General features: G+C 41.2%; 1 protein-coding gene across 2 annotated transcripts; it reads left to right on the forward strand.

Moving 5' to 3' along the window:
• Window positions 1-32,154: 32,154 nt before the first annotated feature.
• TFAP2D (transcription factor AP-2 delta) lies at window positions 32,155-89,035 on the forward strand (the record flags this gene model as incomplete). 2 transcript variants are annotated; one of them, XM_080699725.1, is made up of 8 exons in its annotated part: window positions 32,155-32,193; window positions 33,111-33,608; window positions 37,115-37,175; window positions 47,794-47,959; window positions 48,106-48,224; window positions 63,743-63,884; window positions 69,618-69,731; window positions 88,583-89,035. In XM_080699725.1, the coding sequence occupies 8 exons, from the start codon at window positions 32,155-32,157 to the stop codon at window positions 88,800-88,802; spliced, it is 1,359 nt and encodes a 452-aa protein (XP_080555851.1). In that variant the 3' UTR covers window positions 88,803-89,035. The 2 variants fall into 2 exon arrangements, with proteins under 2 accessions (XP_080555851.1, XP_080555850.1); XM_080699724.1 differs by lacking the exon at window positions 32,155-32,193 and having other exon boundaries at window positions 33,060-33,608.
• Between the last annotated feature and the right edge of the window lie 34,930 nt (window positions 89,036-123,965).

Below are 123,965 nucleotides of genomic sequence, written 5' to 3' on the forward strand. Positions count from 1 at the left end.
CTTTTTCTTGATCTTTTCTCACTTTTACTTGATCTTGTGTAACTATTTCTCAGGGAAGAAGGTTTTCCCCTCAGCCACTCCTTCATGAGTATCTTACATAATTACTATCGCACAGGTTTAGCATTTTAAATATGATGAGTCTGAAAACCAGAAGTCATAAATTCCAATAGTTTAACTTAATTTTAAACTGTACCCTGGGTGTTGAGGAATTATTAGTAACTTGGTTAGCAGCTTCTTGTCGTATGATATAGACAAACGTTAAATGGAAGGAAATGTGATCATTATTTTTTGAGGGAAGAAGATGTTTGGCCACCTTCTGATGATTTCTTAGCCTGGAGGGAAGATTCTGAATATAAGCTGCTGGAATGACAAGGGAGAACTGAAATTCAGCAAAGTCTAGAGAGATTTAGGAAAACAAAGAGAGAGGGTTTAAAAAGAAGAAAAAGAAAAAAAAAAAAGCTATGAAATTAGTTCCTAATTCAGAGGCCCAAACTCTCCAGGTTTAAAATGAGCTCTTGAACTGCAGCAAGATGCTCAAATTGGAGGTTTCTAATGGAAATCTGGGAGAAACAGAAAGTGACTATTTGTTTTAGTGATTTGCCCTTTCTCTGGACATGATAATATTACCTTCTTGCAAAAATGCTGCTGAACTATTTGTTTAGTAGACCATTTTCCATTCAACCATCACAGCACCCTCCGTCTTTTCAGAGTATTATCCAGGGGTACATACAGGTAGATAAAAACAAAGATTTAAGGTCGATGGTCACAGATAGAAATTAGCTACGGTTAGGAAACTAGGAAGCAGCTATCTGGTGGTTCTGTTTTCTTTGAGAGACTCCCTGGGGAGAAAGAAAAGGGGGGAAAGCACGTCCCTCTAGTTCCTGCAGAGTTTTCCACTCTAGTTAGTCATAAACCTGAGTGACAGAGAAACAATGATCCAAGGCCCCTGCTGCTCCCAGAAAAAGAAATCAGCACAGAAACGCTTTTACATAACCTTGCACAAATGCCATCATTATATGGGTACAACCTCTAGCTCCTCCCAAATCAATTCTCAAAGTGACAAAATACTAAGAATCGTACTGAAAAATCATGTCTGTGTCTTCTTCAGTGTTACCCTTTCTAGATAGAAAAAAAATATATATATATCTATATCTATATCTATATATATATATCTATATCTATATATATATATATATATAGATAGATAGATATTCCCCTTTTTCTTTTGGACATACACCTGTGCTTTTGCTCTGCTGAGTGTGCCAAATAAAGACCTTAAACTGGTATGCTAGCCTCCTTTCCATCCCAAACTGCCAGGTGATGGCTACCACCTCCCTGTGTTTTCAAAATGGCTGTAATATTTTCTTTAAAATATATAATATTAAGCTATGCATGGTAGCACCTGCCTGCAGATCCAACACTCGGGAGGCTGAGGCACAAGAATCACTTGAACTCAAGAGTTTGAGACCAGATTGGACAACACAGCATCTCAAACAAGATACCATCTCACAAAAGAAGGGGGAAGGGAGGTGTATGGTTAGATACAGACTGGCCCCTTGAAGAGCTCATAAATTGGTGTTTGGAGTTGACATAATCAAGTCTTGAAGGTTGTAATCCAGAGGTGGCTAAGTCCATTGTAATGGATTTCCCTTGGTGGTACTCAGTAGGGTATAGTCTTGTAGATTACAAATGGTTCCTCCTCCCTGTGCATTCTCTTCTCTCTCTCTCTCTCTCTCTCTCTCTCTCTCTCTCTCTCTCTCTCTCTCTCTCTCTCTCTCTCATCTTCTATGATGGGATGAGTGCAGCAGCAACCCATGTGTTCTCCTACCACCATACTCTAAAATCCATGATCCCCAGCCTCTCATGGACTAAACCCCAAACCTTCAGAATATAAATCTCCTTTCCTCTGAGTTGTGTGGCCAAACTTTTAGATTATAGCTGCAAGAATGCTGACCCAGAACAGGGGGAAAACATATATACACACCTCTATGATATTAAATTTAAAGTTTATCTTTACTGTTAAGAGGGATGAAAATTGCTGGGCATGGTGGTGCAGGCTTGTAACCCCAGCATTTAGGAGGCTGAGACAGGAGGACCGTGGTTTGCAGACAGCCTCAGCTACTTAGTGAGGCCCTTTGAATCTCAGTGAGACCATGTTTCAAAATAAAGAAAAAAAATAGGGCTGGGAGTATCGCTTAGAGGAAAGATGCCCTTGAGTTCCATTCCCAGAATCAAAAAACAAAAAGAAGGAATGAAAATTGATTTTTTGTGCTTAGTAACGTGCTCTGTTGACACTTGTGATAAGCCAGAAGAAAGGGTGAAAACGAAGCCTCTCTAGAGTGATGATATTATTACATGACTAATGGTAAGCCTTAAACCCCCAAATCAGAAGCTTGTAAACACTTGGCCCCAAGGGGATGAATATCTATAGTTGTGATCAAGTTCACAGGGAATACAGACTAAGTAGGAATGTGCATCTGTGTGCACTCAGATGTGTTTGTGCATCTTTCTACCTTCTGCTGAAAGACTGTGAAAGGGCCACGTCATCACTGTGCAGACTAAGACGTTCCCACTGAAGCCATGGGAAGGAAGATAAATCATTAACTGATCCTGCCCAAAAAACACATCCTAGCCCCAGCCCAGTCTATATGTTAGCTTTTGTTGACCTTAGATTGTATATAATTGTCTTTTATTGGCCCAAATACATGTGAATCCCACCTGATTCCTATCGCAACGTGACATGTCTTTTCTCGTTTATGTCATGGCTGAAAGTTCATAGCCAATCAGAAATGGGACACACTTTTCCCTTTCAGTCTGCAGTTCACCACCAACACCAGCACCACCACAACCAGTGCCACCATTAAACAGGGCACCCTGGCAAGGGTATACTTGCAAGTCTTCTTGTTCCATACTATTACTCAGCAGTGTTTTAAATGGCTATAATATATGCAGATGCACCCTGAGTATTTACGTTGTCAAACAGCAAAACCTTGTTGCAAGCTGGGTAGCCTTGTCAAAGAAAGAACCTCTAAATCAACTCAATAAAATTTTATAGGTAACTTATTTTAGGGGAAAATAAAGTATCAAGGCATGGTGACTTACATGCTGATATTTCAGGTCAGCAATCCCTAAGGAGAATGTCCATCCCTGAAGATGGTAAAGGTCAAAGTTCAGAATAATTATAGAGATATTCTGGAAAGATGGTTTGAAACAAGTAAGAAAGCAGTACAAATTAAGCACAACTCCAGTGTAAATTAAGGTTAATTAAGGACAGCTCTCTGAAGACTTTGAAGGAAATTCAACATGTTAACTGAAGTAACTAGAAATTTGAAGGGATGTAAGAAAAGTAAATTTTGAGAAGGGATCAAGGCTTATACTTGATATAAAATTTATGAGTACGGTCAATTGTACCTTTACATTAAATCCTAAAATTATACAAGCAGAACCTAAACCATGAAAATTGAAATTAAAATAGTTTTCTTCTCTTTTTATCTTTCTTTTTCTTTTCTTTTCTTTCTCTCTGTCTCTGTCTCTGTCTCTGTCTCTCTCTCTCTCTCTCTCTCTCTCTCTCTCTCTCTCTGTGTGTGTGTGTGTGTTGTGTGTGTGTGTGTGTGTGTGTGTGTGTGTGTGTGTACTGGAGATTGAACCCAAAGGCATTCTAACTCCTAGATACACTCCCAACCCTTTTAATTTTTTATTAGAAACAGGGTTTTACTAAATTGCTGAGACCTCAAACCCACTATCCTTCTGTGTCAGTCTCCTGGGTACTGGGATTATAGGTATGCACCACCAGGTTGACTGGAGTTATGTTTATGATAAATAAATGACCTTTGTGATAGTAAATTTATGGTATAGAGTACAACAAGAAATGACATAAACACAAAGTATAGATAAATTCGAAAGAGATAAAAATGTTAAGTCTATAGCTTATACAGATGATAGAACTCTGTTTAAGGCACAAATAAATAAAGACGATGACGTGTTGTTGTTGTTGCTTTTAACTGGGCTTGAATCCAGGGGTATTCTACCTCTGAGCTACAACCCCAGCCCTATTTTTTATTATTTTTAAAGCAGGGCCTCACTAAGTTGTACAGGACCTCACTAAGTAGCTGAGGCTGGCAGGGAACCCAGATCCTCCAGTCTCAGCCTCGCAAGTACAGCACAAGCATGTGCTGCCACACCTGGCTTTGGGCTTTGGATTTGTTTTCTGTTGTTGTTGTTGTTGTTGTTGTTGTTGTTGTTGTTGTTGTTGTTTTCTTTTTCTTTTACAAAGTATTGCCTGCATTCCTGCCATGGTCTTAGCATTGCATATAATGGATAATTTATTTCACCCAGAGAGCTATTTATTGGTTTTTGTTCTTGTTTTTTTATATATATATATATTGGGAATTGAACCCAGGGATATTTTGTCTCTGAGTTATACCCCCAGCTAATCCTCTGCCCCTCTTTTTATTAAGTAGGGTCTTGCTAAGTTGCTGATGCCGAGGGTCTCATTAAATTGCTAAAACTGGCTTCAAACCTGAGATCCCCCTGTCTCAGCCTCCCAGGTACTGAGATTACAAGCATATACCACATGCCGGACTCCTTGCCATAACTGTCAAGCGCATGGGCTTGCACTTATGGACGTGCACTTATCTATAGTGGAATTCTGGATTCATGATTTACTATCTAAGTGATAGATCCAATTATTTTACCTTTCTACACTTTTGATTGCTTACTCTTAAAATGTTGATGACTAGCCAGGCGTGGTAGTGCACACTTAAATCCCGCGCTTGGGAGGCTGAGACAGGAGGATAGCACAGGTTCGAAGCCAGCCTCAGCTACTGAGTGAGGATCTCAGCATCTTAGTGAGACACTGTTTCCAAATAAAGTATAAAATAGGTCTGGGTGTATAGTCCAGAGGTAGAAAGCCCCTGGATTCCACCCCCAGTACCACCAATAAATAAGTAAATAAATAAAAATGATGATGACTAGCTGGACCTGGTGGCACATGTTTGTAATCCCAGTACTTGGGAGGCTGAGGCAGGAATATCGTGCAGGTTTGATGCCAGCCTCAGAACTTAGTGAGACCATTTCCAAACATAATATTAAAAATAGGTCTGAGAGTGTAGCCCGGAGGTAGAAAGCCCCTGGGTTCTATCCCCAGTACCACACACACACACACACACACACACACACACACACACACACACACAAAATGTTGATAATTTGACCAGTTTCTAGGAGGGCAATTGTAAAAATTACATTAGATACTTTATGTAAAGCATTTAGCATAGTAAAAGATGATAGCAATTACTCGGTTGACTCAGAATCATGTAATATCTCACAAAATTAAAAATTTAATTGCACATTAAATAAAATGCCAGGCCCAGCTTCTTCTTAAATGGTTCAGTTAAACTCTGGTCGTGTGTGTGTGTGTGTGTGTACAGTACTGGGGATGGAACCCAGGGGCATTCTACCTCTGAGCTACACCCCTAGCCCTATTTTTTATTTTGAAACAGGGTCTCACTGAGTTGCAAAGGGGCTCACTGAGTAGCTGAAGCTGTCCTCAAACCGCGATCCTCCTGTCTCGGCCTCCCAAATGCTGGGATTACAAGTGTGCGCCACCACGCCCAGCAACCTTGGTTATTCGTTATGTCTTATCTTTTTATTTTCTTTTGAAACAATTTTTTATTATCATTGGTTCATTGCAATCAGACATCCTGATGCAGCTAAGGGTGATAGAGACATACATGCACGTAGCACTCGGAGCGCCTTCCCCAGATTCCACCTGCTCCTGTACCCTCTCCACAGAGGCTATTAAGGCCGGCATTGACATATCTGTGTATGTAAATCATGTCCATCGAAATTTTTCTTTCATCAAGTCTCCCTCCCCGAACCTGCCTCCCTCCCGGAGCCCCTGCGTCCCTCCACTGGGGTCTCCGCTCCTTTGTCCTCCCTGTGATCCATTTTCTTCTTAGCTTTCACAGATGACTAATTAATATTCCTTAGCATAATATTATCCAGTTCCATCCATTTCCCTGCAAATGACATGAATTCCCTCTTCTATATGGCTGAGTTAATTCCACTGCCTGTATATCCCATAATTTTTCCTTGATCATTTTGCTCAAGTGTGTAATACTCTGCTGCCTCAATGAGGCTGCATACAACAGGTGTGTGTTCATGTCCGTCACCAAGACTCTGAGTGGCTGGTGATAGAAGCCACCAAATCGAAGAAGCCATCTTGATGATCAACCCCATGATCTTGATGGCTCACATCAGAAAATAACTTATTTTCCTCCCTCACCAGAGTTGAGATTTTGCTGAGCTCAGCCAGGCTCAGCTGGACTTGCTTCAGGGCAAAGACTGCTTGAGGCCTGGTCGCCCGGTCTCATCCTGAGGTCAAGACCCACCAAGAACATATTCCCATGGTAACAGCAAAAGAATAAGAGCAAAACTTCAGACGCATATTTTAGGCCTCTGTAATATTCCACAGGCCAAAGCAAGAACATGGCCAAGATCGGCACTAAATGGGGTAGTGAGTTCACTCCATCCTGAATAGGGAGCGAAGGGTGTGAACACCTGCTGGACTATAATCCTAATTTTTACACTAGTGATACTAAAGGTGAGCAAAGTTCTTAAAAAGAAGAAAGATGTAGAAAAATGGCTCTCATTGTAAAGAAGACAGCCAGAAGTCACACTCAAGAAGTGTGTGTGTGTGTGTGTGTGTGTGTGTGTGTGTGTTACTGGGCAGTGAACTTAGGGGACATTCTGCCTCCAAGCTACACCCAGCTCTATTTTAATTTTCAATCAGGGTCTGGCTAGGTTGATGAGAGTCTTATAACTTACTAAGACTGTCCTCAAACCTGCGATCCTCCTTTCTCAGCCTCCCAAGTACTGGGGCTACAAGCATGCACAACCACATCCAGCCCTAGTTTTCCTTTTAAAATACAGTCCAAAGCCTGGCCTGGTGGGGCGCACTTAAAGACAGAAGGATCACAGGTTCAAGCACAGGCTCAGCAACTTAGTGAGACCCTGCTGGGAGTGTAGATGGGAGGTGGAATGATCCCAGGTAGCCGAGCGTGGTGGCGCACATTTGTAATCCCAGTACTTGGGAGGCTGAGACAGGAGAATCCAAGTTCACGGCCAGCCTCACCTACTTAGTGAGGCCCTTTGCAACTCAGTGAGACCCTGTTTCAAAATAAAGAATAAAAATAAAGAATGCTCCCAGGTACAATCCCTATTATCAAATTAAAAAAAAATAAAATAAGGAAAGTGAAATTTAACAAATTCAGAGAGAAGATATAAAGGCAACATCAGGCTATTCCCAAGTAGATGAAATAGACCACAGCACTTGCAGCTTCCTGAAAGACAGTGGCAAGATCTGAAAGTACATATCACATTGAAAATGCAAAAATAGTCACAGTCTTACCCCCAAAAATCTGTTCCATTCAATAGTGCACTTAAATCCTTGAAGCAGTATGTATTAAAGCAAGTGTCTATACTGCCCTAAGAAATGTGACAGAAACTATAGAACCATGCGATAGCCTAAGCTGTGTTGATTGCAAAATATCACCCTAGAGTCTATACTTCAATGATGGCACACAATAGCAGCATGTCCACACTCCCCTCTCACTGAAAAAAAAAATAGTGAAAAAAATAAAAAGGCAAAGTCCTGGAGAAGATAAAAAGATGCAGAGATCATCTGTCCAGATTCAAATGCATTAGGAGGGCCCTGGCCAATGACACCGGCTATTTTATAAATAAACTGGAGGTCCTAATTCTGCTTTAGCTTAGAAATCTGATTATCCTGCAGCTTGTAAGAAATCAGCTTTAATCCTCTCTTAAATGACATTCAACAGGTTCTTTGCTGTACATGGGATGCAAATGAATTTTTCTTATCAAATCCTTTCTAATTCACTTTCCTTCCGCAGGACAGTCTCAGAAATAATTTAAGACTGGACTCTGAAAATTATTCCAATCTTGAATAACATATGTTTGAAGCATATTGTCCCTCCAACCAGCAAATCATTTCTGAATTGCTATTCAAAAGCCGAGATTCTTGTTACTCCACATAAAAATTAAACATGAAAAATCCCTGACATATTTTAATCCACATTTAAGATGTTCTCTCTATATTTTGATATTACCTTACAATGAAGTTTTAAAAATTTAAGCATTATATATCTTCCTTAAACACGCACACACACACACACACACACACACACACACACACGAGTTTTCTTATTGTGTAATCACAGTCAATTTTGCAAAGACTTGAAGAACACAACTCAAGTCTCACCTTCTTCAGATAGAAAAAAAACAGTATTAGCATTTACTCAAACAGTCCAAAAGGAAAATAAATGTGCAAAGTCCAACTCCTGATTTAATCCCAACTTGTAGAATGAAAAAAGCTACATCTTCATAAATTATTATGAGTTGGGTAACAAATGAAAGTTTGCTTGTATATTGATAATTAGGCCCTCTTAAGATAGGCATAGTTATTGAAATGTGCCTTTTAAGTAGTATGAAATATATAATGTGAATGATAATCTAAAACTGAACATATAGTTGGCTGAATCCATGATGTGAAAATTTGAAATGAAATTTAAACGTCTATGTGTAGACATTCATATAACTTAAGTGATTCAGTTTATCCTAAACCAGCACTACCATTTTGGTTTTCTGAAGAATTTATCTTACCATTGAAAGAGCAATGCTACATTTAGTTAGAAGAATATTAATCGATAACTGTCACTTATTTTTACTTAAGAACAGCATTTTTTAATCATCGGGACACATTAAAAACACAAGTAAATCTCAGACATTAGTGAAAATGGGATATTAATTTGAGATTAATGCGTGACTCCTGGTATTTTAGTTCCAGGTCTATATTTTAAGACTTCCTCACTCTATAATTCTTGGTAGTAAGAAGAACCTGTATTACTCTGTGGAGGGAAAAAAAAAAACAGATAAATAGCTAGATACTAGCTTTTGTCAGCTTCCTTTACAGCTAAGCTTGCACATGATCTAGGATTGGCAAGTCAGACATAACTACCACAAGTTTGATTCCAAAAGATAGTAGCACATTCCAAAGGGATGTTGGAAGATCTTTGCCTAAGCTCACACTTCTGGGCCCCTTTGATAGGCAGTTCACCAAGCCAATTTCTCCTCCTGTGGGGCAACTCAACAAACCACTCAAAATCTTTTTAATAAGTCCCCTTTCTGCATAATCAGATAAAAACCATTTTAGGTTGCTTATAACAAAGAATCCAAACCATTCTGGGAATCAGGGGAAGTGGGGGCTTTGAGGCAAAGATATCAAGATAAGAAGACTCTAGCTGTGAGATATGCCAATCTTTGAGGGAACCATAGTATACAATCTCCTAGTCAGGATTACCTAGATAAAACAGGCATGGTGGTACACACCTGTAATCCCAGTGCTTGGAAGGCTGAGACAGGATGATCACAGGCTCAAGGCCATCCTCAGCAACTTAGAGAGACCTTGTTTCAAAATAAAAAGTGCTGTGGGTATAGCTCAGAGGTAGAATGCCCTTGGACTCAACTCAAAAGGAGGAGGAAGAGGAGGAGGAGGAGGAGGAGGAGGAGGAGGAGGAGGAGGAGGAGGAGGAGGATGGAGAAAAGAAGAATTACCTTGATAAAATTGTACTAATTGGCCACCTTAAAATTAAATTAGGAGGTAATGGATAGCTTGTCTTAGTGGTCCCATACTTCTTTTGAGCCTTTTAATGAGCTTTTTAATGAATAGTGAGTGTAGATTTTAGGTACTTAACATATATTTCTAAAGTTATATTCTGTCTACACTCAAGTATGGTTTCTACATCATTTTCACCTTTCAAATAGACTAGAAACATCTTGTTGGAAACCAGATGTGCATCATAAATATCATCTCAATATTACTTTTGGTACTACTAGAGATGGAACCCAGGGGCATTCTATCCCTGAGCTATACCCCCAACCCCATTTTTTTTATTCTTTCATTTGAAACAAGGTAAGTTGCAGAGGGCCTCACTAAGTTGCTGAGGCTGACTGCAAACTGCCATCCTCCTGTCTCAGTCTCCCAAGTACTGGGAGTACGAGCATGCGCAACCACACTTGGCTATCACCTCATCATTACTTTCAGCTTCCTCTGGAAAAAATAAACTATTCTCCCCACTCTGTGCCCACCTCTGTCCCATCAGGCTTACCCGAAGATGGGCTCCCTGGCCACCTATCTTTCCGTTTGCACTTATCAATGGACAGCAATGGTGGTCCAATGTCTCTGGCAGCAGTTGTGCCCTGCCTTGACCACTGCTGCTGCAGGGACTGAAAGAACTATGAGCCTGGAGGAACTCTGGGAGTTGAGTATTATTTCAGTATCGGCTTCTTCTGTGGGGTGAAAGCTCCTGGAGTTGCTCATATACATGAGGAAGCACTTACCTCAGAAGTCCACAGTTCCCTTTTAAGTGAAGGGCATAGAAATTGTGTGTCGATTCTGCTCACCTTCAAGTGGAAAGAACTTAATCCTGTGGCCACATCTGGATATCATGGAAGGTGGGGGACGAGGTCTCCAGCTGGACAGCCATAGGTAGCATCGACATACCTGTGAGTAAGAGAGCATCATGAAGCTGCTGTGAAGATTTTGAAAAGATAACACATGAAGAGTGCCTGGTCCTAAACAGTCTTTAAGTGCTGGTTTTCTGCGTCTCCTTAGCTGTCTACCTAGGAAGCCTAGAGAAAAAAAAATTCTGCCATAAAAAAATGATTACACACAATTCTCTCTACACAGTACACAGATAATATTTCTTACCTTCATTATGTTTATAACCAAATTTTAGAAACTTAGTAGAAAAACCAAAAACAGAGTGCTCACATACTAACCTGATCCTAGCCTGAGATTTGGTGGCACGAGCTTGTAATCCCAGCATTCGGGAGGCTGAGACAGGAGGCTCAGTTCGTGGCCAGCCTCAGCTACTTAGCGAGGCCCTCTGCAACTCACTAAGGTCCTATTTCAAAATAAAGAATAAAAAATGGGGCTGGGGGTATAGCTCGGAGGTCGAATGCCCCTGGGTTCCAGCCTCAGACCCGCAAAATATAATAATAATAACATTTGATCCTTCATTTGCCTATTGTGATAATGTAACCAAGAAGAAGAATAGACACTGGTCCCTAATATTCCATCTTTCTTTATGAAGCAGCACCTGGTAAGGATCAGCTGACTGACACACCACATACACAGGAGAAATCATCTCACTGCAAAGAGTCCCATGCTGAAGAAGGGGCTTGGGCTTTATCTACAGCTCCCTCCAGAAACTGTAACCTACTGGCTGTGCAGAAAGCCCAGTGTGGGAAGAGCAGCTATACAATAAGGCCTGTAAGACAAAGCCTCTGTTAGTTTGCTGAGGTTACACCAAGCTACAGTATCCAGCTCTATTTTGGTTTTTTATTTTGAAACGGGGCTTCAGTAATTTGCTGAGAGTCTCACTAATTTGTTGAGGCTATCCTTGAACCTGCAATCCCCAAATTTCAACCTCCCAAGTACTGGGATTACAGACCTTTCCACCATGCCCAGCTTCAGACAAAGCCTTTGTATTGCCTCTGATAGCCTGGAGCTGGACTCTTTCATGGGTATGGCAAAACTTGAGAAGACTGCACTCTAAAACGGGAAGTTTAGAAAAAAAATTGATCAATTAATATTGAATTACTTTGGGTAGCAAGTCTGGCACATCAGTCCTCTGCTTAAAACTATCAATGGAAGCCAGACGTGATGGGGCACGCTTGTAATCCCAGCATTTGGGAGGCTGAGACCGGAGGATCACAGTTCACTGACAGCCTCAGCTACTTAGTGAGGCCTTTTGAAACTCATTGAGACCCTGTTTCAAAATAAAGAATAAAAATAGGGCTGAGGGTGTAGCTCGGAGGTAGAATGTCCCTGGGTTCCATCCCCAGTACTGCAAAAACAAAAACAAAAACAAACAAACAAAAAAACAGATGGATCTCAATGTCTTCAAGTTAGTTCAGACTAAATCTGAACTTTACTTGATATAGCTTCAGTCTAGCTCTACCCTTTTTAATCACATAGATAATCACCTCTATGTTACTTTATCATTCTCAATGACAGGTCAGTTAAATTACTTGGTTTTGTGAATTTGTTCTATATAATCCATCACTTCTGAGGCTCCTCTTATGTGCTTCTTAGAGTAGGATTCGTCCCTTTTCTATTTCATATCCTCCGTATAGTCCTTAAATATCTAATTCGAATATTAACTCCTGTAGGATGGTTTTGTCAGAGTACAACTGACTCGTCGTCCTCCATCCTAAATTTGGAATAGGCTAAAATTTTCTTTTTTACTACAATTTCCTCTGATATTTTAGAAATCACCAAGAAAATTCAGTCCAGGCTTCTTGTACTAGGTATCCTTTTAACATCCATTGTCCTTTTTGTAGTGATAGACATTTAGTCACCTCGTAATTTTTCCTAATAAAGGTATATGCCCCAACCTACCCCGAAACTAGATCTATCCACTGCCTAAAACATGGAAATGGGTTGTGAGCAAAAACACTATTTGAAACTTCCAGACAGTGTCTTTAAATGTGAAACACAGCTGTTTCTTGCCCTTTTGCTTTTATGTGAGCTAAAATGTAAATACGATAGCACTGGATCATCCATGTATGACCAGGTACATTTGGAAGAGTCCAGTGCATGAAAAAAATCCCTCTCCTTATGCAAAGGCAGTTAGCATTGTGTCTGATACACCATATGTACCAAATCAATAATTAGTAATAACCTCACTTAAGTGGGGACTGAATAAGGCGAAGATAATCTTTTCATTTCCAAATAAGGGCAAGTGAAAGTAAGATGTCATCATCTATCAAAACAGCAACAAAACTTTGCCTGGAGAATATTGCAAAACTCTGGCAAACATTCATCAATTCCTCCAACTTTAAAAGTTTTGGAATACTCTAACACTTCTTGGGCTGGGAAAAAAAACTGCCAAAGTAGGTGTCATATCCCATAAGATGGAAGATTTTGAAGTTTTAGAAGTCATTCAGTGTAATTTCTATTGCATTCTGTTAGCTAAAGAGAATCATCAAGGTCAGCCTACGTTTAAGGCTAAAAAACACACATTCCTTGATGGGAGGAGTGTAAAAGATTTTACAGACAAGTTTTAAAACCTTCACCAGATATGTTATATTTTTGGTCTAATATCCCAAGATTTTAGATATAGCTTATGAGTGTTGGATCCTGAACACACCACATATCTTGAGATGCAAGGTTACAACTCTAACATTATTTAAGCAAGCTATTATGTAGCAGTCTATACATTTTTAAATACAATGGCATCCTCTACTCTAAATTAATTTTGCAAAGTTTGTAAATATGTTCCGAATGTAACAGACAGATTACATTAGCAAAAATATTTGTCATAGCAGCAAGTTTCTCAAGATAAGCGTTAAAAATACAAATTAGATGTAAATGCTATGTATTTTTTTAGACAACAGATGATATTAAGTACTTCTGCAGATATTTTTTCCCAAACTCCCCTTTTTACAATTATCAGTGCATTATAAATGATGTACTTGTTTAAAATGAAAAAACAGTATCCTTAGCTCGAAACCTTAGTTTGATGGCTCATGTATTTTAATTGTCATTATCTCAATTAGGAATCACTTATCCTCCTTATTTCGGATTAAGTCTAATTTCTGAGTCTTTTGCAGTCTTCTAAATGATTGCTTTAAAGAAAACTCAACTTATTGTTACATGGCAAGAATACTACCGTTATTTAGGAAAGCTTTTAAAACGGAGAGCGGGCCTTTAAGTGATCAGATACAAACAAAATCCACCAAACTTGACTCCAGCCTCATGCCTTTGGTTTGATATGCCATGACCCACATTTCTGCCCTAATGTAACTCTCTTATCCAGTTACCATCCAAGCAGTCTCGTGGGAAGTGCAGGTTTGTCCTTTGAAAGTGAGTATCATTTCCTTTCTTAGAGCAAAGAAAACATGAGAAGTTCCCGGGAATAAAAATGCTCTTTATAAAGGAAAAAATGTTAGGCATGTTCTCATATAAAAATGGGAGGGGAAAAATTATCTGTGCAAGAAGAGTTAGACAATGAGTATGTGAATAAATTAGTCTGATGCTGTACAGTTGATTTTCGGTATCACATGTCAATGTCTAGGCTACAGCTATGTTGTTTAAGGATGTCCCCGCTACCGTGTCCCAGAAAACTCTAGCTCGCACCATTGTCTGTTCTACTTTGTGAAGTCACACTGTGTTAGCACATTTTGCCATTCATTCTAATCACATTTTAAAATTTTGTCTGATATGTGAATTGTGTTCTCCCAAGCAAGAGTGCAAGTTCCTAATGTTAAAAATAACATTACGCTTGTAATCCTGGTGCTTGGGAGGCGGAGACAGGAGGATCGCGCAGGTTCAGAGCCAGCCTCGCTGGCTTAAAAGACCCTGTTTCCAAATAAAAATATTTAAAAATAGGTGTCTGGGAGTGTAGCTCGGAGGTAGAAGGGTTGCCAGGAACCCCAGTACCACCAAAAAAAAATTTTATATACTTTGTAATGCCTTTTTGATCTCTAATGCAGTAATACAGTTTTCAATATATATATAATGGATGCTTACTGACTACTTTAATGATTATTTTATTATTATTAATTATTGTTATTTATTATTTCTCTAAGTAATGACACTTTACACTGTTAGATTACATCCAAAGCACTGATTATCAGAATAATTTTAATTTTATGTAACTAGTTTCAAGTTAAAACAAATCTTTTATGATAAGAAATCAATTCATGACCTAATTAATGATTAAGAAAATAATAATGACTGTATATTTTACAATTACACAATTACTTCACATTAATACAAAATGAAAGTGCTTTGGTAATAGGCAAAGTATAAATTGCCTGAGAAAACTAATAAAAGAAGAAGTAATTCTGATGACTTCAGCTTTGCTTATTGACTAAAATTGTGACATTATTGTGTCTGTATAGAAACAAACTTAAAAAAAGGGTTCAGTGACTATAACTTTTAGCTTAGATAAAAATGGCATGATAACACCAAGAGTAACCCCCCCCAATTTAAAATGCTCAGTTAGAATCACAGGTCAGAGGATGAAGAAACTTAAGGGTGTGTACTATGCTACACAATGTGAGGCCTGAGGTGTCTGATTGCAGAAGAGTTCCTGTGATGGCTATGGCTGAAACATTAGTCACCAAAAGGAACAGAAATATTGTCTAACTCTTTCCAGTGTCCATCGTGTCACAATATGCAGTCATTCCCCCATCTTTCATGAATAATATCGGGCGCTGGCTCATTTGTAATATTGCGATTTTTAATTCCTTTGAAATCTGTTTTTCTTCCAAAGCATGTTTCAAATGATCTGTGTGTTGCTTTAATTTTCACTACTTTTACAATATGTTAGAGAAGCATTCATTGGTAACCAGCCTGGTGGGTAGATGATAGAAAACCACACATGTCTTCATTGTCAAAGAAAAAACCTGGCTTGGCATAACTTCTTCTCACTCTGAGACTACTTATCAATAAAGAGTAAAGTTCTGACAACCAATCATTGATTTCTAATTGTTTTCTTTCTCTCTTTCTTTCTTTCTTCTTTTTTTTTTTTCCCTGTGGTGCTGGAAATTGAAACCGGGGCATTCTACCTACAAGCTACACCCTCGGCCCTTTTATTTATTTATTTTTCCTTTGGAAACAGATTCTTGCTAAGTTGCTGGAGGCCTCACTAAGTTCCTGAGGCTCAAACCTCAAACCTGCAATCCTCCTATGTCTCAGCCTCCCAGGTACTGAGATTACACGTGTGCACCACCACACGTACCGTATTGTTTTCTTTAAAAGTTAATCTGTAAACTTTAATTTTTTCAACACACTTTTTAATAAATTTATCACTTGTACCACATGGTATTCTGGCCAAAGAAGGCAGTAATTCTGACAAGTCATTTCAGAAAAGACACTATGAGAAAACTCAGCAGACTGCTTGCCCACCATAGATAATCAATATTTAGTTAATACACCCATTTTCAAGATAGTGTTGAGGTTTTGGCCTCTTTTTGCCCAGGAACTTCCTTTACTTTCCAGTAGGTTATATAAACTATATACAAAAATAAGTAGGTGAACCCGAAATCGAATTATCAGGACAGGATGCAGATGCATGATACAGGTAATATACGCTCCAGTAGTTCAGCCGAAGTGCTGGGGTCAGGGGACAGGAATACGTAGGGTGTGGCTTGTAATGGACGGACAGAATGCTACTACCACTATGCCAAAGAACTTCCTCCAAAGAAACTAAGCAGAGTCTGCAATTAAACCCTTTGAAGAAGAGCCTCACTGTTCCCATGTAGACGGCTTTTGAATGCAATATGTAGGACAGCACAACCAACTCAAGTGCAATGATCCCTTTCAAAAAAAAGCATTTTCCTTATTACCTCAGGATCAAATAATAAATAATAATAATAGATGCAGCTTGAGGAGGAAAATGCCACACTCCCATTTATTCTCTTTTGGTGTTCCACCTTAAAAGAAGCTTTGATAGTTTTATACATCAGTCGGCATCCAGCTCATTTCCGTTCTGGTGTGTTAACCTTCTCCCTCTGGACACTTGGGATATTAATATTATCCTCTGCAACAATCAGCAGACGAAATCAAGCATTTACGCAAATACTGCAAATTAGATTAAACAGCAGTTCTGATGTAACCCTGTGACATACAGTTCCTCGCGCATTAAGCCAAATGTACAAGCATTTAATGACTAATCCTTTTAGGTATTTTAAGGCCCCCATGAAGATTTATTGAGGAGAAAGGGAAAGCATATGCGGGTTTCTGTTAGAGCCTGCCTGCGGGCGGAGGATTGAGCAGATTGGCTTTTTTTTTTTTAATTAATATTTCAGCTCTTTGTGTTTTGCAAGTGGCCTGGTACTGAATGGACAGCTCCTTCCTCTTAGGCTGCGTGCTGGGGGCTAGTGGTCCAGGAGGGCACTGGCAGACTCTGGAGACAGGGATGGAGAGAAGGAAGGGATGGGAGACTGAGATTAAGTGCTGATTCCCCCCCCCCTTCTTCTGCCCCACACAGCCATCAGCTTATCTCCTCCAGATATTAACCTACTGATCTATATTGGTAGTATTAGTCATACCGGCAGCCTTCTCAGTTCAGCCACAAAAGGGGAGGAGAAAGCTTGTCAGACCCTCCTCTCTCCCCTGGGCTTACTACAAACAACTTTTCTGATGCTAGAAGGAGACCTTTGAAGATGAGAAAGGCAAGTTCGCTTGCAGTTTAGGAATCTTCCTGCAGATGGGAGGATTTTAACTAATGAAATCTCCAAGATCACACTTTGTTTTTAATGTTATGAAACCTTGTTGAATAGAGTAATACGTGTGTGTGTGTGTGTGTGTGCGTGTGTGTGTGTGCAGCCTGATCAACCAACTTAAAAACATCAGCACTCCCTAAAAGCTTCTTTTCTTTTGTATTTAATCCAATTAACATACTGCCTTCAAACAAATTTTGAACTTTGTTTTAAAGTTCGTCTCAGTATGAGAAAAAAACGTAAGGGACTGTGCGTTATTGGTAACTACATATTGCCTCTAAGTAGCTAGAACTAATAAGTGTCATAGAAATATTAGCTAAAGCCCAAAGTATAAGCGCACGCTTTTAATCCTAGGACTTGAAAGACAGACAGAAGGATCTCGAGTTCAAGGCCAGCCTCAGCAACTTATCAAGATCCTGTTTCAAAATAAAGAAAAAGGTGAAATAGAGCTGGGATATAGTTCAGAGGTAGAAAACTCCTGAGTTCAATCCCTCGTGCCAAAAAAAGTAAAGAAATATAACTAGAAAAGAAATAGCTATAAAGATCTCTATTTTCAGACTCAGTGCTGTTACCCTCTGAGACCAGGTTTTCTAAACAAAATTTCTTATGCATATATTAAATATGTCACACTTTGTGTTAGAAACCTAGACATGAGTTTCTATCTTGATGGGAGATATTACTGTTGATGCTGATTTCTGGTGTTTTCTTTCTTGGCAGAAGGAAATATAACACTCTCCCGCTTCCCTATTGTTAAACAAAGTCACATGACTAGATATGGCCACTGTATTTCTGGAAGGTCCTCTCTCCTCCACCTCTACCTTCAGATGGTATAGAAATAAAGAACTTGCTAGACCTCGCACCATCAACTGGAGGATAGCTGCCTGATGTGTAAACTCACAATGGATTGTGTATTAGAGATTAATAGCTTTTGTTGTGTTAAGCCACAGAGATTTGGGAGTTGTTGGTTATCTCAGTGTGGAGCTTCCTGACAGGACTAATAAGTGCCTTTAAAAGAAAAAAATGCAAACCAGGCATAGAATGGTCAGTGATTGGTTGTTCTTTTTTTTTTTTTTTTTTTTTTTGGTGGTCCTGGGGATGGAACCCAGGGGCCTTCTACCAGCTGAGGCTGGCTTTGAACCTGCGCGATCCTCCTGTCTCAGCCTCCCAAGCATGGGGATTACAAGCGTGCGCCACCACGCCCGGCTGATTAGTTGTTCTTGAGACATAACAAATCAGTGCTATTCAGTAGAAAAGAAGTGCAAGTCACATACATTATTTTAAATGTTTTAGTTGCCACCTCTTAAAAAGGAAAGAGAAACAGGTAAATTGACTTTTTATAGCATGTTTTATCAGTACATGCAAATTGTTATCATTATAATAAATATAAAAGTATAAAATATTTTATTCTTTTTCATACTATTTGAAACTCAAGCACATATTTTACACCTACCATTCATCTCAATTTGAATTTCATTTTAAATTGCCAATGCCCTCTATCCAAAAGCCATCATGGTCATGCCGAAGGAAATTGGGTTTGTAACTTATTTCAGCAACAAGAGAACACAAATTATGAGAAACCATGAAATACCTTTTTAAGAAAATGCTATAAAGGATTTGTTATAGGATTTGGACTTTAGCTGGGTGATCTCAGGGATGGTTTGAGGAAGTAGAGGTTCATACTGTATTTAGTGCTCATGGACAGAAGAACTCTATGACTGGGCATCTCAGTAGACTTTTTCTAGGTACCAAAAATCAGAGTGAGACTACAGATATAAGTGAAGATATAGCAGTCACCCTCTTTAACCAGGAGGGGAAGATAGCTGCATTCCATGGTCGGAAAATGCTCCCATTTTGTCTGTGTTCAGATGTAAGTAGACTGGTCTTGTTTTCATCTTGGTCCTGATGGCCACAGTGGCCTTGCCCAATGTTGCTGTCCTAGAAGGTTTTTTTTGTGTTCAACAGAACACCACCAACTAACTTTGAGTGCCAGACTAACCTGTCAAAACACTAAGGCCTAGTTGGTAGTATAGGAAAATTCCTGGATGCCAGGGATTGTTACTGTGGGTTTTCTCACATGCTTGCATCAGTCTGCTCAAGCTGCTGTAACAAAATAGCCTTGGTGAGGAGAGCTAACTGGAACTTGTTTATCACCGTTTTGGAGGCTAGAAGTCCAAGATCAAGTTGTCAGTAGGCTTAGTTTCTCCAGAGGCTTCTCTCCTTTCTTTGCAGAAGTTTCCTCTGCATCCTCACGTGAGATTTCCTCTGGTGCATCCTTCTCTTTTTATAAAAATAGTACTTCTTTTGGGCTAGCATCAACCCTCATGACATCAGTTAAGCTTAATTACCCCCTTCAATGCTCTGTCTCCAAATGGGCGTAGATTGGGGATTAGGGTTGGTACATCTACATTTTGGGGGTATGAAATACAACTGATGAAGGTGTTAAACAGTCATCTGTGGTTAGCCATTGTTGCATATGGCAGCACAGTTACAATTTGATATTGATTTTGTCTATTCTCTGGAGACTCACATTGGCTCTGAGTAAAATTTGTCAGTAGAACCAGGATTTCCCCAGTACTTGTTCATTTCTAGTAAATGAGTGCTAAATTTTCTTTGGTTTCTGCTTTTCCCATAGCTAACTTTATATAAGACAGTATTTGCCTCATGTTAAAGAGTTCTGAGGAGCCAGGCATGGTGCACGCTTGTGATTCCAGCATTTGAGAGGCTGAGACAGTAGGATCCTGGTTCGCCAACAGGCTCAGCTACTTAGTGAGGCCCTTTGCGACTCAGTGAGACCCTGTTTCAAAAATAAAGAATAAAAAAGCCCGGCGTGGTGGCGCACGCTTGTAATCCAGCATTCGGGAGGCTGAGACCTGAGGATCGCGGTTCGCGGACAGCCTCAGCTATTTAGTGAGGCCTTCTGCAACTCAGTGAGACCCTGTTTCAAAATAAAGAATAAAAAATAGGGCAGAGGGGTGTAGCTCAGAGGTCAAATGCCCCTGGATTCCATCCCCAGACCCGCAAAAAAAAAAAAAAAAAGAATAAAATATAGGGCTAGGGTGTCACTCAAAGTTAGAATGTCCCTGGGTTCCATCCCCATTACCACGAAAAAAAAAAAAAAAAATTCTGAAATAGGTGTTAAATGGCCCTATATTCTGCTTTGAGGTAGTTTTTAAATGACTGTTGAATAAAGTGGATAAAATATCTCCGTATCCTCTAGCATTATAGAGTGCCAATGTATCACTTCTTAATAGAGTTTAGAGTGTCATGATACGTAATTCTGTCATTCAAAGCCACTCAAATGGCATTTAACCCAACCAACAAAAGTCACAACGTAGCTGACAACACAAAGACAACAGAGTCTCCACTTTAGAGGTACCATAGTGGCAGAAATAAGATGAAATTTCTATACTTATGTCCCAGTAGGCCAGTAGCCTTATTTATCTATGGAAGGATGAGTAGTTTTCATGTTCTCCAGAAAAATAAAGTGATCTTTGCTGTGGTGATTTTGCAAAGAAGAATAAGTTATTAGAGCAAACTATTTAAAATTCCCACTTTTTTCCCTTTTTTTGTGGTGCTAGGGATTAAACCTAGAGACATTCTACCTCTGATCTACATGCCTAGCCCTATTTTTCATCATTTATTTTAAAACAGGGTCTCACCTGGAGAACGTTATGTTAAGTGAGATCAGCCAGGCACAGAAAGAGAAGGGCATCTGTCTAATATGCCCAAACTAAGGAATATTAGAAATACCAGAGGGACTCCAGATAATGGAGGGGAACCCTCAGCAAAGCTAGAATGGAAGGATAGGAGAGGAAGAAGGCTGAAGTTGATTAATGGAGAAGCTACATCCGAATATGTGTAAAAGTATGAATGTGGCATGGTCAACCTGGACACTCATTGTGTGGGAGGAGGAGCAGAGGGAGGTGAGGGCACCAAGCACATTCTGAATGTATGCCATTTTCAATCTTCTATATAAAAATATAAAGAAATTTAAAAACTAAGACAGGGTCTCACTAAGTTGCGGAGAGCCTCACTAATTAGCTGCGGCTGGCCACGAACCTGTGATCCTACTGTCTCAGCCTCCCAAGTACTGAGACTATGAGTGAGTACGACCACGTCTGGCTTATGAGTCATGCACACTTGTAGGAATCCCAGTATTTGGGAGGCTGAGACAGGAGGAAAGCAGATTTGAGGACAGCCTCAGCAAGTAGCGAGACTCTCAAACTAGGGAGACCCTGTTTTCAAATAAAATTTAAAAACTAAGATTGGAGGTATAGCTTTGAGGTAAAATGCCCCTGGGTTCTATCCCCAGCACCATTAAATAAAATAAAATTCTCAGCCAGGCGTGGTGATGCACACTTGTAATCCCAGAATTTGGGAGGCTGAGACAGGAGTATCGCAGCTACAGAATGAGGTCTTTAAAATTCGGTGAAACCCTGTTTCAAAATAAAGAATAAAAATTAGGGCTGGGGGTGTAGCTTGGAGGTAGAATGTCCCTGAGTTTCATCCCCAGGACTACAAAAAATTAAAAAATAAAATTCCCATTTCTCCTTAAGATTTGGGTAATTTTGACCACCATAAGTTATATAATTATGTTAAAAAATACTCTAAAGGTAAATAAATTCCACACTTCACGGATTTTAAATTTTGCTATAAACTGTATCTCGGCTGCACTTGACCTTGCCATTAAAAGCACATTAAAAAGGATGACTTTCTGAATTTCCTCACTACCTTCCGTCTGTCATGACCAGAGCCTAGATTAGAGCTTTCTAAATCGTATTTGAACATGCCAGGGCAGAGGACCTATGTGTACTCAGTTTTGTCACCATCTAAATCTTAGCATTCAGGTTGGAACATATCCTAAAAGACTAATGCTGTTTCAACGTATTTAACTAGGGAAAGAAACCTGTTCTCTTAACTGCTGGGATATAAATATATGAGAAGTAGGTAGTGTTCAATAATACAAAGTACCTTACACTGTAATTATTTATCAGAGTGTCAGCATTCATTACAGATGTTTCTAATATACTGGGCATATTTAATTCATCACAGTGCACACCTGTTTCCAGTGTCTTATACTAAAGAGAAGTCTCAATGCTAGATTTAGTTTCTACTTTCTCAAAGCAGGAAAGATCAAGAGGGAACAGTTTTCACATCTGCAGATGGGAAAGCAGAAGCAATACTGTCCAGTTCTCTGAATTTTCTAAATGGACATCCCAGGATATGATCTTCTCTGAGAGGTTTGTCAAGGCGCCCTCAAAAGGCAGAGATCCAAAGAATGAGAAGGGAGCATCTTGTTTGTTTGTTTGCCACAATTTCTCCAGTAAAAACTGTCTATCTGAAGACAAAGAGAGGAAATGGGTGTGGACGGGTGGTCAGAAGTGAGAGGAAACTCATCTTAGCGTAGAAACAGAAGTGGACTCTTTCTAGGATGACAATCTCCATCCTTTACAGAGAAGAGATTCAGAGAGGTAAGTGTTGGTCCCTGAAGGCTTTTCATGATGCCATAATGGAAGGCACATCTAAGAAAAGGTGTCAACTTCTGAATCTAGACTTTGGGAAAAGAGTCCTCTAACATGGCAGTCAACAGACATGTCTATGATAGATACAGACAACAGTTGAATGTTGGAAATGTCAGGTCATGAAAGACAAACAGTACCGCTCGCTCCTGGTGTTGATGTTATTAGATAAGGATGCTTCACTAGAAGAAAGGAGAGCAGACAAAATAGATCATACTTTTGTTTCTTTTGTAGTTCTGGAGATTAAATCCAGGGTCTTATGCATGGTAGTCAAGCACCCCACCACCGAGCTGTACCCCCAGCCGCCAAATAATTTTAAAGCAAAAATCACAAAGTATTTGCATAAATACTGTGCCCACTTAACAGCCTGGCTCTAAGAGAGAACAGAGCGATTGCACACGGTGCCTGAAGTCACAGAGCTGATCAGTGGCATAGTGAGTGGAGACGGCACTTGCTCAAAGAAAAATCAAACGAGAGAGTTTAATCCTAGGAGTGATCTAATTCCTAGATATCTACAACCAGAATCGGCTTGGGAGAGAAGGAGAACTATCAGACAGACCACCGCAAGTGGCAAGGCCAAAATAGGGCAATATCTTTTAAATGAAGTGTCCTGTTGGGCAAGATGTGTAATAAAACGGAATCGGTAGTTAGGTTCTGTACAACATACAGGAGCATGAGAAGCAGCAGAGAGAAGGGGAGAAAGGAAAGAAGTAAATATGGATGGGCCAGGAGTTTCAAAACAAAAGTATTCAAGGGTAAGTAAAAGACAAACGTGAGGTCTAAACAGCATGCACGGAGCGTGGAGATTCGGCAGGATTACATAATGAAGTCAAGAAAGTGTGCAGGCAAACACCAGCACAGCCAAGTTGCAGAATAAAAGGGCCATTGCACCAGAGATTAAGATAAATAAAATAATAAGGCATTGTTCCCGTACATAAGGAAGGGAAGGTCAATAGAAAAATAAACAGGGCCTCTGAGAGACTGCGGGGTAATTGACAGAAGCAAACAAAGCTCTTTTTAGGAAGGAAAAAAAAAAAGTAACTGGAGGCCTTGGTTGCCTCGAAGCTCCCCAAGGCTAGGAAAAGGGAGAAGAGGCCGGGCTTGAGGTCAGCAACCGGAACAACCCACTGGGCACCTTAGGGTAGGAGAGAAGCTGTGTGTCAGGGTGCCCAGAGCAGAAAGTGCTGGACGTGGAGATGCACCCTACACACACACACACACACACACACACACACACACACACACTCCACTAAAAAGAGAACCAGGGTACTGAGGCAAAAGTGAATCCGAGACCTTTGAAGATTAGGAGATAGGGCATGATATTGGAGAAGAATCCTAAAAAAGCAAAAGGGCACCCCGAAATACACCAGCAAGGGGGTGAGAGGGAAGAAAAGGTTGAGAAGAGCAGGAAAGGAGGAGGGAAGGAAGGAGGGAGAGGCAGAGAGAGGCAGGAGAGAGAGGGGGAGGGAAGAGAGGAACTTGGTGGAATTTGCATTCTTTAGCCCAGAGCCCTTGGCGCACACCTCGTGATCCCTGTACTTGGGAGGCTGAGACAGAGAGATTGCAGGTTCCGGGCCAGCCACAGAAACTTACTGAGATTCTGTTTCAAATTAAAATAGGGCTGAGGGGATGGAGGGGGGGGATCTAGCTCAGAGGTACAATGACCCTGGGTCCAATCCTCAGTACCTAAAATTAAAAGATTAAAATAAAAAAACGCAGAATGGTAATTAAGCCGGAAGCAAACACTAATTAGTCATGAAAGACTGAGAGACTGGGTTGTCCACTTTGGGAGACATTGGGCTCAGATGATGTCCAGTTCCAGCTTGTGATCATGGTCTAATTAGCTGTGTAACCGTGTGTGTGTGTGTGTGTGTGTGTGTGTGTGTGTGTGTTCACCTTTTTCACTTTTTTTTTCTGGGGATGGAACTCAGGGCCTTCCGCTGAGGGAACATCACCACTGGGCGATAACTGATACCCAGAAGCCTTGCAGCATCTGGACAAGACAAGTGCTGGGGTTACTTTTCCCATTTTACAGGTGAGAAAATTAAGTCTTCTGGCGCAGTCAGGATTGACAGTCAGGCCTTGCAGTTCCAGAGGGCAGCGCTCCTCAGATTGGGTTTCTACTCTGTTGCTAGGAAGACCTGGAGGCCAGCGCTGGACTCAGGCGCAGGCACCAAGGCTGAGCAGAGAGGAGTAGAAAGAGACTGGCCCTGTGGCCTGGCTCTTCTGGGGCAGCCTCAGAAACTTCCTGAGTTAGAGTCAGACCGGCCAGGAGACACCCCCACACACACCTCCCGCCACCCCAAGGGTAAAAAAACCCAAATCTGGTGGTTATCAGAGATAGACCAGAATGTTTTCTCTGGAAGGTATCAAGATGACCTGCTCTTTCCTGCAAAAGAAAGCTGGGCCACATGGCCGGTGGGTAGTTAGATCCTTTTAAGAATTTAACTAGAAATGGAGACAGAAAATGAAGAAATATTTGTTTGTTTATTTATTTATTTATTTATTTATTTATTTATTTATTTATTTGTGGAGGGGGGTACTGGGAATGGAACCCAGGGGCTTTCTACCTATGGGCTACATCTCCAACCCACTTCACAGCTTCACATTTTTAATTTGGAAACAGGGTCTCACCAAGTTGCCCAGAGCCTCACCTAGTAGCTGAGGCTAGCTTTGAACCTGCACCATCCTCCTGTCTCAGCCTCCCAAATACAGAGACTACAAGCGTGTATCACCAAGCCCAGCAAATGAAGAGATTTTTAAAATTTGGAAAAGTTTGGTTTGGGAGGGAAATCAGAGTTCAAACTCCGAGGTCACTTACCGGGTGGCTCTGGGTTGGGGGTGGGGGTGGGGTCAGTTTCACTTTCCTGCCCAGGCGATGGAATGGGGAGATGGGATGAGGTGAAGGTTTGAGATCTTTGGTATGGGCTACTACGTGGTTCCGTTTTTCACCTCTTGGCACAGGGGACCCGTTTGCACCCATACCTACATCCCGCGGTGATTTTAAGAATAAAATAATACAATGCCCAGCTCCAATGACAGGTGATCAATAAATATCAGCAATTATTGTTGCTGTGTTGGTGGTAAGGAAGCGTGCCCTTGGAATCAAATGAATCAGTACTTGTAAAAGCGCCTGGTAAACTGAGGCTCTGTATACCATCCGAAGTCGGGCAAGAAGACTTTCCCAACCTCCTAGAACGCCGGAGGACCGGATGCGACCTTTTCCCGAAGTCTAGCATTTCATAGCCCAAAGGAGCAAATTTCCCTTGGAAGAGCCAGGCCGGAGGGGGAAGGGTTGTCTTTGGGCTTGAGTGAGCACCGCCAGCCCCCAGGCCTCCAGGCACCTCGCCCTCCCGGGTGCCCGCTCTGCCTGGGGGCGAGGTCCCCGGACGCCGCGGGGCTGGGAGGCGGGTTTTGCGCGCTGGCCGCGGTTGGGGGGTGGCCCCGCAGCTCCCCGCCTCGGCCCAGCTTGGCAGTTTTTGCAAAGGGCCGACCGAGCGCCCGCCTAGGGCGCACGAGGGCCTCGGCCCCAAGTTTCACTGTTATCAAAGAGACTTCAGACGAGCGAGTTCTCCCATTTAATTTTCGACTAATACGTTCGCAAGGCTTTTTAATTGCTTGCAAATGCATTTTCTCTGTACGATTATGGAATCCGTGTTTCCTGTGGGCTGCGAGGCTGCGGCGGAATACAAATCCCTGTTAGGCTTTTGACAAACAGCCCGGAGGGCGGGGTAGGGTCGGGAAGGAGGAGGTTAAAAGGGGGAGGGGGAGGAGGTTTTTTTTTTTTTTTTTTAAATCAATGTCAACCCTTAAACTGGAATGACTGGAGCCTCTGCCAGAAATGTTAATTTTCTCTAAACATCCTAAAACTCCTTTAAAAAAAAAATGGGTTGCCTTTTCTTATCTGCAATTAGGTTTTTGCGCAAAGTGGCCCTTCTCTTGTTGAAGGTGGGATGAGGTTGGGGGGTCGGTATAACCAAGAGGAAAGGGGACAGACCCTCTGGCAGGAGGTCCAGAGCTGCCCACTTTATGGGCCAGAACAAGCAGTTCAAAGAGAAAGATTGGGGGGCTAGGTAGAGGGGGCCCATCTCTGCACCCTGGCTTGCAAGTATCCAGCTTGGTCCCCATAAGCACTTTGGCTGATTTAAAATACTTGCTCCTCCCAGAACACCTTCCTTGTTAGGATCACTTTTTGTCTGATGAGGGAAAATGGATGAACCAGGGGTTGGTGGGGAACCCGCTCTAACTGTCCCTCTGCCACCTGCAGGATTGGCTCCACTCACCCACCCACCTCAGCTGTGACTGCGTGAGGCTTGAAGAATTGCACCACTTGTAAATACTCTGACCAGAAGTTCCAGGTCATTTAAACCCTGAGTGACTGAAGCTGGGGCCCTTGGGCGAGGGCCCTGAGAGGTTCCTCTGTGGCCAGCGCTTGGAGGCCCAGAGCTGAGCCCCTCATCCAGGTGGACACCCTCAGAGGGCTGGGGATTCTCAGAGGGGAACGGGTGCAAGAGCAGCCCCAGACATAGGACAGGGAAGTCCTTTGGCTGCCCTGGATGCCCTAAAGGCATCCTTTTGCTTTATTTATTTATTTATTTATTTATTTATTTATTTATTTATTTATTTGTGGGTCTGGGGATGGAACCCAGGGGCATTCGACCTCTGAGCTACACCCCCTACCCAATTTTTATTCTTTATTTTGAAACAGGGTCTCACTGAGTTGCAAAGGGCTCACTATGTAGCTGAGGCTGTCCTCGAACCTCGATCCTCAGGTCTCAGCCTCCCAAATTCTGGGCTTACGAGCGAGCGCGCGCCACCATGCCTGGCTAAGGCATCCTTTTTCTATTCATCCCAAATAAAGGGATAAAGGAAAGAGAAGGGAGCAATGGGCGAGGTACCACACAGTCAGACCTGCGCCTCTTGCTTTGCCCTGTGAGATGAGCAGAGCATACTCTTCTGCATCTTCAGCTGCCGAGATTCCAAGGTTCTCCCAAGGCTCTTTCAACACCAGCATCCTAAGTGAGTGTGGGATTTGTCTCCTGTTGTGCAGGAGTTAGGGGCTACGTACCCCAGTACCTGGAGCAGAACATGCTACACCTTATTCTTAGCCCCTGTACCTGCATGCTTGCTTAAGGCCTAAGTTTAGGAATTCAGTCTCATCTTCATCTTCCTCCAAATTTAAGAGAAAAGGAAAAAAAGAAGGAAGCGGAAGGAAAGAACCCCCAAAAAAGGGGGGAGAAAGGGAGAGAAGGGAGGAGGGGAATCCTCGGCTTCATTCATGTCTGTAAATATATCCAAGAAAACATTTGTAATAAAAATGTCCCAAATAATTGCAGCCATTACTCTACTTTGCGTTAGTGTCACACAGGCGGAAAAAATGGGGGAAAGAAATCTATCCAGGCAGCCGGGCGTGGTGGCGCACGCTTGTAATCCCCGCGCTTGGGAGGCTGAGACAGGAGGATCGCACGGGTTCGAAGCCAGCCTCAGCTACTTAGTGAGGCTCTCAGCAACTTAGTGAGACCCTGTTTCCAAAAGGTCTGGGAGTATAGCCCAGAGGTAGGAAGCCTCTGGGTTCCACCCCCAGTACCACCAAAAAAAAAAAAAAAAGAAAGAAAGAAATCTATCCAGGCAACAAGAAAACAAAATTAAATTATTTTTGCATGAGAAGAGAAACCCTAAGAAGACCAAAAAGGGTGGGGGCTTAAGAAACACATGCTAATTAAACCTAGGGCTCAGTAAGTGAGGGCTACTAGGTAAGTGAGGGCTTCTACCGACCTCAAACACACAATGGAGGGGGTACAGATTTTCCCCGTGAAGATATTTGAGATTGGATCGAAACCGGAGTGTCTGTTATGTTACCAACCTAGAAGCTGAGACAGGGTCCCCAACTTCTAAAAACTGTCTTCCAGCTCTGCATCCTAGACAATAATGATGGGTATAAAAATTTCTTAGCGGATTCCTAAAGTGACTTCCTACTATGATCCCTCTGGCAGCGTGGAGCACAAAACAGGAGGGAAAGAGCAGGCGCACCGGGCGCCAAGGGAGACCCAGGACTTCTTGCTCTTGGGAGCTGTTCTGAGTGGGCAGATACTTGTCTGGCCTCTGGTGGAGGCTGAAATATACACCGCCGGTTTCCTGGTGGAGGGGGCTCCAGCCCTGCTGTGCCCAGTTAATTTTATGACGCCACCCACTGGAGAATGTGCGGCCAATCCCTCTCCAGGAAAGGGGCGAACCAGAGAAAAAAGGAATTAACTTTGCTTTAAAAGCCCCGGTCTTTGGGTGAAGCAAGATGGCACCTATTAATTGCTGAGGACTATTAATTGGGTGGGAGGGGAGGGAGGGGGCGCTATCTGACAGAAACAAACCCAGCCCAGGCACATCACACGGGGCTTTAAACACGCCACACACCTGCCTCAATGGATTTCTTTCCAAAAGGGGCACGCTGCGCAACCCCAGAGCAGATGGGCGGGAACGCTGACCAGTGTGTGCATATGGCACTGATGATCATTTCCCCAACTTTTCTTCCCGGGAGGAACAGACTTTTTTTTTTTTTTTTTTTTTTTTTTTGAGTTGAGATGAGATGAGGAGGGAGGGAGCAGTTGGTCCACTGATGTTTCCCTAAGGTCCAGCTTTGTCCACTGATGTTTCCCTAAGGTCCAGCTTTAGGTGTGGAGCGTGGAGATGTGGGGGCAGGAGGAACACTTCCCAAAGGAGACAAGGGCCCTGGAAAAGTAGAACCTCTCCTTAAGTACAAATAAAAGGATTTTCCACATTCTCTGTGATCTTTAGTTGTCTCCAAGTCCAAGGGTGTTGGAGAAGCACAATAAAAGAAATCCTGGATGCTGTTTGCCTGAGTACCTAAAAGTCACTCAAGAAAGTGGTGAAAAAGGAGAGGATGGAGTGAGGAGGTGCCCCGCCAGGGATTCTGTAAAGTCCTGAAGTGTCAGCCCGCCCAGGCAACTGGAGGGCATTCTGTAGGACTACTCAGCTCCCGGCCAGAGCTCATTATAGAGACAGAGACGGTGTCATAAGGCTACAGCCTCAGAGCGAGAGCTGGGGAGCTGGACAGCGGGCAGCCACATCGCCTGAACCTCCCGGGCGGGCGGGCGTTCCCAGGGGAGAGCGTCTGCGGCTTGGTCCCCAGCTGGGAGGAGAAAGTCCCTTCTTCAATGAAGATATAACTGACAGTTGGGGATGGGGTGGGGTGGGGAGGAGGTTGCAGGCGGTTTGAGTGGGTGCCATCCTTTTCTGTTAGAGCTTGGACTAAAGTGGAACGTCAACATAACCCATCAGGAAAAGCTCATCTGGCCAGATCAACTGCAAGATTTATTTGTTTCTTTTTTAGGAGGGGGAGGGGAGTTTGAAAATTCTGAAGGGCAGGACTTTCTAGGGTAAGGTCATAGAAGCAGGCCCCAGCTCCTATGGATGATAGGATGTTTTATTTCTTCTGTGGGCAGGCTGAGAGGGCTGGCTCAGCCCTGGCAAGCCAGGATTCTGATGTACCATTTGGGGATTTCGCCCCGGAGGACCCAGAGCGCCCATCTTACTCCTCCTACTTAAAGATCAAGTTGGACTTTCCTCCTTCCCATCTTCATCCACTTCTCTGGCCACTGACTTTATTAGATCAAAATGTGGACTCCAAGTAGTTGGGGAGGAGGTGATGCACCTTGGGATAGGGAGCAAGTGTGGGCTGCTGGCCCCTGTGGAGGGACTAAAGCATCCCAGGTCTCAATTTCAGACAATGCATTTCAATTCTTGTCGCGTCCATTTGTATAAAGCAGAGAGTGCTGAGTGACAGCCCCAGTTAGCCTGCATGAGCGGATCCTAATAAACCCTCCCAAACCCCGACCTACCAAAAAAAAAAAAAAAAAAAAATGCCTGTTTGCCTGCAGCTTATTATTAAGACACCTTCTCAGCTTAAACACTTAAAAGCTAACCAAATGAAATGGCAATTAAGACTGAACTGCCCCTTCTATCTCTGAGATGCATCTGCGGAGCCAACCAGTTCTTATGAGGTTGATCAGAACCTGCAAAAAAAGTCTCAGTATTGCCAGCTTGTAGTCACCCCCTTCTGGCGTGAGACAGCCTGGTGTGTGTGTGATGGGGGGGGCGCTAAATTTTGAAGGAAGTAAAGCTCAAAAACTGTTTGAAAGTCAAGAAATCCAGTAAAGAAATGGAGACAGGTGTGCACCTTGCCTCCTTCCTGGCCTCTCTTTGTAAAATATGACTCCCAGTGTTCAAGGGTTATTGTGGGGTAGTACTGTCCATGTACCTGGTTCTGCTGCTAAATATCTCTGTCTTCCTCTCCTTCCAGCCAGAACTGTTTACAAAAGAGAAGGAGGAAAACACAAAGAGGAGGAAAATGCATTGGATTGGGAGCGAGAGAAAGCCTTTTACCTAAGTGTAGAATCTTGAGACAACGTCTTCATTCTCTTGTATTTTTTCCCTAAATCCATTGCCAGTTAAACCACTTCCTTATGATGGAAACTTGGGACTGTCCGTCACGATTATTTATTTTAAAAAGCTGCTGAAAAGTGTAAGCCACCGCCTGGTGTTGCCTTTCCAAAGGGGGAAAGAACCCAAATTCGAGGTAAATATAGAAAGAGCAGTATTGTTTCCACTTGGGCGAAAAGAGATACCCCAACCTGGGCAAAACTGATTTTGATGCTTGTTGAAAAACGCAGCTTTTAGCATCCAGGAAGTGGAGCCAATAGGAACGAATACTTACCCATGTTTTAAAAAAAAAGCTTTAATTAATATATATCTCTATCTCTAATATACACACATTGAGGCTGGATCTCTAGCTTTACAATAAAATGTGTGCAAATATTCTCCGCAGAGATGAGTCCCCACCTGGGTCGGTATAGAAAAAGCATGATAAAGGTTGGAAAAAATGGATAAAAATGTTGAAAGAAACTCCAGTTCCTTATTAGGCGAAGATACAATATTTATTCCTTGTCTCCTGGGATAAATCTCTTCTGCCTATTGTCCTCCCAGTTCTCGGTGCTGATGCTTAATTTTCAAAACTTCTATATTACCAAGGGACCTACGACATCAGCCAAAGAAATACTCAGCAAGTACAAAATCTGTTCCAGGGAGCTGCTTTTGTGCAGAGGGAAAATTTTGTTCCTACAGGTTTTTAAGTGGGTACGAGGGAAGGAGCTATCTGATCCGGGCAAAACCATTACAATTTAGATCTCTATCTATAGAACATTTTTTTCCTTTAAAAAAAATTGGAAAATACAAGAAGTTTGGATTTTTTTCCCGATTCTTTTTTTGGAGGGGGAAATTGCATCGTAAGCTTTTGGAGAAACCCAACATGTCAACCACCTTTCCGGGACTAGTCCACGATGCCGAGGTATTATTACTTTTTTTTTTTTTTGAGCGCGCGTGTGTGTGTGGCGGCGGCGGCGGTGGCGGCGGCGGCGGTGGCAGCTTCCCCTGTCTCTAATCTATATTGGACCGTTACGTTTAATTATAATCTGGCTTTCAGGGGAAGTTAAAGAAGGGACGGGGAGAGAGTTCGTTATGACATCTGTCGCCAGCCAGGGCAACTTTCTGCCACGTTAGGAAACATTTGCCCTAATGAGGGACAAAACATAATCCTAATAATGGGGGGGTGAGGAGAAAGATAGAGGCAGAAAAGGGATTCTCGGAAAGGCAAAAAAGGGGGGGACTAATGGGGGGCGGTAGGTGGACAAGGGGGTGGGGTACACCGCACCCCTTTTGGAATGGGCTTATTCAAGGAGAAAGAGTAAGAAACTGGGGGGGGGGTGTTCTGCTTGATTATCTCCCCCAAATGGCCAAGGAAGTGAAGAAGTTGAACGATTTGCACAGACTGGATTTTATTTTTAAATACGTGGACGGTGCTTCTGAGCCCCCGGGTCGGCGGGGCTTGGGCGCGGGGCTCGGGTCGCGGCCGCGGGGCCGGGCTGGGCCGCGGCGAGGGCGCGGATGCTCCAGGCTCCCGCGCGAGCTGGGCTGGGGCTCTGTGCGTGTGTCTGTGTGCGCGCGTGTGTGTGCGCGTGTGATGTCGCCCGCACCTATATAGGGTGGGGGACTTTTTTCCCGCTCTCTCGACTGGGAGGACGAGGCCGCCCACCCCCAGTTCGCTCGCTGCCAAAGGCTCCGAGCCCGGCTGCGGGCGCCCAGCCCTGCGCGCTGGCTCCGGGCGCCGAGCGCAGACAGCTCCCGGCTCCGCGCTCGCGGGGCCTCGGTTTCAAAATGACAAACCTCAAGTTTTTCTGCTCTCCCCTGTCCCCCTCTTCCTTCCAGATACGTCACGACGGATCAAACAGCTACCGTTTGATGCAGCTCGGCTGTCTGGAGTCGGTAGCCAATTCCACCGTCGCCTATTCCTCTTCCTCTCCTCTAACTTACTCCACCACCGGCACGGAGTTCGCGGCCCCCTACTTCTCCACCAACCACCAGTACACCCCGCTGCACCACCAGTCCTTCCATTACGAGTTCCAGCACAGCCACCCGGCGGTCACCCCCGACGCCTACTCTCTGAATTCTCTCCACCACTCGCAACAGTACTACCAGCAGATCCACCACGGGGAGCCCACCGACTTTATTAACCTGCACAATGCGCGGGCGCTCAAGTCCTCCTGCCTGGACGAGCAGAGGCGCGAGCTGGGCTGCCTGGACGCCTACCGCCGCCACGACCTGTCCCTCATGAGCCATGGCTCCCAGTACGGAATGCACCCAGATCAAAGGCTCCTGCCAGGGCCCAGCCTGGGGCTGGCCGCCGCGGGAGCCGACGACTTGCAGGTAAATAAGCCAGCCGCGAATTTGTCTGCGCCCTCCCCCTCCGCCTCCCCCTCCCGCCCCATCAATACTCTGCGCCCGCTGGCTCTGGCGCTCTCTCTCTCTCTCTCTCTCTCTCTCTCTCTCTCTCTCTCTCTCTCTCTCTCTCTCACACACACACACACACACACACTCAGGAGAAGTTATCCAAACAATTAGAGGAGGCGTGCGCCCATTCTGTCCCTGTCATTGGATCGGGCATGGCACCTCGACGCGCTCACTGAGGCCCCTACCTTGGGCTGGGCACCCCAGAAGTCTTTTGTGGATTCACGTTTCTGACCCCGAGAGGGCGGGTGGGGGAGGTGAGGGAGGCTGGGTTCCAGTCCACTGGACTCGGGGAGTTGAGACTCGATGGCTGCTTGACCAATCGCGCCCTGGGTCTGCACCCCTGATGGGTCGCACGGCCCTGAGGCCGGCGTCCGTCCAGACCTGAACATGGGATGCTCTTCCTCGGGCCCGGGCAGGGCAGGGGGACTGTGTGTTCTCTGAAAATGGTTGGAACCCTGAGCTTGAGCCAAAGTTTCACCCAATACTAGATTTCCACGCAAAGTAAGGTAGCTGCGAAGGAAGCCTGGGAAACCAACCCCGAAGGAAAGAACCCGCACCGCGCGCAGACCGGAGTCTAGCGCTCGCAGTCTGATGCCACCCAAGCCCAGGATTTTAATTTTTTTCCTCTTTGGGCCATTACATTTGCCATGTGAATTCCTTAAAAAGAGCAAGAATACGAGACAACAGAGAGAGAGAGAGAGAGAGAGAGAGAGAGAGAGAGAGAGAGAGAGAGAGAGAAGAGAGAGAGAAGAAAAAAGGAAAGAGAAGGGAAGGTGGGAAAAGGGAAGGAAGGGAGAGAGGAAAAGAAAAAACACGTTAGAAGCCTTCACTCAGTGGAGGATATCTCTCTCTCTCTCTCTCTCTCTCTCTCTCTCTCTCTCACACACACACACACACACACACATTTTTGCACATTTTTGCCAACAATCTAATTTATAACGATGCAATCATAGTGTCGCGGGCACCTTTCAGCCAAATAAACACACAAACATCTAGAAGAACCCAGAGAAGCCAAATGTGTGGCTTCTGTTAGAGGAAAGTGCAGCTCTACCCGGGAGCAGCCCCCACTTTTCAGTATTTACAAAGCTGGCCACCTCTCCACACTCTCCCTCCGAGAGCAGTTGTGGGGAGCTTGTCCTGGAGCAGAAATTGGAGACCTAAGAGATTCCTTGTTGCGCACAGAAAATCTTTCCCCCTCATTTACCTTTGAGCATGGGATTATTTTTAAATTAAAGTGAAAGCCCTTACAGTTCCAACAAAGGGCCACAGCCACAAAATCAGTGCACAAGAGAAAAGATTTGGCTCCGCAAACCTTGACTTTCTGCACTTATATTCACAAGAATAATTTTATATGCTCAGGGCACTTTTACATTTTCACAAGGATCTCCTTATGTCTCAAGGGGGGAAAAATCTGCCATTCAATGCGTAGCTCAACTAAAACCTATTTACTCCTTTTAATAGCCACGTCTGCTGCTGATTTTTTTGTATCTGTACAAATTTTTTTTCTGTGCGAGGCACAAAGCGGGCATTTTTCAAAAGAGGGGATTAGAACATTTGCAAGCACCAGACAAAGAGGGAATCCTGTGCAAAAGGACACCGTAGTTTATCCAATTTTCGACTTAGTGCCATTCAACTGGTCATTTATGCGATGTCATCTGACTAGTAACGTGTTTTACTTAGGAAGGGAAAAGTTTGTTAAGTGGAGAGACCAAGATTCATTTGTTCTAACAAAATAAACATCTTAACAGTTTGCTGAAGCGAGCGGAAGGGAAAGCGGTCCTGCTCCCTGGGAGAGTTTCAAGGTCCTCCTTCTCCTCCTCCTGCGTTGCAGATATTTTGAAATCTTTCCTTCAGCCTCTTTCTTACGTACTCAGTGTCTCTTGCCTTTTTTATTACTCACACTACAGTGATATTACTAACACTGAAGAAAGAAACACTCCAAGATGAAGAGGAGAATGGTGTATGATAAAGTATATTTATATATTTACATAGACATGCGTGTCTATCTATACATGTAGAGGTATCGCTGAATATATATGTATATATGTATATTTATATATGAAGTCTATGGAGAGAGTTGGTATGTAAGTCGAGGAGGTTTATTTCTTCCTCCACTTCTCCTGGACCAAGTTGGCAGAATGAAAGAGTCATTGCTACGTTTAAAAGGAGAATGAGGAGGGAGCGTGTGGGAGCAATCCGTCTCTCTCCTTTTATTTCTTCCTTTTTAAACTATTCATCAGCATATGTCTCATTTCCAATGCAACAAATGTAAATATACTTTTCCCTGCACAGAATTTTAAGTGAAAGTCCAATGGTTTGGAGGGCAGTCTAAGTCTGCCTAACAGATGCAAACAGTCTTGTGGTTTCAGTTCCATCTTTGAGTTCCCTAAAAAGATTTGTTATGGCCAACAAAGGGGACTGTCACACCTTTTCCCATCACCGCTTTAATTTATGCTCAGTCTCCAAGTTTTTTTTTTCCATATTGATTTGATAATCACTTTAAGGCAGAACATTTAAAATAAGAAAGAGCTGGCGAGTAGGTTGAAAAGGGGGGTCTTACAGGCCTGCCTCAATATGTCGAAAATGGAGAGGCAAAAGGGAGCCCCGGCTGTAAAGGTTGTTTTGTAAAGTGGGTTTTTATTATGCACCGACTCTCTCTCGCATTTACTTAACTCTTCACGGGCTGTTGGGTAGGTTAACACCCTTCAAGGCCTCTTTCATGTCCAATACCTCGTTTGTTTGTAAAGGAAAATGAGCCTTTAACACATTTTGATTCGGGAAGAAAAAACACAGTCAGGGAAAAAAAATTACTTTTTTTGTAATCAAAAATCAGAAAGCTCTTTCTACCTTTCCAGCTCAAATGATTTCTCAATCCATTAAGAGCCAGAAGAGGGACAGTGAGTGGACTTCAAGGTATTTTCTCCATAAGGCCCATTTTGGGGAATCCTTATAGGGTGTTGCTACATTTGGGATAAAACGTAATCCTCATAAGAAATCTTGAATCCTGGATGTAAAACAGCTCCTGGGAGCTCCCAAGAAGCCCTAAGACTTGACACTGGAGGTATAATTTTCTCCAGGAGGAAAGTGTTGAGTATACACTGTGTCTATGCTGCCGTGTCTCTGGATGGGGATTCAAAGGCCTTCTCATTCTCTGAGGCCAAGATGAAAGGCGCTCAGGTGCTTTGAAGTGTAATATTGTATGGTGATATCAAATGCATAACTTAAGATTGATATAACTTTTAGATTGTGGTTTTTCTTGACATTTTTATTAAAATTAGACTCACTGGCAAGTGTGTCCTGGCTCAGTGGATGTTTTTAAATGTCTACTAAGGCGAGGTTCAGGGTTGGGCCAATCTGAAAGACTTTCCCCATGGCCATACCTGTTATATATGAGTTTTTAAATTTCTTTTTCTTTTATTAAGGGCTCTGTAGAAGCTCAGTGTGGGCTCGTTCTCAATGGCCAAGGAGGAGTGATAAGAAGAGGTAAGTAAGAACATTTTGACTGTAAACATTCTTCTCTTGTCTGCTCTTTTATTTTGAAGATCTGGTGGTGCTTCTGAGCATCAGACTCCCTGTCTGCTAACTTAAAAAATTATTCTTAGTCAATTATTCAAGTTTCATACAGGCATATTCAATTTAATTTTTACTTTTATTGGTGGGTGCATTATAGTCTGACATCATAATGTAAATTGTGTTGAAGCATATTCAGTATAAAAGCTTCCTTTCTTTCATGGAAGCTTGAAGATAGATTGAGCCCCCGAAGACTTGTCCTGGGGATATCTGCTGCTCCTCACAGCAGAATCAAAGTTACAGGGAAGGGGGGAGGGACGGAAAAGAAAAGAAACTCTTCACACCCCTCTCCCCATCACCAATACCACGTCCTGAAGCGGAATTTCTGGTCCCTTTTTGCCCTAATGTGACAGTCACAGCCTGGGTTTTGAGGCGATGGCGTTAGCTCGAGGCTTTGAGGGAGTCTGTGAAAGGCTAGATCACTGAGGCTTTAGGGAAGGCTAATGAAACACCAATATTGTAGCTGCCTTATTTTTCTAAAGTGTCCAGAACATTTCTTTCTTTAAGGGAGGGTGAGAGGAGGAGGTAGTGTTAACTATACCGGATAAAGCTTTCTTGTTCCCATCTGTTGAGGAAACATCTGAATCCAGAGTTACCCATGGATTGGAAGGTGGGGAGGGGGGGAAAGAGCTGTTGCTTTCAGCTCCAGCATGGAAGGGGGCTGCATCTCAGATGTTCCATTTTGACAAAAGGTTTTGAACTATGACATTCACAGGGCCTCAAGGCAGTGCACATTTTGCTGGCTTCCACGCTTAACTGTACTCAGAGCCTCTGAAGTTTATTTTCCTAGCATGCTGAGTAACCGGAGGAGCACACAAGGCAAGAGGGACCAGCTGTTATCCCAACTTTATACGAATTAATAAGACATGGCCTATTCACCAACACTAATTCCTGCTCCAGGGTCACAATTGTCTTTAGTAACCAAACCACTAAAACTGAGTTGGTCCTGATGGCATCAGATAAATGTGCTTTGGTCCTTCTCGATCCCTCTCAAAACTTCCCCAGTGATTTGGTTTCCTGGAGAGAAGAAATACTAGTAGAAAGCAGTGGGTCATTTTGTGTTTAAACTACAGATTTCACAACCCAATATTCAACGTGAACTGTGAACGTTTAAACTCAGGAGGAAGGCAAACAAAGACCTCCTTCCTTTTGGAACTGGGCTGTTGCTTGGGTGTATAAGTAAAGTTTCTAGGGAATTTAAAACAGTGATTCAACTCATTGCATCCTTCAGATATTTAAAAATTATTTTTAAAAAATTACTGATAATTGTTCTGCACAAGGTCTTTTTTTTTTAAGTGAACAATATTAAACTTGCCAGTACTCAGCCATATTGAAAGAACAGAAAACAGGCCCATGAAGGGTAAATACTCAAATTAAATATAGACACTGCTGTTGGGAAGGCATGTGTGTGCGTGCACACACACACACACACACACACACACACACACACACACACACACACTAAAAAAGGGAGACAATGAAACGTGGCATTCTGGTTGGTGAAACTAAAGGTGAGGCCCAGCGCTGAGGGCGCATGGAGATGTCGGTGGTGCTGAAGGACAGCGCCACTAATTACCCGGAGCCTGTTCCTCTGCGAGTCCAGCTCCCGCCACTGTAGCTTTGAGCGCAGTTTCGTACTAAGATCATTTTCTCGAACGCTTGAAAATTACACCAGGTTGTACAATAGCTGACAGAAAGTTGGAATTATCTGAGGCTGAGGGCAGAAGCCAGCGAGAATCGGGCTGGTGAATCCCTTGAATTGCTAGAAAAGGCTTTAAGTGTCACCCTCTCTCTTTACCATCCTTCCAAGAAATGCCAAAGATTTTAGGCATCTACAAGGTGCACACTGAGGTTTTGCCAATCAGAGCCACAGACGTTGTGTTCTTTAGGTAATGCTTATTTTTTTTCAGAAATCAGTATCTATTTGTTTCACCTAAAACAATCATCCCAAGCAGCTATTTTAAACCCACATTAATTTTGTAGCAGAACAGCCTAACTCCAAAGAGAGAGGAGAGAAAACTTTGTGGCTTATGTCTGTATTGTTTGACTAAACCTTGAATAATTCAGATTTTAGCTGCTGTGTTTCTTCAGTTTCCACGTGTGTTAGAGGCCGGTTAACCCGTTAGAACCCTAGATGCAAGTCTGTGTCTATTTATTCTAAAACTATTAAGGTCAAGGACAACTTGAAAGTGGAGTGTGTTGCCTCAACAGGGGCGTGTCTGTTGCCAGGGTGTGGCCCGCCCCTTAGGTTAAGATTTCCCATTTGTGAAGAAATATTTAGAAGTCTCTTCTCTCGGTTGTTCACAGGGCACGTAATATCCATAGTACAGGTCAGCTTTGTTCATTAAAAATCAGGAGGAGGACCTCAACTCAACCATTCTGTGATACTGCGATCCCTCACAGAACCCAATGTTGTCTAACAGATGAGAATGCGTTTCTCTGTCAGTCCATTCTTTTCAAATGAGTCTACACAGAAACACACACACACACACACACACACACACACACACACACATACAAGCACACAGGCACGGAGCCATTTCTTGAAAAGCATAACTTTTTGATCTTCTCTCCCTTGCTAAATTCTTGAATGAATTTACATTTCCAGTGATATCCGAAATTTATAGATGTAGGAAAATTATAGGTTTTCACTTTCAAAGACACTATCCTCCCATGATTTATTTTTCTCAGAGAGCTATCTGTCTACTACCATCTGCGGTTTGGGTAAGAGAAAGCTGTCCAGGTTTACAATAGGGTGAAGGGGGTTGTGGGTACTAGTTAATCTTAAATTTGGCCACTAGTAAAGGATAAAATGTCATGTCTCTGATTCACTTTGCTAAGTAGCAAATACACTGTTTTTGTGTGTAATGAAGGCCTGATATCTAAAAAATGCACAGAAGAGGAGGCATCCGGGCGAGGTAATTACCACCTAGATAAAATATTTGCCACCGCCTCTGAGGCGCAGCTCCCCGCGCGCTCTCCCTCGGTTAATGGTGTGCACGATTTTGCCCGCAGCTCCGCCAGTCCAACCATCAGAACCAATAATCTTTACTTTACCCTGTGCTTGGGTATCGATAGCTTCTTTTGCCTCGGGCGTTGGCTTTGATATGTTAATATTTCTGAGTAGCAAATTCTGCAGAGATCATATTAATGTTGTACGTACAGAGTGGAGCTTTGCCTTGGTTGAATATTCAGATACTGGGTTTCAAAAGGCATCACTTGAAGAAACGAGGCTTCTATTTACAGGCGTCGTCTATGTTTTTAATCATTAAGAAAAAGAAAGGAAAGCCCACTCTTCCTTTCGCGGCGAATCTTCTGAGGCCCCCTCATCCCCCCACCGCCCCACCCCACCCCTTTGTCAGAAGGTCCCTTTCATTTTTCACTCGAGTATTAAATAATAAGTGAACAATGTTGATGACGATGATGAGGAGGAGGATGAAGCTGATAAGGGAGGATCCCGATCACTACTACCGCGGGGCAGGGGTTCCGTGGGAGAAGGGACTGTGGCTTTCAGAGGAGAATGGAGCCCAGATGAGAGGACCCAGCCTTTCCAGAGGTGGGCGGAAAGTGACATTTTTGCCCCGTCTCTTTTGTAAAGTCCGACTGGAAAGCTTAAAAAAAAAAAAAAAAAGAGGGGGAGGCGGGATGAAAAAAGTGAAGAGGGAAGCACCCTTGTTTCGCATTGTGATCATTCCGCCTTGCAGCCCCAGGCTAATTTCAGAAGCTTAAATACCGCTGTAGCCTCTGGGCCACGCGGAGTGGGAGCAGACCCGGCCACTGGCAGGCAGGAACGCTTTCCCTCTTGCCCGTGGCTACACAAAATACAAACTACTTTGAATCAAAACATTTTTGGGGAATTAATATGATTTGAACTCTGCACGTTTTTAAGTGAGCTGGAGTTTGTCAGATCGCTTAGAGGTGACTGGCACGCCTCGGCCGGCCGACGTGTTCAGGCCTGGGTACAAACATGGTCAGATCTGATTTAATTTTTTTAAATAATTCTTCCTTGAAATGCAGTTTGAGCTCCCCTCGCCCTGCCTGCCAATAGTGTAGTGCGTGGAGCCAGGCCGCCCCGTGGAGGCTGAGCACTGCCCAGGGACCCAAGGGGGCCTCAGGCCTGGAAGGGACCCGCTGGAGGAGGACAAGAAGCCTTATTTCTTTGTCAGAACCCCCCACCCCACCTCAGTGGAGAGCAACCAGGGAATCTCTCTCCACAAACAGAGCAAGAAATACACTTCGAATCTCATCTAGCCCCTTAACCTCCAAACCAGGACCTGCAGATTTGAAATGCTAGCTCTGGTGTATGAAATCTAAGATCATGGGCCACAAGCTCTAGAAGCGTGGTTTGTTGAAGTGTGTGCATGCATGTGTGTGCACGTGTGAGTGGGCGTGTATGTGTGTGTGCGTGCACGCACATACTTTCCCATTACCTACTACCTTCTTTCTGGTTTTCTTTACTGCTTGGGGGGAGAAAAAAACATCAAAATCTAAATCACTCTGCGCTTTGGGGAATGAGGTTAATCCCTCCCCCAGACACCATGACTGACTCACCGCCACTTTAAACCAGCCTAGGTCCAGGGGCAACCCTCCCTCCCTGTCTTTTGTTCTGCCTGGACTCCGCAGCCAGCCCTCCCAGCTAATCCTTTACACCTGTAATCCTGCAGCCCTCCTCCAAACAGCACAATTCGCAGCTGAGTCATCATCAAAGTCCTACTCTATGGCAATTAAGTGCCCACCCCTTTGTGGTTTGATTACAATTAATATTTGCTGCCCTGAGGGGCTGCGGTCACCTGGGGAAGAAGGGCCGAGGTGGGAGAACACTGGAGAAAAAGAAAAAGCAGAGGAGGAGGCCTACTCCACCCAGCTCGCACGTGCGCCACTGCAGAACAAACCGGGACAGGAAACTCTTGTAATCACTTACACATTTTTAATGTGACGCGCGAGAGAGAGATAGAGAGAGAGAGGGAGAGAGAAGAGGGGAAAAATCCCTGCCGTGTGTATTTCTTTCATTTGAATTGTAAACATCTGTTTGGCTGTAAGGCGAACAGAACATTTATTTTGCTCCCAAGATTTGGTCTAATTATGTCAACACCGACGCGGCGACGAGCTGGGCGGTTCTGAGACTGTGGAAAGGCTGCGTGCACGGGCCCAGCGGGGAAGTATTGATCGCACCTGGGGAGCCTGGGCCTCGGGCCACCGCTGGGCGGGTGCGGAGAGGGAGGGGCGCCGAGCCCGGGAGCAGCTCTGGGAGGGGGCTTCAGCTCCTAAGAGACCGCCATCACTTTTCCTGGGCCGCAGTGGTTTGGGATGAGAAGAGTAAACACCAAGTTTAGCTTTCCCTTCTGCCGCCGCTCACCCGGTGGCCAGGCCCTTACCTAGCTCCGCACCGTGCCACCTAATGGCGACCTTGTGCCCGCGTCCTTTTCTCAGGCTGCTGAGCCCGCTGCATTCAATCCCCAAGACACCTCTTCCCTGGCTGGAGAGAGAAGCCTAGAATTCTTGTCCAAGGTCGCACACGTGGCTAGTTGGCCAAGTTCTTACTTGTAGCCTAGTGCTTTTTCCAGGATCCCACACGATGCCTGCAAACCCAGGGGCAGATTCCCAACTACACCAACAAGAGGGCAGCCCCAATCTTCTAGCAAGACTTGACAGCAGGAGGGGGCGTCTCCATCCATCGTATTCTGTGCTTGGCTTTGCTAGACAAGCAGAAAGTCTTTGGCTAACTTCATCCTTCTGCTTTGGCACAGTTATCCCTCTTCTGGAGTGACCTTGAGTAGATAATACTTAATTCCTTGCCCTGTTACCATAGCTACTGGAATTCACCGCATCTGGAAATAGAAGTCTTGTCTCCTAATTTCAAATTTTAAAAATAGCAGCTTTCATGGGAGTACTGCTTGTTGGGTACTGTGAAGGGGAAAGAGGAGAACTCTCGAGAAGTTTGGCATGAACACTCCCGGCTGTGGCACTAAAGACATCCCCAACAGGGGTGCTGAATCTAAAATAAATACCAGCAAGATAGGTGCCATGGTGAACTTCCACCAGCAATGTTGGTGCCAGCCACCACCAATGGACCGGTGAGCTCTCCTCTTGCAAGACTCTTCTTCTCACCGAGGTCTCCCTCTGTGTGTGTCCCCTTTAGAGAAGAATTACCCCCTCAGTATCATCATGCTAAATGCAAAACTCTGGTTCTGTTGGCTTTTTTTTTTTTTCTACTTCCCTAAAAAAGTGAGCCACCAATAAGAAAGATGACCAGGATGCCCAAGCTGGTGAAAACTCTACAAGCTGCCGAATCTTCAGCCAGCCAGCGAGTTCCCCAAGGCTGCAGCAGCAATGCCAAGTATCAAAGGAACAGAAATTCCCTTTAAAGATGCTATGACATAAAAAATAAAAGACTCTAGAGTTGATGGCTAATCCTGAATACAAAATAAATCCTTTAGGCAGTTTGTGTGTGCATAAAGCATACTCTTAATATGCAGCCTGTGTAACTTACCTACTACATGCCTATTTGGTCATAAGCTAGAAACCAAACCTAGACCTAGGAGAGAAAGGCTCAGGGTCCGAGAGGTTAGCACATAGCTGGATAGTGGACCCAGTGGATACCTGGGGGCAGCTGGCTTGCAGTTCATGGGGTTCGCCTTCCCCAAAGGGGGTAGTTTCTAATAAGAGAGGGCATGATTTAGCTTCATTTTCAAACATAGCAATTACCTGCATTCCCCTGAATTAAATCTCAAATCCACTGAAGATTAGCAAAGATAGGAAGGATCTAAAAGTTTGCCTTTCTCTTTTCTTAGCATCCAGGGAAACCACATGTACACCTGCTCCAGCACACATTATACACCTGGGACCCACTGGGTGAGACTCCTTTATTCCTCAGTTGCATACTGGCTAGTGTTCAAAAGAAGAACTTTAACATAAGACTTTGCTAATGATTCATGGGATGGGGGAGAGAGCTATGTGAAGTTTTGGATATAAATGTTGATTTTTTTTTTTTTTTTTTTTTTGCGGTACTGGGAATAGAACCCAGGGGCATTCTACCTCTGAGCTACACCCCCAGCCCTATTTTTATTCTTTATTTTGAAACAGGGTCTCACTGAGTTGCAAAGCCTCATTAAATAGTAGCTGAGGCTGTCTGTGAACTGCAATCTTCCTTTCTCAGCCTCCCAAATGCTGGGATTACAAGTGTGCAACACCATGCCTGGTTTATAAATATTAATTTTTTCTCATTTTTTTACTATTTTTTAGACTGACCTAAATTCTAAAGTAATTAGGGTCGTGATTCTTACAATATGACTAAAACCTAGATTTATTGCTTTTCTCTTCATCTCAAGTTCTGAGATGTCCCATTCTTTTTAAGATGTGTTTATTATCAGTAGGTACAGGGTTAAAGTGAATGATAGCCTCAGGCCCAGGAATCTGGAAATTTGTTTTTATTATCATTCTTATTTCACGGTTTAAAACTCTCTCTGAGAAGGAAAAGTGGGGAAACACAGACGAATTTGTGTTTCCATCTTCCGAAGAAGGTGGTTTGCAGTTTTCTGTGGTATGAGCTACCCATCTGATTTCAAGAAAGGGATTTTAGTTTGGCAGTTAAGACTATGACCTCTCAGATATCAAAGTGAAACTGGCATGGGGGAATTTCACCAAGTAGAGAGGACCCAACTTCCAGCCTGGAGAGTTTTCCTGGACATTCTGACATCCTCCCTTTTTTGAGGGGTGACGGGGATGGGTGGGTGGGTATGGCATTCCAGGACATGGATGGACAACCTCAGAATGCTTAGGAAGGAAGTTTGGTCCCTGATATTTTCAGAGGAAATTTGGATGGCCATAAATCAACTAGGAAAACTTCCAGAAATTTCTGGAATGGAAATATCTTAGAAGTGGGGCCAGGTTAGCATGTTCTCTTCTCCCAAGTCAGGGACCAGTTGTTTTCTTCAGTGTCCTCCCAGCTTCCTTAGGCGTCATGCCCAGGGAGCACAGCTATGTGTGACAAGAGTCCTCTGGGCTGCTTAGTGGCACATGGGAGGAGCTACCCAGGAGGCAGAGTGGCCAGTCAAAGTACCTCACAGCCTTTAGTGGGTATACGCACCACCAGGGGCCGAGTCAAAATGCAGGCTCTGGCTCAGAAAGTCTGGGGTTGGATGTGAAATTCTACACATCTACCAGACTCCATCCCAGTATGGCAAGGCTGCCTTTTGACAACTGCTGGAGCGAGCCAGCCAGCAAAAGTACAGGTTCCAAAGAGAGGAGAGAGGATGAAAGAATTCAATTCTAAGAATTTAATTCAAAGAATTTTAATTCAAACATGGAAGGATCGCCAGTCCACTCCCCAGGCAATATCTCTACTGGCTGATCCTGGGTTCATCTCTCTTGTCCTATTTATACAGTTCCAGGTCAATCAATCCCTCATGCCACCACCACCTGTGTGCATAATGGTCAGGTCAATCAATCCCTCGTGCCATCACCATCTGAGCTTCTCTCAGACCTTTTACTTCAAACTTTCCATGATTCCAAACCTTATTGACTCTGGGCAAAGGACAGTCAGCAGTATTCTTTTAGGGAAAAACCTTAATGGCTCCCCACAGACAACCACACTCTCAGTCAAAAGATTTTGGACAATGCTCTTCTAGCCTTTCTTTGTCTTCTCCCACCTAATTTTTGGTTTTCTCTTTTCCCTCCTTGAAAGTGACCCTTTTCAGGAGATGAGTCCTAAAGCCAGGCAGGGTGGCATACACCCATAATCTCAGTACTTGGGAGGCCGAGACAGGAGAATAGCAAGTTTGAGACCAGCCTCAGAGAGGCACTCAACAACTTAGTGAGACCATATCAATAAATAAATGAGTAGAAAGAAAAAAGCGGCTGAGGGTGTAGTTCAGAGATAGAATGCCTTTGGTTTCAGTTAACACTTGCATGTGTGTGCACAAATGCACACACACGCATACACACACCAAGATTGTTCATAACTAAAGAAAGTAAACAGATACTCAGAAAAGGCAACCTTGAATTTGGATCTTCCTTGAACCTGAAATACTCTGCTCTCACAGTACACGGCATCCCAAGGCCGTGCAACCACTGCACTAGCAGTGTGGACATGGGTTCAGGCTTTTGGGAGTGAGTGAGGAATTGGCCAGCAGGAAACTTCTACTTCAGTCTGTGGTGGATGCCTGCGAGTTGGAATGTGCTGTTCTGTTCCTGAAGGAAGGTGAGGCCCAAGGACCTTTCCAGACATTAGTGATAGAAAGCTTCCCTTGCAGCAACTCTTGCATGTCAAAATTGCTTTGATGATGATTTTCTACTAATATTTATCTTTAGCCAGACTCAGAAAGTCAAGGGTCATATGTTTCCTCTCATATGTAGAAGCTATAGAGAAAAAAGGGAAGAAAAGGTGGGGGAAATCTCATGAAAATAAAAGGGAGAGTAGTAGATAAGAGGAAGGGGACCAGGAAGGGGAAGGAGGAGAGGGAAAGGGAAGTACAGGAGAATGAAATTGACCATATTATGTGTATGTATAAAAAAGTGACAACAAATCCCACTATTAACCAAGAAAAAAAAAATAGTTTGCTTTGTACCCAAAGAGTAATAATGGCAACAGTATCATTGGTAACTAATATTTAAGAAGTGTGACTATTACTCTGTTCTAGATTTTTTTATTTTGCTCTAGATTTTGTATCAGATTTTGTGCTGACACTGAATGCTGCCACTTGGTTAAGGATTTGACTTGTCATTGCCTGTGAGGTTTGGAAATGTCTGGCAATGGCGGGTTGTTTTTAGTGGTATGCAGGGATTGCGAGATTGTGGTGCCTTTAGTTGGTGGGTATATGAGGAGAAAGAGATGAGAACTCTCAAGCAATTTGAAAAAGGCAAGTCATACCCCCTCTCCAGATTCTATGCGTTTCGTTGTGTTTCATGTATGCATGCAAGCATGAACGTAAGGCCTGCCTTTTATGGGGGTAACTATTGGAATTGGAGTTTTTTATTTTATTTTATTTTATTTCAGGACTAGGGATGGAACCTAGGGGCATTGCACCTCCGAGTGACACCCCCAGCCCTATTTTTTTTTTAGTCATTTTCATTTTTGAAACAGGGCCTCACTGAGTTGCGAAGGGCCTCGCTAAGTAGCTGAGGCTGTCCGCGAACCACGATCCTCTAGTCTCCGCCTCCCCAGTGCTGGGATGACAAGCATGCACTTGTCATGGAGTTTTTATATGATTGAAGTATTTCTTGATGTGGTGATATCAAATTCAACACCAGAGAACCATCCTATACTCCCTAAGCTGTCAATTTTTCTCTAAGATTATTGTTGTGCCCCCTAATCAGTGTGTGTGTGTGTGTGTGTGTGTGTGTGTGTGTGTGTGTGAAATTGTTCAGCATTTGGAAGGACATCTTCAGAGCAGCCCTGAGATGATGTCATGGTAGATATACAACTGTCGTCTTGTATCCCCACATCTCAAGTGGCCTCCGGACATTAACTGCCTCGTGCATAGTTATGGACTGACTCTTGTGTTTACTAACATGGTATGTACTTCCTTCCAAGGTGGCACCTGCGTGGTCAACCCCACAGATTTGTTCTGCTCCGTTCCTGGTCGTCTGTCTCTTCTCAGTTCTACTTCCAAGTACAAGGTGACCATTGCAGAGGTGAAGAGGCGGCTCTCGCCACCCGAGTGTCTCAATGCCTCACTCCTGGGAGGCATTCTGAGAAGGTAAGAGGAAGCCGCTAACGGTACCGGGACCACACATTCAGCACCCGGTCTTTACGTCTTCCATCTGATGCGGTATTGCCCAGGAGGTCAGATCTTCTCTAGAAGGGGAACTTTTAAAACCTACCTTTTTATTTCTTTTCAAACAGAGCAAAATCTAAGAACGGAGGCCGCTGCCTGAGAGAGAAACTGGACAGGCTTGGCTTAAACTTGCCGGCAGGGAGACGGAAAGCAGCCAATGTTACCCTCCTCACATCCTTAGTTGAAGGTATGATTTTTCAGTTGTGCAAATAAACGCTGGTTCCTGGCAGTACTCTGATAGTCAAGCTTATCAGAGCCTTCTCTTTTACTTCTGTTTATAGCATTAAGCAATGTAGGTCATAGCTGCAGGTGAATTTCCTAATTCATCTTGACAACGATGATTAAATTTGACCTAATATAGGCCTTAGATAACGCATAAGATACCAAGTTACTAACCCTGCCATGGACAGGGAAGAAGACAGTGGGAGATTTAGGTGGTCCTCCGAGCATTCCCTGAATAACAGCAACAAAATACAGATGTACCATTGTCATGTTTATTATGATTTTAAAGTTTAGACAAATCTGGCTTAACTCATTACAATTCAATGCAACACAATCCACAGGATAAATAATTCTTTATGAAGAGTTTTCAGGAGTGCAGGCATAGTACAGAGCTTGAAAGCACATTGTGATAATCCTAATAGACATCTCTGAAAGCACAGTGAAGTTCCATGGCTTTGTGGTGAGATAAGCTGAGTCAGAGAGAGGTTGAGGTTAACCAGCGGTGTATAGAGAGAGGTGGAAATATATTCCCAGAAGTTATTTTGTCTCCAGCTTACATTTTTTCCTTTGCTTCTTCCATGAAAACTAAAATTTACACTTATTCACACAATATTTTTCTAACAAGTGGTATTATGGGATACTTTAAATAAACTTTTTGAAGGAGATTTTGAATATCAAAGGAAAATTCTTCCATAGTCCAGAAAGCTCCTTCCTCCCTCCCTCTCTCCTGTGGATTGAACTCAGGGGTGCTCTATCACTGAGATATACACGCAGCCTTTTTTTTTTAAAAAAATAATTTATTTTGAAACAGAGTCTCACTAAATTGCTGAGATTATTGCTAAGTTTGCTGAGGCTGGCCTTTGACCTGTCGACCTGTCTCAGTACTAGGATTACAGATGTACAACACCACACCTGGTAGACTTTTTTTTTTTTTTTTTTTTTTTTGGTGGTACTGGGGTTCTGGAAACCCTTCTACCTCTGGGTCACACTCCCAGACCTATTTTATATTTTTATTTAGAAACAGGGTCTCTTAAGCCAGAGAGGCTGACTTCGAACCTGCGCTATGATCCTCCTGTCTCCGCCTCCCAAGCTTGGGGATTACAAGGGTGCGCCACCACGCCCGGCTAGCCTATTGTTTTAAATATGAATGATGGGACATTTCTTGCCAGGCCTCACCTAAACTTTTCTGTGACACTTATCCTACACCAGTGACGTGTTTATAGGGCACCGTAGGTGAGTGGAACACAAACGTGTTTTAACTTTTTTTTCCATATGATCAATACCTAGCATTAGGAATTTGTTTTTGAAATTTGTCTAGGCAAAATCGCTTTGGTGATTTTGCAACTAACAGTTATTTTTCTGTGCTCCCTAATGCTATTAATGACAATTGCAGCAATATCCTGGGCAATTGACCTCAATAAGTGATATTCTTACAGACTGAGTATCCTTGACACCCGAAAAGTTGACATCTGAAATGCTTCAAAATCCAAAACTTTTTGAGCCTCAGTGAGTTTTTTAGAATAGAGATGCTCAGCTGGTAAGGTACATGAGATTTTCCAAAATTTCAAACATCCCACATATGAAATACGTTTGTCCTAAACATTGTGGATAAAGGATGCGCAGTCTGTGCTGTGGTTTAGATCTCATGCTGCGTTTTCCTGGGCTTGCTGATGCCGAGGGCTGACCTGGGGTGAGGGGATTTGACTTAACCACCCACTCATTTGAGTTACAGGTACTAAGGGAAGGGCAAAGTTTCTTAAAAAAAAGACCAATAACCCTTAAGTGATTCAAGAGATAGATTCCTGCACATTTTAAGTAAAAATGTAAAAATAATATAGTTATTTTGAAAAAGAACAAAACCCTTATTGAGAATACAGTAGAAGAGATTCGTGCATCATGTGGTTGTTAGTGGCTCTCAAGCTCAACTGCATAGTAGAACCAACTGAGGAGACATATTTAACAGTCCCTGGGCCCCATCCCCAAACCAACTGAAATTTAATCTTGAGGTAAGGCCTTGGCATCTGTATCAATGTCAAACTCCCCAGATGACTCTGAGATAGAGTGATGTTTAAGTATCACTGATGTCCCACTACTCGGGAGAGATTGACTATAAATTCTTGCAAAATTTGTAACTAATATAAAAATTAAAGACGCTAGAAGAAGCTGGGCGTGGTGGCACACACTTGTAATCCCCGCGCTTGGGAGGCAGGGACAGGAGGATCGCACAGGTTCGAAGCCAGCCTCGCTGGCCTAAGAGACCCTGTTAAAAAATAAATAAAAAAAAACATATATAATAGGTCTGGGAGTGTAGCCCGGAGGTAGAAGGGTTTCCAGGAACCCCAGTACCACCAAAATAATAATAATAATAATAATAATAATAATAATAATAATAATAATTAATAATAATAATAATAATAATAAATAAAGACCCTAGAAAAGACCTTCTTTTTCAGTGTCTGCTAAAGTATTGACCAGAAAAAAATGGAGGAGTCACAATTCTTCCTAGTGATTTTTTAAAGTAGTCAAGAGCCCTGGGGTACCTACCCCACATGAGAACCATTGATTGGTATTGACCAGAAGGGTGCAGATAATATATGTGATGCCCTAGGGTGATCTCTGGAATCTATTAGCAGATCTCTCCTATCTCCAAAGTTCTACTCAACCAGCTTCTGCTCATACATAACCATCAGTCTTGGCGAATGAAACAAGGTTTTATTCCTACCAGTGTATCTAGCCTTAAATTGAATGCTTGTTTAAGTCCCCCAAATCTTTATAATGTAGAAAATTTAATCTTTACTTTTGAATTTTGAGCATTTTCATGGAACTTTAAAAAAGAGATTTAGGAACCTTTCACATCCTCCCCCTCTGTGAAGACCCTATTCTTAACACACAATTTTTAAAATTCTGTATGTGCTGTGTTCTTTGATATTCTTTTTCTGTTCCATATTTTTGTGTTACTGAGTCCATTGTAAGCTCACTGCGTTTATTTCTTAACTCACTCTTAAGCCGGAGTTTATGACCAACAGTTTTAAAAACTAGTTCCTTTAGGACATGAGGAACAAGGAACATACATTGAAAGAGGCATCCTTGTAACCTGGACTGATGAGAATTCTCATTGTTGAGAACTTGCCCACACATATTTTATCCCCATCTTGAAGCAAGATTGGGGGTGACTGTTGACAATTTCCTCCCAGCCGGCATCATGATCTAGACCGGACTTATGGCTCTTGAAGTCTCGCAGGCAAAGTTTGGATGTACACAGAGTCGTAGGAACCAACTCTGATGCGCAGTCTCCTGAGAGGCACAATGGTTGAGGCTTCTCTCTACCCTTTTTGGCACCTGTTCCTCTTTGAGCCAAAATATATCTGAAGTTAGTTCTGTTTGTGTACTATTTTTGCTGTATAAAATTTGCCGTATTTACTGTTTCGTAAATAGGTCTTTGAATTGAACATGCCTATGGGTAAATTTTTTTCCTCCTTAGTCCGGTATTTTTGGCAAGATTCAGCAACATTTTAGATATTTCTCCTGGAAATTTTGATAGGAGATTCTTAGTCATCTAAAATGGTGCATCCACTTTCTAACAAACCTACAGTCTTGTGAGAAAGAACACTGCTATTTTTTACCTTTTAAAAAATATTATTACATTTATATTAATATTATATTTATATATTTGTGATTCTACTGTTATATTTATATTATCTACATTATATATTGGTTATATATAATAATAATTGCCACAGTAGCTAATTTAATTATCTTAAAATAGTTGCTTGAAGTTCTTGTAGTGCCATGAATGCAATATCAGATCTTATCTTCTTGAATCTATATGACTCCATCTAAGGAGGTTTAAATATATAACATATGGTTAGGCACAACTTCTTGTACCCTTTTTATTTAATGAGCTTATTCTTTATTTCTCCTTTTAGACACACTGCTCTCATATTTCTTTATCTTTTCTACTATCGTGTGTGTGTGTGTGTGTGTGTGTGTGTGTGTGTGTGTGTAACCCAGAGGTTTTTCTACCTCCGGGCTACACTCCCAGACCTATTTTCTACTTTATTTGGAAACAGGGTCTCACTAAGTTGCTGAGAGCCTCACTAAGTAGCTGAGGCTGGCTTCGAACCTGCGCGATCCTCCTGTCTCAGCCTCCCAAGCGCTGTGCGCCACCACGCCCGGCTTAGTTCTACTATTTATAATATCAGAGAGATTTCAACTCCAGATACTTGGTGGTTTAGGATTGCTTAGCTAGCCCAGTGCACTGACCTTCCCAAGGAGACACTACGAAAGTTCCAGGCTCTCATCAGGTAGAAATGTTCTATCTCTAGGAAAAATTCAAAGATCGAGGTCACTATCATTGCTATAGTCCTAATCCTCTTGCTTGTTAGTAAATTACGTAGTTTCCTCCCCTGCCTTTGACTCCAGATCAATCTTGACAGGGTTATCGGTTGTTCAATACAAGAAGCCAAAGTTGCAGTCACTGCTGCCCACCACCTTCTCCTTGCCTCTGGTCTCCCACAGTGCCTTGATGTCCTGTTTACCTGAGTGGGAGGCTTTCTCACAACAACTAGACTTCTGCAAATGCTCACATAACATACTAGATTCATCCAGGGTTCTGGGATCAATTTAGTTAAGCCCTTTAATACAAATAACTTGGGTTACAGTTCGCTGTGGCAGAATATAAAAATCTGTGGTATATGTGTATATGTTTGTGAGTGTTCTGTGTACTTTTGAAACACTGTATAAAATGTTAATAGGACTGTAAATATACATCAGCAAAAGAAATAGTACCATGAACAAATACTGTGTGAGGTGGCTCACCCTTGTAATCACGCTTGTAATCTCAGCATGCGGGAGGCGGAGACAGGAGGATGAGGGTTTGAGGGCAGCCTCAGCTGCTTAGTGAGGCCCTTTGCAACTCAGTGAGACCCTGTTTCAAAATAAAGTATAAAAAATAGGGCTGAGGATGTAGCTCTGAGGTAGAATGCCCCTGTGTTCATCCCCAAGACTACACACACACACACACACACACACACACACACACACACAAAATAACTTTTAAAGAGATAATGCAGGAACGTGGCACAAAGGTCGGCAGTTACAGGAGAGTATACAATGGAATGCTGCCTGCTCACTCCGCCCCCAAAGCCCTTCAGTTCCTCTCCCAAAAGAAAATAAATGCTACTGACGTGCTTGTTTCTTTCCAAGAATATGTGTGAATACATCTTTATTTTTAAAAGAGATTTTAACATTTTATAACATGATTTTGCAGTTTATTATCTTATACTTTATCTAAATGTTCATTGCTTACAAGTTGTTCGTTTGTGTCTTTTAAACACTTATGGCACCAAATTAAGCATATCATAATTGATTCAGCGAGTCCTCCACTGAATATCATTGATATCATGAAGATGTTTTTAACTTTGTCTTTGGCTATTATAAATAGGGCTGCAAGAGTGACATAACACTTGCATATCTATGCAGACATCTAAGTACATCTGTCCAATAAATTCTTAGGAATAGTGTTAGAGCATCACAATATAGTGGCATCTGTAATTATGGTTAGGTTATTGACATATTCTTCTCAATAATGGTAAACTTGTAATCATAACAAAAGCAGAGCAATAAGAATTAACATGTGGCCGGGTGCGGTGGCGCACGCTTGTAATCCCAGCATTCGGGAGGCTGAGACCAGAGGATCGGGGTTCTCGGACAGCCTCAGCTACTTAGTGAGGCCCTCTGCAACTCAGTGAGACCCTGTTTCAAAATAAAAAATAAAAAAACAGGGCAGGGGATGTAGCTAGAAGGTCGAATACCCCTGGGTTCCATCCCCAGATCCAATAAATAAATAAATAAATAAATAAATAAATAAATAGGCTCAAAAATAGGACTAGGGATGTAGCTCAGAGGTGCAACGCTCCTGGGTTCCATCTCCAGTACCGTAAAAAGAAAAAAAGAAAAGAAAAGAAAAAAAGAATGTAATACTTCTCTATATTCTAACCTAAGCCTAAACAAGGTGCTATCAATTTTTTTTTTTTATCATTTAATGGGTTGGGGAAAAATCTGTTATAAAGAGGTTGAACATAGACCTTCATGAATTTTTATGTGTATGCATTTACTTTCTTTTATAAGATAATTTTTGATAATTTTCTCACTGGTTTGTAGTTGCTTATTGTATGTTGGGAAAGTTGGCTCTTTGTCTCTGCCGTGACTTGCAAAACTCCTCATCCTTCGGTTGTTTGCTATTAGCAGGCTTTTATTTGCTCAGGTCTTTATCACGTTGAACTTTTTCCCTGTTAATATAATCATGTTTCTCATAAATTTTATTTCACACCTTTTAGTTTCTATGATAACAAAGTGACTCTAAAGGCCTTTTAAAATATAATATTATAAAATGATTCCATGTTCTCTTTTAATTACTTTGTGGTTTTATTTTTACAATTAAATCTTTGCTCCATCTGGAATTGATTTTGTTGTTGGTGTATGGTATAGATGTGACTCCTTTTTTCCAGATGACTGTACCCAGCTGTCTCCACACTTTTAATGATAACCCATCATTTCTTTACCAACTTGACAAACAAGCTCCATCATATACTAAATCCCCCATACAAATATATTTTCTTTTTTTCTTTTTTTGTGCGGGTCTGGGGAGGGAACCCAGGGACATTTGACCTCCGAGCTACACCCCCTGACCTATTTTTTATTCTTTATTTTGAAACCGGGTCTCACTGAGTTGCAGAGGGCCTCACTAGGTAGATGAGGCTGTCCGCGAACCACAATCCTCCAGGTCTCAGCCTCCCGAATGCTGGGATTACAAGCGTGCGCCACCACGCCCGGCCAAATATATTTTCAAAAATTAGTATTTTCGTAATAATTCTTTCTCTACTCCTAGTACCACATTCCCTTTTTTCTTCCTAGAGTTTTTATTGGACTACCCAAATAAGATAGAACTCATCATGCAAGAACCCAGCAGGGCAGAGTTCTCACCCCTCAGTATTAAAACTATAGTGACCACCTTTCCTTAAGGTCACAGAATCTTTAAATATGGGGAAGACGTATAATCCATACCCACATAATGCTTCCTCTTCATGTTAGGATAGCAAGTTTCAACCATGACTTGAGACAAGACTTAACTTCAGGAGCTTTCAAACAAGGTTCATGCCCCAGCACCAGAGAAGAATTGATATGGATGAGATCCAGGTGTGTGTGTGTGTGTGTGTGTGTATCTGGAGATCGAACTTAGGGTCTCATGCACCCTAGGCAAGCACTCCACTACCAAGTTATATCCCTAGTCTAACTCTTTTTGAAAAGTCAACTCCCAGGTTATAGGAATAGCAAGGGTTGAGAAATAAATTTTGTCTAAATACAGTAATTAAATGGCTCCACTTAGATAATGATGATGTGCTCTTTTAATATATATATATATATATATATATATATATATATATATATATATATATAATTTTTATAGATAGTTTCTTTTGCTTTAGGTTCTTAGTGACTCCACTGGCAATGGGAGGAGGGCTTACAAGATCACTCATAATTAACCACTAAAATACTGTAAAGCTCTTTCACTTAACAAGTGAATTAAAAATTAGGTATATCAACTTTGTCTACAGTTTAGAACTCACTGTAGTTTTCTATTAAAACACAGTTTATTTAGTATCATATCTTATCCAGATTTGAAACCATGCTCAAAATTTTAATAGGTCCTTCTTGAAATAATCCCATAGACTGGCATGTGCTCTTTCTACATACATGATTATAAGATTGGAATCACAGATATATGACTGGAACTTATGTATATAAATCGCTGCTTTTATTTAATGACATCGGCTATTGCGATGCAAAGTTAAACCTAAATTACTCAGAGGTAATACTATTACAGTGACCATTAGCAAGAATTCTCTAGTGAATTTTGATGTTGAAGTGGCACACATCTGTAATCCCTGTACTTGGTAGGCTGAGACTGAAGGATCGCAGGTGCAAGGACAGCCTCGGCAAGTAGTGATCTCTCGCCAACCTAACAAGACCATGTTTAAAAACAAAATAGGGCTGGAGGTGTAGCTCAGAGGTAGAACGCCCCTTGGTTCAATCCCTAGTACTTCACACACACACACAACACACACACACACACACACACAACACACACACACACACACACACACACACACACACACACTACTGCTTAACATAAACCAGTGTTGAATACTGACCTTTAGCTGTATAAAGCACATTTTGCCCTAACCTGCATGAATTTTAAAGCAAAGAAAAATCCTAAATAATTATGTGAAAGGTTGAAAAGCAGGCGTAGTGATTTTTAACCTAAAAGTACATTGTATCTGCCCCCTTAGAATCTTGGACAATGTGTACCAAACATCCCTTCAGAACATATTTTTCTGTTAACTTTCTATTTCAAGGCAGCATCCATGATTATCCCCTTAGTGGTTTTACTACATATATATATATATTATATATATATATATATATTTTTTTTTTTCCTCTAGAGTTGTCTTGGTGGGTAGAAAAAGAAACTCCATGAAACCAGGACCAGGGAGAAAATAATCTCTTTGTGTTTTGTTTTTGCTTTGGGTTTGACTTTTTTGTGGTACTGGGGATGGAACCTGGAGGCATTCTACCTCCAAGCTACACCCTCAGCCCTATTTTTTATTCTTTATTTTGAAACAGGGTCTCACTGAGTTCGGAGGGCCTCAATAAGTAGCTGAGGCTGTCAGTGAACCGTGATCCTCCTGTCTCAGCCTCCCAAATGCTGGGATTACAAGCATGTGCCACCATGCCCGGCCTTTCAGAGTTTTTTTTTTTTTTTTTACTTGAAACATGGAGCCTAAAGTAGTATACTTAGGATGGATAGATAGATAGGTGATAGATAGATATATAGATCGATGATAGATAGATCGATCGATAGATAGATAGATAGATAGATAGATAGACAGACAGACACATCCGAGGTTTGAGCATTGAGCCCAGGGGTGTTATCCTATGGCTACAACCTGCAGCCTGTTTTATTAGAAATTAGGGTCTAACTCAGTTGTGGGCATTGGCCTCAACTCTCTTTGTCTCAGCCTCCCAAGTCCTGGGATTACAAGTGTACACTACCGCACCAGGTTAGATTTAGGGTATTCCTTTCTAAGCACTAACCTCATCTACCTAAACACTCATGAAGCTATTTCTAGGATATTTAGACTTCCAAGTTACATGAGATAAAATGTGTTAAGAAGATGGAATTGTGACATGAGGTACTGAAACAAAGCGAGAGATTAGACCCACTTAAAAAAAGGGGGGACTAGGGCATTCAAAGTCCTACCTATCTCACAGAAATGAGGCAGCAGCAGCCATTCTGCCACGGGCTGTGCGCCTGCTTAGAGTTTACAGAGTCTTTTCATCCCACCGCAGAGACAGAAAAGTCATAGGTCTCTGTTTTCATGAATCCGTAGAATCTTCTGGAGTCTTATTCATACACTTTTCTGATGCAATTTTTTTTTTCTTAAACCCGTCGACTATAATGCATCTGCCAGAAAAAAAACTTTAAACTTTTCATTGTTTGGGAGTATTTTAATTCACGGATCCCTGTATTCATTCATCCCCGGGGCCCTAGCAAGCAAAGCTCCTTTGGCATGATGTACATATTTTAAGTACATATCAGAGTGTCTTCACTTGCCACTTCTTTTGATGTAGCATCGCTATACATCCTTTAACAATGTTACACGCCAAGCAGTAGAATGCAGTAAACAGAGCTAAGAAAGGAAGGAGCTGGCTGTCAGTGGAAATGTAAATAGCAGCTGTTCCACTCCAACTGCTTTTAAAACTACCACACAGTGAGAGCTTGGCTGAAAATGGGACAGATCTTCAAGAATCAGGTTTTAGCACAAAACTCTAGCGGCGTCCTGCCATCCTCCTGTTGGTATTGTTTATACATGTAATAGTCTCTGATAAATGTTATTTAAATATCTCCGTGTGAACAATGCAACGTGCAGCTATCCCAGTGCATCTAACTTGACTTGTACAGAGATGATTCCATGATGGTGTTCTTGTGTCAGTTGCAAGACCCTTTGGAGTCAAGAGCGGCATGAATTTCTCCTCTGGTCAAGTGCTGTAGCATTATTGGATGAGAGAAGCTTTGACATTGTTTGACTTAAAAATATAAAACTTCTCAGTCTCCCTTTATAATTTTTTCTAGCAAAAGTTAGCATCTTTTTGTGGGGTTTTTTTTGGTTTTTTTTGTTTTTTGTTTTTTTTGGCTATACTGAAGGGGAAACCCAGGGACAGACATTCTTCCTCCAAGCTACACCCCAGTCCTATTTTTTGTTACTTTATTTTGAAACTGGGTCTAGCTGAGTTGCAAAGGGCCTCACTAAGTAGCTGAGGCTGGCGGCGACCGTGATTGTCCTGTCTCAGCCTCCCAAATGCTGGGATTACAAGACTGCACTGCCACACCCAGCTGTGAGCATTTTATATCTCAATTCAATATCCTTTTAAAAAAAATATCTGTGTCATTTCTCCTGCCAAATGTGCATATATTTTCTTTTCTAATTGGTTAAGGTAATGAACTTCTAGTAATAAACACTTAGAATTATTGCTTATACAACTTTACTCAAAATTGTGAGTTTTCATTAAACTAGCAATACTCGTATTACTATAAAGAACTGTGTGTGTGTGTGTGTGTGTGTGTGTGTGTGTGTATGTGTGTGTTACTGTGGACTGAACCCAGGAACATTCTACCACCTCCAAACTCTACCCCTCGCCCTTTTTTGGTTTATTTTGAATAGGGTCTTGCTAGGTTACTGAGAGCATGAGTGTGTGGCTGAGGCTGTCCTCCTGTCTCAGCCTTCCAAGTACTGGGATTACAAGTATGAGCTACCATGCCTGGATGAGATACTTTCTATTTATTATGTCATCTCTCTGTTTAAAATGGAGAGAAAGGGCCTAGCGTGATGGCACATGCTTGTAATCCCAGCGCTTGGGAGGCTGAGACAGGAGGATCGCACAGGTTCGAAGCCAGCCTAAGCTCTTTAGTGAGGCTCTCAGCAATTTAGTGACACCCTGTTTCCAAATGAAATATAAAATAAGTCTGGGAGTGTAGCCTGGGGGTAGAAAACCTCTGGGTTCCACCCCTAGTACCGCAAAAAATAATAATAATAATAATTTAAAATGGAGAGAAAGGTGTGGAAAATGATGTTTTCTACCACATGAACATAAAAATTTCAACAAAGACCTGACTTTGCTAATTTGTGATGTATGGGGGTGGGGGGGGAGTTTATCAGCTAGTTCATGAAACATTATCTGCACCAATATATTTACTTCGTTACAGTATTTTAATGTTAAATTAGATTCTTTCGCAATGGCCTAGAATAGGACTTCTCACATTGTAAAAATGGAAGAGATCGTTATAGCATGAATGAATAAATGAAAAAAATCAATGACAACATTAGTGTCTCTTAGTAACAAGTAAAATTAGACATAACTGCATAAATGCAAAAGCCTAATTTGTACGTTTGATTAATATTTTTACACATTGAAAAATCAAATCAAGATGTTAACTAATATCTGCTTATTAGTTCCAGCAGGTCACATTTTCTGTAATTGTTTTTTTTTTTTCAAATAAACAAAGACAGAGACCCCATCAATTCTTTAGTCACAAGACATAAATCATACACACAGGGCCGGGGGTCTGAATGGTAGAGCACTCGCCTAGCATGTGCGAGGTTCTGGGCCGGATCCCCAGTGTAGACATGTGTGCATACATACACACAATCATATAAACAAGCGTGTTAAAGAATTCTTAGTCTCATTTCTTCCTTTTCTTGACATTTATCAGGAAAAACTTTTGAGACGAAAACTTCTAAGGAGAAAAAGACTACAAACAAATATCGGATCCCAGTACTGATATACACACTGAAATTGTTAGGTAGTTGAATACTAAAATTAAAATTTATAATTTACTTTGAAATGTATAAAATAATATTGATAATACACAGATATGTAGAAAGATGAAGAGTTATGTAATAAAGAAAGCTTAATATAATTATTAAGGATAAACACATGGGTGTTCACTGTAAAATTCTTTATTTTCCTACATATTTGAAAATTTTCATAATAACATACTTGGAAAATGTCCTTAGCAATTAATTTACATTTTATTAGAATGGTTAGTTGTTAAAAAAAACTTAAGAGTAACTTCAGGGATAAAATACTCTCAGGATAATATTTTCTAAGTTCTGTATTAACCTGAAATATCTTCCTATTTTCCATAGTTGTTAATTTTGTTTATCAATATGAATTTTTCAATCTGAAAGAATAATATTTCTTTATCTAGAAAACAGCATCTCTACTAAAGATATTTTGTTGAAGCCAACTAGCCTGTTTTGTATATTTACTTTGAATATCTATAATTTCCCTTCTTCCTCTCCTCTGTATTGCTATATTTACGTATTCCTAATACTCCCTCATTGACTGGTCTGTTATTCTATGAGTATAAAACAGGATAAAATTCATCATGCCTCAGTATGCTATTTTAGGCAATCACCAAACAATCTTCATATGATTTTTTTGTAATCAAGCCTTATTAGTTGTGTTTCTTCGTGGTAAAGTGATTAACAGCGCCGCTGTTGAACCAGCTTCTCACTATCACCACTTTTCCCTCTTTTGAATGTTTGTAGGATACTTTATCTTTAATACTCATTTGATGTTTTGAATACCATATATCATGTATAATGCCAGCAAATGTCAACATATATGCATAGATTGCAGATAGTGTTTATGTAAGAATAACGGAAATTCTAAAGTGCTACTGAGCTATTTGGCTCCTTCTTGTCATTGTAATATTATTACTAATTGTTATTTTCCTAGAGACAGTTTGTCCTTGTTCAAGACACAATGCGTAGCATTGTGTCTTGAACCAGATATATATCACCAATAAACATACAGTGAAAACTTGGTTTGTGTGTGTGGTGCTGGGGATCGAACCCAGAGGCTCCTGCTTGCTGGGCTAGTGTGCTGTTACTGAGCAATATATATTTTTAAAAGGGGTTCTTTTTTTGTTGTTGTTGTCTTTTTGGAACCAGGGATGGAACTCAGAGTGCCACGCCTGCAAAGGAGGCGCTTTGCTACTGAGCTACATCTCAGCCCTTATATATATTTTTATTTTTATTTTTATTTTTATTTTTTGTGGTACTGGGGTTCCTGGAAGCCCTTCTACCTCCAGGCTACACTCCCAGACCAATTTTTTTTTTTTTTTGAAACAGGGTCTCTTAACCAGCGCGGGTGGCTTCGAACCTGCGCGATCCTCCTGTCTCCGCCTCCCCAGCGCGGGGATTACAAGCGTGCGCCACCACGCCCGGCATCGGCCCTTATATATATTTTTAAATAATCCTTTTCTTCTTTTCTCTTTCAAGTCCAAACACGTGTATAAAGCCTTTAAAATACTATTTCAAAAAAGTATTTAAGAAACCCAAGTCAATGAAATTATAGAACACGTAACATAAATAAAATATTTATAATCAACTGGGGAACCACAAAGTAATAAAATTGAAGAAATATTTGTAATCTAATGGTTGATAGACATGAGAAAATATATATATATATATATATGTGTGTGTGTGTGTGTGTGTGTGTGTGTGTGTGTGTGTGTGTGTTTTGCTGTTCTGGATTTTTGTTGTTGTTACTTTAAAAAATAATTTTATCATCTAAATCTATACTAGAATGAATTATATTAAAACAATTAAAATTTTAAACATAGTATCATCTATTTAAAAAATCAGCAAGCTTTAAAAGCCAAGCAGTTATTTGTAATTTAGAAATATTTTTTAACTTGCTGGGCATGATGGTGCATACTTGTAATCCCGGTACTTGGGAGGCTGAGACAAGAGAATCACAGGTTTTCAGCCAGCCTCAGCTACTTAGTGAGACTCTGTTTCAAAATAAAGAATGAAAAATAGGACTGGAGATGTAGCTCAGAGGTCGAATGCCCCTGGGTTCCATCCCCAGTACCACACATAAAAAAAAAAAATGTTTTTTTACTTAATAATCATTTGTTTCAATTTCTCAATATATGTCTCAGGTTATTTTTAAATGAATTAAATTATAGAAATATTATTTTACTCGAGCTTAATTGTCCTTGGTAATCACGGGTTTTATTTTTTGTTGTTGTTGTTTTAAAAATTCTTTTGTTATTGTTTCTGCTTTGGATTTTCTTTTTCTTTCTTTCTTTTTTTTTTTTTTTGTGTGTGTGTGGTACTGGAGGGTGGAACCCAGAGGCTTTTCTACCTCTGGGCTATACTCTCAGCCCTATTCTATATTTTACTTGGAAACAGGGTCTCAGTAAGTTGCTGAAAGCCTCACTAAGTAGCTGAGGCTGGCTTCAAATCTGTGCGATCCTCCTGTCTCAGCCTCCCAAGTGCAGGGATTATAAGCGTGCACCAGCACACCCGGCTAGGTTTTCTTTTTTAATATAGTTTTCTTTTTAATGAGGTTTAATTGCCAGGTAATATTTGGTTTGATTGAGCTCAAAAAATACTAACCATTGTTCTCCAGATTTATTTCTCTAAATTTTACTTTCCCTATATGATGTGCTTACCTCATTTATTAAAATGCACTTTGGTTTCAAATTTTGTGAAAAACAAGTTATTTAAAATGTTATAATGTTCCAGTATTATACCTTGTGCCATAATATATTGAAGCCTTCCCAAAGGCCTGAAAATGCTGCTTCTGAAATGATATATGTATAGCAAACAAATGTTTTGAAATTGATATAGTTCATGTATTTTGTTTCCCAAAGTGCTCTGGACTGTTTACTGGATATTTTGATAGTTTTCATGGAAAAGTCATCAAAACAGCTCAGTTATACTGATAAAAGGTTTTAGGTTGAACAACAACCACAGGATATGTTCCTGGAGCTTTTTCTCCTGAAAATGAAAACGTGCAGACTCTTGGAAGCCAGTGTGGTCTCATGACCAGAGCCACGAGCAAAGTAAACAATTTTGGATTATGCTCCTGATTTTTTTCTTTCCATTTTCCACCTAGTCCTCTGTCCCTTCTAGTTCCTCAGTTTCTCCTCATCCCTCCTCACTGAACTGCCAACATCTTTTGGATTGTTTAGAATGAATAGTAAAAACGATCTGTCTGACCAGAACCAGGAGATAAACTTTTTTTTTTTTTAGTTTTTTAAAATACTTTTATTGGTGCATTGTAATTATACATGCTAGCGAGATTCAAAATGTACTAGCATACATGTACCCAGTACTTGGTGCTTTTCCTTCCCTATCTCCCCCTCCTTCCCTTTCCTCCCTCCTCCCATACATGTTCCTGTGACCGGTGGTGACAGCTTCATGTGGATGCACTATATGATAACTTGATATACATTCGGAAAGGATAAAGGACCACCAGGAGTAAAACTGGAAGGAAGCACTAGGCATTCCTGTTAGGAGATGGATCACTGGTAAGAAACTGATCTGCGCTGTCTGCCAACAGGGGAAGCGCTGCACTTGGCTCGGGATTTTGGCTACACATGTGAGACCGAGTTTCCAGCCAAAGCAGTAGGAGAACATCTTGCCAGACAACATATGGAACAGAAAGAACAGACGGCCAGAAAAAAGATGATCCTAGCGACCAAGTAAGCACCGTGGGGAGGCCTCTCTGGACTCCATTGCCCATTTGCTTTGAATGAGAAAAAGAGTCTAGAAAATACTTGTCCTTTAAAACAGAGGGTCTCACGTTCCAGCAGCTTGATATATTAAACAAAGACACTGTCCTCATGTGACCAAGGCAAGGCTGCAAACCGCCTTTGGTTTGCGATAAGGCTATCAAAAAAAACGATGAAAGTTCTTAGCAAACCTTCCCAGAATATGCAAAAATTCTAAGAAGAAAAATATGTTTAAGAACGTGGGTTTCAGGCAAATATGCCCTCGGTTGCACGGTAATTTGGTCGAAGGCACTCATTGTGCCTTAATGTGTGAGGATAAAGATCTCACAACACAAGCGTGTAATCCCAACATCTGGGAGGCTGAGACAGGAGGGTCCAGGTTCACGGGCAGCCTCAGCTACTTAGGGAGGCACTTTGCAACTCAGTGAGACCCTGTTTCAAAATAAAGAATAAAATACAGGGCTGGGGTGTAGCTCAGAGGTAGAATGCCCCCCGGGTTCCATCTCCAGTACAAAAAAAAAAAATCTTACAACACTGTGAATGTTTGGACAATGTGATAAAAGATGGTATAGATGCATAGGGGATAAGAGGGTCCTCTGTGACCAAGGAGGACTTCTCTTGTCTTCTCTGAATAACCAAGCAAATCCTCCCTGCACTGCTTTCTCCCTCACAGTGGAACTGTTTAAAGAAATCACATAATGTATGAAAAATTCCAAATTCGCAAAAAATATACATACATATATACTTTGGTTGGTGCACTGTAACTATACATCGTTCTGAGGTTTGGTGTGATAGAAACATACATTTACATAGCACCCAGGTGTTCTCCAGACCTCGCTCAGCTCCCTCCCTCTTCCCCATTCATAATATTGATGCTAGTATTTGTAGCTTCATGAGTGTACATAGAACTGTATGAACGATTCCTTCATCACGTCTCTTCTCTCCCCACCCTACCTCAATCTCCATATCCCCTTTCACTATTCTATGGGTACCACTCCTCGTTTATTTTTTAAATTTTTTTATTGGTGCATTGTAGACATGCATCTTGAGTACAAGATGGTGGAGGCATACATGCACACACAATTCCCTTACCCAATTCCCACTTAATTCCCTCCCCCTCCCTCCTCCTCATACCACTTCTCATTTATTTGAAGTCTCTTTTGTTTTCTAGTCCTCTCTAGCTTCTACATAGGAGAGAAAACTAAGAACCTTCCCTTTCCAAGATGGGCTAATTCCACTTAGGATAATATTCTCAAGTTCCATCCATTTTCCTACAAATGGCATAATTTTGTTCTTCTTTATGGCTGAGCAAAGTCTCCTTGCGTGTATGTCCCACCATTTCATAACCCACTCATCTGTTGACAGACACCTGGGCTGTCTATAGTTTGACTGTGAATTGTGCTGCTATAAACATGGATTCCAAAGGAATTATTATGCATATTCTGAGACTCCTGCTTGCCTATCTAAGGAAACTTTTGTTCCTGTCCTCCTCCAAAAACAGTCCTGTAGCTGTTCACCTCTACCACTTCAATAAACTTCCTTCATCTCTACCTCCCTTTTAAAACTCTTCCTCTCCCATAAACTAACTCCTACCCCTTCCCTTCTCCTTCCTCCCTCCCTCCCTCCCTTCCTTCCTTCCTTCCTTCCTTCCTTCCTTCCTTCCTTCCTTCCTTCCTTCCTCTTTCTTTTAAGTACTAGACATTGAACCTAGGGACACTCAAGCGCCAAGCCACACCCCTAGCCCTTTTTGTTTTCCATTTTGAGACAGGTTCTAAGTTTCCAGTGTTGACCTCACATTTGCAATCCTCCTGCCTCATCTACCTGAGTAGCTGGGATTATAGGCATGTGTCAGCACATCTCAACACAAGATTTCCATTATAGTCCATTGCCGTGCTTTAGAGTCTTTGAGTGCATCCAAATTGGTAACACGATTTTGTTGTCAAAGTTATCCTTATGAAACATTTCCAGATTTGTCAAAGTTATGCTGAGACATATATGTTAGAGTAGTGAGCCTGAAATCTAAGCAACATAAACTATTTTGTGTAATATTTTAAACTTTGCTTTCACAAAACATTGGGAGAACATGTAACACATATAATTTTATTTTATCTCTTTGTATAAAATGGAACATTTGTATTTCATTAGATGCCAGACAAATATTGTAATCCTAGTACTTGGGGAGCTGAGACAGGAGCATCATAGGTTCAAGGCCAGCACACATTAACTTAGTGGTACCCTGTTTCAAAATTAAAAAAAAAATAAGGCTGAGGATGTAGCTCAGAGGTAGAATGCACCTGGTTCAATTCTCAGTACTATAAAAAATTAGAAGAAAGAAGTATGAAGATCATATTTCAAATAACTTATTCTACAGTTGAGTAAATAGACTGTAATCACCCAGAAAGTAAGATATAATCTTCATAATTTTTGTCATTTTGGTATTTATGTGGATCCCATCTTATCATTCAATATGAAATAAAACTGAAAGAATCAAAAACATTGTAATCATAGCTAATATATACTCTACAACCAGTAATGAAATTAAGTTGAATATTCTCATTAATTGAAGTCCTCATAAAGCCCAGCATGGTGGTGCACACTTGTAATCCCAGTACTTGGGTGGCTGAGATAGGAAGATCACAGATTCGAAGCCTGTCTCAGCACCTCAGTGAGACCCTGTTTCCAAATAAAATATTAAAAAAATAGTCTGGGAGTGTAGCGTGAAGGTAGAAAACCCCTGGGTTCCATGCCCATTACCACCAAATCATCATCATCATCATCATCATCATCATCGACATCGACATCATCATCATCCTCAAAATTGGTATTAAGTAACCTACAGGGATACTCAGTACATTCTAGTCAGTTCACCTTTGTTTATGAATTCAACTTAGGGACGAGGGGACAGGTCAGTGGGGACAGCTTAAGGGTTAAACACTTGCCTATCCTATGTCAATCTCTTGGCTCAATCCCCAGTACAAAACCAAAAACAAAAACAAAGCAAAACAAAAGACTGCAACAATTCTATCAAAAATATCTATGAAACCCCAAATTCTTTCAATGAACAACCCAGTTGCTGGTCTTCATTGCCAGACTGGCTTACATGTTTTTTTCTTCAATGAATAACAGATTTGTTGTACTTAATGAGACTGTAAAAAGTGCACAGTCAGATAAAGGACCCATTGATTAAGCACCACTTGTCTCTTAATTCTTTATTTATAGTGTCTTGCGGATTAACAAAATATTTTGGTATAATTTAGACAATTATTTGGATGGGAAAATAGACACCAAGACAAGTTTTGAATTCTAAAAAATGCACCAGACAAAATATTTATTTGCTTAATAGAAAACAAATATAAATTTTTTTGTTGAATTTAGGACTAAACATGCTAAACATTTAACCTATATTAAGGTAGAGCAGAAGGGCTACCGATTTTAAATGAGGTGTTATAGTAACAATAATTGTCAAATAGGAGAAACACAGAAGTTTATAAATCAGCTAAAAAAATCGTTATACATATATATGTGTGTGTGTATATATATATATATCCTCAAGGACAGTGAGTGATGGGAGTGATAAAGTTAGTATGTATGATTCATTGAAGATCATCTTGTGTTACATAATTCATAATATGACATTTTGTCTTAAGACATAACACTATTTCTTTTTATAGCTTCATAAATGAAAGTTCAAAAAAGGTTGAGAGTAGTCATAAAAATAATCATTCTCTAACTGTCATAATGAGATGGTGGTGATCACTGCCTATGGGCTATCTACTGGGGATTGAACTCAAGGTCATTCTACCTCTCAACGGCACCCCTAGCCCTATTACATAAATCTCTTTTCTTTGAAACATGGTCTCACTGTTATTCCCCACCAGCCTTGAACCTGGAATCCTCTTGTCACAGCCTCCCAAGTAGTGGATTACAGGCGTGTGCCACTACACCCAACCATGAAGTTCTTTAAAACATACATTTAGTGAGAGTGACATACATTTAGACACTATATCTTACTATTCAACCATAAAAATACAGAAGAATATGGGTGATCTTGCTTTATTTACAAAGGTAGGGACTTGGATTTCTCTATAATCCTTTTTTACTTTTATCTCTGTTCTGTAAAAAATAAATAAGACATATTCTGTGAAATTACACAATATTTGAGCCCTGAAAATAAATATTTGTTCTCTGTAGAAAAAAATCACAAATATTTTTGGCAGAATCTAATAAATTGTAAATAGGATACCTAATAACAAACAAGTCTCCACTTGGTTAGACTCCATTATGAATTATTTGTACTCTATGGTATTTTGTCAGTTTTTAGTGGTCATCTGCTAAAGCAAAAAAATGCTTTGGAGAGCAACTGTGGCTGGCCCATATTCACTTGGGATAATTGTCTGACCCTTCTGTACTTGTTGATAATCACAGTCAGAGCCAGGTCATTAGGTTTTGTGATGGCCCATTGCAAAAACAAAGGAAAGAACTAATCACTATCATATTACCTCCTAAATATGGAGTGGCCTCATCATAGATTAGATTTTTTTAGCAATTTCTTGACAGTCCTTGAATTCTGTTTCCAGCTGCTGAATTTACTGCTTTGTTTTAGAAAACTTGGTTTTTTTTTCCCTCTATATTCTGGTTTTAAAAAATTATTTAACATACACAGCAATGCTGTTAACTAAATCAAAATCACCAACTAGAAATCATAAAAATTTAAAGCAAGAAAATGCAACAAAAATGGCCTTGAGGGTACTTTTTGCAAGAAATCAGCTTACACACAGCATAATATTACAATTTTTTCAAAGTTGATGAAACTTTGTGTAAGAGATAATCCACTTCAATCATTATAACACAAAATTTGTTTACAAGAGGCTAAATTAGAATACAGTCTTTGGAAAACAAATTTTCTAAAGCCCACTAAAATCACTAGCTCTTAAATGAAGTACAGCTATTACTTTAATTAAACTTGTTTATAGATATGATGCTCTTGAAAATCACATTTTATATTTTAAAGGGCAATTATTAATATGATCTTTTGAATTTTCTTTTCTCCTGAGGTTAACCTATGAATATTTGATTTTATTTCTTTCTTTCTTTATATTTATTTATTTATTGGTGGTACTGGGGTTGGAACCCAGGGACTTTCTTCCTCCTGGTTACACTCCCAAATCTATTTTATATTTTATTTGGAAACAGGGTCTCACTAAGTTGCTGAGAGCCTCACTAAGTAGCTGAGGCTGGCTTCAAACCTGTAGTGATCCTCCTGTCTCAGCCTCCCAAGTGCGGGGATTACAAACGTGCGCCATCACGCCCGGCTGAATATTTGTTTTTAAAATGAATTGGGAGTGGGGTGTATCTCAGTGGTAAAGCACTTGTTTTGCATACACAATGCCCTGAGTTCAATTTCCAGTACTAAAAAAGACCCAAAAAAAGACCATAAATAAATAAATACATTAAATGAGCATTGTTTTTTTTTCAGTGCCCAGGGATTGTTATTTGCTTGAATGTTTTATGATCATTCTACAGTCCTTGCAAGCCAAAATAACCATGATGAGCCTCAGCTGAGTGTTGTGGACAAAACTTCAGAGACTGCTAGATGAAATATTCCTTGTTATATTTTAAAAGAGAGAAAATGCTTTGGCAAACGATCATGCTATGAAATCAATGCCCCATTTTAAGAGACTGACTTCATATCTTTTATTTTAGACAAATTTGTAAAGAATTTCAGGACCTCCTGAGCCAAGATAGATCGCCACTGGGGTCCTCCAGACCCACGCCAATTCTCGACCTTGATATCCAGAGACACTTAACACATTTCAGGTAAGACTGGGTTTTTTACTTTCTTAAATTCCCATTCAAGTTGTTAAACCATCTGTACTAATGCAAGCTTTTATATTCTCATCAGAGTTCCACTGAGAGATGCCACTCATTATTAGAATGGTGACTGTTCTAGTCTGTTAGGACTCCTAGGACGCACCATCTTAGACTGGGTAGTTGATAAATAATAGATGCTTGTTCATCACAGTTCTGGAGGCTGGAAAATCCAAGCTCAAAGTGCTAGGTGTTTTGGTGAGGATTCACTCTCTGCTTTAGATGTGGTGCCTTTAAACTGCAATATCAGCTGGGCCTGGTGCTGCACACTTGTAATCCCAGCATTTGAGAGGCTGAGACAGGAGGATCGCAGGTTCTCGGCCAGCTTCAGCTACTTAGTGAGGCCCTCCACAACTTAGTAAGACCCTGTTTCAAATATAAAGAAGAAAAAATAAAAAAAATAGAGGTAGAGGTGTGGATCGGAGGTTGAATACCCCTCAATTGAATTTCCAGTACTGCAAATAAAGTAAATAAATAAAAAATAAGATAAACTCCAACGTCATGTCACCAAAGGGGTAAACAGGCTTCCACAGGCTCTCTGGAAAAAGCAGTAAACCCATCTCTCATGACTTCATCAACCTCCTGAAGTGATTACTCTTAATATTATTGCAGTGGCAATTACATTTCAACAAAATAAGTTTTAGAGGGGGGGAGACAAATATTGGTACCATAGCAATGACTAACTGAATTTTTAAAAATTCCAAATGTGAGCCGGGCGTGGTGGTGCACGCTTGTAATCCCTGCACTTGGGAGGCGGAGACAGGAGAATCACACAGGTTCGAAGCCAGCCGCACTGGTTTAAGAGACCTTGTTTCCAAATAAAATATAAAATAGGTCTGGGAGTGTAGCCCGGAGGTAGAAGGGTTTCCAGGAACCCCAGTACCACACACACGCACAAAAATCTAAATGTGTAAGATCAAACTGAGAAAATAACTAGTGCATGAAGCATTTTAGATAGAAAAATTTAATTAGTATCTTTGTGTACTTATCAGGAAATTGTAGATTTATAAAATTGAGCACTAGGCCGGGCGTGGTGGTGCATGCTTGTAATCCACACTTGGGAGGCTGAGACAGGAGGACCCTGTCTCCAAATAAAATATAAAATAGGTCTGAGAGTATAACCTGGAGGTAGAAGGCCCCTGTGTTTCATCCCCAGTACCACACACACACAAAACAACAACAACAACAAAGTGCGCACTATTATTTCTAGTAATGCTTGGTAGTTTGGGATCCGGATTCTGAAATCTTTTAATCTTTTAAACCTTATTTTGGTGAGGTAAACTTTTGAGTGAACAGAAGATCTGAATGAAGTGAATGGGGTTTCATTGACTGACTTCCTAGGAGAATGCTAATAATTTCTACCCAGTTAGAAACTATGCATGGCTTTTAAACTAGACAATGCAAAATCCTGAAATGTATTATTGAAAGCATACTTGCAATTTAATTTTCTGAAATATTTTGGAAATAAACAGCAACTTTTCTGGTTAAGTTTTGCCTTAGCTGCAGTAAGAGATAAGAACACAGTAATTACTCAGATGTCGTTGCATTTTAGAACTAAAATTATAATGCCTATATGATATTGTCATTAGCATAAAATATTTCATCTTTTAGTATCATTTGGTCAAAAATAACAATGCTAAGGAAAGATTAATATATGTAACATTAAAAATGCTTTCAATATTTGCCAAAAATTAAAATGCCATCGAGGAAAGTAATCATACTATATATGGCTACAGGTTGTCAATCACAATTGAAAACATGAACCATATCTTTAACTGTTCTAATAATACATTTATATAATTACTTACAACAAATTCCAATTAGGTAATAAAAATAGTAATTAATCTAATTTTACACTATACAACATTTTTTGTGGTACTAGGGATGGAACCCAGGGGCTTTCTACCTCTGGGCTATACTCCCAGACCCATTTTATATTTTATTTGGAAACAGGGTCTCACTAAGTTGCCGAGAGCCTCACTAAGTAGCTGAGGCTGGCTTTGAACCTGCATGATCCTCCTGTCTCAGCCTCCCAAGCGTGGGGATTACAAGCATGCGCCACCACACCCAGCTTATAAAACTTATTTTGAATATAAGAAGTTTTGATTTTCCACTTAACACTTTTTAAATGTCTACCAGAATTTTAATTTATTTTTTACATTCAAGACTATTTAAGATAAAATTTGATTTTGTAATAAAAGTAGTAGTAGGATTATAGAAATCTTTGGTGCAATTTTTAATTTCGATGCCATCTAATTTATATATTTTTACTTTTATCATATATGCTTTGGGGATTACATACAAGAAATCCTTGACACATCAATGTCTTGAAGGTTTCCCTCTATATTTTCTTCTATGGTTTTTATAGCTTTAGTTCTTATGTTTAGGTCATTAACCTATTTTGAGTAAATCTGTGTATATAGAGTAAAGTACGGATCCAACTTCAGTCTTTCACATGTCTTAAGTAATATCCTTTTAAATACATGATACAATGCCAGGCGTGGTGGCGCACGCTTGTAATCCCCGCGCTTGGGAGGCGGAGACAGGAGGATCGCTCAGGTTTGAAGCCAGCCTCAATGGCTTAATAGACCCTGTTTCAAAAAAAAAAAATAGGTCTGGGAGTGTAGCCCAGAGGTAGAAGGGTGTCCAGGAACCCCAGTACCACCAATAAACAAACAAACAAACAAACAAACAAACACATGATACATAGTTGACATTTCCAGTTAAAACCAGACTTTTTCCTGTGGTACTCAGAGTTAATCCCTGGGGTGCACAATTGCTGAGCTATATCTCCAGCCCTTTTAAAAATTTATTTATTTGTTTTTTAGTACTGAGGATTGAACTCGAGGCATTTGTCCTCCAAACTATACCCCTAGCCTTATTTTTTTTTTCTTTTAAAAGAGGGTCTTGCTAAGTTACTGTGTACTGGCCTAGAACTGACAATCCTCCTGGCCTGGCTATAAAATCCAAATTGAAGACTCCTGATGTAGTTTCAATTCTGCTTATGTGTGTGCATTTTTGTTTTGTTTTGATTTTTACTGTGCACTTATTAAAAGAGGCAACAATAAAATATCTTAACAAGAGATTGGCAAGCGAGCTGGTTTTCTGGTCTTGAAACAGACTACACTTTACAAATGGTATCCCAGAATAATCATTCTTGAAACTGTTTAAAAACCTCGATGACTACAGTACGTATTTAAAGATGTGACTCACCGGGTGGAGGCGGAAACTAGAGATTGCACAGGTTCGAAGCCAGCCTCAGCTACTTAGTGAGGCTCTCGGTAACTTAGTGAGACCCTTTTTCCAAATAAAATATAAAATGGATCTGGGAGTATAGCCCGGAGGCAGAAAGCACCTGGTTCCACCCCCAGTGCCACTAAAAAGAACATTAAATAAATAAATAAAATTATAAAGATGTGACCCAGTACACCAGGACTAGGGCATCAATATCACTTCAAAACTCAGAAGTTGTTTCCAATAGTTAGGTAGCTTCAGGAACTATTTTATCTTTTGTTTTTGGGGAAGAAATCCAATTCTAATTTACTTTGAAAGAAGCACTCATCATTATGTAAAGTTTAGTCACATACACTAGTGTATTAAAAAGATTCTACATCTGCGATTCTGCTCATAACCTGGGTAAAAGTGAAATAACATAGAACGTGTCCCTTTCATGGCTTTCTGTTGGTAATGGCAACTGTAATTTTGGTGAAACCTTATGCTTAAGAGAAATTAAATTAAATAAATTAGAAAGGAGGCCTCTCACATGTGACTGTAAACACAGACTACTGTCATGGTTTGATTTTCCACTGTTTTTGCTGAGAGCCAGCTGGGAAAGAAGTGGAGAAGGGATGCTAGTGGATAGGCATAGAGGATTCTCTAATTAGTAACATCAACTTGGGTTACTATTTCATTTAATCAAAATCAACTTCCCTTGAAGTGATACCTTTCAGGTTGTGGATTTGGTACCTTGTGATCCATGGCTTGCTTTTAGGGATCGAACAGGTGTAGATAAAGATAGGAGTGTCCTGGACTTGGAAGGCACAGATAACTACTCGGTTTTCGTGGCCGATGGCATACCAGTGTGCTCTGGTATGTCAGCGGTGAGCACGGCACTGGCTGTGGTCACGATTCACAGCCTGGAAACCTACTAGTTTCTGTCAAACTGACAGGAGGCAGGTTGAGTCATTGTCTATACTCATCAACAGTGCAAATTGTTATAGAGAGACCTAGCAGAATATACACACCTACCAGAGAGGGAGGAAGCTTAATTGAATTCTGCAGACTGCCTCCGAGACTCACGGTTTCCAAAACCAGAGATGCCAATTAGACCGAGGTGCCATAGGCCATCACAGAACAGACTCGGCTTGGATAGGAAGCCGCGGTCCTCGTTTCCTGAAATTTGAGCAGTTCTCTTCTTGGAGGTTTCAGAAAATTTCCTTCCCTCTTATGTTCTCATAATCTCCTTGAATATAAAGTCAAGCAAAAATATACATTTGACAATGTAAATTAGGAGAAGCTAGACTATTGTTAGTTCTCCGTTCAGAGAAGACAGCTTATCAGAAAAAGAAGGAAGATATTCTTTAGCACTTACCTAAGGAAACTGAAATATTATTGTTTCTTGTATTTTATGTGGCAGGTAGTAAAAAGATGCCTAAAGGGTTGGTCCATTTTTTTCCTCTTTTGGTACTGGGGATTAAATGCAGAGGCATTCTACCTACAAGCTATAGCCCCAATCATCATCGTCATCTTCTTCTTCTTCCTCCTCTTCCTCCTCCTCCTCCTCCTCTTCCTCTCCTCCTCCTCCCCTTCCTCCTCCTCCTCCTCCTCTCCTCCTCTCCTCCTCTTCCTCCTCTTCTTCCTCCTCCTCCTCCTGCTCCTCCTTCTTATTCTTTTTTGAGTTACTATGGATGGAACCCAGAGGTATTCTACCTCTGGGCTATACCCCCAGCCCTATTTTATATTTTTGGAAACAGGGTCTCACTAAGTTGCTGAGAGCCTCACTAAGTAGCTGAGGCTGGCTTTGAACCTGTGCAATCCTCCTGTCTCAGCCTCCCAAGCACTGGGATTATAAGCGTGAGACACCACACCCGGTTTATTATTATTATTTTGAAATAGGATCTCCCTAAATTACTGAGGCTGGCCTCAAACCTATGATCTTCCTCAAAACTATGAGCCTCCAAAATACTGGATTACAAATGTGTGCTACTGTGCTCAACCTTGTTCCATTCTTTAGGAACGCCCAAATTGGAAAGTAATTACATATAAAGAAGTAATATTGGAGAGTGGTCTTACAAAAAAGGACTGAGTGTCATACTAGTAATATCCTAGGGTGAACAGGAAGGACAACTTTCAGCCTCCTGTGCATTGTTCCTAGCACATAGCTCATAGCATCCAACAAATAGGTGAATCATGCAGGTCACGGATTATCGCAGTTGAATCTTGGATGTATTCAGTGGTTCATTCCTGGGGCCGTAGTGTTTTCATTGGACCGTGGATGGCCTAGGGCAGTGAAATTGATTAATGTGCTTAATTCTCCTCTTTGAGTCAAAAGTTTAATGACATCCCACCTTCTTAAAAATAGCCCCTCCCACTACCCCCATGCCTTTGTGGAAGTAAGCTGTGTATAGCAGTTCTGGAAGTCTGTGTGCTTGCAGGTAACATTTTCTTTCCTGATTCTCAGTTGAAAGGCCGCTTACATTTTCTGCTGTGCAGACACATACATATCTTCTCTCTCACATCTCTGTTGAGATGTCATCCATTCCAGGCTTGAAAACTCTTCATGGTAGCCTTCTCTTCTGCCCCTATCAACTCACTTAGAGATATCTTCCTCCACCGAGGCAATGCTGTCCCCTTCGCACCCCACTGTTCAGAGGCCTGGCAGTCAGTGTAATCCTCCCAGTTTCTGGGGGCAGCTCTCGTGCCCCTGGGGGGTCTCTTCCTGGTCATATGACCGGTGTTGCAGTCACCCCCTCTAGCATCTTCCAAGATGTATGTTATTGGCAACTTGCTAGAGAGGACATCCACCTCTCCGTCCATCTGAGCGCACTTTGCTTCTCTCCAGAACCTGAAGCAGGTGTAGCTCACTGTTCCTATTGTTGTTTTTAAGTAATTAACTTTTACTTTTTTGGGGGGGAGGACAGGGACAGGAAGGTAAACAGGAGTGAAGAATTTTTATTAATCTTGTGAAAGCTTTCTTTAGTGTCAGAAGAAAACTGAAGAAATTTTAATGGACTCTCTCATCTGAATTATAAAGTACCCTATAGAGCTGTGCATGGTGGTGCATGCTTCTACTCTCAAGAATTGGGGAGGCAGAGGTGGTAGGGTCACAGGTTCAAGGCCAGCCTGGGCAGCTTAGAGAGAAACCGTCTCAAAAAAAAAAGGTCGGGGTCATAGCTCAAAGATAGAGCACCCCTGGGTTCAACCCCCAGTACCACAATATACATATGTATATAGTTTTTTTTTAAGTAAATGACAAAACTATTTTATTATATAATAAAAAAAATTATTAAGCCTTCTTTAGGATGCTCTGCCAGTTAAAGGGGGATTTCTAATACCATTTTATGTAAGAATATGGCAAATAGTAGAGCAAATTATAAAGAAAAAGTCCTATGTTTCTCAAGCAAGCCCCCTTACATAGTTGGAATTAAACTTTAAAACTTTAACTTACACCTCCAAACTTAGTGTCATACCAGGTATGAACAAACAAGCAAAAACATACATATAAGTTGTCATGTTTTATTCACTATTTAAATAAAAGGAAAAAATACTCTGTATTTGAGTTAAGAATAAACATCTGCATCCCTTGAAGTAAAACATTCACTAGCAAAAAATGTAGAGTTTTTACTAAGCAAACTTTTTGCTTTTTTAGTTGATCTTACGGTTCTTTAAGTTACAATAAGTTACTGACATTTTTCTTTTCTATTATTATTATTATTATTATTATTATTATTATTATTAATTAGTGGTACTGAGAATCAAACCTAGGGGCATTCTACCTCCAAGCTACACACCCCCATCCCCTTTTTAAAACAGAGTTTCACTAGGTTGTTGCTAATTTGCTGAGGCTGGTCTTGAACCTGTGGTAGTCCTGTCTCAGCCTCCTAAATAAATTCAGATTACAGGCATGTGCCACCATGCCCGGCTGCATTTCATTAATATTGGAAAGCAAGACGTGACAGAATTAAATCAGTCACCAAATTGATTATTTATTGTTCTTCACAAGTGACATGATACCATACTGAATGCTGTAGGCATTTATCAAAAAAATGTATTAATCTCAATACTTGGGGGGATGAGACAGGATGATTGCAGGTTAGAGGCCAGTCTCAGATGCTTAGTGAGGCCCTCCACAAATTAGTGAGACCCTGTTTCAAAATAAAGAATAAAAAATAGAGCTGGGGGTGGAGCTCAGAGGTAGAATGCCCCCTGAGTTCCATCCCTAGCACTGCAAAAGAAAAAAAAAAAAAAAAGTATTCTGCAATACTTGTTAAAGCATAGCGCGGATGGCGTTATTCAGGAACCATGCAATAGGTGTGGGGACCACAGCGCTGGCATCTTGCCATGAGGTAGAGACATTTTGTTCAGCTTCAAATATGACATAGGAGACTGGAAATTTATAGCAGAGGGTCAGTGTGTAGGTCAGTGGATAGAATATTACTTAGGGCAAAGGGAATTCTGGCCATGCCTACCTAACAGGATTGTTGCTGAAGACAAGCCAGGGTCATCAGATATCACCTGGCAAAATGTGGAGGATGAGAAAAGTGACCAGATATCCAGGGTGACCAGATGTCAGAGGTAGGTGTTCTTGCTAAACCCTTTTAGCAGGATTCTTACTAGAACTTGATTTTACAAGGAAGTACATGGACAGACCTAGGAGAAGATTCAGGAGCCTGACCAACATATGGTCAAGAATAGAGTCTTTGTCATGCGATGCGCCTTTGAAAGCATCCATCATATGTTATTTGATGAGATTTTCATGGGTTTTTAGTTTCGCACAGAGGAGACTAGTAATTCAAACTCTAGAAACCAGAGATAATTCCTTCTAATAAAAAGTTGAGAATATGGCCAGGTAATAAAAATGTGTGTACTTAATTGGCTTGGGAATACGTACAATGGAAATTAAATGTGGTAAGGTTTTATTAAGTATTTTTCTTTTATCTTTGCTGAGCTATGAATTGGGGAGGATTCTGCAGTGAACTGGCCCAGGCTGGTGCAAGGTATCCAGGATGGATTGTCAGGGATTCACGCCGGTTTCCTCTTGGCCCCCAGATGGCTGCAAGGATTTAGATCAAACACTTCCTCTGTCTTTCCTATGTATATTCTTCTATAAATGGAGGCATTTGAGATGAATGATCTCTAAGTCTTCTTCTAAACCAATGATATTAATCCCATTCCCAAATTACTGTTCCATTTTAAATCATACCTACACTCTTTTCTGTTGTCATTTTTCTTTTTATTTTATGAACCTGTTCATTATCAAAAGTCAATAGTTTAATAACATTTATTTTTAAAATCCACGAGTCCTCAGTTAACCTTTCCATTCTCCTATTTCAAATAGACAATAGAATGTGTCTGATAGGGAAAAAATATAAAGAGATGATTAATTTAGCACTAGCAAACTCACTCTCTTAAGTAAAAAAATGTAACACAGATATCAGGAAATATCTCACCTTCAAAATTCGAATTGGATGTGATTGATTTTGTCTCTCCTCATGTATGTAAATGATTCTATCCTTAGTTGGTTTTGGTAAAGAGCTGGGCTGAAGTAAATTTCAATCATAAGTCCCCTTTTTTCTTTTGGGACCAGAGAGTGAGTGGCTCAGTGGGACACCGCATCCATCTCCAGAAGTAACAGAGATTCATGTGGTCAAAAGCACACTTCCCAGAAGTGGGATTAGTGAAATGCCCCTTGAAAGTGTCTCATGGTCAGGAAAATTGACTGTTATACCCCTCCTGAAGTAGTACAGTGTACACTAGCCTACAAAGGCTCCCAGAGCATCGTATGAATGAAAGGGATGCTTAACCCCAGGTTTCCAAAACTTGATCAGAGAAATCCTTCCTTCCTTCCTTCCTTCCTTCCTTCCTTCCTTCATTCATTCATTTATTTATTTATTTATTTATTTATTTATTTATTTATTTACTTTTGTGATACTCGGGATGGACCCAGGGGCATTCTACCTCTGAGCTACACCCACAGCCTTATTTTTTATTCTTTTTTTTTTTTTTTTTTTTTTGTGTGTGTGTGTGTGTGGTACTGGGGTTCCTAGAAGGCCTTCTACCTCCGGGCTACACTCCCAGACCTATTTTTATATTTTTATTTGGAAACAGGGTCACTTAAGCCAGCGTGGCTGGCTTCAAACCTGCGCGATCTTCCTGTCTCTGCCTCCCAAGTGCAGGGATTACAAGCGTGCGCCACCATGCCGGCTTTATTTTTTATTTTGAAACAGGGTCTCACTGAGTTGAAAAGGGCCTCACTAAGTAGCTAAGGCTGGCCGTGAACCCAGATCCTCCTGCCTCAGCCTCCCAAATGCTGCGATTACAAGTGTGCACCACCAGGCCTGGCTAGAAACCCTTTTTAATATCTTAGGATATCTATTAATATTCTATGGAACTAAAAGGTTCTACAGACATTCTTGGGGAAATACTGAATTCAAGCAGGCTAAATTGTTATGTATATTTCTGGTCCTAAGTGGACATGTCCAAGTCCCTGGCTGCGTTTAAACAGAATGAGAACAGTTTACGACATGGTGATTCTATAGACCCATCCCAAACCAACTAATAAATCAGGATCTCTGGGGAGAGACCCACATGTTGAAGTCAGCTGACCAGGTGATTCTTACATGTGTCTGGGTTCAGAACCATCAGCTGGAGAAATCCTGAAAAACATTTATAAGTGCCGCCAAGGCCCGACTAATGAGATTTCAGTGATTCCCCACCTCCAGCCACCAAGGAACCGGATACCTTAATTATGCACCTTAATTAAATCCATTTAGAAATCACTTGGGGTCACGAGATAAGGTAATGTGCTGAGAAAATAATAACCATCAGCCAGTTTCCCTTTTCTTCTGTTGCCTTCCTCAGTTAGGCTACAAGTAATAAATGCCAGCAAGCCCTGGGAAGAACCACCCAGGCGACACCAGAGAGTGGGCAGCCCCATGGTCTACAGCTCGGGCTTGCTCTGCTCCATAGAGTCAAAGGGCCTCATTGTCAAAGTCTGAAAAAAAGGAAAGGTTTGCAGGGAAGCCCACACCTCCCAAGTGCTTTCTCTTGTGGCTCCTCTCACCACGGGAAGAAGCATTTTTTTTTATTTTGACTGTCACTTAATGCTGTACTGGAAGCACACTGGAACGCAGACTGCTTTTAGACGGAGGCCTGCAGCGAGCAGCCCAGTGATCCAGGAGGATGGGAACGGGAGGCTTGTCTTCTCTTTCAATCTTGCTGCTCACCTGCCTCCCAAAAACAAGAGAGCAGAACTGAGCCTAGTGCAAGGGCCACCCGTATGGCAGGCTGGAAGATCCGTGATCGCAAATCCACCCTGCAATGATATGACGTAATGTAAAAGGATGACAGGAATGATCGCTGGAGCGCTGCTCTAAACTTTGCATGCGGCAAAAGCAACGGAGGAGAGAGAAAGGTGCTTGTCAACTACTGTGTGGGTAGACATTGGAATTTGGGGCTGGGAGTGTAGCTCAGTGGCAGATCGTTTGCCTGGCAGGTGCAAGGCCCTGGGTTCAATTCCCTCCACTGGAAAAAAAAAAGTTGAAATTTTACAAAATGAAATTAGCTTACTGTCTATTTACCTAAACGATGGCAGAAAGCTGTTTTCTCTTTATTTTCAGATTTTTTTTGTGTGTGGTACTGGGGACCGAACCCAGAGACATTCTACCTATGAGTGACACCCCATCCCTATTTTTTTTCTTTATCTTGAAACAGGGTCTCACTGAGTTGCAGAGGGCCTCACTAAGTAGCTGAGGCTGGCCGAGAATCGTGATCCTCCTGTCTCAGCCTCCCTAATGCTGGGATTGCAAGTGGGCGCCACCACGCCCGGCTTATTTTCAGATTTTTGACTGGTATAATAGAATTTTTTGGTCAAAAGAATAGAGAAGCCTATTCATATTTGGCAAACACAATTGAGTAGCCCAAACTTCTTGGAAAATGCTACAGAGCCTTTCATTTTTATTTTTCAATCCATAGTAGATCCATCTTCACTTGATAGAAGGGAAGTGCTGATAGCAGGCCCAACTCTTGGGAGAATTCAGGGCAAATCCCACAGACGCTCACTTTAGGCTATTTCTTAGGAAAATATTTCAGCGGTGTTTTCATTTAAATTAGACAAATCAAGTAAAGAAAAAGGGAAAGCATTTCCGAAGGACGATTACAGCAGTACGGAACAGCTTGCAAATACGGAAAGCGAGCAAAATGTAAACTAGTTTTGGTCCCCATGATAGAGCCTGTATTGGTTTATATTGCACTTACTTGTGGGAAGCTTAGGAGATTTCAAAGATAAACAAGGTAAGGCCTTCGCCACAGGAAAAGAAAGAAAGAAAGAAAGAAAGAAAGAAAGAAAGAAAGAAAGAAAGAAAGAAAGAAAGAAAGAAAGGGAAAATGGAAAAATGGACTTCACCAAGGAACACGAGAGTGCAAAAAATATTGGTGGCATTTTTATTCTATGGACATTTCCTGGTTGGTCCTTAGCTTTGACATCAAGTACTTTATAAGTGTAGGCACTGAGTTAAAGGTAGATTGCAAGTACCATCTTATTAGCAGAACCATAGTGCATTCTGTCAAGCATCTCTCCCTTCTCTTCTCCCATCTTTTCTACCTCTTCTTCTGTTTTTGAGTCTCCATTTCTTTCCTGTTAACAAGCAGTGGTAGTGAATACAGTTGAAGTTGCTGCAGTGTTTTTGCCCTTTAGAAAGTTAAAGTGGAATTTAATTCAGGTCAGCCAGGCTGGTGGCGCACGCTTGTAATCCCAGGGCTTGGGAGGCTGAGACAGGAGGATCACACAGGTTCAAAGCCAGCCTCAGCAATTTAGTGAGGCTCTCGGCAACTTAGTGAGACCCTGTTTCCAAACAAAGTATATATATAAAAAATAGGTTTGGGAGTGTAGCCCAGAGGTAGAAAAGCCCCAGGGTTCCACCCCCAGCACCACACACACAAAAAAAGAATTTAATTCAGGTCAAGTCCACTAGTTCAAAAAAGGTTGTGACTTTATTTGTTTATTTTGGTGATGCTGAGGATTGAACCCAGGGACTTGCACATGTTAGACATATGCTCTGCTAATGAGCAACTTCCTTAGCCCCTTGAAAAAGGCAAAAAAAGCACAGGTATTCAGGTACCACACACACAACACACACACACACACACTCACACACACACACACACACACTCACACACAGTCTCCCTAGACAGGACTGCTGGTAGCATCCTGCCAATGGTCAAAATGTGAGCACATCAGGGGTAACCCAACACTCATAGGAGAAACTCAGAAAGTATAGCTTTTCCTCTGAACTGACCCATTATGAAGAAATGGTTTATGTGGTTGAATGATGGCTTATAGGGTGCTAATTGAGAGAGCTAGCAAAATAGGAGTTTTTTAAACCATGAATAAAATTTAAAAGATGACTGTTAAATATAAGATGCATTTTGCCCTCTGTCAGGTGCCATAAACCAGCACTCAGGGTCTGGATTTTCTCAGCAGGTGGTTGCATTTATTGCTTGCTGCCAGTTGTCAGTCTTTCTGCTACTCAGTGGGAAATTAGAAATAGAAAAATGAAACCGATGTGCTGGAATGAGAGGGAGGGAGGAAAGGAAGGAGAGAGAGATGAGAGAGATGAGATGAGATAAGATGAGATGAGATGAGATGAGATGAGAGAATCAATCAATGAGAATATAGTCTCAGGTAGACATAGCTTCTAAGACTGCCTACCTATGATCCATACCTCAAATTGTGACCCTGGATGTTCTACCAATTTTTTAAAAAGCGTTTTCCCCCATGAATTGTTCTTGAGCCAGATCTCTCCCTCGGTATACTGCAACCTTAATTTGCTTGTTACCCAAGTGGACATGTTTTCCTTAATCTCCCCTAAATTTCATATCATTGATTTTGCCCACCAATTAAGCCGTTTCCCACATTAAGGTATTTTAGGACATTGGTTCTTATCTGATGCAGGAATTTTCCTCTCTATTTTAATGCCAACCATTAGGTTAAAAAATCCATGATGCCTTCAATCTTATTGTTAATTAACATGTCAAGCAGAGTGGGATTAGCGAGAGCCTTGCAGCACTCCACTGGAGACAAGCTTCAGACTGGTGACTACCCTCACATCCACACTTGGGGCGCCTTGCACAAGCTGCTGTGAATGAACTTTAGCCCACGGTTGCCCAGCTTGGTTTTTATCTGATCTGTCATACGGTTTTTTAAGAGATTTATCAGATGCATTGTTCAATTCTACACTAAATTACATTGCTACTGTTCTGAAAACCGTTTTGTAAATAAAAATACCATTACTTTATTTTTATTTTGTCATTACTATATTATGCTAATGAATTAATATATTTAGTTTAATATCAATTGCTTGATTAATAATTAATATACTCAACTTAATCAACATAATAATAATTATTAGTGAGTGTGTGTGTATGTGTGTTTCTGTGTGTGTGTTTGTGTGTGTGTGTGTGTGTGTGTGTCTGTGTGTTTGTGTGTATTGCTGGAGATTGAACCCAAGAGAGCATTCTGCCTCTGAGCTACATCCCCCCAGTCCTAATTTTATTTCTTAATTTTGAATCAGGGTCTCACTTATATGCTGACAGCCTCACTAAATTGCTGAGGCTGGATGTGAACTTGCAATCCTCATGTCTCGGCCTCCCAAGTATTGGAGTTACAGGTGTGTGCTACCACGCCTGGCTGAAATACAGTTACTTTATTTATTTATTTATTTATTTATTTATTTATTTAGTAGTACTGGGGATGGAACCCTTCTACCTCCGGGCTACACTCCCAGACCTGTTTATATTTTATTTGGAAACAGGGTCTCTTAAGCCAGCGCGGTTGGCTTCAGACCTGTGCGATCCTCCTGTCTCCGCCTCCCAAGCGCGGGGATTACAAGCGTGCATGCAGCCACCACGCCCGGCATACAGTTACTTTATTGTACTTCTTACCAAACCCATGCAACATTTCAATGATCACTTCTACTTTTTAAATACTCACACATCATATTTTCCTAACCCATTGCATGAATAAATTGTAATAAATCCATTCAATGGAGTATTTACCAGCAATCAAAAGAAATATTTTGGTAAAAACATCAACATGGATGAATCTCAACATCCTTTTCCTTAGGGAAAGAAGCCACTCACAGGATCTGCAGAGTTTATGATTCTATTTATATGGCATTCAGGGAAAAAGTAAAATAACAGGGAGAGAAATTAGAACAGTTGTTAGGAGCTAAGGGTGGGGAGTGTGAATTGCAATCAAAGGAGGAAACTCATTGAGTAATGGTAGTTATACAATAGTGTAGGTTTGCAAAAGAATGACTATTCCTACATGTAAATTCAAACTTGATATTCCCAGTTTTAAGAAACATCCCTTTACAGAAATATGTTAGAAGACTAAGTGTAATTTAGGCCGGGCGTGGTGGCGCACGCTTGTAATCCCTGCGCTTGGGAGGCGGAGACAGGAGGATGGCGCTGGTTTGGAGCCAGCCGCACTGGCTTAAGAGACCCTGTTTCCAAATAAAAAAATATAAAATAGGTCTGGGAGTGTAGCCCGGAGGTAGAAGGGCTTCCAGGAACCCCAGTACCACAAAAAAAGTGTAATTTAGTAATCCAATGTTTGCAAAATCTACCTCTTTTTACCCGCATAAGCAGGTTTCTCTGCTCAATTATGCTACTTTGCTTCTCGTCCTCATGATGTCTCAACAATTACTGAGCAACTTCATTGAAGGGGCCTGTGTTTCTGTCTTGGACCTAAAAGATTAAGCCACAACTTCACTAATTAAGTAATTGCCAGTTTTAAAATTAAACTCCTTGGAAAAATCAAAGTATCTTAATACTTAATCTTTTATATCTAACACAACACTATCTTCCAACTCTCCACCCCTGAGTATAGGACCTATTTCTTATTTATTTATTTATTTATTTATTTATTTATTTATTTATTTATTTTTGCAGTACTGAGGAGGGAACCCAGGAGCATTCTACCTCCGATATATACCCCTAACCATAATTTTTATTCTTTATTTTGAAACAGGGTCTAACTAAGTTGCAAAGGGCCTCACTAAATAGCTGAGGCTGGCTGTGAACCGCCATCCTCCAGTCTTATTCTCCCCAGTGCTGGGATTACAAGCGTGCACCACCATACCCAGTTATAGGACGTAAAACGCTCATAGAAGATAAACAGGTAGAATATGAGTTGTGGATCAGTTCCCACCTTACACCCCCTTATTCATGTTTTTCAGGTGAATTGAGATCTTACTGACAAATTAAGATGAATAGATTTAGATTGTAGAACACAAAAACTCGACATGTATTATAAAATGACTGCCACAATTGTGTTAATACATTTACCTCAAACATAGTTACTGTGTGTATATGTGTGCTGACATACATCTGATCTCCTGGCAAATTTCAAGTATATAATATAGCTCATTAATTCTATTCACTGTGCTGTACATTTGAACTCCAGAACGTATTCATCTTATTTATTTATTTTTTTTGGTTGGTCTGGGGATGAAACCCAGGGGCATTCAACCTCCGAGCTACACCCTCAGCCCTATTTTTTATTCTTTATTTTGAAACCGGGTCTCACTTGAGTTGCAAAGGGCCTCGCTAAGTAGCTGAGGTTGTCAGTGAACCGCGATCCTCTGGTCTCAGCCTCCCGAATGCTGGGATTACAAGCGTGTGCCACCACGCCCAGCTCGTATTCATCTTATAATAGAAAATGTATACATTTTTATTATGGTGACAATTGTTTTTTCAACATAAATAATTAAAGCACTTATATAGATCCATCCACTTTGTACTTGATTTTTAAAAACCTTGGTCTTGAATAAGAAAACTAGTCACAATCAGAAGTATCATCACGTTCTAAGCCTACAGGTCAGTCCACACGTCAAATTATGTAAAAGAAACTAAGCTTACCCTGCCAACAGGAATGTGATTGCTAAAAAAAGAAGAAAAATTTAAAAAGAAGCAAACATACCTTGAACCCAAGAGGATCATAATTGCAAAGGCAATATAGAATATCTAATTTCTTAGGCAAAATTAAGTTAATCTTTTGGGCCTCAATTTTGTAAAATGGAAATAATGATATCTACTTTTTTTTCCTTTTTCTTCAACTCTGGAGACTGAACCCAAGGACTTCGAGGCTTTGGCATGCTAGGCAGGTGCTCTACCACTGAACTACATCTCTAGTCCTATAATAGCCATTTCTTTTATAGCCAGTGGTATATTTCTTTTATAGTAGTATAGCAAGTATTATATGAGATGGAACATGTAGAGATCTTAGGCCTTGAGTATGTTCATAATTCCAAGAGTGGATATTAACTTTAGTATTTCCCCAGTGAAACAAAATGCTATAAACTCAATTGTTGATGAAAAGGTGAGTCACAACTCAGAACACATGCTAATGTGGAGGCAAATGAAATCCTCTAAAATAATCTACACAAAGGGCTCTAAACGGGGGTAAAATGAGAAAAAAAAAAGAGCTTTGTGTGCCCAGGTCCGAGCATCTAGATGTTAAGAGGAGGTTTTACTCATTTTTGTTGGGGGGACATGGATGTTTCATTCAGCATTCTCATAGGTATAATCTAAACATTTGACCATGTAACTCAGAGGAAGAAAGATTGACTAGCCCATGGTTATCTTTGGAGATGTGGGAGTCCAGGCACTTGAGTCTGGGGACTGTGGATCTGAGGACATGGTGACAGGTGGTTGAACGGAGATCACATGGCTGAGCTCCTCACAATATGGAGGCTGGAAGCCAGAGAGAGCAGGCAGGGGGAAGAGGAACCACATGTAACCCCCAAGATCGCACCCCAGGGGCCCACCTCCAGCCACACCCTACCAGCCTTGGTCACCACCTCCATAAATCCACTTCAGTGGATTCATCTGCTGCTGGGATTATAACCCTCATGACTCAATTACATAATTAAATCCACTCCAGATATCAAGAAGTGAGCTCTTTATGGGCTATTTCATATTGAACTATAACGGTGCCACCAAGATTATCTTTTTTCACAACTTTGAACAATTCCATTTGTTGTCCAGACTTTGTGATGGATCTCCAGATCATATGAATTTCCCTCTATTCATCTTATTGTAGAAATGGAGCTGAGGTCAGTTTCCCCCTTGACAATATGAGACCTCGCAGCGTGTGTGTGTGTGTGTGTGTGTGTGTGTGTGTGTGTGTTTTAACCATCATGATACCATAAATTTGGGTGCAATACTTATCCAGGCCTTCAATGTTTTGCCTTTTATATGATCAGAGACTGAAGTTTTTTTTTTTAATGTGTGCTAATTCTAACTGAAGTTTAAGACAAGCTTTGCAAAATATCCAAGAGAAAAACAATTGTAACCCATTAAATGTAATAAGCACATGCAGAAAAGTTTACCCTCTACCATGAATATATTACACCCAATGATATCTATCATTAATGAGCACCTGGGGAAGGTCTGGCATCATATGAGCCCTTTGCATGGGTTGATATATACAACAATTCCCTGTAATAGATCCTACTGTTCCTTCCAGTAAAGTATACCTGGAGACCATCTCAGACTCCACATCTTTTATTTACATCATTTCAAAGTCTCATTATTCTGTTTATTCAGCATATGCAAAGACCTGGGTTTGATCCCCAGCACCATGTAAATAAATACAATTTTAGCTGGACCTGGTAGTAGATGGCAGGTTTGTGGACAGCCTCAGAAACTTAGTGAGACCCTGCTTCAAAATAAAAAGTAAGTCGTGTGTCATGGTGCACATTTGTAATCCCAGAATTTGGGAGGCTGAGACAGGAGGATCATGGTTCAAGGCCAGCCTCAGCTACTTAGTGAGGCCCTTTGCAGCTCAGTAACACCCTGTTTCAAAATAAAGAACAAAAAATAGGGCTGAGGGTGTAGCTCGGAGGTAGAATGCCTCTGGGTTCCATCCCTAGTACCACAAAAAATAAAAAGTAAAATAGGGTTGGGGCTATAGCTCAGAGGTAGAATGCCCCTGCATTCAATCCTCAGCACCCTCCTTCAAAAACAGCAAGATGAGCCGGGCTTGGTGGCGCACGCTTGTAATCCCAGCATTTGGGAGGTTGACACAGAAGGATCACGGTTCGCGGACAGCCTCAGCTACTTAGTGAGGCCCTCCGCAACTTAGTGAGACTCTGCTTCAAAATAAAGAATAAAAAGTAGGGCAAGGGGGTAGCTCGGAGGTCGATGCTCCTGGGTTACATCCCAGACCCGCAAAAAAAAAAAAAAGCAAGATGATTCCCACATATAGAAACTCACAATTTCTAGCTACTTTCTAATGAGGTGGAGAAATCAAGTCTTATTTTAAATATTCAGAGTTACCAATAATTAGTGCATTATTAGGCCTACTGAAGGTAAGTCTTTTCCCAAATAGGTCCTAAACTTGTTATGGTCAAGGGCAAAGTTGGAATTGTGATATATCTTCCACGGTGCTCAGAACCATTTAGGAACTAATAAATGTCTATACGGTTTAACGATGTGGATTAGTGGTGGGAAAGGTTTCTGTTCCAAATCATACGGCAAAGGATTCACCTGTTTTTCCTGCCACTTCTCGCTTGCAGTTTGATCACTCACGGCTTTGGGACTCCAGCAATATGTGCCGCTCTGAGCACTTTCCAGACAGTCCTCAGTGAAATGCTGAATTACTTGGATAAACACACTACACACAAAAGCAGTGGAGCAGCGGATTCTGGCCAAGGACACGGCAACTCGGAGAAAGCCCCCCTGCGGAAAACTTCAGAGGCTGCCGTGAAGGAGGGCAAAACAGAAAAGACAGACTAGCTACATCAAACAGAATCTATTTCCAGAGAGTCTTGCTGCTGATATTTTTTCTAGGATATATATATCGTTGAGGGTGACTAATCTTTCGTGGACCACATCTCTTACCTTCCCTCGGCCCTCTATAAAAAAAAAAAAAAACAAAGGTGGAAATGAAAACAAAACAAAACAAAAAAGGACAAGTCCAAAAAACAAAAGAAAAAGAGAAAAAACAGCAGTGTAACTGTGTGATGAGATTGTCACTTCTTAATTTTACGTTATGATAAACTCCTTTTGTGCACGTAGTTTATTGTTCGCGATTATCTACATCACCGTTTTCAAGCACTCCCGGACTTTGGAGAGGCAGCACGTGCTATTTCACGTTTAACTGATGCACTTTCTTACCCGGCTATGTAGTTAGGGACCAGAGAGCATGAACAAACTGGAAGCCACCACCAGTGCTCACAGCTTCAGTCTTTCTTTATCCCTATAACTCAACAGTGCCTCTTCCCATTAAGTACACCAATCCGTTTGTAAATGTTTGAGGAACTGAATACGACAGCCACAGATTTTTTTGTCCTGTGAACTGACAGCAGTTCTAAAGTCTTGGTCACCCCTAGCCCACTGAAATACCAGTGCCTTGGTGGTATTTAGGTATCAAGAAAACTCTCTCCTCCCTTCTCTGATGATCCTATCCCCTACCAGATCCATTTATTCTGCTGATAGCTAAGCAGATATTCTGAAGGGGTAATGCTGTAAGGATGGAGATAAACTCTTCTATCCATTCTCCTCATCAACAGTTCCAGGATACAGATCGCAGTGGGTGGGTTGGGGTAGATGGAGACAGGAAAGGGTCTCTGTCACTTTGGGGCTCTCGATATAAAACAGTGGTATTATTTTGTCTGAAAAAGTAGAGAAATAGAATGGTGATCTTTCTGGAAAGTCTTGCCCCTCAGAAACAGCGGAAGAGACCAGGGACTGATCGGAGGCCCCTTGGAAGCACTGGTGGCCGATGGTTGTATGGTTGGTTCAAAGGAGAGCTTACCCTTTTCTCCTTTGCTCTACCTGCCCGAGAGCTGTTGTGTACTAAACTTTCCGAGGCACACAAGTATTCAGGTCTGTGTTCAATAAAGAAAGCAAAACCGAGTGATCAAAGAAGACTTTCTGCTTTTAAGATGCTTCCTTTTTTATAGCCTGTTCTTATATAGCTTCATTGTCCTTTAGTTAAACCACTGAAAATAGGTGGTTCCTGGCCGCCAAGGCCAGGGGTTAATTAAACAAAAGTTTGGTCCATATAAAGCTGTGTATGTCAAGAAACCCGATTGGTACCATACTGTATTAATCCTTCTACTGTTAACAGTTTTCAAACTTCAATGTAGGCAAATAAAAATATAGGTCATTGTCTATGTAAAAGAAAATAATCATTTTAATAATGTGTGGACTCCCAACTCTTAATTTGCATGAAAATATCTTCTCATGAACACATTTCAGTTCGTTTCAAAAAAATCGTTACCGTATTATAACCCCATGGGGGAGATTAGCCTTATGTCTAATTAAGAGGAAATCACCCAAGAGTTTTCATGTAGAGGTTACAAGAATTTTTTTTTTTTTTTGCCTAATGACAATGCTTAAAATTATTTGACCTCAGTTTTGATCTCATACAAAAAAGAAAAAACCCTAAGGAATAAAAAAATCTAAATTTTCTAAATTAAATTTAGTTAACAGAAAACACTGTTAAGTAATCTCATTATAAAGGTATTTTATAGTTACACAGTAGAAGAGTTTAAAATAGAGAAATGTAAAGGTAACAAACTGTGATTTCATATGTTTAGTTTCACTTTTAAAATTTTACCATTATTCATGGCATTACATTTTTTTTTAAATAAAGTAGAAGCTGAGATTCTGCTGCAGTTCCAAATTATATCACAAAATAAATAATTCCATCTAACATCAAATGTCCCATATTGTAAAATATGCACATGAAACAAAAATTATAAATATTTTAGTTTAATAAGAGGTAGGAAAATCATATACAGATATTTCCTTAATTTCCTTCTATTTCCTTAAAAAATTTCCATATTAACTTTATTCAATTTCTTATCAACAACACATATGTACTTAACATGGCATTTTGATATGCATATCTTCTAGGTCTTCAATATAGTTATATATCATGTCCAATGTTCACCAATAATCAAATGAAAAATTAAATCTGGCTTACATTATGAGTTTACTTTTTCACCCTTAGTTGTAACGAGTTTGGGTTCTAAACACCTCAGTGGGCTGTTACTATTTATTAGCCTTGAAAACAAGAAGTATGACTATAACTACAGTGCATATTATTTGCCAGGATTTGGGGTGTTTTTAAGAGCCTTAAATGGGTATCACCCATCATTTCTCTTATTTCTCTTAACCAGCCATTAGGACATAAAGGGATTGATGGACTGGTCCTGTTTTAGAATTATTATTTACTATCATATCCTAATACACATTGTTAACATATCAACTTTTGCCTTGTATATAATAGGTACTCAACACTTTTTAAATAAATGAATAAATGAATGTGTGTCTGTTCTTTGTCCAAAATAGGCCAAAGGATCAATTTTGAGGGTTTTTTTTCAGTACTCAGTACTTCAATCTGGCCTGCTCCCTCCATGGTAATTTTTGAATAAGGAAATATTTCTACTATAGCACATTCATTGCAGGTAGATATATTTAATATAGAACAATAAGGAAAACTAGTTAGGTATAAAATTTCGGTAAAAAGGAGATTACAATCTTCTTCATTATCATAGTATCTAGTCAAGAAATGTAGCTAGCAAAAACTTGCTTGATCTTCAGTGTTATAAGTAAAAGAGAATGAAAAGGCCTTTTAGATTACCTACTACTTGAACAGAAGAATTGTCCAAGCCCCATATACTTGCCCCCATAAGTAGTGGTAACATAAAATTTAAACCTAATGTAGTAGGACGTCAGATTTCTATTCAAAGGTGTCCAGAACTGTTTGAATAATCAATTTAAATGTCACTGCCCTGGCTATTTCATTAGCATGACTTAAATTTGTTAACTCTAGAAAATTGAATGAAAACTCGGAATTTCTCTATATTCTTTTCCTCGGGAAAGATCCAAGCACAGGGGAGATGCCTAGTCTATTCTCCTCCCGCCTTCTTTTTTTGGTACCACAGTAATAGGGGTGATGCTTCCTGGATCTGCAATGTCTTTGCCATTGCCTTGTGTGGTGGTATGTTCTGTTCAATGGGCGGACAGAACATTAACCCCTCAGCACCTGTGAGCATCCTAGAGTCTGACAGTGAAAAGAATTGAACCCTCTGCCACCTGCTGCTTTTAAGATAAGCATGTTAACAAATTATCTTCATTCACAATGAGTAAAACAATACAGTCCACTTTCTCATAGTTTTTCTTTCCTTTTATATCTGTTTGGAAACACTTTAGATCAATGGATTTTTACGCGTATGTATGTACGTACGTATGTGTCTGTAATACTGGGGATTGAACCCAGGGACGTTCTACCTCTGAGCTATACCCTCAGCCTGATTTTAGTTTTTATTTGAAAACAGGGTCTCACTGAGTTGCAGAGGTCATCACTAAGTTGCCGAGGCTGGTCTCCAACCTCTGATCCTTCCGTCTCAGCCTCTCCAGTACAGGGATAACGGGTGTGTGCACCCACACCTGGCTAAGACCAATGGGATTCTTAAAAATCTACCAGTATCCTTGACACCGTGTTTACTACGTTCTTTCAAAAACCGAGTCAATATGTGAGAATGTGTCAAGGCCCGATGAGAAATACAGACTCTAAAGCCAAACTACCTGGGTTCAAAATATAGGTCTTACACTTGCTACGGGGCACTTCTCTGTGCCTATGCATTCTCCCATGTGTATAATGAGAATAATAATAGTTACCTAATTACAGAATTACTATCACAACCATAGTCCCTGTGTGGAGCAGAAAAGGGGAATATTAGGGCTCTAAAAGTGCTATTGTCGTTTTTCCCCTCTTTTGGTACAGGGGATTGAACCCCGGGGCTCCCACATGCTAGGCAAGGGCTGGGCCACTGAGCCCCATTCCCGGGCCCTGTAATATTTTATTTTGAGGCAGCCTCTCACAAAGTTTCTCAGGCCAGCTTTGAATTTAGAATTTACTTGCCTGAGTAGCTAGAATTGCAGGCGCATGCCTCACTCTAATGCTTAACACTTGGGGTTTCGGCAAATCACTTTTTTACCTAGAGATCCATGTATTTCAGTTTATTGAAGCCCTTCTAGTCTAGGCCCTGACTTAGAGTCTGAAGAAACATAGGCAACAGAAAGAACTTTATTTTTTATTTTATTTTATTTTATTGCTATCCAGCTTCTTAGTTTCCTATGAAGATAAACCCAGCACACAGTCAATGCCGTTATGAAATCAGGGTGTCCCTGCACAAAGCAAGCTGGGTCTAGGAAACGGGAGCTGGGAGTGGACAAGCAAGGAAGAGAGCTGTGGCCAAGAAAGAGCAAGATGCAGACCAGGAAAAAAAGAACTTTATGATTCTGGGAGAATTAAAAACTGTTGAAACAGAATGCTAGCTCGAAAACCGACAAATACACCGTGTATTTCTGATTATTATTAGCTTTCACCCCAATTTGAAGCAGCTAACATTTTGATCATACTGCCTAAAAAAAAAAAAAAAAAAAAAAAAAAAAAAAAAAAAAGTAGATACCGCCGGGCGTGGTGGCGCACGCTTGTAATCCTTGCGCTTGAGAGGCGGAGACAGGAGGAACTTGCAGGTTCATAGCCAGCCGCGCTGGCTTAGGAGACCCTGTTTCCAAATAAAAATATAAAGAATAAGTCTGGGAGTGTAGCCCGGAGGTAGAAGGGTTTCCAGAAACCCCAGTACCACCAAAAAAAAAAAAAAACTAGATACCCAATAATGCAGACAACAAAAGAGTCAAAATTTTATACAAATTTCAATTTTAAAATTTTAGGGCATACAAGGCACCCGAGGCTTAAAAGCATATTGGTCACAATCTTTGTTCTTTCTATGCACACACCCACATACACACTCACATACTCACAAACAAAAACACACAGGCACACATAGCCAGAAAGCAGTCGATAGAGAAAGAAAGAAAAAGGTCAGGTGTAGTGCAGCATGCCTGTGATCCTGGTACTTGGGAAGCTGACAGAAGGATCTCAGGTTCAAGGCTAGCCTCAGCAATTTAGCATGACCCTCAGCAATCTAGCAAGACTTTTTCAAAATAAAAATAAAGAAAAACAAAAGTTGGGTGTGGTGGCGCACGCTTGTAATCCCAGCATTTGGGAGGCTGAGACAGGAGGATCATGGTTCACAGCCAGCCTCAGCTACTTAGTGAGGCCCTTTGCAACTCAGTGAGACCCTGTTTCAAAATAAAGAATAAAAAATAGGGCTGGGGATATATCTCAGAGGCAGAATGCCCCTGGGTTCCATCCATAGTACCACACACACACACACACACACAAAAAAAAAAAAAAAAAAAAAAAAAAACACCTGGGGATATAGCTCAGAAGTAGAATGCCTCTGGGTTCAATTCCCAGTAGCAAAAAAAGTATAAAAAAAAGAAGAGAAAAGAAAAGAAAAAAAAGGATCATTCTAAATAGCTTAGCTATTATTACATCTCTGAGATGTTGCCATATTCTGGGGGTGAGGTTGGGGTGCAACTCTCAGGACAGAGGGGAACTATGTCCTTATCCCAGAGAAAACCCAGCATGGTCCAGAAGCCAAAACAGCAACCTACATGGTTAGTGTCTAGGTAGGTGGTTCTTACAGAATTTTCCCCAAAAATTTCTTGTCATGGCATGGACAGACCAGTAGGTTGTGAAAGAGAACAGGAAGAAGAAGCTGCAGGTGACTCGGCTCTCAGCCAAGAGAGCTGGCAGTCACGCAGCGTCCTCAGACCAGACGCCAGCGTGTGCAGGATAGCCCAGGACGCACATCAGCCAGAGACCAGCTTGGAATTCAGGAAGCCTTCTAGGATTTAGAGAGAGAACTTTCAGAGAACACAGAGAATGGGACAAATGGATGTTCAGAGGCTGAAATAGCCCAAAGGAAACACGTGTTCACCCAAATATTAGTCATTTTTTCAAAAAAGCTACCATTCCCAAAAATGAGAAAACAGAGAGTAAGAGGTAAAGCTACCTGAATCCTAGAACTGGGAGGAGGGACCCTCCTGCCCGTGGATGCTGCACAAGCCCTTGAGAGCATCACCTTGAGACTGATGCTGGTGGCCCGTTGAAGACATAGAGACCATCATAAGTTGGGGGGAACCCTAGAAGTGTTTTCAGTCTCACAATGATAGATGAGAATTATCTCATGCATTAACATGAAAAGTCAGTATCCAGCTCAGACTCCAGTGGATAATTCCTGCAAGCAAGCTGTCAAAACAAAGATGTAAATAAAATAGTCATTGAAAATACAACTGACTGCTTAATGCCTGATCTATAGCAAAACATTCTGTGTATGAATTGCTATATCCTCAAACAACACTAAAATGAGTGTAAAGGTGGTCACTGTCTTTTATTTGAGACCTATAGATCACCACAGTCAGGATGTTTTTCCAGGGTTGGGTAGAGCAGAGCGTATAGAAAGACTATTTCCTTTGTGGCTTCACAGATGTTTTCTCTATTTAGTTTATTTCCATTTTATAGTGGATAGGTTTTTATTTTCTTAATGAATGACCAAATTCCACTGGAAATTATTGTCTTTTATTCTAAAGGTTCTCACTGAGTTGCAGAGGGCCTCACTACGTAGCTGAGGCTGTCCACAAACTGCGATCCTCCAGGTCTCAGCCTCCAGAATGCTGGAATTACAAGCGTGCGCCACCACGCCCGGCTATTATTCTAAAGGTTCTAAAGCCATCATAAGGACTTTGAGACAGAAGACTGGGGTAATAGATTTATTGGAAGAGTTTTGAAGAAGATTTCTGTGACTTCCTTAGAACTCGATGAAGACGCAGTGCTATGCTGAAAGCCCAGAGCATGTGCATTCTCCCTCTATTGTCTGGCTACATTTAGCTGATATGAAAGCATGTGTTTAATTGTTATAGGAATGTATATCTCCTAGAATACAAGATAGTAACCGGAAATTCCGGATTTCTTCACAAATACGTCAAACTCAAATTCTAACCATCAACAAATGCTTTCTTTTTTATTTATTTCTTTTTATATATTTATTTGTTTATTTATTTATTTTGCAGTACTGGGGATGGAACCCAGGGGCATTCTACTTCCGAACTATACCCCCAGCCCTATTTTTTATTCTTTAACTTGAAACAAGTTCTCACTGAGTTGCAAAGGGCCTCCCTAAGTAGCTGAGGCTGTCCTCGAAGCACTATCATCCTGTCTCAGCCTCCCGAATGCTGGGATTATAAGTATGCACCACCACGCCTGGATAAGCACTTGTTTTTGTTTTTTGTTTTGTTTTTTGTTTTTTGTGTCTGGGGATGGAACCCAGGGGCAATCGACCTCTGAGCTACACCCCTTGCCCTATTTTTTATTCTTTATTTTGAAACAGGGTCTCACTATGTTGAGGAGAGCCTCACTAAGTAGCTGAGGCTGTCCTCGAAATTCGATCCTCCAGTCTCAGCTTCCAAAATGCTGGGATTATAAGCATGCGACACGCCCAGCTTAAGCACTTATTTTTGAATAAGCCCTTGATGGCGAACTGAAATACTTTGTCTTGTCTGTTTATTCATTTATAATCTTAGCTGTAAAAAAAAATTAGATTTAAGACAGATTCCAAGAACTTATAAAAGTCTTCAAATACTATAAATTGGAAATAACTGAGAAAGACAAAGGCAGATTGATGGTAAAGCTATAAAATGAAGCTAAGAATGAGGCTAATAAAAGTAGAACTGTGGGAATTTCTACAGGCACCAGATCAACTCCGAGCTTTCTAAGAGCCATTACAAAATGGACATTTTGATCATTCACAGTTTGTGTCTACGATTAATCCAAAACAACTCCTCAGCACAAGTGCAACCACTTCTGGCATATAATTAGGACAAAAAAAATTAAGGAATCCTTGGAATAACTATGACATTCTTTAAGTAAATAACAACTTCTCAAAGATGGCAACTTTGATTTTTTTTATATTTTTATTGGTGCATTTTAGTCAAACATCACAATGGATTACACAACTTGTAAGAGTATACAAGCACACATCATCCAATTAGCCCTTATCCCTTCCCCGTCCCATTCCCTCCACCTCCCTCGATCCTATGCTTGATTTCGTGATTAACTTTGATTCATTTGTTTACGTATATCATGTGTATTAAAGAGATTCCATCTTCTCCCATCCCATCCCCTCTGATTGGTCACTTTAATTGCTCTTCCATGGAGCCCTTTCTTCAACTAGATCTCCTCCCATTACCCATTTCTTCCTAGTTTTTTGCAGATAGGAGCCTGCCGAGAGGTTAGGCTGGTGACGGGGCCAGTGCGGCCAGGATAGGAGCCTGCCTTGAGGCAAGGCCGGTGCTGGGGCCACTGAGGCCGGGATCGGAGCGTGCCCAGGGGTGAGGCCAGAGCTGGGATCAGTGAGGCCAGGATAGGGGCCTGCCAGGGTCCAGCCCTAGTATGAGTCGAGGTTGGTGTGTTGGTGAGAGGAGAGTCGTGGTCGAATGAGAGAAGATCTGTCACACGAGACCAGGTTCAAGCTTCTCTGCTTTATTCAGGATTTGTTACAATATTTATATTTTCTTTTTTGGCAGAAAAGCAAGGGCATAGCCATGCAAGCAGGATCTCCAAGGACAGGAAAAGTTTTATTTTTATAGAGTTCAAAGCAGGGTGCCAGACATTTAAATAATCATAGAAACTATGCTTTGTCTCACTTCGCAAGGCTAACTTGAATTTAATCTTAACACATTGGCCCAAACTAAGGTCAGTTGGAACTTAATCTTTGGCCCAAACTTTATCCTTGGGAAAAAAATATTTGCTGCCTGAGTCTCTCACAACCCACTGCCCATCAGCTTTAGTTATAATGCTTATACATAAAATTCCAATTATACGTATTGATCCAAATAATACTAAAATAATTTTTTGAAGAAAGGAATGCTAGACATACTTCATGTGGGGATCTACGCCTTTGTGGGTCCCTTGATCGAGCTTTCTCAAGATCTGCATGAGATGCCGTAGCAGGGGCCTGCCATGAGGCAAAGCTGGTGCTTGAGCCAGGGAGGCCAGGATCAGAGTCTGCCAGGGGGCCAAGCCGGCGCCCAGGCCTTCAGGAGCGAGATCGGAGCTTGCAATGCGGCATACATAGAGAAACTTCACAGAAAATAGAAAATCAGATGCCTTTCCCTAATATGCAAAAACGTTGATGTTCTGAATGACTAATTCTTGCTCTGTGGCGGGTGGGGGAGAGCTTTCCTACGCAGTGTAGGATATTAAGCACGATCCTTAGCCTTTACCCACTAATGACAGTAGCGCCCTGCAACTGCGATAACTAGAAGTGTCATGAGCCATTGCCAAATATTCCATGGGGACAAAAATTCTGTGTCCCTCCACCTCTGTGCTTTGCCGATTAAGAACCACTGCAGTTGATCCGACAAAGAGGCTGTCTCTGAGGCAAAAGACATACATCAAAAAAACACAGTTCAATGAAAACAAGACACATCACAGCCCAGTTCCTTGTCCCTATGCTGATCTGCTTTAATCTGGGGTGAGAGAAATGGAGATATTTACCAGATGGGACTTTGAAAAGACTATTATTCCTCTCAGCCCAACCTCTGATAGACGCTGAGTTGCAATGATTTCAAAATCGTCCTGTATCATTTCATGTTGCCCTTTTTTATTATCGAATTAATGGTCCTAAATTTCGACCTTCCTGTACCCACACCATTGATGGTACCCTTCCTCACCAACTCTGATTTTGCCATATTATTTAGCCAATAAGACAGTAACAGCTTTGCTCATTTATTTCCCCACAACCCATCCTGGATTTCTGCCCTTACAAAGAAGACAAATCCAAGCCCAACTTCTGGAAAGAAAAAATAACCTGATGGGAAACAAATGAGTCCTCAGCCAGTCAGGCAGAGGACCACGGATACCTGAGCAAAACCAATCAAATATGTATAGCAGTCCTAGGGCTGGATCTGCCAAATGGCCAGGCCCACTCTTAGACTCTTAGACTCGTAAGATAGAATAAGTGGTTGCTGTTTTATATTTGCTAAGTTTTGGAGGAGTTGACTATCCAGCAATATTTAACTGGCATCATTTGGCAATTAAAAACTGTTGTACTGGACTCGGGCATGGTGGCACACGCTTGTAATCCCAGCATTTGGGAGGCTGAGACCAGAGGATCGCAGTTCAAGGACAGCCTCAGCTGCTTAGTGAGGACCTTTGCAACTCAGTGAGACCTTGTTTCAAAATAAAGAATAAAAAATGGGACTGGGGAGGTAGAATGCCTCTGAGTTCCATCCCCAGTACTGAAAAAAAAAAAAACTGTTGTACTAGCCAGGCATGGTGGTGCACGTTTGTAATCCCAGCATTTGAAGGCTGAGGCAGGAGAATCATAGTTTGCGTCCAGCCTCAGCTACTTAGTGAGGCCCTTTGCAACTCAGTGAGATCCTGTTTCAAAATAAAGAATTAAAAAAAAAATCACTGCTGTACTGGAAGCAGGTGAACATGTTGTGAAAACCTGAGAGGCCAGTGAAGCTTTTCAAACCTTTGTGTCTAATGGAAACGCTTCAGAGAGTAGCCCAAAGCACTGGACCCCTGGTTAGCATGGGGAAAAGGGTTAATGTGTCATAAATGAATATAATAAATCTATCTGTACATTTTTGTTTTGTTTTTCTGTGTGGTACTGGAGATGGAACCTAGGGCCATTGTACCAAACTACACCCCAGTCCTATTTTTTATTCTTTATTTTGAAACAGTCTCACTGAGTTGCAGAGGGCCTCACTAAGTAGTAGCTGTGGCTGTACATGAACAAAGATCCTCCTGTCTCAGCCTCTCAAATGCTGGGATCACAAGAGTGTGCCACACACCCGACTCTGTACATTTTATGGAATGATTTTTGATAATGAAATACATATAGCTTTAAGAGACAAATTTTTTAATCCATGGTTAGAAAGACCAATCCACTCTTTTTTTTATTCATTAGACAAACAGATGTTAATTTGCAGACCCTACCTTAGTGCTGTGCCGGATACGTGGGACTAAGCTAAACTGACAGGGTCTGCATCCCAGAGGGACCACGAGTGACTACGTTGGGAACAGTCACAGAGAGAGAGTAAGGTCTCCTTCTGGAGCACAGGGAAGGTTTGCGTACAGTGTTGGCGGAGAGAGATGGCTTTCCCTCCAGAGCAGAGGAAGACTGCTGGCAGAGTCTGAATATTTTCAAAACATGAGAGAGCAAGGCGTACCATCTCCATATCAGTGCACACGCTATCCTCTGTGTCTGGTGTTTGCCACTCACCGTCAACCCTTTCCCTCCCACATCTGTGAGTCCCTCTGATCTGGGTTCTGGTCTTTGATGAGGAGTCTCCGGTGGGTGCACTGACCACGGAGCTCCGGTTCCACCGAGTGCCCTCTCCTTCCTTCCCTCATTCTGTATCATATTACTGTTTACATGTTCATATCACATGTCACTCTCTAAGATTATCTTGTTTATTTGTTTAGTGATCTTTATATTGATGAGAGTGGGGCACAGACTAGGACATCAATACATATTAGATACATATTAGTCAAATAAATAAAGAATAAATGGAGGGCCAACATTGTAATTCTTTTTTTTTTTTTTTTTGGTGATACTGGGGTTCCTGGAAGCCCTTCTACCTCCGGGCTACACTCCCAGACCTATTTTTATATTTTTATTTGGAAACAGGGTCTCCTAAGCCAGCGCGCGCGGCTGGCTTTGAACCTGCGCGATCCTCCTGTCTCTGCCTCCCAAGCGCGGGGATTACAAGCGTGCGCCACCACGCCCAACGTTGTAATTTTTTAGGACACTTCTCCATTCAATTTTGAGTCCACCTGGACTATGAAGTCTATGAGAACAGGGATGTCATCATTCTTGTTTTTACAATTCTGGGATAGAAGACGAGGTCAGGGATACAACGAAAAGGTTTGTTACGCCATGCCACTCAGTCAAACACTAGGTAATAAGAACTACGTATAGAATTTATAGTTGGAATGAGCCACAGCTGTAACTCAATGTAGCCTCTTACTCCTACAAAAGTAGCAACCTTGCAGCTGTATGTCGGGGTCCAGCCCTAGCAAGAGTTGAGTTGTGCTGGTGAGAGGAGAGTCGAGGTCGTGAGAGAGAAGACACTGACACACAAGACCAGATGGCAGCATGTGGTGGCACATGCCTGTAATCCTGGGGCTTGGGAGGCTGAGACAAGAGGCGCTCAGGTCTGAGGCCAGCCTGAGCAACTTACAAGAACTTCAGCTACTTATAGAGACCCTCTTTTGAGATTAAAAAGTAAATAAATAAGCCGAGGATGGTGGCACACGCTTGTAATCCCCGTGCTTGGGAGGCTGAGACAGGAGGATCGCACAGGTTCTAAGCCAGCCTCAGCTACTTAGTGAGACCCCCGTTTCCAAATAAAATATAAAATAGGTCTAGGAGTATAGGCCGGAGATGGAAAAGCCCCTGGGTTCTACCCACAGTACCCCAAAAAATAAAAAAGTAAATAAATAGGACTGAAGGTGAAACTTGGGTGTAGAATGCTCCTGGATTCAATACCCACAAAGCTGTTAGTGTGTGTGTGTGTGTGTGTGTGTGTGTGTGTGTGTGTGTGTGTGGCAATAATAGAGATGAGGCTGATTTTAAATCCTGCTTCTTCAGGTTGTCTCCCCCTTCCTCATGGCTAAGAGGCTGAGTCACTTAGAGACTGGCACAGATGACCGTCCTTCCCAAGACTGGGATGCTTCAAGGAGTCTGTGATCTGGAGGGGTACCCGGATTTTCTTACCCTCTCTGCTTCTCTCTTCCTTACTGAAAATTGGCGCAGAGCATGGTAACCACGGTGGGAGGGGCACAGGGGCGGTGCACAGAATCGCTGATGATAGAGACAGCGGAGGGGAGTGGAGGGAAGGGAACACGATCAAAGAGTGAAGAGAGACAGAAGGGCGAGCACTGAGCAAAGGCTCTGCACATCCCAACTTGCTGACAGGAACAAGAGCAAACAAGTTTGGGGAAAATATTATCTATAAGGTGGAGCTTGGGAAAAGGGTTGATTCATGCCCTAAAAATATTTCTTTAAGGTTATTTTAAAGTGTCTATTGAATCACAAATAAATAAATCGCTTATGATAGTCATTATAATATGCAGATTGGTCTTGCTTCAACAAATTTTAGTAACTGCAAGGCACAGAGTTACCTTTGTAAATAAACTAATAAACTTAGGGGCAGATTTATACTCCCCATGACTTATTCCACAAGGACAGATATTATGTAAATGTAGAAGATAATTAAAACATATAGAATTATGTGGTCATGAGATCGTTTGAGAGTCACACACGAATTATCAATTCCCTGAAGAAGAAAAGTTACAATGGAAAATAATTATTTAACCCAATTTATAACAAGAATTGGTATAACTTCCCTTTTTCACCCCAAGCTATTTTTTTTTTTTTTACCAGAAACTCTTTAATAGTTCTCTCTTCAAACACATCTGAATGTATTATTTCCTTTCGAAAGAGTAGCACTGGCTGTGGAAGCCTTGGTAAGCTGCAGCGCGTATTCTACTGCCCTCTGCTGGACACGGGGTGAGCGACTGCTCATCAACCAGGCTGCTGGAGCTAGTGGGAGAGGCCAAGGCGACTAACATTCGTCACCCTCCACCCAATGTACCGCCAGATATAGACGACGATCTATAGGGACATGCAGAAAGATACTAGGTGGGCAGATAGGACAAGCGATATAGAGAAATAAAAGGAAGGAGAACGCTCATTTTTTTTCAGAAATAAGAGTGGGTGCCTATATACTGCAAGTACATGAGATCTGTTTACGGACTAAGCTTCCCTACTACCAACCTCAAAAATACGAACGCTTAACTTAATGTTCTCCAAGCACAAAAAGAGAAGGGACATATGTTTTCTCTAATATGCTCAAGCTAGGGAGTATTAGGAATTCCAGAGGGGCTCTAGATAATGAAAGGGAAACCCCAGCAAAACCAGACAGGAAGGGTAGGGGAGGAAGAAAGCTCCAAAAATTTGTTTTATTTATTTTTCAATTGCCCAGGTTTTTTTAAATTGCTACACGATAGTTTCACATCGTAATGCGGATTGGTGTTGAATTTGAAAAGGACAAATGGATGGGTGGGTGCAGAGCGCACCCCGTTATGGTTCTTGACCCTGTGTCTGTTCTCTGATGGGTCCTCGTGGACGGTCAAGCCCATGAGAGGTCTGAGCGCTTTGCTCAGTAAAAAAGGGGCCTGCGCTGCGCTGGTTCACCCATCTTCAACGTAGAAGTTTTTACCTTAACTTTACAAACACACTTAGGGTGAAAACAAACTGTGTTATTGCAGGCGGGGATTTTCTTATAATATGGATGTTATGTTTAATCGCTTGACTTTATTAGAATCGTAGATTTAATTCCAAGTTGGCAACAGGTTTATGCGTGATACAGTGGCTTACAAATGCAGTCGGTTGTAGCCTGGGAACACGTTTGCTCCCTTGCCTTCACTGTTGTTGTTCACTTTTAAGTCTGAATGATGCCTCTTGACTCACTGGGGCCATGTTTGGGCTCGAATACTGGCCCAGATGCCATTCCAGCCACGGAGCTAGGAGCTCGCATGGGATTCTGGTTCAAACAAACTTGGGTTCACATCTCAGTTTAAGGAGCAGTTTCCTAACCAGGAGAGTAACGCTTGCCTAACAGCCCCAAGAAGGAAGCACAGCCACAGCCTTTACTTCACAAATGAAGAAACTCGGGCACAGAGAAGTGACTTTCACATTTACAGTCAGAGGTATGAGGTAGGGGAGTCAGGATTCAATTCCAGGCGGGCCACTCTAGAACGCTGCTGTTTAGACCTAAGGAATGTCACCAAGGTCCCTGAGTCACAGTTTCCTAACTTCTGAGATGATACTAAGGACACTTAGCTGGCTAGACGTGCGCTGGACTCAAAAGCATGAAGGACAGATTTTGTAGCTGGTGGGTGCTGAGGAAAATTGTTACTAACGCTTTGCTGTTTGACAACTTGGTGTCCGTGGAGAATAACTTACATTCACCTAGTTTCCAACAGCAATGAGTCACTGGCTAACCCAGGACCTTTCTATATAATTCTTCCCTAGAGAAGAAACAAAGGTCCATCTTTTCTAACCCTTTTCTTTTAGAGGTCAGCCTAGATACCCAGAGAATGTAAGAGGTTACCCAAAGAAGCATGAGAACTGGACACTTATTATCTGATCATGCCTAGATCTTCCCTGATAAAGGCTGGAAATTTTGTGAGATGCTCCAAGCTCTGTGTGTGTGTGTGTGTGTGTGTGTGTGTGTGTGTGTGTGTGTGTGTGTGTGAACTCAGGTAATCCTATACATGATCAAAGTACATATATCAGTTGAAAAAAAGCACAGTAGAAAAATGATCACTACATCTCCCCAACTAAGTTACTAGATATCATAGCAGCCCACAAATAAAGGCTTCTCATATCTTTCTTTACTCAGACTACTTTTCTTTTTTCTTTGTCTAAGTAGGTAACCCTAAAATTCTAGGATGTTCGCATATATTTGAAAGGAAGGTTTTTTTCATGTTTTTTGTTTTGTTTTGTTTTGATTTTATATATGGTACTGGAGATTGTACCCAGGGGCATTCTACCTCTGAACTACATTCCTAGCCCTATTTTTTTCTTTTATTTTTATTTGTGTGTGTGTGTGTGTGTGTGTGTGTGTGTGTGTGTGTTACTGGGGGTGAAACCCAGGGGCTTTTCTATATCCAGGCTGTACTCCCAGACCTATTTTCATATTTTATTGGAAAACATGTTCTCACCTAAGTTGCTGAAACCCTCACTAAGTAGCTGAGGCTGGCTTTGAACCTATGACATCGTCCTGTCTCAGCCTCCCAAGCGCTGGGATTACAAGCGTGTGCCACCACGCCGGGCTTTTATTTTTATTTTGAAACAGGGTCTCACTAATTTTTAGGGGGAGCTCACTAAGTTGCTGACACTGTCCATCAGCCTGCAATCCTCTTGTCTCAGCCTCCCAAGTAGTGGAATTACTAGTGTGTGCCACTATGCCTGTCTAAAAAGAAACTTTTGTGTGTGTATTTGGTCCTGGAGGTGGAACCCAGGGGCTTTCTACCTCTGCGCTACACTCCCAGACCTATTTTATATTTTATTTGGAAGCAGGCTTTCACCAAGTTGCTGAGGCAGGCTTTGAACCTATGCGATTCTCCTGTCTCAGTCTCCCAAGTGCTGGGATGACAAGCGTGTGCCACCACGCCGGCTAAAAAGAAATTTAAAGCACATGTACTAAGTTTCACAGAACTGGCTGAATGTGATTTTTTAAAACAGGGTCTCACTGAGTTGCAGAGGGCCTCACTAAGTAGCTAGAGGTTGGCCATGAACCTGTGATCCTCCTATCTCTGTCTCCCAAGTACTAGGATTACAAGCACTACCATGCCCAGCTGTCTTTTTTTTTTTTTTCTGCTTTACTACCTCATCTAAGACATTCTCTCTGTCTCTGTCTCCATCTCTCCTCTCTTCTTGGTAAAATTGGAATCTGTGTAGCTGAATGATGTTTATTAACTTCAGATCAGAATTTATGGATATGTATAAATCTGTGTTAAGGAATTAAAGGTTTAAAATACTGGGGATATATTATATATTTTTTCTTCAATTTCTATATTTAGCGCTGCACTAGAGATTGAACCTGAGGATGAACTACATGCCCAGCCCTTTTTGTTTATTTTTTTGTTTATTTTAATTTTGATACTAGATGTCACCAAGTTGCAGAGGCTGACTTTGAACTTGTAATCATCCTGCCTCAGTCTACCCAGTAGCGCCAGGATCACAGACATGCACCACTTCATCCAGAATTAATGTATGTTTGATACCTTAATATAGTAAGTGCCTAGAGAAACTGTCTTATTGCAACTCTCAGGGTAATGTGGTCAATCAGTAAGAATCATTGTATAAAATATAAATTTGAGCCAGGTGTGGTGGCGCACACTTGTAATCCCAGCATTTGGGATCCTGAAACAGGAGGCTCGCGGTTCACAGATAACCTTAGCTACTACTTAGTGAGGCCCCTTGGAACTCAGTGAGACCGTTTCAAAATAAAATTAAAAAAATAGGGCTGGGGGTGTGCTCAGAGGTAGAATGCTCCTTGGTTCCATCCCCAGTACCACACACACACACACACACACACACACACACACACACACAAATTCAACACGACAAAAGTTTATTTCTCTCTTACATAAATGAAGTCCAGGGATGGAGGATTACCTCAACTAGCCTTTGCCTAGCATATGCTCAAGTCCTGGGTTCGAAGCCAGCCTCGCTGGCTTAGGAGACCCTGTTTCCAAATAAAAATATTAAAAAAATATAGGTCTGGGAGTGTATCCTGGAGGTAGAAGGGTTTCCAGGAACCCCAGTACCACCAAAAAAAAAAAAAAAAAAAAAGTTTGAATATAAAGTCTTTACAAATGGGAACAGAATAATGTCAAAAATGATGAGCAATAGTTGAATAAACAGGATCTAAGTATTTTTTCCAGGGTTAGAAAAAAAATCAAAGAAACAATCAGCTGTCAGAACTGGGCCTTTTGTCATGTAATCGCATGCACTTGACTCAGATTCTCCAAATGTTAACATTCCACCTCATTTGCTTTAAATATCAGTGTGCGAATAAATTACAAATATGATGTTTCTTTACCCCAAAAAACTTCAGTCTGTTTCCCAAGTGCAAAGATGCTCTCCTACACAGCAACAAGACATTTTTCAAAATAAATAACTTAGAATTGATGAAATATGATTTATAATCTATAACCTTATTTCGATTTTTCTCTAATGATGCAATAACATCTTTTATAGTAAAATATTAGGTCATATATTGTATTCTGTTGCCATATCTCTTTAATCTCCTTCAGTATGAAAGGTTTTTTTTTTTTGCAATGAAGAGTAAACCCAGCAGGCATTCTACCTCCGAGCTACACCCCCAGCTCTTTTTATTTCTTATTTTAAAACTGGCTCTTGCTAGGTTGCCAAAGTTCTTGCTAAGTTGTTGAGGCTGGACTCAATCCCATGATCCTCCTGTGTTATTCTCCCAAGAACTGGGATTTCAGGTATGCAACACCTCAGCATTTGAGTCTTCCTTTGGGATTTACTGCTATTTTGTGGTATGTCGTTCAAATTGCTTTAGTCCTATGTTTCCTGCCCATAAGGGGGAAAATAACTACCGCAGAGTGCAGTCATCAGGCAGAGACATTTTAAATGCGCTGTCAACAGCAAAGGCTCACATTTACATCACTTGTTAATTTACATGATACAATACTTTTTCCAAAAATGCATAACTGAATCTAATGTCATTTACATTTCTTATACTCTGCTAAAGCCATTCAAGCAAAAAGCCCTTTTTCCATATGTTCCTTATCTGTTTAACTGAATAGTGAACCATGTACAATTCTATCGTAAACAGAGTTCAACCACCTTATTTGTTTCAAGATCTAGACCATTGGCAAGAGACAGGTGATTGTTATAGACTGTTGCCAAGTATTTTTTTTTTTACTCAATATCACAAAAACGGTTCTAGACCTTTACAATTTCTTCTATCTTAGCTAAGCAGTTATGTTCTATTTATTTACATATAAAAGTATAAATCCAGGCTATAAATGACTGGAGGAAAAATTTATTTCCCATCTAATGTTTCAGACTTTGAATAAAGAGACTATTGAATCAGGCACAGTGGTGCATGCCTCTAATCCCAGTACTGGAAAAGCTGAGGCAGGAGGATTGCAGGTTCAAGGCCACCCTCAGCCACTTAGTGAGACGCTCAACAATGAGAGAGGAGAGATGAGAGAGAGACAGAGGAGAGAGAGACAGAGGAGAGAGAGACAGAGGAGAGAGAGAGAGAGAGAGAGAGAGAGAGAGAGAGAGAGAGAGAGAGAGAAGGAGAGAGGGAGGGAGGGAGAGAGAGGGGGAGAGGGAGGGAGGGAGAGAGAGGGGGAGAGAGAGGGAGGGAGAGAGGGGAGAGAAGGAGGGAGAGAAAAGAAGAAAGAGAGAGGGAGAGAGAGAGGGAGAGAAGAGAAAGAGAGAGAAAGGCTGTTATTTTTGAAGCAGTTTCTGAGGTTGGAGTATGCTTCTTTACTCTTATCTAAAGACCAAAGAAAGATTTTTAATTTTTTGTGGTACTGGGGAAGGAACCCAGGAGCCTTCTCCCTCTGAGCTACACCCCCAGACCTATTTTTATTTTATTTAGAAACAGGGCCTCATTAAGCTGCTGAGCCTGGCTTCAAACCTGCATGATCCTCCTATCTCTGCCTCCCAAATACTGGGATTAAAAGAATGAGCCACCACACCTGGCATTTTTAACCTTTTATATGAATTGTGTTTGTTTCCCATAAATGCAAAAAGCATAGTATTGCTATTATTTGCACAGATAGAATTTTTCAGGCATATAATACCAAACTATGCCAAAACTCAAAACTACAGAGCACTATGCATTTCTCATGAAAACCAAGCTACATGATAAAATTACACCAATTTTTAGGCTGAGGCTGTAGCTCTATGCTAGAGCACTTGCCTAGCATGCATGGGGCCCTGGGTTCCTTCCCCAGCACTGCCAAAACAGAGAAGAAAGAGGACGAGGAGGAAATAAATGCTTTTTATCGGCATTCTTTATTAATCTTCCTTCACCACTTTTTATTTTACTTGTTTCATTTTGTATAAGGGGTTAATCTAGAATGTCCAGTTTTAATATAGAACCTCTTTATACAGAACTTTCAAAATATTATTTTTAATATAATTTAGTCCTAACTTCAGAGAACATCAGCAGTCTTTAATACTGTCCTTTCAAAGATTACATGACTAATGACCTGGTGGATGGGACAAGTAGACCCACTGGATAAAAGTCAAAGAGGTGAAAGCAAACATGAACCAGTAAACAGAAATGGAGCCTCACGTGTCTTCAAAATAGTGTAGGCTGCCCCCTAAAAACATCTAGATTCCTCCCATTTACTGTAGGGGCCCAGAGGGCCCCTTAACTACATCGCTCTGCCCATTTTTCTCTTTAAAGATGATAACCAAGCTTACCTGTACTACTTCACATAGATCTAGCCTCCCCCAAGTATTCTGTTTAGTCTGTAGAATATATAACGTCTAAACGAATAATATAACGTCTAAACATATGTTTTTTTAAAATTTTTATTGGTGCATTGCAGTCATACATTTTAATGGGATAAGAGATGGTGGAGACATACATGCAAACATCACCCAATTAGCCCTTACCCAATTCCCACCCCACTCCCTCCTTCTTCCTCCTTCCCATGCTTGGCTTAGTGACTGACTTTGATATGTTTGTTTAAGTACATTATGTGCCTTAGAGAATTTCCCTCTTCCTTCCTCCCATCTCCTGTTTGGTCACCTTATTTGCTCATCTATAGAATTTCCTTCTTCATCTAGAGTTCCTCCTGTTACCCATTTCTCCCTAGCTTTCACATATTAAGGAAAGCATCGATTTCTGCTTTTTTGTGACTGACTACATAATATTCTTCAGTTCCCTCCAGTTCCCTGTAAATGATGTAATTGTGTTTTTGTTTATGGCTGAGTAAAATTCCATTGTGTACATATCTGACAGTTTTGTAATCCATTCATCTGTTGGACATCTTGGCTGGTTCCATAGTTTGGCAATGGTGAATTGTGCGGCTATGAACATAGATATGCTTGCATTAGTTTGGTAGTTTGGTTTCCTTTCTTTTGGTTAATTACGCAGAAGTGGTATTGCTGGATCATATGATAAGTTCATTCCCATTCTTCTGAGGATCCACCATACTGTTTTCCAAAGTGGTCGCACTAATTTGCAATCCCACCACCAATATATTAGAGTCCCCACTTCTCCACATCCTCACCAGCATTTGTTGTTGTTTGTTTTGAATGACTGCCTTTCTAGTTGGAGTTAGGTGGAATCTCAGGGTAGTTTTGAAAAAAAATGCTCAACATCATTAGCAATCAGAGAGATACAAGTCTTAACATATTTGTAATGGACTGTATATGAAATTTCATACCAAGGCTTCAGGATTTTATTACAATGCCTCTCAAATATTATTCCAAAGTAACTCGTTATGTTACATTTTTTATTGTTGGATTCTACTTGCACATAAGAGTGAGATTCACAGTGACACTTTGGTATAAGCACATGACTTTATCTTTTCTGTTTCTTCCCTGGTATTTCCCTTGTCCGTCCCACCACCCTCTTCCGGTTCCCACACCTTCCGCTCCTCTCCTGGTTGCTCTCCCGTATCCATTAATACTGAAACAAACGTGGTTTTAGTGCTGCTTTTTAATCACCTCATTCTAAGCATAATATTTCAGTGAGTTATCTGAACAGAAACGAGTTGGCTGGTTGGGCGTGCAGGGGCACACTTGTAATCCCAGCATTTGGGAGGCTGAGACAGGAGCATTTTTGTTCGAGGACAGCCTCAGCTACTACTTAGTGAGGCCCTCTGCACCTCCGTGAGACCCTGTTTCAAAATAAAGAATAAAAAATAGGACTGAGAGTGTAGCTCTGAGGTAGAATGTCCCTGGGTTACATCCCCGGTGCTGAAAAAAAAGAGTTGGCTGCATTAATAAGCCAATTAATACATCATCTTTTGCATATTTCTGGTCACCCCCAAAATTAAATGATGGTGTGTTGTGAGGTATGTGCTCGTTTGTTTGATTGTTTGTTTTATCTCCTGCTCAATGAAATTGCTGGTGGGCTGAAGAAAAAACCTAGCAGATATCCTTTGGAAGTGTTGGGTTATTCCCTAGAGCTATCTTGAAAAGAAAAATAACATTCCTTCCCACACCTGAGAGATGGGGTACCCCTCTGCTGGAGCCTTCCCCAGATAAAGTGACTTCTTTCTGCCTGGCACACCAAAACCTCAGGTCCACGCTTCAAGCCGGTCAAGTTGAATTCAGTTCACCTTGAATCATTTCATTAGTTTTAAAACTTTGCCTTTAGACTATAGCTATGGAGAACAGTCTAACAGTCAGGCACGCATTACAGTAGCATTAATATGGCTTTTCAATTGCAGTTGGGAGGTGATTCTTGATAGTATCGCAATGTCTGGCACCCAAATTCCTCCTGGACCTCTCTTTGTGTCTTTCCTCTCCCCTCAACACACCTTCTAGAAATATTGTCTATTTAAAATCATACTCTAAGCCGGGCATGGTGGCACACGCTGTAATCCCAGCATTCGGGAGGCTGAGACCGGAGGATTGCGGTCCGAGGACAGCCTCAGCTACTTAGTGAGGCCCTCCGCAACTCAGTGAGACCCTGTTTCAAAATAAAGAATAAAAAATAGGGCAGGGGGTGTAGCTCAGAGGTCGAATGCCCCTGGGTTCCATCCCCAGATCCACCAAAAATAAAAAATAAATAAATAATAAAATCAAACTCTAATACTGGCTTTTCTTCCTATCCATTTTGTTTTTGAGCTAAGCAGACATTTCTATATTCAGATGGATTTTAGCCTCCTCCACATCGATTTTTTTTAATAAAATACATATTTCTAGAGGACACAGGAACTCAACTTTGATTTCTTCTCATTTCCAGATTCTACAATGGACAGTATGACACTTAATACCTGATAACCCAAACACTTAGACCAATGCTTAGCTCACAGAAGCACAACGGTTAGCCATCATTTATCATGACCTAATGGGCTGAATGCAAGGACAGGCATTTAATAAATATTTTATATTAATGCATAGTTCATTCATGTACTTGACTTTAGTGGTTGAGAAATTTTCTCCAAAATTTTCGCTATTGTGATGAAAAAGACACACTTGAAAACTGCCAAATTAGAATTCACAGAGTTTTTTGTTTTGTTTTGTTTTGGTTTTGGTGGTGGTACTGGGGTTCCTGGAAGCCCTTCGACCTCTAGGATACACTCCCAGACCTATTTTTTTTAATATTTTTTATTTGGAAACAGGGTCTCTTAAGCCAGTGCGGCTGGCTTCGAACCTGCGGGATCCTTCTATCTCTGCCTTCCAAGCACAGGGATTACAAGCGTGCGCCACCACACCCGGCACAGAGTTTTTTTTTAACTGCTATAAGTTATAAAAGTCCACTATCTTCCATCATAATAAAAGGATAAACTAGTTCAGTCAGATGTAGTACTTTGTTATTGCTGTATTTTTATTTCCTTGAAGAAAGAGGAGATGTTTTGTCAATGTCAAAAAAACTTTTTTTGTGTGGTACTGGGGATGGAACCCCATTAGAGGCCATTCTACCTCTGAGCTACACCCCCAACCCTATTTTTTATTCTTTATTTTGAAACAGGGTCTCACTGAGTTGCAGAGGGCGTCACTAAGTAGCTGAGGCTGTCCACAAACCATGATCCTCCTGTCTCAGCCTCCCGAATGCTGTGATTGCAAGTGTTTACCACCACACCTGGCTCGTCAAAAAACTTTTAGAAGAGTCTACTTTTTTAGATGAGATCTCACAATGTTGCCTTGGCTCTTGAGCTGAAGTAATCTTTTATCAGTCTTTCAAGTGCTGGTGTTACAGATTACAGGCAGGTACCAATGCACCCAGCTCAAAATTCTATAAATTTCAATGTCTGTATATCAGAGCAACCCAGTTCTGCTTTCTAGGAATTGACTGAATTTAGTTGAATTGCAAATTATATTGGATTACATTATATAATCAATTTACATTAAAATAAAAACTATTGCTCCAAAACTGCATTACAGATTTTTTTTTCTTCTTTCAGGTATTGCAGGGAAAATCAAGATTAATAGTACTGTCTTCTCTCATTTCTTGTGTACTGTGTACTGTAGACTCCGCCAAGGGTTGTAATATAAGATCCCTTAGCCCCCCCCCCCAGGCCCTTTCTCAATGGCTGGCAGCAGAGAGAGAAGGCTGGACCAGCAAACCCTAACCCAGGGTTTCTCAACCTCACATGGACAGGTCAGTCATTCTCTTCTGTGGAAGTTGTCCTGTACATCCTTAAATATGTAACAGCATTGCTGGTTTCTACTCACAAGGTCCTTTTGCACCACCACCTCCTGTCCAATTGTGACAACTAAAAGAAATCTCCAGACATTAACAAATGTCCCCTGGTGGTCGAGATCCCTCACCCATGTGAAAGACCAGCGCCTAGACAGAAAGTCAACGGATTACTTCTTCCTTCCTCTATCTGTTTTCTTTCCTTTCTTCCAATTTTCACACTTGATTTACATATTCATCTCCTTTCTTTCCTTCATTTTCTTTTTTCTCATCTTTTCATTCTTCTACTTTTTTCTATCTCTACTAATGTTAATTCGTTTTGCCATTGTCCAAAGGAGACAGACGTGAAGTCAAATTTGGGCCAAAATCTGTCAGTTCTGTCCTTTACCAATTCTGAGACAACTTGGGAAAGTTCTTGATTTCTTCAATCTTTGGTTTCCTTGTCTGAAAAACTGGCATACGGGTGTCTTTTTTGTAGAATCCATAAACATTAGAACCAGAAATATAGCTGATTGGTAAAGCACATACTTAGCATCTCTGCGGCCCCAGCATCACAAAAAATATGAAAATTAAATTAAATGAGAAAAATACTTAATGTGTTAGCTTAGGCACATAACCTAGGAAAGTCTCAATACGTGCAGCTATTTTCAATAGTGTTAGGTTGCTCGAGAGAAGAAAGCTATACTTCAACTATAAAAAAATATTTTAACCCAAGCATTGTGGCGCACGCTTGTAATCTCCACACTTGGGAGGCGGAGACAGGAAGATCACACAGGTTCAAAGCCAGTGGCACTGGCTGAAGAGACCCTGTTTCCAAATAAAAAAATTAAAAAAAAATAGGTCTGGGAGTGTAACCCGGAGGTAGAAGGGTTTCCAGGAACCCCAGTACCACCAAAAAAAAAAAAAAAAAAAGGTTAACCATTACATTTCATTACAGGTTTATGAAAATCAGACAAGCTTCCAGCAAAGTAAAGTCCTAAGTCCTGGGACAGGTCCTGTCTGGCATCTCCAAGTAGCCGATGCCGCAGTCTTTCCTCATTTCCTGCTGGATCCAGCGCTCACCATGCGCTCTATGTCTACAGAAAGAGGGCTCAGAAAAATGTAGCAGCCCACATGCACAAGCATTCTTTCACAGAACCTGGCTATGAAACCTGAGAACCAGAGAGGTAAAAAGATGAACCAAGGCTAGATAGTACATTTGGGTCTAGGACACGGTTAACCTCATCACCAGTTCAAACCCCAATATGCTTTGCTTTCCTTGGGCCAAAAGCCAAAAGCTAAGAATGTGGTAAGATAAAGCCGTATGGTGCTGGAGATCAGAACCATGGACCAGCGATATCAAGAAACTGGAAATGCTCAGGGTGAGAAGCCAAGGGAGAAAGTCACCCTTAGCAGAATTAACAACAGATCCTCCACAAAATCATACAGAACCTGACATCTCTGGACTTAATATGGAACAGTTAACTTCCCCACACACACACATACAGGCACATAGTTTACTATCGAATCCTGATTTTTATTCTTAAAAAAAATCTCTTGAGTGAAAAAAGTAAAATCCATCAGAACCCGGGCATCCCAAAACTAGATAGAACGTGGCAAATTACTTAAGGCTTTGACTTAGAAACTAAAATATCACTTCATTTAGTTTCGTCGTCAAGATCACAAACTAATTTCATCCTTATTGTTTCGTTTCCTTTATTAAGACAGTAATTTCCTTTTGAGCAATTTCCTTCTCTGACTTACCTCTATGTGTGCATGATTCATTGAAAAAACATACAGCATTTGAGAAGTGTCTGTTAAAAGAATGGGAGCTAAGCTGCGCCTGGTGGCACACACCTATATTCCCAGCTACTTAGGGAGGCTGAGGCAGGCTGATTGGGAGCTCAAGGCCAGCCAGGGCAACCTAATGACACTCTATCTCAAAAACTAAAATGTAAAAAGGGCTGGGCGTGTAGCTCAGTGATAGTGGCATATGTGATGGCATGTGTGAAGACCTGGGTTAATTCACCAGTAACACACACACACACACACACACACACACACACACACACACACGGGCTTAGAGGGGCCCTGGGTTCCATTCTCAGCACCATGAAAGAAAAGAAGGAAGGAAGGGAAAATAGATAGCATAGCCGAGCATGGTGGTGAACACTTGTAATCCCAGCATTTGGGAGGCTGAGACGGAAGGATCACGGTTCGCGGACAGCCTCAGCTACTATTTAGCGAGGCCTTTTGCAACTCAGTGAGACCCTGTTTCAAAATAAAGAATAAAAATAGGGCTTGGGGGTATAGCTGGGAGGAAGAATGGCCTCTAATGGGGTTCCATCCCCAGTACTGCAAAAAAAAAAAAAAGACCGCATATACACATCAGAAGCTGGAAAGAAGATTTATCTCAAGTCCTTTAAAGTTTTCAGATAATTTTCATGTCAAAAAACTTTATATTTCCTGCATTGACTCAAACCCTCCAGGAAATCCCACATTTCTCTGCTGATCACTCTCCATTTGGGGCATTTTGTCCAATCAGGATGTTTTGATTTAAGACTATCTAAAAGGTCTCTAGAAGAAAGTAATCAGATTGATCCAGGCATGGTGGTATACACTTGTAATCCCAGTACTTGGGAGGCTGAAACAGGAGGATCCCGGTTCACGGCCAGCCTCAGCTACTTAGTGAGGCCTCTGAAACTTAGTGAGAATCCATTTCAAAATTAAAGAATTAAAAAATAAGGGTGGGGGTGTAGCTTGGAGGTAGAATCCCTCTGGCTTCAATTCCCAGTACCATAAGAAAAGAATGTAATCAGATTAAAGAAAGTCCTAGACATCATTCCAAGGTAGAAAGAGTGGAGAAAAGTAGAATGGAGACGTGCGGATCTGAAAGGCTGTCTTCTTGAGCGGAAGGACCAGCAGATGAGGAAGCGGTGCCATCTGTCTCCCTCACCGCTTTGTCGCCTGCACACACTGCAGTAGCCGGCCTAAATGTACGCCCAGTATTTTAGGCAAAATATTCTCTTTTTCTCTGCAGATATAAGATCAATAGAGAGATGTTCCCAGGCGGCAGGTTTAACTCACTGTGAAAAAATAAATTTTTCCAAAATCTTTAAGCACTGGGAAAGCTGATTCGCTGGTGGTAAATTGCCAGCTGTTGCAGAGAACAATCAGAGCCTGACAGCTTCCACAGAGACAGGGTAATGCCGGGTGGGACGTCCCCCTAGACAGCCCTGGACAGGCGATCCTTGAGCGCACCAAGATGCTGGGTCCTGCTGCAGGTGCTGAGTTGTTGCACTGAGTTGGGTGGGTTAGTCACTGCGGAGGCCTGGCATTGGGAGATGAATATGGATGGTTCCGTTATTTCTGCATTGTATAAGTGTTATCCGGCGGGGGAATTCATTGTACACATTTACTGAGCCCATGTTCACAAGTAATGCATATGTTATCTGATTCCTATTAGTAGAACCAACCTCAGAGTAATTATGCTCCATAGGGGCATTGGGGTCTGGCGGTCTGGGATTGTTTCCCTTTCGTCATTATCACTTTTTTCTATTTTTAATAAGAGTTCTGTGGGTGGCTTTATGGAATAAAGGAAGGGACATTTATTTACTTAGGACATGGATAGAAGGGCCTTTAAGGTTTTCATTTTTTAAGGGAGACTCTTGAGGGATATTTGTTTGATCTCCGAAAGACCTAAATCCTTTGCAGAAGATGTATATAATGGTCTCACTCAAAAACAGACTTCCTTTGAGTTTCAAAAATCTTTAAGTGATTTAAATAAGCACACAACTAATAATAGAGAAGCAATACTTTCCAAGTGTTTTCTTAATTGCAGAAGAATGTGGAGATTCATTATAAAAACTTGCACTAGTATTTATAAAGAAGTTATGAAGAATGTTCTTTTTCTGCAGCAGTGTCAAATATGTTTTATTAACCTCGTCATCACGACCTAAACAAAGAGTAAAATATATTTTAAGACCAAACTAATCAGAGTCAGTCAGTATCTTTTCATACTGTTTTTTTTGAGGTGTGTGTGTGTGTGTGTGTGTGTGTGTATAAGTTGGGGTGGGGTACAGATAATTGAGCCCAAGTCCTTGAACAAGCAAACAAGCACTCTATCACTGAGCTACATGCCCGCCTGTTTTATTTTTTAGTTTTTGAGACAGGCTCTCACTAAGTTACCAGGCTGGCCTCGAACTCACAATCACCCTGCCTCATCCTCCTGAACAGTTGGGAGAACAGGTGTGAGCTACAGATCCAGCTTAGCCCCTATTCTTTTAGCAGATATTTCTCAAGTGCCTAGTTACTTTTTACAGTGCAGTGTGTGTGTGTGTCTATGTATGTATGTATGTATGTAAGTATCAGGGAAGGAATTTGCTCAAAAGAAATGCTGTGTGTGTGTGTGTGTGTGTGTGTGTGTGTGTGTGTGTGTGTGTACAGTGCCAGGGGCATTCTACCTCCGGGCTACATCCCTGCCCCTATTTTCCATTCTTTATTTTTGAAACAGGGTCTCACTGAGTTTTGAAGAGCCTCACTAAGTAGCTGAGGCTGTTTGTAAACTACGATCCTCCTGTCTCAGCCTCCCAAATGCTGGGATTACAAGTGCTCTGTCTTAATAAAGGAAATGTAACTTAGGATGAGAAGTGTTTCTGACCTTGACTATAAAAAGTACATTAAGTGATATTTTAGTTTCCAAGTTAAAGCTTTAATATGAAATTTCACTCAATAAATGGGTTTTTTCATCTCAGTAATTTTGTAGTATATTATACTCATGTGGCCATTATGTTACAGCAACCACAAAGACAATGAATGGTGGAAAATATAGGTATTTCCATGTCTCCTTTTGTCTTTCTGTGATTCTCCCTTCATATTTTTATTACCTTTAGCTATGTTAAATACAGCTTTTAGAATTGGTTTTAGGCTGAGTGTGGCGGCGCACACTTGTAATCCTGTGCTTGGGAGGCAGAGACAGGAGGATCGTGCAGGATCAAAGCCAGCCGCGCTGGTTTAAGAGACCCTGTTTCCAAATAAAAAAGTATAAAAGTGGGTCTGGGAGTGTAGCCCGGAGGTAGAAGGGCTTCCAGGAACCCCAGTACCACCAAAGCAAACAAACAAACAAACAAATAGAATTGGTTTTAGAATATTAGTTGTTCAAAATATTTTGGGGTCCTCATCCTGTAAACCTATATGGTGAATATTCTGCCCAGTTGTTAACATCTGAAAAATAATGGACTTGGTTTCTAATTTTTCTTCCAAGTCAGCAACTTTTTTTTAATATAACATTAGAAAGAGTAAGACAAAAACAATGTGCTCTGGACAACTAACTATTACAACTACTGGCTCAAATTGGTTTTTGTTAATCAGTCAGCCCTGTTGGGCGATGGCTATTCAAATAGCTACAAATCTGAGACAGAAACATTCTGAGTGTGTCTCCTACTAGAGACTATGATGAGCCTCCTGCAAGTATGTTCTCTCTTGACCATCATGATCACTCATGCAGTGGTTATGTCATGTATATATTCCATAAATATGTCCCACATAAATAAATGGAGGCTAAGAGAGATTAGGTGATTTCTTATGATTGAGGGGCTAAGTAGCGGATCTGAAGTTTACACACATCTGTCCTCCTCCGAAGCTCATGATCTTATCAAAAGGTGAGACTACTTTAAATACCATACATCAAATAAATCCAGGTAAGGGAGCCAGTGAGAAATCCGAAGTTCCAAGTACAGTGTGTCTCCAATATTCAGCAGAATAAACCCAGATCAAACAAAGAGAATGGCTCCTAGCGATCTCTTCTTTCCCTTCCGGAGTTCATGACTTAACTGCCTCAGTTCTTGACTTACACTATCACTCTTCTGGGGAAGATCCCCTTCTGCAATTTCTATTTTACATCTCTTTCTCCCTTTCTGGCAAATGAAGTGTTTTTCAGCCTTTGCTATTGGACATTGCTTATGTCCTGTGTATCAAATGTTACTGGCCATAATTTCAAAATCACAGTGGAAAAATCCTTAGTACATTAAGAAGTACTTCCTCTGGGTTTAGATACTTGGATCCTTTCAAAGTAACTATGAAGTACAAACTATTAAAATGTTATCCTCCTAGCTGGGCCTGGTGGCACATGCTTACAATCCCAGCATTCCGGAGGCTGAGACCTGAGGATCGTGGTTCGCAGACAGCCTCAGCTACTTAGTGAGGCCCTCTGCAATTCAGTGAGACTCGGTTTCAAAACAAAGAGTAAAAAATAGGGCAGGGGGTGTAGCTCGGAGGTTGAATGCCCCTGGGTTCCATCCCCAGACCCGCAAAAAAAAAAAAAAAAAAAAAAAAAAAGTTATCTTCTTCTCTCAGGCTATATGCTTTGGTCTGAATATTTGTGTCCTCCAAAAATTCATATGCTAAAATTGAATCCTCAACATGTTGATATTAAGAGGTGAGTTTCTTGTGTGTGGAGGGGGTAGTGGTAACTAGGTCTCAAGAGATTAGCTCCCTTAACAAAAAAGACCTGAGAGACCCTTTGCCCCTTCTATCCTTCCCCCACCTGAGGACAAGCAGAAGGTGCTGTGTGGAAGGAGACCTCATTAACACTGCCATCCCCATTCTTGGGACCTCACTGCCCCTGAAATTGTAAAAAATAAATTTCTGTTGTTTTTAAATCTAAGAAATTTTGTGTGTGATGTGGGGGTTGGTTGTACATGGAAAATTAGGAATTGATTGTAAACCAAAGAAGAAAAAGGAAGAAAGAAAATGATCAGAAGTACAACATAGAGAATTGCTGATTTAAAAGTGTCTCAGATAGCCAGGTGTGGTGGTACACATTTGTAATCCCAGTACTTGGGAGGCTGAGACAGGAGGATTGCGCAGGTTCGAAGCCAACCTCAGCTACTTAGTGAGAACCGGTTTCCAAATAAAATACAAAATTGGTCTGGGAGTATAGCCCGAAAGTAGAAAGCCTCTAGGTTCCATCCCCAGCACCATAAAATAAAATAAAATAAAATAAAATAAAATAAAATAAAAGTGTCTCATCTTCTACCCTAATAGCAGAATAATTAATGGGTATAAATTGCCATCGCGATGCTTACTTTGGTTAGAATGTATTTTTGCAGACTTAGGAGTTATTTTGTTATAGCACCCAAAACAGACTAAGGCATGCTATTCTGTTGTTGTTGTTGTTGTTGTTGTTGTTGTTGTTGTTGTTGTTTTTCTTCCAATACTGGGGACTGAACCCAGGGCATTCTACATCTGAGCTACAAATCCAGGCCTATTTTTATTCTTTGTTTTAAAACGGGGTCTCATTGAGTGGCAAAGGGCCTCATCAAGTAGTAGATGAGGCTATCTAGGAATGCGATCCTCCTGTCTCGGTCTCCCAAATACTGGGATTACAAGCCTGTGCCACCAAGCCCAGCTTTAAAATGGCTAATGTAGCCCGGCATGGTGGCGCAGGCCTGTAATCCCCGCGCTTGGGAGGCGGAGACAGGAGGATCTCGCAGGTCTGAAGCCATCCTTGCTGGCTTAAGAGACCCTGTTTCCAAATAAAAAAGTATAAAAATAGGTGTCTGAGAGTGTAGCCCGGAGGTAGAGGGTTTCCAGGAACCCCAGTACCACCAAAAAAAAAAAAATTGCTAATATAAAAGTGTCTCACATTCTGCCATCTTATTAATAATTATGCTAATAACAGCATAATTAAGAGGGATAAATTGCCATCTTGCTGCTTACCTTAGTTGGAATGTATTTTTGTAGACTCCGGAGTTATTTTGTTAAGGCAGCCTAAACAGACTAAAGCATGCTGTTCTTATCCTTTGCTTTTTCACTTTTTTTCTAAGACTATATTACTAAAAACTTATTTTTGATCAATATTTATCAACATTTCAGTCCAATTCTCATAAAGTCCCCCACCATAGGTTCTCAAAGAGCTAAATTTTTCTGCCACCTGTTCAAAAAGGAACATTTTCATTTTAAACTTTTCATTAATATTGATGCTTCCTTAAGTGTCACTTCTAAAAAACACTCAGAACAGTCCATTTCTAAGGTAGAGGCTTGTATACCACCCAGTGGACACTCTTTATTTAACGTAGAAGAAAACTGAGACCCAGAAAGGTCAAAGGACTTGTCCAAGAAAGACAACTCATAATTGAGGGGAAAAAATGTCTTATGCTAAAAATCAAAGTCACAAAATGAACATTCTCCTCTCTGTTTATCAAAATGCAAAAATGTGAATTTTGGAAAGTAGTTCCAAATGTAATACTAATTTCTCCCAAATGTCCCTTATACATACAAGATACTTCAGCGCTGATGTTACACGCCGAATGTGTTTATCCATGCTTTAAAGGTTATATTTCTGCTCTACATCTTTCTAGATCTTTATTTGCAAATTCTTTGCTCACAGTTATGCGTTGGTCTGTTGGTCGCATTTTGAAACAAAATTGTTTAGTGTTCTCACCCTTCGGGATTGCTACTTCTTAAATCAATAACTTGGAAAATGCCGGCCCTGATGGAAGCACCTGTTCTCCTGCATCAGTCACAGAGAGAGCGCATGCAGCCCCTAGGTTTTGTATGTGAAACATCCTTGGTACTGGAAACCCTTGCTCTATGGCCCTTTGAGTCCTTTATCCCAGCCCTCCATCCTAATGACCACTTCACACCTCCACAGAGATCCAGAAAAGCCTGAGGACTTCAGATCCCCTAAAATATTTAACAAAATTTCAATTGTCCCTAAGTCTAAGAGAAAAACAGATGTTGAGTTACAGTTACTTTCATTTTTGCAGGTGATTGTGACTCGATGTCACTGAAAATTCACCAATGTTCCCTTTATAGATTAAGTAAGAAAGTTTCTTTCTCTGTGTTTCCCTCAGTCTACATAATTTTGAAAAGTTAATCTAGAGTAATTCCGCCTGTGCATTCTTTAAACTCCTCTTGAGCAAATATTTTTAAAAATTTATATTTTGTTTTATTTCACTAGAATTACTCAAACCTACATGGAACCAAAGCCCTATGGATCTAAGAGTAGATGCTTTAATTGTAGTTGTGTTCACTCAACAATATTTTTAAATGAATGTGAAGAATCTGTAAGATCCGGGCATGGTGGCACATGCTTGTAATCCCAGCATTTGGGAGGCTGAGACAGGAGGATCGCGGTTTGTGACAGCCTCAGCTGCTTAGTGAGGCCCTTTGCAACTCAGTGAGACCCTGTTTCAAAAATAAAGAATAATTTAAAAAATAGGGTTGGGGGTGTATCTGGGAGGTAGAATGAACCTAAATTCAATCCCCAGTACTGAAAAAAAAAAAAGCAATGAATCTGTACCGTAAATATGTTTCCCCAAAAAATATAATCATGAGAAAGTTTCAAGACAGAAGTGTTATAAAAAAAAAAAGATAGTGTCATAAGCCAGGTATGACGGCTCGTGCCAGTAATCCTAGCACTTGGGAGGCTGAGAGAAGAAGCACAGGTCCACAGCCAGCCTCAGCAACTTACTGAGACCCTCGGAAACCTAGCAATATCCTGTTTTATTTTATAAAAAATAAAAAAAGGGAAAGGGAGTGTAGCTTGGAAGTAGAATGTCTCTGTATTCAAACACCAAGCACCACAAAGAGAAGAAAATATGAAGTCATAGCAAGGCATAATTGTGTAGTCTCTGTGCTTGGGAGGCTGAGACAGGAGAATTCCAGGTTCAAGGTCAGTGTGTGGTAATCTAGTTAGACCTTGTTTCAAATATAGATAGATAGATTGACTGGTAGATTTTGATGGGCTGGGAGTGTAGCTCAGAGGTAGAATTCCCTGGGTTCAATCCCCAGTATCACACATGCACTCATAGAGTATGATGACCTACCAAACCCATAAACAGTAGTTTGAAAAAGTAGTGTGGAGTATTAGAGTACCTCTCCAAGTCACCACAACTTTCTCACTCTTTTTTCCTTTTCCTATTTATAAATCCAGGACAAAAATAACCCTGGAAAAACCTCAATAGTCTAAAAATAGTGTCTTCCTCATGTCAGAAGGAAGACAGCCCCATGGTCCTGTGGGAAAAGTTCTATGTCAACGACAAGAACCAAACTGGGGCTCCCAGAGGCACACGCAAGTCTCCCGTTGGTAGAAGTGTCCTGTTGTCTGACACCTGGTCAATGCTTTGAGATGATGACAACTCAAACTGCTGGCCAAGTTACTTAATAGTATCACAATTTCTTTCTTTTTGTATTTTTATTGGCATCTGGTAATTGTACCTGATAGGGAGATTCATAGTGACATTATTATTATTAATTATTATTATTATTATTATTATTATTATTATTATTATTATACTGGGGATGGAGCCCAGGGACATTCTACCTCTGAGCTACACCCCCAGCCCTATTTTTTTATTCTTTATTTTGAAACAGGGTCTCACTGAGTTGCAGACGGCCTCACTAAGTAGCTGAGGCTATTTAGGAATGCGATGCTCCTGTCTCAGTCTCCCAAATGCTGGGATGACAAGCGTGAGCCACCACGCCTGGCTCATAGTGACATATTTTTGTAAAAATGCAACATCACGAGCTTCTCCCCTCCGTCTCCCCTCTTCCTCCCGCCTCCCCCCTCCGCATGGTCGTGAGATTTGCCGTGAGGAGGCACCGCATATCACATTTCTTTCACGAGTGCTGATTGAATCGCAATCGTTCCTATTTCATAGTGCAGCACACTATGAAAGCGTCCAGTTATTAAGCAGTTCTTCCTAACCCCTAGATCCAGAACGGTCAGGGCCCAAACTTGACACAGTCTTAGCTTTTCTTACTGTGTTACTTTTGTGTTTGGGAAGATGGGCAAGGGAAACCCAGGAGCTATATAATAGAAAAGTCGTTCCGTCAGGCACCTGTAAAGGAATATAGCCTTAGACCCGAGGTGCCAGTGTGCGCCGCACTGGAAGGAGGTTAAAGAAATTCAGATAACGCATAATTGGGGTTTTAGAAGAAAGGAAGCACTACCACATTAAAAACAGACTTGTGGGATGGAATGATTTTTTTTGTTAACTTTTAGCAAATAATAACCTTGTTCCAAAACCGCCAGCAGAGGGCGCCATGCTAGATTTATTCGCTTTTCGATTATTGGCTTCTACATTC

The sequence above is a fragment of the Muscardinus avellanarius genome (assembly GCF_963383645.1).
Source record: "Muscardinus avellanarius genome assembly, chromosome: 8".
Classification (NCBI taxonomy): domain Eukaryota; kingdom Metazoa; phylum Chordata; class Mammalia; order Rodentia; family Gliridae; genus Muscardinus; species Muscardinus avellanarius.